Here is a 144,179-nt window from a genome sequence, read left to right on the forward strand (position 1 = left end):
ACATGGCACCAGCCTTGCGCACGGTGTCCCCGGTTCGCCTGCATAGCCCAGTGCGGGCTATTCCACCTCGCCGCACTGGCAGGGCGACCGGGACCATTCAACCGGGTAAGGTTGGGCAGGCTCGGTGCTCAAGAGCTCCAGTGCGCCTGCACAGCCCGGTCTATCCGTCACCACCTCCACGCACCAGCCCTCCGGTGGCAGCTCCCCGTACCAGGCTGTCTCTCCGGCCCATCCTTGCAGGGGCTCTCTCCTCTCCAGCGCTGCCGGAGTCTCCCGCCTCTCCGGCGCTACCAGAGCCTTCCTCCTCTCCAGCGCTGCCTGAGTCTCCCGCCTGTTTGGCGCTACGAGAGCTACTCAGTCCGGCGCTTCCAGAGCCTTCCTCCTCTCCAGCGCCGCCAGTGCCGCTCGTCTGCCCAGCGCCGCCAACGCCGCCCGTCTGCCCAGCGCCGCCAGTGCCGCCTGTCAGTCCGGCGGTTCCAGAGCCTTCCTCCTCTCCAGTGCCGCCAGTGCCGCCCGTCTGCCTAGCGCCGCCAGTGCCGCCCGTCTGCCCAGCGCCGCCCGTCTGCCCAGCGCCGCCAGCGCCGCCCGTCTGCCCAGCGCCGCCAGCGCCGCCCGTCTGCCCGGCGCCGCCAGTGCCGCCCGTCTGCCAGGAGCCGCCAGTGCCGCCCGTCTGCCAGGAGCCGCCAGTGCCGCCCGTCTGCCAGGAGCCGCCAGTGCCGCCCGTCTGCCAGGAGCCGCCAGTGCCGCCCGTCTGCCAGGGGCCGCCAGTGCCGCCCGTCAGCCAGGGGCCGCCAGTGCCGCCCGTCAGCCAGGGGCCGCCAGTGCCGCCCGTCAGCCAGGGGCCGCCAGTGCCGCCAGTCAGCCAGGGGCCGCCAGTGCCGCCAGTCAGCCAGGGGCCGCCAGTGCCGCCAGTCAGCCAGGGGCCGCCAGTAAGCCAGGGGCCGCCAGTAAGCCAGGGGCCGCCAGTGCCGCCAGTCAGCCAGGGGCCGCCAGTAAGCCAGGGGCCGCCAGTGCCGTCAGTCAGCCAGGGGCCGCCCGAGCAGCTGCCCCTCTGTCCAGAGCAGCTGTCGCCCCTCTGTCCCAAGCTGCTGCCGCCCCTCTGTCCCGAGCAGCTGTCCCTCTGTCCCGAGCAGCTGTCCCTCTGTCCCGAGCAGCTGTCCCTCTGTCCCGAGCAGCTGTCCCTCTGTCCCGAGCAGCTGTCCCTCTGTCCCGAGCAGCTGTCCCTCTGTCCCGAGCAGCTGTCCCTCTGTCCCGAGCAGCTGTCCCCCCTCTGTCCCGAGCTGCTATCGCCCCTCTGTCCCGAGCTGCTATCGCCCCTCTGTCCCGAGCTGCTATCGCCCCTCTGTCCCGAGCTGCTATCGCCCCTCTGTCCCGAGCAGCCCCTCTGTCCAGTGGGGTCATTGAGAGGGGTGGCCATGGTGAGTAAGCCAGGGAGGCGGACAATAAGGCGGACTAAGACAATGGTGAAGTGGGGTCCGCGTCCCGCGCCAGAGCCGCCACCGCGGACAGACGCCCACCCAGACCCTCCCCTATAGGTCAAGGTTTTGCGGCCGGAGTCCGCACCTTTGGGGGGGGGTACTGTCACGTTCTGACCTCTATTTCTGTTGTTTTGTATTTATTTAGTATGGTCAGGGCGTGAGTTGGGTGGGCAGTCTATGTTTGTTTTTCTATGTTTTGGGGCATTTCTATGTTTTCGGCCTAGTATGGTTCTCAATCAGAGGCAGGTGTCATTAGTTGTCTCTGATTGAGAATCATACTTAGGTAGCCTGGGTTTCACTGTGTTGGTGGGTGATTGTTCCTGTCTCTGTGTTTGTTGTCACAGGATAGGACTGTTTTGCGTTTTCACATTTCTTGTTTTTGTTAGTTTGTTCATGTGTAGTGATTTATTAAAACATGAATAACCACCACGCTGCGCTTTGGTCCGCTTCTCTTCCTCCTACAGACGAACGCCCTTACGCAACTGCAATTTACATGGCCCAATTCAGTTTTTTTTTAAATTATATTTGCATTAAATTATACATTTTGGTTTGAGGGATCAACACAACTGGAAGGATTATTGAAATTCACATCAACAGGGTTTCAAGCACAGCTGTGCCTTTGTTTTTGTTATTTCTGAAGAAACACACACACAGCGGTAGTGTTAGCTGTGTTACTATGGTACCAAACACACACAGCGGTAGTGTTAGCTGTGTTACTATGGTACCAAACACACACAGCGGTAGTGTTAGCTGTGTTACTATGGCACCAAACACACACAGCGGTAGTGTTAGCTGTGTTACTATGGTACCAAACACACACAGCGGTAGTGTTAGCTGTGTTACTATGGCACCAACACACACAGCGGTAGTGTTAGCTGTGTTACTATGGCACCAAACACACACAGCGGTAGTGTTAGCTGTGTTACTATGGTACCAAACACACACAGCGGTAGTGTTAGCTGTGTTACTATGGTACCAAACACACACAGCGGTAGTGTTAGCTGTGTTACTATGGCACCAAACACACACAGCGGTAGTGTTAGCTGTGTTACTATGGCACCAAACACACACAGCGGTAGTGTTAGCTGTGTTACTATGGTACCAAACACACACAGCGGTAGTGTTAGCTGTGTTACTATGGTACCAAACACACACAGCGGTAGTGTTAGCTGTGTTACTATGGCACCAAACACACACAGCGGTAGTGTTAGCTGTGTTACTATGGCACCAACACACACAGCGGTAGTGTTAGCTGTGTTACTATGGCACCAAACACACACAGCGGTAGTGTTAGCTGTGTTACTATGGTACCAAACACACACAGCGGTAGTGTTAGCTGTGTTACTATGGTACCAAACACACACAGCGGTAGTGTTAGCTGTGTTACTATGGCACCAAACACACACAGCGGTAGTGTTAGCTGTGTTACTATGGCACCAAACACACACAGCGGTAGTGTTAGCTGTGTTACTATGGTACCAAACACACACAGCGGTAGTGTTAGCTGTGTTACTATGGTACCAAACACACACAGCGGTAGTGTTAGCTGTGTTACTATGGCACCAAACACACACAGCGGTAGTGTTAGCTGTGTTACTATGGTACCAAACACACACAGCGGTAGTGTTAGCTGTGTTACTATGGTACCAAACACACACAGCGGTAGTGTTAGCTGTGTTACTATGGCACCAAAACACACAGCGGTAGTGTTAGCTGTGTTACTATGGCACCAACACACACAGCGGTAGTGTTAGCTGTGTTACTATGGCAGTAAATACTGATTAACTTGACAGATTGTGACCAGTCTCAACATGGTACCATGCATTGTTCTGTGTTCCAACCCCCTTCTTCTTGGCAGTGACCCAAATGACCCCGTATTCCCTATTTACAGTGGCGTCCTGGTAAACAGTCGTGCCCTATATAGAGGACAGGGCGCCATTTGGGACGGAACCCTTCAGTAATCTTAAGGATTTGCACTCAGTTTATAGACCTCGCCAATATAGTTCCGTGTCAAGATAAGTCAAGTCCATGTGAATAAAGGTTTATCGTGGAATGACTTCGTCTTTGTCTCAACTGAATCTGTGCTGACAAGTTCGACTCTTTCTAATGGGATATGAAACATCTTATAATATTCATATTTTCAATGGACAAAACGACAGTCATCTGAAGAATAGTTTATATTTCTTCGTGGAAAGACTGGGCCTATGAGAGTGAAGTTGCATTGAGTTTCCATAATAGCCAACTTCAATCAGTATTCCGTCCTTACTGTCCTCTGGTAGACCAGGCGAAGGGTTGACGTTAAGAATAAACAGCTATCGGAGACGGACAAAACATGTTCGATATGTCTGCAGAGAGCCGAGGCGTGCGAACAAGTGATCTCTTTGCATGCAAAACCCCTAACCACATTTAGGCTGGGCCCGACTCACGCTCCACACACATCCAACCATGTTTCCAACTTAAACAGATGTGTTCCCGTTGCATAACCCCAGAACTCCTGACAACCAATCACAGGCTCCCGTGCAGGCAGGAAATCATCCTGCAGCTCCAATCAAAAGGAACATTAAAGTGACGTTCCGTCCCATAGGCCATTTTCTTGTCCGTAATATTTAACAGTATTGTTGTAAATGTTTGTTTTGTGTTATGTTTCGACTGGAGTGTCCGGAGAAACTGGACTGTGATTTATAGTCTGTACTCGTTAACATAGCAGACTCCCTCTGGCACATATTCCCTGTAAAACATTTCTTTGCTTTCGTAAGAGGTGTGTTTCGTAATAAGATCAATAACTCCCCATGTACAGTACATATAGTTGGGGAGGATTCTGCATGGTTGGGAAAGTCCCGCAAGTAAACGTTTCACAAATGTTTGTTTCACTGTTGTTTTTAACGAAGCATGCGACAGTAAAAAAGTTGATTTCATTTTAAATATTTGCCAAGCAGAATGAACTGTCATTCAGATCATGAATCATTCCAGGACTTTTTCCGGGCCTGTAATTGAGCTAAGAGAAACTAATCCTGTACCATACCAGTCATACTTGATCTGATGGTCGGTCAAGGACAGGACCCAAGTACCAGCTTGTGAAATTGAAAATGAAGTCAGTTGGAATTACAACTCTATAGAAACAAGCAATCAGCCCAACACCATGTAAAGGTGATCTCACAAACCCTGATACGGGTCTTGTCAGTTCTTGTGACACTTTTGGTGTTTCAGTCCTCCGGAGACTAGGCCCAACAAATCCTCAGATTCACAAAGTACTGGACATTGATTCACCTCAGTAGTTCTGCAGAGTGTTCCTTACCAATGGACTCAATGACAGGTTAACACTCACCAAGTTTTTGTGAAAACAAAATAATCAATGGGACAATTTAATTGGTTGAACCAGTCTAGACCAGTTTTATGACCATAAATCTGGAGAAGACAGGTTACATCAGGTCCCTAGTCTTATGTTGAGGCTCAGGTTACATCAGGTCCCTAGTCTTATGTTGAGGCTGAGGTTACATCAGGTCCCTAGTCTTATGTTGAGGCTGAGGTTACATCAGGTCCCTAGTCTTAAGTTGAGGCTGAGGTTACATCAGGTCCCTAGTCTTAAGTTGAGGCTGAGGTTACATCAGGTCCCTAGTCTTAAATTGAGGCTGAGGTTACATCAGGTCCCTAGTCTTATGTTGAGGCTGAGGTTACATCAGGTCCCTAGTCTTATGTTGAGGCTGAGGTTACATCAGGTCCCTAGTCTTATGTTGAGGCTGAGGTTACATCAGGTCCCTAGTCTTAAGTTGAGGCTGAGGTTACATCAGGTCCCTAGTCTAATGTTGAGGCTGAGGTTACATCAGGTCCCTAGTCTTATGTTGAGGCTGAGGTTACATCAGGTCCCTAGTCTTATGTTGAGGCTGAGGTTACATCAGGTCCCTAGTCTTATGTTGAGGCTGAGGTTACATCAGGTCCCTAGTCTTATGTTGAGGCTGAGGTTACATCAGGTCCCTAGTCTTACGTTGAGGCTCAGGTTACATTTAACATACGTAGTTGTTTGAAAAGTTAATATTTAAGAAAATATTGTTGATTTTCATTTGACCTACACCTGTAAGATGCATTTAGTTCCTCTGTTAAAATGATCATTAATTAGATGTAAAATGTTGTCTTGGGGGGGGGAATTATTCACTTTCGCATAGTTACTTAGATACGATCTTAAAGCAAATAGCAGTGGTTTCTTGAAGCTCTTAATCGCATGGCTAACATGAGTTGTTGTATGTTAAATAGTTAATTATAAACCGGGTGGTTTGAGTCCTGGATGCTGATTGGCTGACAGCCGTGGTCTATCAGACCGCATACCACAGGTATGACAAAACATGTATATTTAGTGCTCTAATTACATTGATAACCAGTTTATAATAGCAATAAGGCACCTCGGGGGTTTGTGGTATATGGCCAATATACCACAGCTAAGGGCTGTATGCAGGGATTCCGCGTTGCGTCATGCCTAAGAACAGCCCTTAGCCGTGGTATATTGGCCATATACCACATCCCCTCGTGCCTTATTGCTTAAAAACGATATAATCGTGTTACTCTCCATGTAGATTGCAATGCCCTCGAGTAAGAACAACTGAAAGGGAAACATAGCTTTAGGTGTAAACTTAGGGTTTATTACAAATGTGCATTTTGTATCCATTACATACTTTAAAATATATACCTGTTTCATGGACACAGTACAGCAACAATACCCAACGTTTATCAAAAAAACTAAACATTACTGCTAACAAGAGTTCTCCTCCCTGTGAACGATGTACACATGGTCCAGGTTGCTTGGTTTCGTTTGGAGTAGTAATGAGACAAAGTCTTTGGTAGTTAGAAAACACAAAACGTCCATTGTGGAACTGTGTTATTCCTCTTCTGGAGATAGGCACCTAGAGTCATGCCATTGATTCAAGTTGAGGTTGGCATCTGAACACTCAGAACATGTCTGCTAGGTCAAGACTGCATTCACAGCCTTTAGAGAAAAAAAAAAATCAGCTGCTCAAATTCATCTCCAGCCCACTACTCTGAACATGTTAGTAAAATGTACAGAGCTAGGCATTCTGGGTAGTAGATACTTCCATCCCCATAATAAATCATTTATCTGAACAGTTACAACGCTCCTATTAACAAGCATTCCATTTTGTTCAGAATCAGAAGAAAAGTAAAATAGCAGGATTTTCCCCCATAAAGCAACACAACTCCAACTGCAGAGAATACAAGTAATGATGATCTGAATCATGATTATGGCAATCAGTTATCGGCAGTGAGGTTGAGATAGAGAAGCAACAGGCCTCTCTTTCTCCAGCAACAGTCCAGGATCTCCTAGATCCTCCTTCTCCTCTACTCGTTGTACTGGAGCTCAGGTTTGGTTTCCCCCGAAGACACGTTGCTTCTTCTTAAGGAATATTGACGGAGAATGTCAGTAGATGGTGGGACAGGTGGAAACAGTCACAAGATAGTAGAGATATTGTCTGACTCCTCAGAACTTGTACTGTCAGAAGAAGAAATCCACATAGGGGGGGTCTAGCAGAGACTGGAAGGCCGTCTGTCTGTCTGTCTTGGGGAAGATTTCCTTTTTCCTTGGCTGGACCTGGAGAGGTAAGCTGGAGGACGGGCCACCCTGGCGTGGAGAGGCATCCCCGGGCCAGCCCTGTCTTTTAGCCCTCTCCCCCCTCTGTAGCAGGGGTAGTAGAGAATGGCTGAAGGGGTTGGCCCTCCTGGCCCCAGAAGGCCGGAGCCTCCCCTCTGTAGCAGGGGTGGTAGAGAATGGCTGAAGGGGTTGGCCCTCCTGGCCCCAGAAGGCCGGAGCCTCCCCTCTGTCCCAATGCAAGCGTTCTCCGACTGGCTACATGTGAGCCCTCTCGTTTAGATATTTTGTCTAAAGAGAAATAGTCTAGATGTCGTAGGAAAGGCTCATCATCTTAGCTTATAGCTTCAGCCTATAGCCGCTAGTTAGAGCTCCTTTTCACATGCTCCGTTGTGTTTCATCGTCTGCTACAGACAGCTTCACTGAAGTTGGCAGTGACGATTAGTTTACAACTGTCCAAGGCAGAACCACCTACACAGCAGAGCCAGCGCTGATGTGGCAGGACTGGTCAGGGTTATGGAGTCCCATCTGGGCCTGTTGCTGGTACTGCTGAGCCTGCTGCTGGTACTGGTTGTCCAGCCGCAGGGGGACCAGAGCGTCTGAGTCGGACGGAACCCGTTCGCGGAAGCTCTCCATCTGTTCTGGACTGGCCAGGTTCTTCAGAAGGCTGTTCTCACGTTCTAGCTGGTTGTTCTTCTCAGCCAGCTCTCTGATCTGCTCCTTGAGGATCTCTACTTCCTCCCTGACTGCATACATCAGGTGGTTCTTCACCAGATCCTAAGATAGGAGAGAAGGAATGAGATCTACTGTTAGAGACGTCTGTTTAGAGAGAGAGAGAGTTCTGTGCAACTCATACAAACTAAATCTATCCAAGCATAAGCTTTAACCTACTGTACCTTACAAACACTTGTGGTAACAGGCCATATGGATACAGAGATTTGTACCCATATGGCCTGTATTAAGGTCCAAAGTGTATCAGTAAACTAAATATTTAATAGCCTGACTGCTGTACCTGTCTGACTCAGAACACAGCAGAAAGAACATAGTCACATGCCACATCACATGGCACTGTAGCCACCCAATGCTGCAGGCACGTATAGTTCCATCTCTCTAGTATCCCTGCATATTGTAAATATGGTATTTCAACTGACTTTTTAGTATACTTACTTACTTAGTGTATTTCTTGTGTTTTTTTTTGTTTTGTTCTAGTAATACATTGTTATTGATTATTGAATTGTTGGGTTTTGATTTTGCAAGAAAGGTATTTCACTCTATTTGTCCCTGGGACATTAAAACCTGAAGCTTCTACTGTACTATTTGATTAATTTCACCTTTCTTTAACCAGGTTGCCAGTTGAGAACAAGTTCTCTTTTACAACTGCGACCTGGCCAGGATAATATACTTATGGAGTTGACTAAAGATTAGTCTACTATGCTTACCAACGTACTGTATATGATTACTACGGGCATAGTGCATGAACGTGATGGGATATAGAACAGCCCAGTCTACTTTTATTGGCTTATTATGATGATGATGATGATAAAGTGTATAATGCTGCTTGTGATACATACCATTGCCTGCTCTATCTTGTTGTCAATGGCAACAACGCTAGCACCCGAGGCACTGTGGAGGAGAGAAGAAGAGATGCCATAAGTCAACATATCAAATCAATGCATTAGATCAAAACGAACAAACGGGAGGCCTAGTAAGTCGCAGCAGACTTTATGCTCTCATGCTGACGCCAGACTGCCTTTATGGCACCAGATCCAGAACCAAGATACAATTTAGTCTTGTTTTTTTTAGACGCAATTGCCATGTAATGCCACCACCACAACTGTTTGTTTAATTTGTGTTTAGGCCATTTCTGTCCACGAATGAACCTTGCTCCGACTCTGAACTTATTTTAGATTGGACATGTGTATGAAATAAACAGCCTGTCTGCATCACCCTTGACCTACAATTCCGTATTTTTTATTTTGCAACCTAGCTAACTAGACACATTGTTGCGCACTGCAAAGGATGACATAATATCGAGATCGTTTCAAGATACTCAATCCACTCCATCTACTTTTGTGTTTGAAGACGCACCCGGAGGATATATGCGACAGGCTGGAGTCAAATTCCATTACTCAGACTGCACAGCATTACGGTATTTCTAATGATATCGTAACGAATACCGGCATAACCGGGATTTGTTTAGTCTATTTGCAAATAAATACACATGACTATTTCAATCTCGAATTACAACAATTTTGATGAAATATTGTAATGAAATCTATTACGCACAAATGACGCATCAATAGCACACTAAATCCAGTGCGGTTATCTTATTTACCTGTTGTCGAGTTTTACAGACACCACATCTCCTCCTACTAACGAGGAGAAGAAGGAGATGCTGAAGTTATGCAACTGATAGACAGCAACCTCCATTGGCGTTTTGAAGATCTCCGTACTCATGTTCAGCAGTAGACCCGTTTGTATAATGCTTCTCGCCACGTTTGCGACTGGTTGAGTAGATAAATCTACCTAGATAGATACCAATCCGGGGTTACTGTATTCAGTTTAATCACTCGACTGACTGCACGACTCGATTCGGTTGCTTTTGTTGTGAGTTGAGCTGTGCGTTGTGCGGTAAGGTTGATGTCGGTGACAGGAGGAGACACGTTAAGTTTCAGCGAGTGAATCTATTTCTGCCACCGGGGGGCCTTTATAGTTGAACTGAATCCTGACGTCACCTGACGCCAGAATACATTATGCAAATCCGCCGTGGAGTGAGTTCCCATCTGCCCCCTTTTTCTGACCCGTTTTTGAACTCCTACAAACACAGTAAGAACTCAGTTGTCCCGCAGACCGAATTCATTGACACCTTGAAGCAAATAGGCTAAATAAATGTTTCTTAAAATGTTTCTTTATGCGTATTTTTTTTTTGAGTAAATGGTTTTGGTTGTATAACATGTCATATACAGACTAGGAATGATTTAGCTTGTTTATTTCGTTGTTGTTTTACATCAGCTAAAAATACGTTTAAAGGAATGCTACAACGGAATTATGTTTAAGTATTATAGGCCTCGTATACCTATTAAATCCTATTTTTCCATTCAATCGTTAGTTTGTCAGTGACCATGTGCAACAAACAGTATGGCGATATTATGAAACCTAGCCAATAGAGGCAAACTAGAATCTGGATATATTGAATGCACTACTAACGCATGTATTATTGGTTTATAACAGGATGTTGACATAATGTTTGTTGTTTTGAGTTTTGTTTTTGCAGGTGTAATAGTAGAAGACATAGTGCGGCATGTACAAAAGGAAGTTTTGGGGAACTCCTTATCCATAAGGGTACTTTTCCAGCCACTGCAAGGCTCTGGTTATTTTCCATCGTTTCCTCTAGAACTCTGCTACCCCCTGGTGGCCGAGAGTTGAAATTGTTCATAATATTTACGGGTGTTATATTTTTAGGAGGACAAATAACGAGCCTACTTGGGGAGCGTTTTTTATTTATTTTTGAACAATGGAATTAAATATATTAGAGTTAATTTGTAATACGCAATGTGGTTTTGTTGTCCTAAAATATCCTCACTATCAGGCAAGAGTTACCAGCATAAGGACATCTTATAGGGGTCAATACTGTCATACATAGCTCTACCCAGTGCATGCACCATACTAGCTGCCTTGTTGCTATGGGCTTTCACTGCATAGCAACACAGTTACAACTTTAACACCTCCAACACCCATTTGTGTTGCTAATTTTAGTTCATATAAGACACACACAAAAAAAGGTGTACTGTCAACCATTTTGTGAGGAAAGACATAATTTATCTGTCACTGGTGATTTCACGCTGTGCTGTGGAGCTGCCAGGCTTAGAACCCAACAAGGCTGTTGGGTTCACGCTCGCAACAAGTTCTGACTGAGCTCAATCGTCATGAAAAGCCAATACACCGATGAGTGTAGAAGTGATCAGGCCTACTGTACATCTCACTGTAGAAATGATCAGGCCTACTGTACATCTCACTGTAGAAATGATCAGGCCTACTGTACATCTCACTGTAGAAGTGATCAGGCCTACTGTACATCTTACTGTAGAAATGATCAGGCCTACTGTACATCTTACTGTAGAATTGATCAGGCCTACTGTACATCTTACTGTAGAAATGATCAGGCCTACTGTACATCTTACTGTAGAAATTATCAGGCCTACTGTACATCTTACTGTAGAAATGATCAGGCCTACTGTACATCTTACTGTAGAATTGATCAGGCCTACTGTACATCTTACTGTAGAATTGATCAGGCCTACTGTACATCTTACTGTAGAAATGATCAGGCCTACTGTACATCTTACTGTAGAAATGATCAGGCCTACTATACATCTTACTGTAGAATTGATCAGGCCTACTGTACATCTTACTGTAGAAATGATCAGGCCTACTGTACATCTTACTGTAGAAATTATCAGGCCTACTGTACATCTTACTGTAGAATTGATCAGGCCTACTGTACATCTTACTGTAGAATTGATCAGGCCTACTGTACATCTTACTGTAGAATTGATCAGGCCTACTGTACATCTTACTGTAGAAATGATCAGGCCTACTGTACATCTTACTGTAGAAATTATCAGGCCTACTGTACATCTTACTGTAGAAATGATCAGGCCTACTGTACATCTTACTGTAGAATTGATCAGGCCTACTGTACATCTTACTGTAGAATTGATCAGGCCTACTGTACATCTTACTGTAGAATTGATCAGGCCTACTGTACATCTTACTGTAGAATTGATCAGGCCTACTGTACATCTTACTGTAGAAATGATCAGGCCTACTGTACATCTTACTGTAGAAATGATCAGGCCTACTGTACATCTTACTGTAGAAATGATCAGGCCTACTGTACATCTTACTGTAGAAATGATCAGGCCTACTGTACATCTTACTGTAGAAATGATCAGGCCTACTGTACATCTTACTGTAGAAATGATCAGGCCTACTGTCCATCTTACTGTAGAAATGATCAGGCCTACTGTACATCTTACTGTAGAAATGATCAGGCCTACTATACATCTTACTGTAGAATTCATCAGGCCTACTGTACATCTTACTGTAGAAATGATCAGGCCTACTGTACATCTTACTGTAGAAATTATCAGGCCTACTGTACATCTTACTGTAGAATTGATCAGGCCTACTGTACATCTTACTGTAGAAATGATCAGGCCTACTGTACATCTTACTGTAGAAATTATCAGGCCTACTGTACATCTTACTGTAGAAATGATCAGGCCTACTGTACATCTTACTGTAGAATTGATCAGGCCTACTGTACATCTTACTGTAGAATTGATCAGGCCTACTGTACATCTTACTGTAGAAATGATCAGGCCTACTGTACATCTTACTGTAGAAATGATCAGGCCTACTATACATCTTACTGTAGAATTGATCAGGCCTACTGTACATCTTACTGTAGAAATGATCAGGCCTACTGTACATCTTACTGTAGAAATTATCAGGCCTACTGTACATCTTACTGTAGAATTGATCAGGCCTACTGTACATCTTACTGTAGAATTGATCAGGCCTACTGTACATCTTACTGTAGAATTGATCAGGCCTACTGTACATCTTACTGTAGAAATGATCAGGCCTACTGTACATCTTACTGTAGAAATTATCAGGCCTACTGTACATCTTACTGTAGAAATGATCAGGCCTACTGTACATCTTACTGTAGAATTGATCAGGCCTACTGTACATCTTACTGTAGAATTGATCAGGCCTACTGTACATCTTACTGTAGAATTGATCAGGCCTACTGTACATCTTACTGTAGAATTGATCAGGCCTACTGTACATCTTACTGTAGAAATGATCAGGCCTACTGTACATCTTACTGTAGAAATGATCAGGCCTACTGTACATCTTACTGTAGAAATGATCAGGCCTACTGTACATCTTACTGTAGAAATGATCAGGCCTACTGTACATCTTACTGTAGAAATGATCAGGCCTACTGTACATCTTACTGTAGAAATGATCAGGCCTACTGTCCATCTTACTGTAGAAATGATCAGGCCTACTGTACATCTTACTGTAGAAATGATCAGGCCTACTATACATCTTACTGTAGAATTCATCAGGCCTACTGTACATCTTACTGTAGAAATGATCAGGCCTACTGTACATCTTACTGTAGAAATTATCAGGCCTACTGTACATCTTACTGTAGAATTGATCAGGCCTACTGTACATCTTACTGTAGAATTGACCAGGCCTACTGTACATCTTACTGTAGAAATGATCAGGCCTACTGTACATCTTACTGTAGAAATGATCAGGCCTACTGTACATCTTACTGTAGAAATTATCAGGCCTACTGTACATCTTACTGTAGAAATGATCAGGCCTACTGTACATCTTACTGTAGAATTGATCAGGCCTACTGTACATCTTACTGTAGAATTGATCAGGCCTACTGTACATCTTACTGTAGAATTGATCAGGCCTACTGTACATCTTACTGTAGAGTTGATCAGGCCTACTGTACATCTTACTGTAGAAATGATCAGGCCTACTGTACATCTTACTGTAGAAATGATCAGGCCTACTGTACATCTTACTGTAGAATTGATCAGGCCTACTGTACATCTTACTGTAGAAATGATCAGGCCTACTGTACATCTTACTGTAGAAATGATCAGGCCTACTGTACATCTTACTGTAGAATTGATCAGGCCTACTGTACATCTTACTGTAGAATTGATCAGGCCTACTGTACATCTTACTGTAGAATTGATCAGGCCTACTGTCCATCTTACTGTAGAAATGATCAGGCCTACTGTACATCTTACTGTAGAAATGATCAGGCCTACTGTACATCTTACTGTAGAAATGATCAGGCCTACTGTCCATCTTACTGTAGAAATGATCAGGCCTACTGTACATCTTACTGTAGAAATGATCAGGCCTACTATACATCTTACTGTAGAATTGATCAGGCCTACTGTACATCTTACTGTAGAAATGATCAGGCCTACTGTACATCTTACTGTAGAAATTATCAGGCCTACTGTACATCTTACTGTAGAATTGATCAGGCCTACTGTACATCTTACTGTAGAATTGACCAGGCCTACTGTACATCTTACTGTAGAAATGATCAGGCCTACTGTACATCTTACTGTAGAAATGATCAGGCCTACTGTACATCTTACTGTAGAAATTATCAGGCCTACTGTACATCTTACTGTAGAAATGATCAGGCCTACTGTACATCTTACTGTAGAATTGATCAGGCCTACTGTACATCTTACTGTAGAATTGATCAGGCCTACTGTACATCTTACTGTAGAATTGATCAGGCCTACTGTACATCTTACTGTAGAGTTGATCAGGCCTACTGTACATCTTACTGTAGAAATGATCAGGCCTACTGTACATCTTACTGTAGAAATGATCAGGCCTACTGTACATCTTACTGTAGAATTGATCAGGCCTACTGTACATCTTACTGTAGAAATGATCAGGCCTACTGTACATCTTACTGTAGAAATTATCAGGCCTACTGTACATCTTACTGTAGAATTGATCAGGCCTACTGTACATCTTACTGTAGAATTGATCAGGCCTACTGTACATCTTACTGTAGAATTGATCAGGCCTACTGTACATCTTACTGTATAAATGATCAGGCCTACTGTACATCTTACTGTAGAAATGATCAGGCCTACTGTACATCTTACTGTAGAAATGATCAGGCCTACTGTCCATCTTACTGTAGAAATGATCAGGCCTACTGTACATCTTACTGTAGAATTGATCAGGCCTACTATACATCTTACTGTAGAATTGATCAGGCCTACTGTACATCTTACTGTAGAAATGATCAGGCCTACTGTACATCTTACTGTAGAAATTATCAGGCCTACTGTACCTTTTACTGTAGAAGTTCTTGTTGAAAACAAGTCTAGGTTGAAACCGTTGCTGTTAAAATACAAGTCATCATTTTTATTCTTAACTTGAATAAACTGATTGAAACAAGATATATTTTTTTTTGAGGTAAACACAGAAGAAAAAAAACAGCAACAGCCCCAACCTAGACTTTCTTTCAACAATAATTTCTACAGTAAGATCTACAGTAGGCCTGATCATTGTTCATCTGTACTGTTACTTAGAGTTTCACTATCATAAAGCCTGTGTGTGTGTTTTGTTACTCGTCTGTGTGATGGGATCAATCCTTTCATTCCAGTTCAGAATTAAAATGATTTATTGAATTTTAACGGCAACAGTTCCAACATAGACAGATATGTAAGAGTTTTTAATGGGGGAAATAAACTGACTAGTTATTTATATGGTATTTCATTGTTCTTTGTTTTTGTCTATATTGCATTTGTTTTAGGCATAAGGGAAATGAAATGTACCAATATTTATGTATAGTTGCATATGTTCCTAAGCTTGGGTCCCAGGAAAAACACAGAATTTCTCATTTGGGTCTCAGGCTGGAAAAGTTTAATAACCCTTGCACTGGGGGGGTAGTCACAGGGGTCATGGCTTTGTACTGGTATTTTAAAAAGGTGTAATGTGCTGTTTCCAATCTAAATACTGGAGGGAGAGAGAGGGACAGAGAGAGGGAGAGGGAGAAAGAGAGAGGGGGGATGGAGAAGGAGAGATAGAGAGGGAGAGAGAGGGATAGTGAGAGGGAGAGAGAGGGGGGGTGGAGAAGGAGAGAGAGATAGGGACAGCGAGAAGGACAAAGAGAGAGAGAGGGGGGGGGGAGAGAGAGAGAGGTGTATTTCTTATACCTCACACCATGAGAATGTAAACAAAGTACTGGTGTTTGACCAACAATGAGTCCTACTGTTTATATTCTCCTCAGTCATATTACCCTGAGTCTTCCTACTGTTTATATTCTCCTCAGTCATATTACCCTGAGTCTTCCTACTGTTTATATTCTCCTCAGTCATATTACCCTGAGTCTTCCTAGCGTTTATATGCTATAAGGGAAACTGTCAGCCAGCGTCCATTGAGATAAGTGTGCTCCAGCCTAAAGGGACCAGCAGGATCTATGACTCATTACAGAGCCTCCCAAAGGGCAGTATATTTCCCCATAATGCACTACTTTTGACCAGGGCACATAGGACTCTGCTCATAAATAGAGCACTTTACAGGGAAAAGGGTGCCATTTGGTACACATCTCTGGATCTATGAGTCATGATACAGCCAGTTAGGGGTTGAGCCAGACTTTCCATCAGATGTCCTAGTCAGAGAGCCCAGCAAAACACATTCTAACAATTTAGTCTCTCCGTATCTCTCATCTGGATCCCCATGGTGAGCTCCAGAGGCCCAAGGCTTTGGGACCCCATGGTGACCTCCAGAGGCCCAAGGCTTTGGGACCCCATGGTGACCTCCAGAGGCCCAAGGCTTTGGGACTCCATGGTGACCTCCAGAGTCCCAAGGCTTTGGATCCCCATGGTGAGCTCCAGAGGCCCAAGGCTTTGGGACCCCATGGTGACCTCCAGAGGCCCAAGGCTTTGGGACCCCATGGTGACCTCCAGTGGCCCAAAGCTTTGGATCCCCATGGTGACCTCCAGAGGCCCAAGACTTTGGGACCCCATGGTGACCTCCAGTGGCCCAAGGCTTTGGATCCCCATGGTGACCTCCAGTGGCCCAATGCTTTGGGACCCCATGGTGACCTCCAGTGGCCCAAGGCTTTGGGACCCCATGGTGACCTCCAGTGGCCCAAGGCTTTGGATCCCCATGGTGACCTCCAGAGGCCCAAGGCTTTGGGACCCCATGGTGACCTCCAGAGGCCCAAGGCTTTGGGACCCCATGGTGACCTCCAGAGGTCCAAGGCTTTGGGACCCCATGGTGACCTCCAGAGGCCCAAGGCTTTGGCAATGTGTACTTCCCAAATAATGCACTACTTTTGACCAGAGCAGGGCTTTGGATCCCCATGGTGACCTCCAGAGGCCCAAGGCTTTGGTCAAAAGTAGTGCACTATTATCTTTAGGATGTAGCCTAGAATATCTATTCGCCTCTGGAGGTCACCATGGGGTCCCAACGCCTTGGGCCTCTGTAGCCCAGAGGAATTATGAGTTTAACATTACGTGTAAAAATTGTCAGACAGACCATGGAGTATATGGAATATCCTGTGCTTAGCATTCATGGGAGAAATCACAACTACTCATCCTGAAGGTAAGCCTCTACGATGCAGAGAATAGCATAAATGCATGAACTGACAAGTGGGAGTGAGACATACAATGAAAACCAAATCACAAGCCATCAGTTTGTCACATAGAGAAAAGGGGGGGGGGATGTCTCTGACAGACTCTTCTTCTCTGTAAAAACAATGCATGTTCTTCACCCATAGACAATGGATCCACTGTCCTACTGGCAACAATACAAGGGTCTAAGAAAGAATAATAAGGACAGTTTTTCCCTTTCTTATCAAACAGAATGGTTCAGTATTTTATATACAGACATACGTATATTAGTATGTTATACATCCAGACTTCCAGACCAATTTGATTAAATGTTATGGAGGAGTATGACTTCCCCAGTGTTTATTAACCTGTTACAAATCAACCAAATGTCAACCTTCCCTACTATTCCTGCCAGTCCCTGTACCTCCTCAACAAACCAACCAAATGTCAACCTTCCCTACTATTCCTGCCAGTCCCTGTACCTCCTCAACAAACCAACCAAATGTCAACCTTCCCTACTATTCCTGCCTGTCCCTGTACCTCCTCAACAAACCAACCAAATGTCAACCTGCCCTACTATTCCTGCCTGTCCCTGTACCTCCTCAACAAACCAACCAAATGTCAACCTTCCCTACTATTCCTGCCTGTCCCTGTACCTCCTCAACAAACCAACCAAATGTCAACCTGCCCTACTATTCCTGCCAGTCCCTGTACCTCCTCAACAAACCAACCAAATGTCAACCTGCCCTACTATTCCTGCCAGTCCCTGTACCTCCTCAACAAACCAACCAAATGTCAACCTGCCCTACTATTCCTGCCTGTCCCTGTACCTCCTCAACAAACCTAACAAATGTCAACCTTCCCTACTATTCCTGCCTGTCCCTGTACCTCCTCAACAAACCAACCAAATGTCAACCTTCCCTACTATTCCTGCCAGTCCCTGTACCTCCTCAACAAACCAACCAAATGTCAACCTTCCCTACTATTCCTGCCAGTCCCTGTACCTCCTCAACAAACCAACCAAATGTCAACCTGCCCTACTATTCCTGCCAGTCCCTGTACCTCCTCAACAAACCAACCAAATGTCAACCTGCCCTACTATTCCTGCCAGTCCCTGTACCTCCTCAACAAACCAACCAAATGTCAACCTGCCCTACTATTCCTGCCAGTCCCTGTACCTCCTCAACAAACCAACCAAATTTCAACCTTCCCTACTATTCCTGCCAGTCCCTGTACCTCCTCAACAAACCAACCAATCACCTTTCTCTTGACAACGTAATGACACATTCAACCATCCACACGCTCCAAAAAAGGTTCTGAACACATGCTGAACGTGCTCCGACCACCACTTACCGCCGATACCCCCTCTGGGACAGACTAGGTGAGTAGGGGGGTTGGTAGTGGTAGTTCATGGCTCTCGCAACGCTGCTCAGACGCCTCTGTGTCTGCAGTGGGGCTGGGACGGCAGCAGGCGGCTCGGCTAGTCGCTGGATGGTTTGCTGGGCTGGCCCAGGGGATGGGAGAGGTGGTCTGCTTCTGGCCTGGCTAGGGAGTGGGACAACGCGGGGACGCGACCGACAGGCTCCCATCCCAATGACCAACAAACGAATGAGAGGATAGTGGAGAGACAGGGATGCTTTCACTGTTCTGTTATTCACCATTGTTTCTGTTTTTTTCTCAGCGATCTCTCTCAAAACACAAAGAGAAAACTGACGAGGATACCTCTGGATGTGGGCCAAAGCCTACGCACAACGCAGCACACAGTGGCACTCATCGTGTGATGTTCCAGGGCCGTATTAGGCCCATACCATCAGCAACCATTGTCACGCAACAGCTGGCCTTGCACTGAATGTGAACCTCATTTACAATGAGGGAAAATTCTTTAATCTGAAACATTTCTAAAACGGTTTTAATGTATTGAGTACTGATGGAATCTGTTGTGCAACAGACTGGAGTAAATCTTCTCTAACTGTCTCAGAGAGGCATAACTAATTGTCATAACGATCTCTATTGTTGAATGAAACCCTGTTTGTGTTTGTAATGAAACACGAGTCATTCATTGTTCTGTGACATGGAACATGCAGCCAAGCTCTGCAGTATGTTGGGTCTGACCGAGTGGCACAGCGGTCTAAGGCACTGCATCACAGTGCTAGAGGCGTCTTTACAGACCACGGTTCAATTCCATGCTGTATCACAACATGTGTTAATGTGTTACTGTGACAGGTCTAAAGGGCTTTCCTTCCACACCCCTGGTAATTCACGTGCTACTGTGGCAGGTCAACAGGGCTTTCCTTCCACACCCCTGGCAATTCATGTGTTACTGTGGGAGGTCAACAGGGCTTTCCTTCCACACCCCTGGTAATTCACGTGTTACTGTGGGAGGTGGTGTGACCAGGTGCATGATTGATAGCTATAGGAAAGGTTAGGTTTTAGAAGGTCTGGCTAACTACCAGAGGCACAAAGTGACAGACCTCTTGAAACTGTCTCTCAGTATTATAGCAGACCTCTTGAAACTGTCTCTCAGTATTATAGCAGACCTCTTGAAACTGTCTCTCAGTGTTATAGCAGACCTCTTGAAACTGTCTCTCAGTATTATAGCAGACCTCTTGAAACTGTCTCTCAGTATTATAGCAGACCTCTTGAAACTGTCTCTCAGTGTTATAGCAGACCTCTTGAAACTGTCTCTCAGTATTATAGCAGACCTCTTGAAACTGTCTCTCAGTATTATAGCAGACCTCTTGAAACTGTCTCTCAGTGTTATAGCAGACCTCTTGAAACTGTCTCTCAGTATTAGGGCAGGCCTCTTGAAACTGTCTCTCAGTATTATAGCAGACCTCTTGAAACTGTCTCTCAGTATTATATCAGACCTCTTGAAACTGTCTCTCAGTATTATATCAGACCTCTTGAAACTGTCTCTCAGTGTTATAGCAGACCTCTTGAAACTGTCTCTCAGTATTATAGCAGACCTCTTGAAACTGTCTCTCAGTGTTATAGCAGACCTCTTGAAACTGTCTCTCAGTATTATAGCAGACCTCTTGAAACTGTCTCTCAGTGTTATAGCAGACCTCTTGAAACTGTCTCTCAGTATTATAGCAGACCTCTTGAAACTGTCTCTCAGTGTTATAGCAGACCTCTTGAAACTGTCTCTCAGTATTATAGCACACCTCTTGAAACTGTCTCTCAGTGTTATAGCAGACCTCTTGAAACTGTCTCTCAGTGTTATAGCAGACCTCTTGAAACTGTCTCTCAGTGTTATAGCAGACCTCTTGAAACTGTCTCTCAGTATTATAGCAGACCTCTTGAAACTGTCTCTCAGTATTATAGCAGGCCTCTTGAAACTGTCTCTCAGTATTATAGCAGACCTCTTGAAACTGTCTCTCAGTGTTATAGCAGACCTCTTGAAACTGTCTCTCAGTATTATAGCAGACCTCTTGAAACTGTCTCTTAGTACTATGACAGACCTCTTGAAACTGTCTCTCAGTATTATAGCAGACCTCTTGAAACTGTCTCTCAGTATTATAGCAGACCTCTTGAAACTGTCTCTTAGTACTATGACAGACCTCTTGAAACTGTCTCTCAGTGTTATAGCAGACCTCTTGAAACTGTCTCTCAGTGTTATAGCAGACCTCTTGAAACTGTCTCTCAGTATTATAGCAGACCTCTTGAAACTGTCCCTCAGTGTTATAGCAGACCTCTTGAAACTGTCTCTCAGTATTATAGCAGACCTCTTGAAACTGTCTCTCAGTGTTATGCCTCCGAAGCAGTTGTCATATGTTCAAGTTCAAGTCTTTGAAATTCCATTTTTTTGGATGTAAGATACAGTATAAACTATTAGATATATGTCAGATAATGTCAGATATAATATAACATACCATGTCAGATATAAACTGTAGCTAGATTGACATTTGACACGTCATTCTGAATGATGTTGATCACACACTGTGATCCCACAGTGCCAACATATTGTAATGCAGACTAATGACACACATATCCATACAGATATTTCCTGACATGGTGGGAACACAGGGACAGATCAATGGTAATTCCCTGGAAAATGTCAAGGTCGTCTCAAGAAGTGAGTCAATCCAGTTTGACAGAAATGGGGCGTGCTCGGTTTCCTTTGGCACTCTTTTGTACCTGGGCAAAATGCTAAGACAAATGTAGAGAGATATATTGTACTGTGGAAGTACTGTTCATACCTGTTACAGTTGTTATTCACATTTTAAACAAGCTGAAGCAGGACATCGTGTCAAAAACAAGGGCATTACATTACACAAGGTTGAAGATGATACTTTGTGTCAGTCTTGTTGGTCCATAGAGTATCTGTAGAAACCATCAACTGAGCTGTGGCAGGTCAACAGGGCTTTCCTTCCATACCCCTGGTAATTCATGTGTTACTGTGGCAGGTCAACAGGGCTTTCCTTCCACACCCCTGGTAATTCATGTGTTACTGTGGCAGGGCAACAGGGCTTTCCTTCCACACCCCTGGTAATTCATGTCTTACTGTGGCAGATCAACAGGGCTATCCTTCCACACCCCTGGTAATTCATGTGTTACTTTGGCAGGTCAACAGGGCTTTCCTTCCACACCCCTGGTAATTAATGTGTTACTGTGGGAGGTGGTGACCCCAGGTGCATGATTGATAGCTATAGGAAAGGTTAGGTTTTAGAAGGTCTGGCTAACTACCAGAGGCACAAAAATGACAGACCACTTGAAACTGTCTCTCAGTATTATAGCAGACCTCTTGAAACTGTCTCTCAGAATTATAGCAGACCTCTTGAAACTGTCTCTCAGTATTATATCAGACCTCTTGAAACTGTCTCTCAGTATAATAGCAGACCTCTTGAAACTGTCTCTCAGTGTTATAGCAGACCTCTTGAAACTGTCTCTCAGTATTATAGCAGACCTCTTGAAACTGTCTCTTAGTACTATGACAGACCTCTTGAAACTGTCTCTCAGTATTATAGCAGACCTCTTGAAACTGTCTCTCATTATTATAGCAGACCTCTTGAAACTGTCTCTCAGTGTTATAGCAGACCTCTTGAAACTGTCTCTCAGTATTATAGCAGACCTCTTGAAACTGTCTCTCAGTATTAGAGCAGACCTCTTGAAACTGTCTCTCAGTATTATAGCAGACCTCTTGAAACTGTCTCTCAGTATTATAGCAGACCTCTTGAAACTGTCTCTCAGTATTAGAGCAGACCTCTTGAAACTGTCTCTCAGTATTATAGCAGACCTCTTGAAACTGTCTCTCAGTGTTATAGCAGACCTCTTGAAACTGTCTCTCAGTATTATAGCAGACCTCTTGAAACTGTCTCTCAGTATTATATCAGACCTCTTGAAACTGTCTCTCAGTGTTATAGCAGACCTCTTGAAACTGTCTCTCAGTATTATAGCAGACCTCTTGAAACTGTCCCTCAGTATTATAGCAGACCTCTTGAAACTGTCCCTCAGTATTATAGCAGACCTCTTGAAACTGTCTCTCAGTATTATAGCAGACCTCTTGAAACTGTCTCTCAGTATTATAGCAGACCTCTTGAAACTGTCTCTCAGTGTTATAGCAGACCTCTTGAAACTGTCCCTCAGTGTTATAGCAGACCTCTTGAAACTGTCTCTCAGTATTATAGCAGACCTCTTGAAACTGTCTCTCAGTATTATAGCAGACCTCTTGAAACTGTCTCTCAGTATTATAGCAGACCTCTTGAAACTGTCTCTCAGTATTATAGCAGACCTCTTGAAACTGTCCCTCAGTGTTATAGCAGACCTCTTGAAACTGTCTCTCAGTATTATAGCAGACCTCTTGAAACTGTCTGTAACGGTTTTCTTTATGAGAAGGAGAGTCGGACCAAAATGCGGCGTGTAGATTACGATCCATGTTTATTGTGACTATAGCAACACGAATCTAAATACAAACAGTGCAAAATAATAAATGTAATGAAAACCGAAACAGCCTAAACTGGTGCAAACTAACACTAAGGACAGGAACAATCACCCACAAACACACAGTGAACCCCAGGCTACCTAAATATGGTTCCCAATCAGAGACAATGACGAACACCTGCCTCTGACTGAGAACCATATCAGGCTGAACATAGAAATAGACAAACAAGACATGAAACATAGAATGCCCACTCAGATCACACCCTGACCAATCAAAACATAGAAAATACAAAGTAAACTATGGTCAGGGCGTGACAGTACCCCCCCCCCCCAAGGTGCGGACTCCGGCCGCAAAACCTGAACCTATAGGGTAGGGTCTGGGTGGGCATCTGTCCGCGGTGGCGGCTCTGGCGCTGGACGTGGACCCCACTCCATGACAGTTTTAATCCCCCTCCTAAACGTCCCTAAATAGGTTACCCACCACAATGATAACATGGGACAGAGGGACAGCTTGGGACAGAGGTAACTCGGGACAGATGGGTAGCTCAGCCCTGAGAGGAAGCTCAGCACTGAGAAGAAGCTCAGCACTGAGAAGAAGCTCAGCACTGAGAAGAAGCTCAGGCAGGTGGTTGGATCCGGCAGATCCTGGCTGGCTGGCGGTTCTGGAAGATCCTGGCTGACTGGCGGATCCGGAAGATCCTGGCTGACTGGCGGATCCGGAAGAGTCTGGTCGATTGGCGGATCCGGAAGAGTCTGGTCGACTGGCGGATCCGGAAGAGTCTGGTCGACTGGCGGATCTGGAAGAGTCTGGTCGACTGGCAGATCTGGAAGAGTCTGGTCGACTGGCAGATCTGGAAGAGTCTGGTCGACTGGCAGATCTGGAAGAGTCTGGTCGACTGGCAGATCTGGAAGAGTCTGGTCGACTGGCAGATCTGGAAGAGTCTGGTCGACTGGCAGATCTGGAAGAGTCTGGTCGACTGGCAGATCTGGAAGAGTCTGGTCGACTGGGTCGACTGGCAGATCTGGGAGAGTCTGGTCGACTGGCAGATCTAGAAGAGTCTGGTCGACTGGCAGATCTGGAAGAGTCTGGTCGACTGGCAGATCTGGAAGAGTCTGGTCGACTGGCAGATCTGGGAGAGTCTGGTCGACTGGCAGATCTGGGAGAGTCTGGTCGACTGGCAGCTCTGGCTGCTCCATGCTGACTGGCTGCTCCATGATGACTGGCAGCTCTGGCTGCTCCATGCTGACTGGCTGCTCCATGCTGACTGGCAGCTCTGGCTGCTCCATGCTGACTGGCTGCTCTGGCTGCTCCATGCTGACTGGCTGCTCTGGCTGCTCCATGCTGACTGGCTGCTCCATGCTGACTGGCTGCTCCATGCTGACTGGCGGCCCTGGCTGCTCCATGCTGACTGGCGGCCCTGGCTGCTCCATGCTGACTGGCGGCCCTGGCTGCTCCATGCTGACTGGCGGCCCTGGCTGCTCCATGCTGACTGGCGGCCCTGGCTGCTCCATGCTAACTGGCAGCTCTGGCGGCTCCTTGCAGACTGGCAGCTCTGGCGGCTCCTTGCAGACTGGCAGCTTTGGCTGCATCCTGCAGACTGGCAGCTCTGGCGGCTCCTTGCAGACTGGCAGCTCCTTGCAGACTGGCAGCTCTATGCAGACTGGCAGCTCCTTGCAGACTGGCAGCTCCTTGCAGACTGGCAGCTCTATGCTAACTGGCAGCTCTATGCTAACTGGCAGCTCTATGCTAACTGGCAGCTCTATGCTAACTGGCAGCTCTATGCTAACTGGCAGCTCTTTGCAAACTGGCAGTTCTGAACAGGCGGGAGACTCCGGCAGCGCTGTAGAGAAGGAAGGCTCTAACAGCGCTAAACAGGCGGGAGACTCCGACAGCGCTGGAGAGGAGGAGGGCTCCGACAGCGCTGGACAGGCGAGGCGCACTGTAGGCCTGATGCGTGGTGCTGGCACTGGTGGTACTGGGCCGAGGACACGCACAGGAAGCCTGGTGCGGGGAGCTGCTACCGGAGGGCTGGGGTGTGGAGGTGGTACTGGAAAAACCGGACCGTGCAGGCGCACTGGAGCTCTTGAGCACCGAGCCTGCCCAACCTTACCTGGTTGAATACTCACGGTCGCCCTGCCAGTGCGGCGAGGTGGAATAGCCCGCACTGGACTATGCAGGCGAACCGGAGACACCGAGCGCAAGGCTGGTGCCATGTAAACCGGCCCAAGGAGACGCACTGGGGACCAGCTGCGTAGAGCCGGCTTCATGGCATTAGGCTCGACGCTCAATCTAGCCCGGCAGACACGCGGAGCTGGAATATACCGCACCGGGCTATGCACCCGCACTGGAGACACCGTGCGCACCACTGCATAACACGGTGCCTGTCCGGTCTCTCTAGCCCCCCGGTAAGCACAGGGAGTCTGCCCAGGTCTCCTACCTGGCGTAGCCATACTCCCTGTTAGCCCCCCCCCAAGAAATTTTTGGGGCTGCCTCTCGGGCTTCCTTGCCAGCCGTGTTCCCTCATATCGCCGGCTCCTCTCTCCGGCTGCCTCTGCTCTCCTAAGTGCCTCCACCTGTTCCCATGGGAGGCGATCTCTTCCAGCCAGTATCTCCTCCCAAGTGTAACAGCCCTTGCCATCTAAAACGTCCTCCCATGTCCATTCCTCTTTACGCTGCTGTTGCTGCCTGTTGACACGCTGCTTGGTCCGTTGGTGGTGGGTGATTCTGTAACGGTTTTCTTTATGAGAAGGAGAGTCGGACCAAAATGCGGCGTGTAGATTACGATCCATGTTTATTGTGACTATAGCAACACGAATCTAAATACAAACAGTGCAAAATAATAAATGTAATGAAAACCGAAACAGCCTAAACTGGTGCAAACTAACACTAAGGACAGGAACAATCACCCACAAACACACAGTGAACCCCAGGCTACCTAAATATGGTTCCCAATCAGAGACAATGACGAACACCTGCCTCTGACTGAGAACCATATCAGGCTGAACATAGAAATAGACAAACAAGACATGAAACATAGAATGCCCACTCAGATCACACCCTGACCAATCAAAACATAGAAAATACAAAGTAAACTATGGTCAGGGCGTGACACTGTCTCACAGTATTATAGCAGACCTCTTGAAACTGTCTCTCAGTGTTATGCCTCCGAAGCAGTTGTCATATGTTCAAGTTCAAGTCTTTGAAATTCAATTTTTTTGGATGTAAGATACAGTATAAACTATTAGATATATGTCAGATAATGTCAGATATAATATAACATACCATGTCAGATATAAACTGTAGCTAGATTGACATTTGACACGTCATTCTGAATTATGTTGATCACACACTGTGATCCCACAGTGCCAACATATTGTAATGCAGACTAATGACACACATATCCATACAGATATTTCCTGACATGGTGGGAACACAGGGACAGATCAATGGTAATTCCCTGGAAAATGTCAAGGTCGTCTCAAGAAGTGAGTCAATCCAGTTTGACAGAAATGGGGCGTGCTCAGTTTCCTTTGGCACTCTTTTGTACCTGGGCAAAATGCTAAGACAAATGTAGAGAGATATATTGTACTGTGGAAGTACTGTTCATACCTGTTACAGTTGTTATTCACATTTTAAACAAGCTGAAGCAGGACATCGTGTCAAAAACAAGGGCATTACATTACACAAGGTTGAAGATGATACTTTGTGTCAGTCTTGTTGGTCCATAGAGTATCTGTAGAAACCATCAACTGAGCTGTGGCAGGTCAACAGGGCTTTCCTTCCATACCCCTGGTAATTCATGTGTTACTGTGGCAGGTCAACAGGGCTTTCCTTCCACACCCCTGGTAATTCATGTGTTACTGTGGCAGGTCAACAGGGCTTTCCTTCCATACCCCTGGTAATTCATGTGTTACTGTGGCAGGTCAACAGGGCTTTCCTTCCACACCCCTGGTAATTCATGTCTTACTGTGGCAGATCAACAGGGCTATCCTTCCACACCCCTGGTAATTCATGTGTTACTTTGGCAGGTCAACAGGGCTTTCCTTCCACACCCCTGGTAATTAATGTGTTACTGTGGCAGGTCAACAGGGCTTTCTTTCCACACCCCTGGTAATCCATGTGTTACTGTGGGAGGTGGTGACCCCAGGTGCATGATTGATAGCTATAGGAAAGGTTAGGTTTTAGAAGGTCTGGCTAACTACCAGAGGCACAAAAATGACAGACCTCTTGAAACTGTCTCTCAGTGTTATAGCAGACCTCTTGAAACTGTCCCTCAGTGTTATAGCAGACCTCTTGAAACTGTCTCTTAGTGTTATAGCAGACCTCTTGAAACTGTCTCTCAGTATTATAGCAGACCTCTTGAAACTGTCCCTCAGTGTTATAGCAGACCTCTTGAAACTGTCTCTCAGTATTATAGCAGACCTCTTGAAACTGTCCCTCAGTGTTATAGCAGACCTCTTGAAACTGTCTCTCAGTATTATAGCAGACCTCTTGAAACTGTCCCTCAGTGTTATAGCAGACCTCTTGAAACTGTCTCTTAGTACTATGACAGACCTCTTGAAACTGTCCCTCAGTGTTATAGCAGACCTCTTGAAACTGTCTCAGTATTATAGCATACCTCTTGAAACTGTCTCTTAGTGTTATAGCAAACCTCTTGAAACTGTCTCTCAGTGTTATAGCAGACCTCTTGAAACTGTCCCTCAGTGTTATAGCAGACCTCTTGAAACTGTCCCTCAGTGTTATAGCAGACCTCTTGAAACTGTCCCTCAGTGTTATAGCAGACCTCTTGAAACTGTCCCTCAGTATTATAGCAGACCTCTTGAAACTGTCCCTCAGTGTTATAGCAGACCTCTTGAAACTGTCCCTCAGTGTTATAGCAGACCTCTTGAAACTGTCTCTCAGTATTATAGCAGACCTCTTGAAACTGTCTCTCAGTGTTATAGCAGACCTCTTGAAACTGTCCCTCAGTATTATAGCAGACCTCTTGAAACTGTCTCTCAGTATTATGCCTCCGAAGCAGTTGTCATATGTACAAGTTCAAGTCTTTGATATTCAATTTTTTTGGATGTAAGATACAGTATAAACTAATAGATATTTGTCAGATAATGTCAGATCATGTCAGATATAAACTGTAGCTAGATAGTCATTTGAGACGTCATTCTGAATGATGATGATCACACACTGTGATCCCACAGTGCCAACACATTGTAATGCAGACTAATGAAACAGATATGTTTCCTGACATGTTGGGAACACGGGGACAGATCAATGGTATTCCCCTGGAACAAGTCAATCTCATCTCCCTGGTAAATCCCTCTCTCTGTTGGTGGTCTGTCAATACGGCTGGGAACCATCCTTGTCATGTCCGAAAGGGGCAGATAACGGTGCCATTTGGAATACAATCATAGTTTAGAGGAGAAATGACAAGGATGGTTCCCAGCCGTAGTGACAGACCTCAGACAGAGAGAGGGATTTACCAGGGAGATGAGATAGACTTGTTCCAGGGGAATACCATTGATCTGTCCCTTGATCTGTCCCAAATGGCCTAGTAGAATAGGGTGCCGGTTTGGACACACCCTGTGTCTGTACCTGAGTGAGTTAGGAATGTGTGTCACAAGCAACCAGGCATCAGACCAAACAGTGAACCACTCTGGTTGTTAGCACATCTGTGCTAAACAACACCCAAGTCGCTCTTCACAAAGAGACACTCTCCAGTTGGTGAACGTCTCTGTTAGCAACACCCAAGTCACTCTTCACAAAGAGACACTCTCCAGTTGGTGAACGTCTCTGTTAGCAACACCCAAGTCGCTCTTCACAAAGAGACACTCTCCGGTTGGTGAAACCTCTCTGTTAGCAACACCCAAGTCGCTCTTCACAAAGAGACACGCTCCGGTTGATGCCTGCTTACACAACAAGCTCAACAAGCCAGCCAGTCCATATTAAGAAGATGCCCAGCCACAGCCTCACCATTCACATGGGAAATACATGCAGCGTGCCATGTTCAGTGTCCTGTTGTCATTCGATGTCGTTCTATGACAAATACTCTGCTTTTTTTGTTGATATGTGAATTTCATACATACATAAATACATTAATTATTTTCAACACCAGCAGAATGGACGAATTGTTACCACACACAAGCATTAATGCTCAGACGCATGCACAGACCAACACACACACGCGCACGCACGCACACACACACACACACACACACACACACACACACACACACACACACACACACACACACACACACACACACACACACACACACACATTTGTAATTTTGAGCCCCCTCCTCTCTCTCCATGTAGTCAGATTTTCACGTCGTCACGAGAACCGTGTTCTCCAGGAAGTGGAGTAATAAGTCAGTTAATGTCATGTTTCTATGTACGATCCAGTCAGTTAATGTCATGTTTCCCTGTACGATCCAGTCAGTTAATGTCATGTTTCCCTGTACGATCCAGTCAGTTAATGTCATGTTTCTATGTACGATCCAGTCAGTTAATGTCATGTTTCTATGTACGATCCAGTCAGTTAATGTCATGTTTCTCTGTACGATCCAGTCAGTTACTGTAATGTCATGTTTCTCTGTACGATCCAGTGAGTTACTGTAATGTCATGTTTCTCTGTACGATCCAGTCAGTTACTGTAATGTAATGTTTCTCTGTACGATCCAGTCAGTTAATGTCATGTTTCTCTGTACGATCCAGTCAGTTAATGTCATGTTTCTCTGTACGATCCAGTCAGTTAATGTCATGTTTCCCTGTACGATCCAGTCAGTTAATGTCATGTTTCTCTGTACGATCCAGTCAGTTAATGTCATGTTTCTCTGTACGATCCAGTCAGTTAATGTCATGTTTCTCTGTATGATCGGGTCAGTCATGTTTCTATGTACGATCCAGTCAGTTAATGTCATGTTTCTCTGTACGATCCAGTCAGTTAATGTCATGTTTCTATGTACGATCCAGTCAGTTAATGTCATGTTTCTCTGTATGATTGGGTCAGTCACGTTTCTCTGTATGATCCGGTCAGTTAATGTCATGTTTTTCTGTACGATCCAGTCAGTTAATGTCATGTTTCTCTGTACGATCCAGTCAGTTAATGACATGTTTCTCTGTACGATCCCTGTCCTTCTCTGAACAGGAGGCTTCACAAGTGCTGACATCATAGTGAGTGGCACAAAGTGTGCTGAGACCATCCAGACCTGTCAAAACGCAAAGCTATGTGCAATGAAGTAACGCTTCCACTAACAACAGTCTCTGTCTACTGGTCCCTCTACTCTATACTGGTCCCTGTCTACTGGTCCCTGTGTACTCTATACTGGTCCCTGTCTACTGGTCCCTGTCTACTCTATACTGGTCCCTGTCTACTCTATACTGGTCGTATCTACTGGTCCCTTTCTACTCTATACTGGTCGTGTCTACTGGTCCCTTTCTACTCTATACTGGTCCCTCTACTCTATACTGGTCCCTGTCTAATGGTTCCTGTCTACTCTACACTGGTCCCTCTCTACTCTACACTGGTCCCTGTCTACTGGTCCCTGTATACTCTATACTGGTCCCTCTCTACTCTATACTGGTCCCTGTCTACTGGTCCCTGTCTACTCTATACTGGTCCCAGTCTATTGGTCCCTGTCTACTCTATACTGGTCCCTCTCTACTCTATACTGGTCCCTGTCTACTGATCCCTGTCTACTCTATACTGGTCCCTCTACTCTACACTGGTCCCTGTCTACTGGTCCCTGTCTACTGATCCCTGTCTACTCCATACTGGTCCCTCTACTCTACGCTGGTCCCTGTCTACTGGTCCCTGTCTACTCTATACTGGTCCCTCTCTACTCTATACTGGTCCCTGTCTACTGGTCCCTGTCTACTCTATACTGGTCCCTCTCTACTCTATAATGGTCCCTGTCTACTGGTCCCTGTCTACTCTATACTGGTCCCTCTCTACTCTATACTGGTCCCTGTCTACTGGTCCCTGTCTACTCTATACTGGTCCCTGTCTACTGGTCCCTGTCTACTCTATACTGGTCCCTCTCTACTCTATACTGGTCCCTGTCTACTGGTCCCTGTCTACTCTATACTGGTCCCTGTCTACTGGTCCCCGTCTACTCTATACTGGTCCCTGTCTACTCTATACTGGTCCCTGTCTACTCTATACTGGTCCCTGTCTACTCTATACTGGTCCCTGTCTACTGGTCCCTGTCTACTCTATACTGGTCCCTCTACTCTATACTGGTCCCTGCCTACTGGTCCCTGTCTACTCTATACTGGTCCCTCTACTCTATAGTGGTCCATGTCTACTGGTCCCTGTCTACTCTATACTGGTCCCTGTCTACTCTATACTGGTCGTATCTACTGGTCCCTTTCTACTCTATACTGGTCGTGTCTACTGGTCCCTTTCTACTCTATACTGGTCCCTCTACTCTATACTGGTCCCTGTCTAATGGTTCCTGTCTACTCTACACTGGTCCCTCTCTACTCTACACTGGTCCCTGTCTACTGGTCCCTGTATACTCTATACTGGTCCCTCTCTACTCTATACTGGTCCCTGTCTACTGGTCCCTGTCTACTCTATACTGGTCCCAGTCTATTGGTCCCTGTCTACTCTATACTGGTCCCTCTCTACTCTATACTGGTCCCTGTCTACTGATCCCTGTCTACTCTATACTGGTCCCTCTACTCTACACTGGTCCCTGTCTACTGGTCCCTGTCTACTCTATACTGGTCCCTCTCTACTCTATACTGGTTCCTGTCTACTGGTCCCTGTCTACTCTATACTGGTCCCTCTCTACTCTATAATGGTCCCTGTCTACTGGTCCCTGTCTACTCTATACTGGTCCCTCTCTACTCTATACTGGTCCCTGTTTACTGGTCCCTGTCTACTCTATACTGGTCCCTGTCTACTGGTCCCTGTCTACTCTATACTGGTCCCTCTCTACTCTATACTGGTCCCTGTCTACTGGTCCCTGTCTACTCTATACTGGTCCCTCTGCTCTATATTGGTCCCTGTCTACTGGTCCCTGTCTACTGGTCCCTGTCTACTCTATACTGGTCCCTGTCTACTGGTCCCCGTCTACTCTATACTGGTCCCTGTCTACTCTATACTGGTCCCTGTCTACTCTATACTGGTCCCTGTCTACTCTATACTGGTCCCTGTCTACTGGTCCCTGTCTACTCTATACTGGTCCCTCTACTCTATACTGGTCCCTGCCTACTGGTCCCTGTCTACTCTATACTGGTCCCTCTACTCTATAGTGGTCCATGTCTACTGGTCCCTGTCTACTCTATACTGGTCCCTCTACTCTATACTGGTCCCTGTCTACTGGTCCCCGTCTACTCTATACTGGTCCCAGTCTATTGGTCCCTGTCTACTCTATACTGGTCCCTCTCTACTCTATACTGGTCCCTGTCTACTGATCCCTGTCTACTCTATACTGGTCCCTCTACTCTACACTGGTCCCTGTCTACTGGTCCCTGTCTACTGATCCCTGTCTACTATATACTGGTCCCTCTACTCTACACTGGTCCCTGTCTATTGGTCCCTGTCTACTCTATACTGGTCCCTCTCTACTCTATACTGGTCCCTGTCTACTGATCCCTGTCTACTCTATACTGGTCCCTCTCTACTCTATACTGGTCCCTGTCTACTGGTCCCTGTCTACTCTATACTGGTCCCTCTCTACTCTATAATGGTCCCTGTCTACTGGTCCCTGTCTGCTCTATACTGGTCCCTCTCTACTCTATACTGGTCCCTGTCTACTGGTCCCTGTCTACTCTATACTGGTCCCTGTCTACTGGTCCCTGTCTACTCTATACTGGTCCCTCTCTACTCTATACTGGTCCCTGTCTACTGGTCCCTGTCTACTCTATACTGGTCCCTCTGCTCTATATTGGTCCCTGTCTACTGGTCCCTGTCTACTGGTCCCTGTCTACTCTATACTGGTCCCTGTCTACTGGTCCCCGTCTACTCTATACTGGTCCCTGTCTACTCTATACTGGTCCCTGTCTACTCTATACTGGTCCCTGTCTACTCTATACTGGTCCCTGCCTACTGGTCCCTGTCTACTCTATACTGGTCCCTCTACTCTATAGTGGTCCATGTCTACTGGTCCCTGTCTACTCTATACTGGTCCCTCTACTCTATACTGGTCCCTGTCTACTCTATACTGGTCCCTGTCTACTGGTCCCTGTCTACTCTATACCTGTCCCTCTACTCTATACTGGTCCCTGTCTACTCTATACTGGTCCCTCTCTACTCTATACTGGTCCCTGTCTACTCTATACTGGTCCCTCTACTCTATAGTGGTCCATGTCTACTGGTCACTGTCTACTCTATACTGGTCCCTCTACTCTATACTGGTCCCTGTCTACTCTATACTGGTCCCTGCCTACTGGTCCCTGTCTACTCTATACTGGTCCCTCTACTCTATAGTGGTCCATGTCTACTGGTCCCTGTCTACTCTATACTGGTCCCTCTACTCTATACTGGTCCCTCTCTACTCTATACTGGTCCCTTTCTACTGGTCCCTCTCTACTCTATACTGGTCCCTGTCTACTCTATACTGGTCTCTGTCTACTGGTCCCTGTCTACTGGTCCCTGTCTACTCTATACTGGTCCCTGTCTACTGGTACCTGTCTACTCTATGCTGGTCCCTGTCTACTCTATACTGGTCCCTGTCTACTGGTCCCTGTCTACTTGGTCCCTCTCTACTCTATACTGGTCCCTGTCTACTGGTCCCTGTCTACTGGTCCCCCTCTACTCTATACTGGTCCCTGTCTACTGGTCCCTCTCTACTCTATACTGGTCCCTGTCTACTGGTCCCTCTCTACTCTATACCGGTCCCTGTCTACTGGTCCCTGTCTACTGGTCCCTGTCTACTCTATACTGGTCCCTCTCTACTCTATACTGGTCCCTGTCTACTGGTCCCTGTCTACTGGTCCCTCTCTACTCTATACTGGTCCCTGTCTACTGGTCCCTCTCTACTCTATACCGGCCCTTTCTTCGACAACACAGCATTTACTGTTCTGTTCATTTTGCCTGAGGTCGTCCCACCTCTACCTCCATCCTTTCCTCTAGTCGGGTGCCTCGCCGAAACACCTGTGACCTGTGACATGGTGACTGGGACTGCGCAGGACTGAGGCTGGAGGATCCCCCCAAACTGTCTGTCTGTCTCTGTCTAGTCAACAGAAGATCTGGATTAAACCGTCTGACGAACCCCCCCCCCCCCCCCTCCCGCCTGTTATCCCCTTGGCACTGACTGGCTCATTTGTCAAAACTACAACCTCACTTATCTACTAGTTGGCTCCCAGCCTGTCACAATGAACTACGATGACCAAGTCTTCTGCATAGAGAATCTGGATGAGAAAATGAAATACAAGTAGGGGTGGATCAGCGTCCCAAATAGCACCCTATTCCCTGAGGGCTCTTTGTCAAACATACAGATGTAGAATTGAATTATTAAAACAACAACCCCCCCCCCCCCACCAAAAAAAAAGAAATGACAGTGAACTCTCAAAGCATCAGAACAATAGGAGAGCATTATGGGGCACTATCAATTAACTTCTCAATAAAAGGATGAAACCTAAATCCCTTTTCCAATGAATTCCTAAGAGGCGGATCACTTATTTCTGGGCCTACTTTGGCCGACAAAATTCCTGTGACTGATGTAAGCCCAATACAATTTATGAATCTTGTCCCCATCTAGCAGTTTTCAGTTAAACCCCTGTGTTCTGTAATGAGGTATGTGACATCTTATTATCTCTGAAAAACATTCAGTCTGTCACAACAGACTGAATACTTATGTATTAATTTGACAAATTATCTAAAAAACAGTTTTTCGCTCTGTCATTATGGGGTTTTGTGACGTCATGATGGGGTATTGTGATGTCATTATGAGGTATTGTTATGACATTATGGGATATTGTGATGTCATTATGGGGTATTGTGATGTCATTATGGGGTATTGTGATGTCATTATGGGGTATTGTGATGTCATTATGGGGTATAGTGTGTAGATTGATGAGGAATAAAAGTAATTTAATAATTTTTAGAATAAGGCTGTAACGTAACAAATGAGGGAAGAGTCAAGGGGTCTGAAGACTTTCCAGAGGCCCTGAAACTGGACATGCATCTACAGTATAGATACAACACAACTGTTGTAATCATCAACGACCTTCACATTCATCAGGTGCTGTACTATTACATGGACCAGCACACAATATACTACTATCAGTCTGTCTTCTGCAGAAACACTCTGTAAGAGTAACATCGGCTGACGGTTTTACAATCCATTCAGCGTCACTTTTCAAACAATTACAACTCCTGAATATTTATCAAATGAACTTTCTTTCAGTTGCTAATTCTTTAAATCACTTATTACCCTATTTCTTCAAAAACAATTCTTACCATCAAATCATATCAAATCAAATTGTATTTGTCACATGTGCCGAATACAACAGGTGTAGACCTTACAGAGAAATGCTTACTTACCAACAATGCTTTAAGAAGTTAAGTAAAAAATAAATAAGTAGAAAATGTCTGGAGTCTTTGACAATTTTTAGGGCCTTCCTCTGACACCGCCTGGTATAGAGGTCCTGGATGGCAGGAAGCTTGGCCCCAGTAGTACTGGGCCGTACGCACTACTCTCCTTTCTCTGACACCGCCTGGTATAGAGGTCCTGGATGGCAGGAAGCTTGGCCCCAGTAGTACTGGGCCGTAAGCACTACTCTCCTTTCTCTGACACCGCCTGGTATAGAGGTCCTGGATGGCAGGAAGCTTGGCCCCAGTAGTACTGGGCCGTACGCACTACTCTCCTTCCTCTGACACCGCCTGGTATAGAGGTCCTGGATGGCAGGAAGCTTGGCCCCAGTAGTACTGGGCCGTACGCACTACTCTCCTTCCTCTGACACCGCCTGGTATAGAGGTCCTGGATGGCAGGAAGCTTGGCCCCAGTAGTACTGGGCCGTACGCACTACTCTCCTTCCTCTGACACCGCCTGGTATAGAGGTCCTGGATGGCAGGAAGCTTGGCCCCAGTAGTACTGGGCCGTACGCACTACTCTCCTTCCTCTGACACCGCCTGGTATAGAGGTCCTGGATGGCAGGAAGCCTGGCCCCAGTAGTACTGGGCCGTACGCACTACTCTCTTGAGTGCCTTGGGGTCGGAGGCCGAGCAGTTGTCATAGCAGATGCAACCAGTCAGGATGCTCTCAATGGTGCAGCTGTAGAACCTTTTGAGGATCATATATGAATTCCATGACCACTCAACAAGAAACAGACAGTTGCGCCACCCACATTCAAGAACAACCACTTTTCATTTACGAATCCCGTACAGAGGCCCTGTGATCTGGAACTCACTCCCGCCTGATTTTGCCAAGCTATCCCCATCATTGTTTACATTTGTTTTGTAACTGTCCATTACAGCTCTACACCCCCAGTTGTAACTGTCCATTACAGCTCTACACCCCCAGTTGTAACTGTCCATTACAGCTCTACACCCCCAGTTGTAACTGTCCATTACAGCTCTACACCCCCAGTTGTAACTGTCCATTACAGCTCTACATCCCCAGTTGTAACTGCCCATTACAGCTCTACACCCCCAGTTGTAACTGTCCATTACAGCTCAACACCCCCAGTTGTAACTGCCCATTACAGCTCTACACCCCTAGTACATTTCTGCTTAGATTTGATTTCATTTGACATATCTTAATAGACTTGATTTTCCCTCACACATTTTTTTTATCAACCCCTACAAAAAATGTCCACGTAATAATCCACGTAATAATTCACATTTCCTGTTGCTGCAGGATTATTTTCCTGCTGTAGCAAACTAGCTCAAATTAAGTTACTACATCTGTATTGCCCTATTGTAGGGAATGGAGTGACATTTGGGACGCACAAGATATACTGTAACTGCTAGGATCGTCATTGTCTTTTCCTCACTGACTGAGAGCATTTGTCCTCAAGGTGAAAGAGAAGCCATGGACAGGACGGAACCCAAATGACAAATGAGCTCAACGAGATTTACAAATCACATTTACCATCCGTCTACAGTACCACAATGGTTTTTATGTTTGCAACAAACTGAGTCAGACCTTTCCCGATCCAGTATGGACGTGTTCTGACTAACAGGGAGGTCACCGTCTTTGATTATTACGTTTGTTTCTGTGGTGGCCCAAATAGCACTCCATTCCCTAGATAGTGCACTACTTTTCACCAGGGCCCAAAGGGCTCAGGTCAAAAGCAATGTACTAAACAGGGAATAGACTTCCAATTGGGCCACGTTAATTTTTTTTTATCAGTAATATTGAATTGTGGGTTTTATCTGCATGAATTTCTCTTCTGGCAGAAAATAGAATAAAGAGCTTCGTCAGAGGATGAGATTCATTGATATGGTTTCACTTCTGGTAACAGGGGAATAATAGCTACCTTACTAAGTGATAACAGGGGAATAATAACTACCTTACTAAGTGGTAACAGGGGAATAATAACTACCTTACTACGTGGTAACAGGGGAATAATAACTACCTTACTAAGTGGTAACAGGGGAATAATAGCTACCTTACTAAGTGGTAACAGGGGAATAATAACTACCTTACTAAGTGGTAACAGGGGAATAATAACTACCTTACTACGTGGTAACAGGGGAATAATAACTACCTTACTAAGTGGTAACAGGGGAATAATAGCTACCTTACTAAGTGGTAACAGGGGAATAATAGCTACCTTACTAAGTGGTAACAGGGGAATAATAGCTACCTTACTAAGTGGTAACAGGGGAATAATAACTACCTTACTAAGTGGTAACAGAGGAATAATAACTACCTTCTGGTAACAGGGGAAGAATAGCTACCTTACTAAGTGGTAACAGAGGAATAATAACTACCTTACTAAGTGGTAACAGGGGAAGAAAAGCTACCATACTAAGTGGTAACAGGGGAATAATAACTACCTTCTGGTAACAGGGGAAGAATAGCTACCTTACTAAGTGGTAACAGAGGAATAATAACTACCTTACTAAGTGGTAACAGGGGAAGAAAAGCTACCTTACTAAGTGGTAACAGGGGAATAATAGCTACCTTACTAAGTGGTAACAGGGGAAGAATAGCTACCTTACTACGTGGTAACAGGGGAATAATAGCTACCTTACTACGTGGTAACAGGGGAATAATAGCTACCTTACTAAGTGGTAACAGGGGAATAATAGCTACCTTACTAAGTGGTAACAGGGGAATAATAACTACCTTACTAAGTTGTAACAAGGGAATAATAGCTACCTTACTAAGTGGTAACAGGGGAATAATAACTACCTTACTAAGTGGTAACAGGGGAATAATAGCTACCTTACTAAGTGGTAACAGGGGAATAATAACTACCTTACTAAGTGGTAACAAGGGAATAATAGCTACCTTACTAAGTGGTAACAGGGGAATAATAACTACCTTCTGGTAACAGGGGAATAATAGCTACCTTACTACGTGGTAACAGGGGAATAATAGCTACCTTACTAAGTGGTATGAAATAGTAATTCTGTGGTGTAGACATATTTGGTCAACTTCAGTCTTACTGAATAGCCAGTCCACGACACAATGGATTCTCAGAGTAGGAGTGTTGATCTAGGATGTTTTGTCATGATCTCAAAAGGCTAAACTGATCCTAGATCAGCACTTCTACTGTGAGACATACTCACAGGCCTATATTTATCTAGTTCTATAGAATCGCTTCTTCAGTCCAGACAGAGACTGCTCTGGGCCATAGGGGAATCTGATACAGCTATGAACATGACTGTGAGTACAGTAGGGTCTCGGAGAATGGTACTGTTCAGTGTCTACAGTACAGTACCCTCAGCCTGCATGATAACCAACCCAGGGGAGCACTAGAGACAGAGAATGTGTGGTAATGTCCTAAATGGGGTCATATTCCCCTATTTAGTGCACTGCTTTTGTCAAGAGCCTACTAAAAGTAATACACTATATAGGGAATAGGGTGACCCATAGGACTCTGGTCAAAAGTAGTGCACTATATAGGGAATAGGGTGACCCATAGGACTCTGGTCAAAAGTAGTGCACTGTATAGAGAATAGGGTGACCCATAGGACTCTGGTCAAAAGTAGTGCACTGTATAGGGAATAGGGTACCATTTGAGACACAACTGTTCCAGATGTGACTGATTCATCCATGTGATTTGGAAGTGGTTCTCTTTACCCATACTAACTAATTAATAAGGTTTTCTACTGAGAACCCCAAATCTGTCTGTGTGTGTTATAATAATAATAAATAATAAAATCACTTCAGTTAGTTAGTGTGCAACAGATGAAAAATACATTCATGGTTAACAAAACATACCAGAATTCTCAGCAACACAAGTAAACTGTATTTGTCACAGCTAGGCCAGAGGAAATCAATGCTTCGTCTGTCTGTCTGTCTGTCTGTCTGTCTGTCTGTCTGTCTGTCTGTCTGTCTGTCTGTCTGTCTGTCTGTCTGTCTGTCTGTCTGTCTGTCTGTGTGTGTGTGTGTGTCACGTCAGGCTTATATTATCAAGTCCATCTGCAGTGTGGAGAAGAGTGGGGTGCAGGACATGGTTGAAAAAGAGAGGCATTGCACACACACACACACACATCATAGTTACACACACACACACACACACTGCATGATTGCCACAGATCCACTTCCTCTACACACTGCAAAGGCTGAAGAAACATACAGTTGAAGTTGGAAATGTACATACACTTAGATTGGAGTCATTAAAACTAGTTTACATCCACTTAGATTGGAGTCATTAAAACCCGTTTTTCAACCACTCCACAAAGTTCTTGTTAACAAACTATAGTTTTTTGGCAAGTCGGTTAGGACATCTACTTTGTGAATGACACAAGTATTTTTTCCAACAATTGTTCACAGACAGATTATTTCACTTATAATTCACTGTATCACCAATTCCAGTGGGTCAGAAGTTTACATACACTAAGTTGACTGTGCCTTAAAACAGCTTGGTGATGCAGGAGGGACTGGTGCACTTCACAAAATAGATGGCATCATGAGGGAGGAAAGTGATGTGGATATATTGAAGCAACATCTCAAGACATCAGTCAGGACGTTAAAGCTTGTTCACAAATGGGTCTTCCAAATGGACAATGACCCCAAGCATACTTCTAAATTTGTGGCAAAATGGCTTAAGGACAACAAAGTCAAGGTACAAAGCCCTGACCTCAATCCTATAGAACATTTGTGGGCAGAAATGAAAAAGCGTGTGCGAGCAAGGAGGCCCACAAACCTGACTCAGTTACACCAACTCTGTCGGGATGAATGGGCCAAAATTCATTCAACTTATTGTGGGAAGCTTGTGGAAGGCTACCTGAAACGTTTGACCCAAGTTCAACAGTTTAAAGGCAATGCTACCAAATACTAATTCAGTGTATGTAAACTTCTGACCCACTGGGAATGTGATGAAAGAAATACAAGCTGAAATAAATCATTCTCTCTACTACTATTCTGACACATTCACATTCTTAAAATAAAGTGGTGATCCTAACTGACCTAAGACAGGGAATTTTTAGTAGGATTAAATGTCAAAACTGAGTTTAAATGTATTTGGCTATGGTGTATGTCAACTTCTGACTTCAACTGTATATGGCCTTTAGGCCCTGCAGTGCTTTACGCCTCACTGGCGACTGACTGTGTCAGCCCTGCCACTCCCTATTTTCAGCTAATGTCAACTGTGAAAGAGTGCTCTGTCCTCACGACTGTGCTCTGTCCTCACGACTGTGCTCGGTCCTCACGACTGTGCTCGGTCCTCACGACTGTGCTCTGTCCTCACGGCTGTGCTCTGTCCTCACGGCTGTGCTCTGTCCTCACGGCTGTGCTCTGTCCTCACGACTGTGCTCTGTCCTCACGGCTGTGACGGACTGAGAAACACTCCCTTTACATGTCCCCGTAATGCATCAAGTCCTATCTCTGTCAACCAATCAAGAGTGGAAAGTTCCCTTTTCATACATCTCCCCGTTAGAGCCAACTTATATCTCTGTCAGCACAGAATATCTCTGTCAACTCTGAAACTGCAGCTGCAGGTACTTTACTGTACACTCTCACAGATAGTGACTAGTGATCATCTCACAGGGGAGAGATTACAAATACCAGAAACGCGGAAGATAAACATGGGACCCTGAATGCCCAATTAAATTGGAATTACGGTTTTGCATGAGTACCATTTAGAGGGCGAAATCATTTGGCATCATACACTGCTGCCGCGTCATTTAAAGCTCGTAGGGGAGGGAGGCTTTTCCGTAGTTTACAGGTGCCATCCCTTTCCTTTCCTGAATGCTCAACAGGGAGGGAGGCTGTTCCGGAGTTTACAGCAACCATCCCTTTCCTTTCCTGAATGCTCAACAGGGAGGGAGGCTGTTCCGGAGTTTACAGCAACCATCCCTTTCCTTTCCTGAATGCTCAACAGGGAGGGAGGCTGTTCCGGAGTTTACAGCAACCATCCCTTTCTTTTCCTGAATGCTCAACAGGGAGGGAGGCTGTTCCGGAGTTTACAGCAACCATCCCTTTCCTTTCCTGAATGCTCAACAGGGAGGGAGGCTGTTCCGGAGTTTACAGCAACCATCCCTTTCTTTTCCTGAATGCTCAACAGGGAGGGAGGCTGTTCCGGAGTTTACAGCAACCATCCCTTTCCTTTCCTGAATGCTCAACAGGGAGGGAGGCTGTTCCGGAGTTTACAGCAACCATCCCTTTCTTTTCCTGAATGCTCAACAGGGAGGGAGGCTGTTCCGGAGTTTACAGCAACCATCCCTTTCCTTTCCTGAGTTCAAAGCCACTCTGCTGCACCCCTCAATCCTCAATAGGGTCAAAATTGTATGGGGCTTCAAGTTAGCTCCTGAGTGGTGCGGTGGTCTAAGGCACTGCATCTCAGTGCTAGAGGTGTCACTACAGATCCTGGTTCAATTCCAGCCTCTATCACAACTGACTGTGATTGGGAGTCCCATAGGGTGGTGCAAAGTGTTGTCAGGGTTTGTCTGGGGAAGGCTGTCATTGTAAGTAAGTGTTTGTGCTTAACTGACTTTCCTGTTTAAATACATTAAAAAAAAAAAAATTGGGTCTAAGTTTTATGGGGTTTCAGGTGAAATGCTCTCTTTCCTATCTGCCACCATGGAGAATGGGTCTAAAGTCCAACTACTGTTCTACAGAACAGTGTGACGCATGCACGGACCGACACACACACACACACACACGAGCTGTAAGAGCCCGGCGGGGAGGGAGGTTGTTTGGGAGTTAACAGGGACCGTGCCTCTCCTTTCCTGAGTTCAAAGCCCCTCTGCTTCAGCCCTAAAGACACAGGGAGCTCCCAAACGGCACCCTATTCCCTATGTAGTGCACTACTTTTGACCAGAGTTCATAGTAAGGCATTACGTAAGGCATACGGTGCCATTAGCAGACAGGAAGCTGCCTCCGACGTTTGGTGGATGTGCTGAATTGGTAGTGGTGGAGGGGGGGGGGGGGGGGGGGGTAGAGGCGTAGTTCTGGCGTGGAGTAGTGGAATAACGACCATTGAACAGTATAAAACAGTATAAAATAACCCAGAAGCATGCCTTTAATTAGGCCCTGTTTCCAGTGAGCCAGATTTAAAAGACACACTCTGGTATATATTTATATTGGGTTCAGTGCTCCTTTTAATGAATGTCATACACCCATTGATTATTGAAGAATATCAACCTTAACTCTCCCTTGTATTTTCCCAGATTAATGTGACTAACGTCACCAGCCAGAATATCACAAGAACTACCATGAAAAATTCACACAGTACATTTCTCTCAACGACAGCGTTTCAGTGGGATGACAAGGCCTTACTTTGAGACTCTGTTGTTTTGATCTTAAAATCAGATGAGAGCATGGCATTCCTTTAATCAGATTCTCTTGGCTATGCGTCACTGATTGTGTCTCAAATGGCACTCTATTCCAAATTACACTCTATTCCAAATGGCACTCTATTCCAAATGACACTCTATTCCAAACGGCACTCTATTCCAAATGACACTCTATTCCAAATGGCACTCTATTCCAAATGGCACTCTATTCCAAATGGCACTCTATTCCAAATGACACTCTATTCCAAATGACACTCTATTCCAAATGGCACTCTATTCCAAATGGCACTCTATTCCAAATGACACTCTATTCCAAATGACACTCTATTCCAAATGACACTCTATTCCAAATGGCACTCTATTCCAAATGGCAGTGTAGCCTAGTGGTTAGAGCGTTGTAACCAGAAGGTTGCAAGTTCAAACCCCCGAGCTGACAAGGTACAAATCTGTCGTTCTGCCCCTGAACAGGCAGTTAACCCACTGTTCCTGGGCCGTCATTGAAAATAAGAATTTGTTCTTAACTGACTTGCCTAGTTAAATAAAGGTAAAAAAAAAATTTAAATGACACTCTATTCCATTTCTTTGACCAGGAACTACTTAGGACGCAGACAATGTCTTCTCACCAAAAATAAAGACGACTACTGCTCATTTAAAAAAAAAACTGAAACCGAGAAACGTGCAGGATATTCTCACCCAATTATTTTTAAACCTGAGGACGTAAAGACAAATGGTCCTTTGGGGCTCCTTTCTCTAGGTTTTAAAAGTATAAGAGCAAAGCCAGTTAACACCAAGCCCCTGTACATCTCCTGTATGGGGCTTCAGATAAAAACAAGAAAGTCTAAATTGTATAGGGCTTCAGATACAAACAAGAAAATTGTATGGGGCTTCAGATAAAAACAAGAAAGTCTAAATTGTATGGGGCTTCAGATAAAGACAAGAAAGTCTCAATTGTATGGGGCTTCAGATAAAAACAAGAAAGTCTCAATTGTATGGGGCTTCAGATAAAGACAAGAAAGTCTAAATTGTATGGGACTTCAGACAGTGTAGATGTACAGTACCTGGTTAGCACTCCCTCACATGCTCCCTTACTTTGATCTGATTACATTTAACTTGATCATCTGTACAGTCATTTTACTAATTTAATTTGAATGATTCCATACTCAGGTTGTGCCAGGACAGTGCATATTCCAAGACTCATAGTGCTATGGAATGTACTGTAGCTAGTTCCTTTATATCGCCTGAACCTCTCTGTAGAGATGTAGCTAGCATAGTCCGTCACGCTCTGGAATCCTCCTGACATGTTCGTGGGAACCACTGACAGAGCTCTCCGATGCTGGGGGAAGATAAGGACTGTGTCCCAAATTATATTCCCTATTATATTCCCTATGTAGTGAACTACTTTTGACCAGAGCTGGTCAAAAATATTGCAAGATACAGTGTAGGGAACAGTGTGTCCTTTGGGACTCAAACATGGTGACAGCTAGCTGGCTCTCATTTCTGCCTACGTGGCCAAATATCTCTAAACAATTCACCTCTCCTTGTCCTGCGCACGTCCTCTCCTGGTTGGTTGACTTTGATATAGAGATTTTACGTCATCACCTTTTTCATAGCGTTATCTGCGCATATTTAACTTTTTAAAGAGAGAGAGAGAGATGATTGCAAACACGCTATAAACGGCACTCTATTCCATTTCTTTTGACCAGGAACTACTTAGGACGCAGACAATGTCTTCTCACCAAAAATAAAGACGACTATTGCTCATTTTTAAAAAAACTGAAACCGAGAAACGTGCAGGATATTCTCACCCAATTATTTTTAAACCTGAAGACATAAAGACAAATGGTCCTTTGGGGCTCCTTTCTCTGGGTTTTAAAAGTATAAGAGCAAAGCAAGTCAACACCAAGCCCCTGTACGTCTCCTGTATGGGGAGAGAGAGAGAGATAATTGCAAACACGCTATAAAGTCTTCCCGATTAAGTCTTCGGTAACGAAACAGTATAAAGCTGTTTATCATGTTAACATCTCAATCAGATCCGGGGTCTTAGAGTGTCCATGTGATCGTGCTGCTGGTTTTTAACATAGCATAAACCCATTATACAGTTCTGCCAACACATTGGTAGAATGTGTGACGGTGACTTATTTATCAATGATTTGATAAATGAATTGATTAATAGTAAATGACTTGATAAATGAATTGATTAATAGTAAATGACTTGATAAATGAATTGATTAATAGTAAATGACTTGATAAATGTACCATTAACAGAAGTTAATCTAGTATGTGACTAAATACGGGTTGAGTGTCAGGGAGACTAGCTGCTTGGATGAACTTATCTGAGCACCATTGCACAGACATGCACACCATTGTGTAATCTAAAATGACTTGTGTCTGTTCCCGTCTAACACGTGATGAATATCTGCCTCACAGGTATGTTGATGCATGAAAACATTACACAACCACAGTAGATTAGGAACAATTAATAGATTGACTGTTATTTTTGCAGAACTCAGAACCAGGTGGGGATGTTTTTAGGCCACACCCATTTGCTACTTAATGACCCAACTCACCCAAAACCTCAAGTCAAATCTCAGTTGTATGATTTCAATCCAATAAGGCTATGGTTTATTAGAGAACTATTGTTTACCAATGTTTGTCAACACAGGCATGCAACCTGTCAGTCATTCCTGTTATGTAACCAATTGTCTGAACATCAATGGTGTCCAGAGACAGTCAGCAGCCAGGCAGAGTGTGGTTGGGTGAGTCTGGTGGCAATCTTTCTGGCAACACTGTCATGATGGTTCCACCACACAGGGAAATTACACAGCTGGGTGTCTCTGCTGCCTCAGAGCCAACAGAGTCTAGAGATAGACAGTTTTTACTCTACAGGGACAACACCAGGACCAGAGAACAGTCAGACAGTGTTTACTCTACAAGGACAACACCAGGACCAGAGAACAGTCAGACAGTGTTTACTCTACAAGGACAACACCAGGACCAGAGAACAGTCAGACAGTGTTTACTCTACAAGGACAACACCAGGACCAGAGAACAGTCAGACAGTGTTTACTCTACAGGGACAACACCAGGACCAGAGAACAGTCAGACAGTGTTTACTCTACAGGGACAACACCAGGACCAGAGAACAGTTGGACAGTTTTTACTCTACAGGGACAACACCAGGACCAGAGAACAGTTGGACAGTTTTTACTCTACAGGGACATCACCAGGACCAGAGAACAGTCAGACAGGTTTACTCAAAGAGAACATTCAGACAGGTTTACTCAAAGAGAACAGTCAGACAGGTTTACTCAAAGAGAACAGCCAGACAGATTTACTCAAAGAGAACAGTCAGACAGATTAACTCAAAGAGAACAGTCAGACAGGTTTACTCAAAGAGAACAGTCAGACAGGTTTACTCAAAGAGAACAGCCAGACAGATTTACTCAAAGAGAACAGTGAGACAGATTAACTCAAAGAGAACAGTCAGACAGGTTTACTCAAAGAGAACAGTCAGACAGGTTTACTCAAAGAGAACAGTCAGACAGGTTTACGCAAAGAGAACAGTCAGACAGGTTTACTCAAAGAGAACAGCCAGACAGATTAACTCAAAGAGAACAGTCAGACAGGTTTACTCAAAGAGAACAGTCAGACAGGTTTACTCAAAGAGAACAGTCAGACAGGTTTACTCAAAGAGAACAGTCAGACAGGTTTATTCAAAGAGAACATTCCGACAGTTTAACTCTACAGGGACAACATTAGAACCTCTGTGCACACTTTGCTACCTCTGACTTTCTGCTTAATTCTATAAATATTGTCATACACAGTAAAGAAAAAACATTTACAGAATCTGAATTGTGTCAATGGAAAGCAGTGCCAAGCCATACTGACACTTCTCTACCACCCCATTCCGTTGTTTTCCATGTCTTTACACAAGCCTTCTCTATTCTCTGTTCACAGTGTGTGAGCACCAGTTAAATCTTTATCTGGCACGAGGTAAGCAGTCTGTCAGTATAGCCTTGCCCTGCCCGCGCTTGATAATTAGCATGTCTGTCACCTGTCTGCGTCATGTACTCTGTGGCGTCTGTTTAAGGGCTATTTGAGGCTCAAGTGAAGAGTATTATGTTAAGTAGTAGTGTTGACAGTCAGAATGCCTACGGCGGGGTGAATCAAGTTGAGTTAGTCAGTTGGCCTGTGGAATGTAGAACGTTGGCCAGTAGAATGTAGAATGTTGGCAGGTAGAATGTTGGCCTGTAGAATGTAGAATGTTGGCCTGTAGAATGTAGAATGTTGGCCAGTAGAATGTAGAATGTTGGCCAGTAGAATGTAGAATGTTGGCCAGTATAATGTAGAATGTTGGCCGGTAGAATGTTGGCCTGTGGAATGTAGAACGTTGGCCTGTAGAATGTAGAACGTTGGCCAGTAGAATGTAGAATGTTGGCCGGTAGAATGTAGAATGTTGGCCTGTGGAATGTAGAACGTTGGCCTGTAGAATGTAGAACGTTGGCCAGTAGAATGTAGAATGTTGGCCGGTAGAATGTTGGCCTGTAGAATGTAGAATGTTGGCCTGTAGAATGTAGAATGTTGGCCTGTAGAATGTAGAATGTTGGCCTGTAGAATGTAGAATGTTGGCCTGTGGAATGTAGAACGTTGGCCAGTAGAATGTAGAATGTTGGCCTGTAGAATGTAGAATGTTGGCCTGTAGAATGTAGAATGTTGGCCAGTGGAATGTAGAATGTTGGCCGGTAGAATGTTGGCCTGTAGAATGTAGAATGTTGGCCAGTAGAATGTAGAATGTTGGCCTGTAGAATGTAGAATGTTGGCCTGTAGAATGTAGAATGTTGGCCTGTGGAATGTAGAATGTTGGCCTGTAGAATGTAGAATGTTGGCCTGTAGAATGTAGAATGTTGGCCAGTAGAATGTAGAATGTTGGCCAGTAGAATGTAGAATGTTGGCCAGTATAATGTAGAATGTTGGCCAGTAGAATGTAGAATGTTGGCCAGTAGAATGTAGAATGTTGGCCAGTAGAATGTAGAATGTTGGCCAGTATAATGTAGAATGTTGGCCAGTAGAATGTAGAATGTTGGCCAGTAGAATGTAGAATGTTGGCCTGTAGAATGTAGAATGTTGGCCAGTAGAATGTAGAATGTTGGCCTGTAGAATGTAGAATGTTGGCCTGTAGAATGTAGAATGTTGGTCAGTAGAATGTTGGCCAGTAGAATGTAGAATGTTGGCCTGTAGAAATTAGAATGTTGGCCTGTAGAATGTAGAATGTTGGCCTGTAGAATGTAGAATGTTGGCCTGTAGAATGTAGAATTTTGGCCTGTAGAATGTAGAATGTTGGCCTGTAGAATGTAGAACGTTGGCCTCCCTTGATACAATTGTTTACTCTGTTCCTTGATACCATTGTTTACTCTGTTCCTTGATACCATTGTTTACTCTGCAGCAGACCGTATTTGCCATGTCTTCTCTCCAGGCCTTCCTCCCAAAGAACTGAGCTGAACTGCCCTGGTTCTCACGTGCCCTTCGTTTCACCAGACAGGCACCACTAAAACAACCATGCCCTCAAACTACCTGCTGAGTCACACACTGTTGGAAAGATAAAGGCACCAGTGTGTGTGAGTGCAGCCACCTGGACAACCAACAGCCCCCAACCACTACCACTACAACTCAACAGCCCCCACAACAGTCACCAAACACAACTCAACAACCCCCTCAACAGCCCCCTCAACAGCCCCCAAACACAACTCAACAGCCCCCTCAACAGCCCCCTCAACAGCCTGCAAACACAACTCAACAGCCCCCAAACACAACTCAACAGCCCCCTCAACAGCCCCCAAACACAACTCAACAGCCCCCTCAACAGCCCCCTCAACAGCCTGCAAACACAACTCAACAGCCCCCAAACACAACCAACAGTCACCAAACACAACTCAACAGCCCCCTCAACAACCCCAAAAACACAGCTCAGCAGTCACCAAACACAACTCAACAGCCCCCAAACACAACCAACAGTCACCAAACACAACTCAACAGCCCCCTCAACAACCCCAAAAACACAGCTCAACAGTCACCAAACACAACTCAACAGCCACCTAGACAACCAACAGCCTGCAAACACAACTCAACCACCCCCAAACACAACTCAACAGCCCCCAAACACAACTCAACAGCCCCCAAACACAACCAACAGTCACCAAACACAACTCAACACCCACCAAACACAACCAACAGTCACCAAACACAACTCAACAGCCCCAAAACACAACTCAACAGCCCCCTCAACAGTCACCAAACACAACTCAACAGCCCCAAAACACAACTCAACAGCCCCCTCAACAGTCACCAAACACAACTCAACAGCCCCCTCAACAGTCACCAAACACAACTCAACAGCCCCAAACACAACTCAACAGCCCCCTCAACAGCCCCCAAACACAACTCAACAGCCCCCTCAACAGCCCACACTGTAATGAATTACGTTTACTTCGTGCATCTTATCTTTGGGGTAATAAACAATCCTTGGTTCCTGTCTGTGTCTGGTCAAGAGAGGAGGGGTAGGGCCCCCCTCCGGAGGAACATCTAGCAGGACGCCCAGAATATGGTGTCATAAACAATCCTTGGTTCCTGCCTGTGTCTGGTCAAGAGAGGAGGGGTAGGGTCCCCCCTCCGGAGGAACATCTGGCAGAACGCCCAGAATATGTTCTTTAAGTTAAGATAGGAGACGGAGCCAGTCACATGTGTGAACTGATCCAATGAATCATGGTGATGTGTGTTTAGATAGCTGTATATGAGGTTCTATGCAAGGTAGGCCCTTATGGACCTCACTTCAGACAGGTACTTATGCATCTAAGTTTGACCGTGACCTCTTCAGCTTGCTGACAATAAAGAGTGATTCATTTAATATTGACTTTGTGTAAGAATTTCCACAACAACACTTTTCTTTTTCTCTCTCTCTGTAGATGAATGGTGATTGGTTAGTAGAACACAGGATGGAACTCAGCGTGACCGTGTCATAGGGACAACAAGGAAGTTGAGACACAGAGAGAGAGAGAGAGAGAGAGAGAGAGAGAGAGAGAGAGAGAGAGAGAGAGAGAGAGAGAGAGAGAGAGAGAGAGAGAGAGAGAGAGAGAGAGAGAGAGAGAGAGAGAGAGAGAGAGAGAGAGAGAGAGAGAGGACACTATTAATAGACAGACCCTGGATGTCACAGGGTCATGGAAGTGGCATATTATTTTATTTTCAAGATATTACTGACCAAATTCTGTCACTGCATTTCCTGTCTGTGTTACAAAATAAATAAATAAGAGGAATTATGTTTGTTATTATCAGTATATTTTCAGGATATTGTGTTTGTCACTTTTTTTGGGGGGGTGGGGGGGGTGGGGGGGGGGGGACTGGTGACACCGAATGCAACCTAACACTTCTTTCTACAAGATAGTTTCTGTATCAAACAGACAGACCAGGGCTCTCCTCTCTCTATACAGACATGCACCAAACACTAGCAGTATGCCAATGCAATCCTATTTCACAGAGACGGAGATCATCTGATGAACCCAGTAGCAGCCGTGTCTGTTAGAGAAGCGAGGAGAGACCTCACCCTGCATCTCCAGGTGCCTGACAGGATAGCAAAAATAACACAGAAATAGAGAAATTACAAAAGAGGAAGAGAAAGACGAGGCGGAGGAGAGGGAGGGCTCGCCTCACACAGCTGTTATTTTGCTGTCCTTCCTCTGATAGAAGCGGTCTTGGATGAACTCCTAGTTCTTTAGGTGAGCTGACAGACTGACTGACTCGCTGACTGGCCTCTCTACCAAGAGAAAGGTGTCAGTGTGTACTGTAATGGGATGGCCTCTCTACCAAGAGAAAGGTGCCAGTGTGCACTGTAATGGGATGGCCTCAGTAACAAGAGAAAGGTGTCAGTGTGCACTGTAATGGGATGGCCTCAGTAACAAGAGAAAGGTGTCAGTGTGTACTGTAATGGGATGGCATCTCTACCAAGAGAAAGGTGTCAGTGTGAACTGTAATGGGATGGCCTCAGTAACAAGAGAAAGGTGTCAGTGTGTACTGTAATGGGATGGCCTCTCTACCAAGAGAAAGGTGTCAGTGTGTACTGTAATGGGATGGCCTCTCTACCAAGAGAAAGGTGTCAGTGTGTACTGTAATGGGATGGCCTCTCTACCAAAAGAAAGGTGTCAGTGTGTACTGTAATGGGATGGCCTCTCTACCAAGAGAAAGGTGCCAGGGTGTACTGTAATGGGATGGCCTCAGTAACAAGAGAAAGGTGTCAGTGTGTACTGTAATGGGATGGCCTCTCTACCAAGAGAAAGGTGTCAGTGTGAACTGTAATGGGATGGCCTCTCTACCAAGAGAAAGGTGCCAGTGTGTACTGTAATGGGATGGCCTCAGTAACAAGAGAAAGGTGTCAGTGTGTACTGTAATGGGATGGCCTCTCTACCAAGAGAAAGGTGCCAGTGTGAACTGTAATGGGATGGCCTCTCTAACAAGAGAAAGGTGCCAGTGTAGCGGGACTGTAGGACATTACTTGACCCCAATAAGGCTTTACTTTACAGGTGCATTTAGGGGTCATCTGTCAAAGCAGATTAGGCAGCCAGAGCAAGAGGCAAACGACCCTTAGAGTTAAACCAGAGTGGTATATACAGCACCCATGGCAGGTGTAACCAAACCGGACAGGTCGGAGGGTAGCAGCCCCCACCCCCCCTAAATGTGTGTGCATGTATGTATGTATATATATATGGCGTGAGCTATTGGTGTGCTCCAGAAGTGACACACCGTTCTGTAGAACAGCTAGTTAAAGAAACCTTTACTAATGAAATAGACCATCTGGATCAAAGGCAACATCCCGGGGACAATGTGACAGATTAGGAGTAGTGTCCCATTCCTCCATTTCTCAAACATATAACGATCACAAATATACACGCAACACGCAACAATTTTCAAAGATTTGACTGAGTGACAGTTCATATAAGGAAATCAATTTAAATAAATTCACGAGGCCCTAATCTATGGATTTCACATGACTGGGTATACAGATATATGCATCTGTTGGTCACAGATACCTTTTAAAAAAAAAGTAGGGGTGTGAATCAAAAACCCAGTCAGTATCTGGTGTGAACACCATTTTACTCATGCAGCGCAACACATCTCCTTCACATAGAGTTGTTCCGACTGTTTGTGGCCCGTGGAATGTTGTCCCACTCCTCTTCAATGGCTGTGTGAAGTTGGATATTGGCGGGAACTGGAACACGCTGTCGTACACGTTGATCCAGAGCATCCCGAACATGCTCAATGGGTGACATGTCTGGTGAGTATGCAGGCCATGGAAGAACTGGGACATTTTCAGCTTTGGGTAATGGTGTACAGCTCCTTGCAACATGGGGCCTTTCATTATCATGATGAAACATGAGGTGATGGCGGTGGATGAATGGTGCAACAATGGGCCCTCAGGATCTCATCTCTGTATCTCTGTTCAAATTTGCTGAGAGAAATAAGCTTCTTTTTTTTAACTAATGGAACATTTCTGGGATGTTTTATTTCAGCTCAATGAAACATGGAACCAACACTTTATATTTTTGTTCAGTGTAGAAACATTCGTGATCTAAACCCCGTCTGCCACCATATTGACAATAATTACAATATTCTCCTCAGCCAAGTGAAATGTTACACAACTTCCCTCATCGTGTTCCTACTTCCCCATCAACTTATTAACGTCTCCTTTTTGGCACCTTTCATCCAGCTACGTGATAGAAAGGTATTTGTATGAACTGCAGCCTGGCCTGAGAAACTCTCTCCCTGGATCACCCCAGCCGTAGCAATGCAAGTCCTTATAGAGCTATATGGATGTCAGACATATAAACACTGCTCAAAAAAATAAAGGGAACACTTAAACAACACAATGTAACTCCAAGTCAATCACACTTCTGTGAAATCAAACTGTCCACTTAGGAAGCAACACTGATTGACAACAAATTTCACATGCTGTTGTGCAAATGGAATAGACAACAGTTGGAAAGTATAGGCAATTAGCAAGACACCCCCAATAAATGAGTGGTTCTGGAGGTGGTGACCACAGACCACTTCTCAGTTCCTATGCTTCCTGGCTGATGTTTTGGTAATTTTTGAATGCTGGTGGTGCTTTCACTCTAGTGGTAGCATGAGACAGAGTCTACAACCCACACAAGTGGCTCAGGTAGTGCAGCTCATCCAGGATGGCACATCAATGCGAGCTGTGGCAAGAAGGTTTGCTGTGTCTGTCAGCATAGTGTCCAGAGCATGGAGGCGCTACCAGGAGACAGGCCAGTACATCAGGAGACATGGAGGAGGCCGTAGGAGGGCAACAACCCAGCAGCAGGACCGCTACCTCCGCCTTTGTGCAAGGAGGAGAAGGAGGAGCACTGCCAGAGCCCTGCAAAATGACCTCCAGCAGGCCACAAATGTGCATGTGTCTGCTCAAACGGTCAGAAACAGACTCCATGAGGGTGGTATGAGGGCCCGACGTCCACAGGTGGGGGTTGTGCTTACAGCCCAACACCGTGCAGGACGTTTGGCATTTGCCAGAGAACACCAAGATTGGCAAATTCGCCACTGGTGCCCTGTGCTCTTCACAGATGAAAGCAGGTTCACACTGAGCACATGTGACAGACGTGACAGAGTCTGGAGACGCCGTGGAGAACGTTCTGCTGCCTGCAACATCCTCCAGCATGACCAGTTTGGCGGTGGGTCAGTCATGGTGTGGGGTGGCATTTCTTTGGGGGGCCGCACAGCCCTCCATGTGCTCGCCAGAGGTAGCCTGACTGCCATTAGGTACCGAGATGAGATCCTCAGACCCCTTGTGAGACCATATGCTGGTGCGGTTGGCCCTGGGTTCCTCCTAATGCAAGACAATGCTAGACCTCATGTGGCTGGAGTGTGTCAGCAGTTCCTGTAAGAGGAAGGCATTGATGCTATGGACTGGCCCGCCCGTTCCCCAAACCTGAATCCAATTGAGCACATCTGGGACATCATGTCTCGCTCCATCCACCAACGCCACGTTGCAGCACAGACTGTCCAGGAGTTGGCGGATGCTTTAGTCCAGGTCTGGGAGGAGATCCCTCAGGAGAGCATCCGCCACCTCATCAGGAGCATGCCCAGGCGTTGTAGGGAGGTAATACAGGCACGTGGAGGCCACACACACTACTGAGACTCATTTTGACTTGTTTTAAGGACATTACATCAAAGTTGGATCAGCCTGTAGTGTGGTTTTCCACTTTAATTTTGAGTGTGACTCCAAATCCAGACCTCCATGGGTTGATACATTTGATTTCCATTGATCATTTTTTTGTGATTTTGTTGTCAGCACATTCAACTATGTAAAGAAAAAAGTATTTAATAAGAATATTTCATTAATTCAGATCTAGGATGTGTTATTTTAGTGTTCCCTTTATTTTTTTGAGCAGTGTATATAGAGAGAGAAAGGCATGTTTCACATTCCCACATCACTCCTAACTAAGCCTACATTAGCCAGTCTCCGTGTTCCTTCCAGAGCTCTGCTCTGTGTCTCTGTGTTCCTTCCAGAGCTCTGCTCTGTGTCTCTGTGTTCCTTCCAGAGCTCTGCTCTGTGTCTCTGTGCTCCTTCCAGAGCTCTACTCTCTGTGTCTCTGTGCTCCTTCCAGAGCTCTACTCTCTGTGTCTCTCTGTCTCTGTGTTCCTTCCAGAGCTCTAGTCTCTGTGTCTCTGTGTTCCTTCCAGAGTTCTGCTCTCTGTGTCTCTCTGTCTCTGTGTTCCTTCCAGAGCTCTACTCTCTCTGTCTCTGTGTTCCTTTCAGAACTATACTCTCTTTGTCTCTGTGTTCCTTTCAGAGCTCTTCTCTCTGTGTCTCTGTGTTCCTTTCAGAGCTCTACTCTCTGTGTCTCTGTGTTCCTTTCAGAGCTCTACTCTCTGTGTCTCTGTGTTCCTTCCAGAGCTCTGCTCTCTGTGTCTCTGTGTTCCTTTCAGAGCTCTACTCTCTGTATCTCTGTGTTCCTTCCAGAGCTCTACTCTCTGTGTCTATGTGTCTCTTTGTCTCTGTGTCTCTGTATCTCTGTATCTCTGTGTTCCTTCCAGAGCTCTACTCTCTGTATCTCTGTGTTCCTTCCAGAGCTCTACTCTCTGTGTCTCTATTACTCTGTGTTCCTTCCAAAGCTCTGCTCTCTGTGTCTCTCAGTCTCTGTGTTCCTTCCAGAGCTCTACTCTCTCTGTCTCTGTGTTCCTGTCAGAGCTCTACTCTCTGTGTCTCTGTGTTCCTTCCAGAGCTCTACTCTCTGTATCTCTGTGTTCCTTCCAGAGCTCTACTCTCTGTGTCTCTGTGTCTCTTTGTCTCTGTGTCTCTGTATCTCTGTATCTCTGTGTTCCTTCCAGAGCTCTACTCTCTGTATCTCTGTGTTCCTTCCAGAGCTCTACTCTCTGTGTCTCTGTGTTCCTTCCAGAGCTCTACTATCTGTGTCTCTGTGTTCCTTTCAGAGCTCTACTCTCTGTATCTCTGTGTTCCTTCCAGAGCTCTACTCTCTGTGTCTCTCTATCTCTGTGTTCCTTCCAGAGCTCTACTATCTGTGTCTCTGTGTTCCTTTCAGAGCTCTACTCTCTGTGTCTCTGTGTTCCTTCCAGAGCTCTGCTCTCTGTGTCTCTCTGTCACTGTGTTGCTTCCAGAGCTCTACTCTCTGTGTCTCTGTGTTCCTTCCAGAGCTCTGCTCTCTGTGTCTCTCTGTCCTTGTGTTCCTTCCAGAGCTCTACTCTCTCTGTCTCTGTGTTCCTTTCAGAGCTCTACTCTCTGTGTCTCTGTGTTCCTTTCAGAGCTCTACTCTCTGTTTCTCTGTGTTCCTTCCAGAGCTCTGCTCTCTGTGTCTCTGTGTTCCTTTCAGAGCTCTACTCTCTGTGTCTCTGTGTCTCTGTGTTCCTTCCAGAGCTCTACTCTCTGTGTCTCTATTTCTCTGTGTTCCTTCCAGAGCTCTGCTCTCTGTGTCTCTCTGTCTCTGTGTTCCTTCCAGAGCTCTACTCTCTGTGTCTCTGTGTTTCTTTCAGAGCTCTACTCTCTGTGTCTCTGTGTTCCTTCCAGAGCTCTGTTCTCGGTCCTGTTTACTCCTCATTCAGTCTGTTTAACCTCCGTAGCACGTAAACAAACTAAGTGACCATCACCATGCATCACTGTAATGGTGAGTCACTGCCATGACATCTCAGTGGAAAGAACGCAGCCAGCCCACCAGTCAGCCAGCCAGCCCACCAGCCAGCCAGCCCACCAGTCAGCCAGCCAGCCCACCAGCCAGCCAGCCCACCAGTCAGCCAGCCAGCCCACCAGTCAGCCAGCCAGCCCACCAGTCAGCCAGCCAGCCCACCAGTCAGCCAGCCCACCAGTCAGCCAGCCCACCAGTCAGTCAGCCCACCAGTCAGCCAGCCCACCAGTCAGCCAGCCCACCAGTCAGTCAGCCAGCCCACCAGTCAGCCAGCCCACCAGTCAGCCAGCCCACCAGTCAGCCAGCCCACCAGTCTGCCAGCCAGCCCACCAGTCAGCCAGCCCACCAGTCAGCCAGCCAGCCCACCAGTCAGCCAGCCCACCAGTCAGCCAGCCCACCAGTCTACCAGCCAGCCCACCAGTCAGCCAGCCCACCAGTCAGCCAGCCAGTACAGGCTAAATGGCATCACCAATTAGTGTACATAGTTGTTCTGAAAAGATGGGATTTGTCTACAAATGACATCCTAATCCCTATACAATGCACTACTTCTGATCAAGGCCCACAGGGCTGCACTATTTAGGGAATAGGGTGCCATTTTGGACACAGACATGGCAAGAGAGACACACGCATAGGGGTATAGTGTACACACCAACAGTCCAACATGCCTAATGCTGCCCCCATGCACTCTGTACCCACCTTGTACCCACCCTGTACCCAGGCTGTACCCACTCTGTACCCACCCTGTACCCTCCCTGTACCCAACCTGTACCCACCCTGTACCCTCCCTGTACCCTCCCTCTACCCACCCTGTACCCTCCCTGTACCCACCCTGTACCCTCCCTGTACCCACTCTGTACCCACCCTGTACCCACTCTGTACCCACTCTGTACCCATGCTGTACCCACCCTGTACCCTCCCTGTACCTACTCTGTACCCACCCTGTACCCACTCTGTACCCGTGCTGTACCCACCCTGTACCCTCCCTGTACCCACTCTGTACCCACCCTGTACCCACCCTGTACCCACCCTGTACCCACTCTGTACCCACCCTGTACCCACCCTGTACCCATGCTGTACCCACCCTGTACCCATGCTGTACCCACCCTGTACCCATATAACGACTTGCTCTTGTAAACAATACACAGATGTGAAGACAGGATGCATCTTGTTATTTTTGCTCAGCTAGCCCTGAAAAGTTTTTTATTTTATTGGCAGATACAATCGTAGGCTTACAAAAGAACTTGGCAAACAACTTACTCCCCGTTCTCTACTCTTCTGTAGTCTGCACGGAATGGCCTGGATGAATAACTTCTTTCATTCTCAGAGAGAGTCAAATGCCTGAAGTGGACCTGCCTAATCTGCCTCATTACTGTAACTGTGGAAATCAAGACTGGACTTGGTGGGTGTTATATGGGTTGGGTGGTGTCCTGTTCTCTATGATGAGTGATAGAGAGAGGCTGGCTAATGCAGTCTAGGAGGGGCAGAAGATTTCCTAAAAACCCCAGGAGAGTTTCCAGAACCTTCTCAGTTTCCCAGCTTCCCCAGTGGCAGTGCCTACAGTTCCAACCTCTCCCCCCAAAAAACACTATGATGAAGACGTGGAGAATACACACAGGCCGCGGCTCAAACGGTACCCTATTTCCTGAATAGTGCACCACTGTTCACCATGGACTATGGGGCTCTGGCCGAAAGTGTTGCACTAAATAGCGAATAGGGGGCCGTTTGGGACTCATCCATGGAGAAATAAATTAGGGTGAGGAAAATGGGAAGCTTTGGAACCGTGGAAGGAAAACAGCAAAGTGGGAAGCTACGGAACCGTGGAAGGAAAACAAGAAAGTGGGAAGCTACGGAACCGTGGAAGGAAAACAGGAAAGTGGGAAGCTACGGAACCGTGGAAGGAAAACAGGAAAGTGGGAAGCTTTGGAACCGTGGAAGGAAAACAGGAAAGTGGGAAGCTACGGAACCGTGGAAGGAAAACAGGAAAGTGGGAAGCTACGGAACCGTGGAAGGAAAACAGGAAAGTGGGAAGCTACGGAACCGTGGAAGGAAAACAGGAAAGTGGGAAGCTTTGGAACCGGGGAAGGAAAACAGGAAAGTGGGAAGCTTTGGAACCGTGGAAGGAAAACAGGAAAGTGGGAAGCTTTGGAACCGTGGAAGGACAACAGGAAAGTGGGAAGCTACGGAACCGTGGAAGGAAAACAGGAAAGTGGGAAGCTACAGAACCGTGGAAGGACAACAGGAAAGTGGGAAGCTTTGGAACCGTGGAAGGAAAACAGGAAAGTGGATTCATTACATTGAAGATTTAGTCTTCACTCGTCAGACTTCGCTTTGGACCAATCGAATGTAGCGATTCATAATTAAACTTCAGATCGGTTTGGACCAATCGAATGTAGCGATTCATAATTAAACTTCAGATCGGTTTGGACCAATCGAATGTAGCGATTCATAATTAAACTTCAGATTGGTTTGGACCAGTCGAATGTAGCGATTCATAATTAAAATTCAGATTGGTTTGGACCAATCGAATGTAGCGATTCATAATTAAACTTCAGATTGGTTTGGACCAGTCGAATGTAGCGATTCATAATTAAACTTCAGATCGGTTTGGACCAATCGAATGTAGCGATTCATAATTAAACTTCAGATCGGTTTGGACCAGTCGAATGTAGCGATTCATAATTAAACTTCAGATCGGTTTGGACCAATCGAATGTAGCGATTCATAATTAAACTTCAGATCGGTTTGGACCAATCGAATGTAGCGATTCATAATTAAACTTCAGATCGGTTTGGACCAATCGAATGTAGCGATTCATAATTAAACTTCAGATCGGTTTGGACCAATCGAATGTAGCGATTCATAATTAAACTTCAGATCGGTTTGGACCAATCGAATGTAGAGATTCATAATTAAACTTCAGATTGGTTTGGACCAGTCGAATGTAGCGATTCATAATTAAACTTCAGATTGGTTTGGACCAATCGAATGTAGCGATTCATAATTAAACTTCAGATTGGTTTGGACCAGTCGAATGTAGCGATTCATAATTAAACTTCAGATCGGTTTGGACCAATCGAATGTAGTGATTCATAATTAAACTTCAGATTGGTTTGGACCAGTCGAATGTAGCGATTCATAATTAAACTTCAGATCGGTTTGGACCAATCGAATGTAGCGATTCATAATTAAACTTCAGATCGGTTTGGACCAATCGAATGTAGCGATTCATAATTAAACTTCAGATCGGTTTGGACCAATCGAATGTAGCGATTCATAATTAAACTTCAGATCGGTTTGGACCAATCGAATGTAGCGATTCATAATTAAACTTCAGATCGGTTTGGACCAATCGAATGTAGAGATTCATAATTAAACTTCAGATTGGTTTGGACCAGTCGAATGTAGCGATTCATAATTCAACTTCAGATTGGTTTGGACCAATCGAATGTAGCGATTCATAATTAAACTTCAGATCGGTTTGTACCAATCGAATGTAGAGATTCATAATTAAACTTCAGATCGTTTTGGACCAGTCGAATGTAGCGATTCATAATTAAACTTCAGATTGGTTTGTGCTATCTTGCCAAAGTGGCCTAGACAGCACAAACAGATCTGGCACTAGACTAGAAGTGTTCACCTTTTCATTGTAAATATTTCACATGCACATATTTTTGGAGCTTCTACCAGAGCAGCACATCTCTGCCCTCTGATGCAAAGTGGCATGCTTTGGGAGGGGTGAGAACTCTCTTCGATGGGTGTACAATGACATATTTCACACAAGTCTTATGAAACGATTACTGTATTCTTGTGAAGTACGCTACTTGCCAAACTGCTCTCCACCCAAAAACACAGCATCAGGAATGGAAAGAGTCTTCTCTACTGTCCTCTTAGTTTCTACAGAGGCCTGAGACAGAGTCTAATGAGGAGGCCTGAGACAGAGTCTAATGAGGAGGCCTGAGACAGAGTCTAATGAGGAGACCTGAGATGGAGGCCTGAGACAGAGTCTAATGAGGAGACCTGAGATGGAGGCCTGAGACAGAGTCTAATGAGGAGACCTGAGATGGAGCCTAATGAGGAGGCCTGAGATGGAGTCTAATGAGGAGGCCTGAGACAGAGTCTAATGAGGAGGCCTGAGACAGAGTCTAATGAGGAGACCTGAGATGGAGGCCTGAGACAGAGTCTAATGAGGAGACCTGAGATGGAGCCTAATGAGGAGGCCTGAGATGGAGTCTAATGAGGAGGCCTGAGACAGAGTCTAATGAGGAGGCCTGAGACAGAGTCTAATGAGGAGGCCTGAGATGGAGTCTAATGAGGAGGCCTGAGACAGAGTCTAATGAGGAGGCCTGAGATGGAGTCTAATGAGGAGGCCTGAGATGGAGTCTAATGAGGAGGCCTGAGACAGAGTCTAATGAGGAGGCCTGAGACAGAGTCTAATGAGGAGACCTGAGATGGAGGCCTGAGACAGAGTCTAATGAGGAGACCTGAGATGGAGGCCTGAGACAGAGTCTAATGAGGAGACCTGAGATGGAGCCTAATGAGGAGGCCTGAGATGGAGTCTAATGAGGAGGCCTGAGACAGAGTCTAATGAGGAGGCCTGAGACAGAGTCTAATGAGGAGACCTGAGATGGAGGCCTGAGACAGAGTCTAATGAGGAGACCTGAGATGGAGCCTAATGAGGAGGCCTGAGATGGAGTCTAATGAGGAGGCCTGAGACAGAGTCTAATGAGGAGGCCTGAGATGGAGGCCTGAGACAGAGTCTAGTGAGGAGACCTGAGATGGAGGCCTGAGACAGAGTCTAATGAGGAGACCTGAGACGGAGTCTAATGAGGAGGCCTGAGACGGAGTCTAATGAGGAGGCCTGAGACAGAGTCTAATGAGGAGGCCTGAGATGGAGGCCTGAGACAGAGTCTAGTGAGGAGACCTGAGATGGAGGCCTGAGACAGAGTCTAATGAGGAGACCTGAGACGGAGTCTAATGAGGAGGCCTGAGACGGAGTCTAATGAGGAGGACTGAGACAAAGTCTAATGAGGAGGCCTGAGACAGAGTCTAATGAGGAGGCCTGAGACAGAGTCTAATGAGGAGGCCTGAGACAGAGTCTAATGAGGAGGACTGAGACGAAGTCTAATGAGGATGCCTGAGACGGAGTCTAATGAGGAGGCCTGAGACGGAGTCTAATGAAGTGGCCTGAGATGGAGTCTAATGAGGAGGCCTGAGATGGAGTCTAATGAGGAGGCCTGAGATGGAGCCAAATGAGGAGGCCTGAGATGGAGTCTAATGAGGAGGCCTGAGACAGAGTCTAATGAGGAGGCCTGAGACGGAGCCTAATGAGGAGGCCTGAGACAGAGTCTAATGAGGAGGCCTGAGACAGAGTCTAATGAGGAGGCCTGAGATGGAGCCAAATGAGGAGGCCTGAGACAGAGTCTAATGAGGAGGCCTGAGACGGAGCCTAATGAGGAGGCCTGAGACAGAGTCTAATGAGGAGGCCTGAGACAGAGTCTAATGAGGAGGCCTGAGACATAGTCTAATGAGGAGGCCTGAAACAGGGTCTAATGAGGAGGCCTGAGACAGAGTCTAATGAGGAGGCCTGAGACAGAGTCTAATGAGGAGGCCTGAGACAGAGTCTAATGAGGAGGCCTGAGATGGAGCCTAATGAGGAGGCCTGAAATAGGGTCTAATGAGGAGGCCTGAGACAGAGTCTAATGAGGAGGCTGAGACAGAGTCTAATGAGGAGGCCTGAGACAGAGTCTAATGAGGAGGCCTGAGACAATGTCTAATGAGGAGGCCTGAGACAGAGTCTAATGAGGAGGCCTGAAACAGGGTCTAATGAGGAGGCCTGAGACAGAGTCTAATGAGGAGGCCTGAAACAGGGTCTAATGAGGAGGCCTGAGACCGAGTCTAATCAGGAGGCCTGAGACAGAGTCTAATGAGGAGGCCTGAAATAGGGTCTAATGAGGAGGCCTGAGGCAGAGTCTAATGAGGAGGCCTGAGACAGAGTCTAATGAGGAGGCCTGAAACAGGGTCTAATGAGGAGGCCTGAGACAGAGTCTAATGAGGAGGCCTGAGACAGAGTCTAATGAGGAGGCCTGAAACAGGGTCTAATGAGGAGGCCTGAGACAGAGTCTAATGAGGAGGCCTGTTGTTTCATTTGTTTTATGAGCCACAGCAGGAGATACATTCTGTTATCTTTGTCGTTTCATCTGTCTCATGCCGTGACAAAAGACTTGTGTTTTGGGGACTTCGTTACAATCATTATCTGTCCATGTTCAGGAAAACAACTGAGTTGGAAAGTTGTTTACAAATAACTAAGTTTTATAGTGACATGCATGTTAACAACCTAACAACACATTACTGAAAATTAATAGGGTATATTTCCTGTTAGGGAAAATTATTACTTCATAAACATGTAGAACTGAATACAGATGTCATTATTTTTCTTCTCGTTACAGCATCTTTTCCAAGCGATGGACTGTGACATCACTGGGGCGTCGCCAGGGCAACACGCCTAGCAGAACGAAGAGCTTCAGTACTTACAGTATCTAGGACCAGACAAAGTCTACCCCCCCCCCCCCCTGCGAACACGTTGCCTTGTCGCCTGATAATACCAACAGGACAGGGATAATCTGCGTGTACTGAATGCTTCCAAAATGTGCATTGTATTCCATACACAGTACTCTGTTTGAGTCGCCTACGTGACAGCCTGAGGGATAGATAGCACACTGGTTCTGTGAAGTGTAACTTCTCATGGTTCTGGTTGTGTGATATCTCCTGATTGGCTGACTAGAAAAGGGAAAACCGTTTCAAGACTCTTATAACATCATTATATTAGCTGATTAGTTGATAGTGGTGTGTTGTGTTGACAGTCAGGATGGCTGGTGTTCTGTGTGTGGACAGGTGCGTGTTGTGTTGACAGTCAGGGTGGCTGGTGTTCTGTGTGTTGATAGTGGTGTGTTGTGTTGACAGTCAGGATGGCTGGTGTTCTGTATGTTGATAGTGGTGTGTTGTGTTGACAGTCAGGATGGCTGGTGTTCTGTGTGTTGACAGGGGCGTGTTGTGTTGACAGTCAGGATGGCTGGTGTTCTGTGTGTTGACAGGGGCGTGTTGTGTTGACAGTCAGGATGGCTGGTGTTCTGTGTGTTGACAGGGGCGTGTTGTGTTGACAGTCAGGATGGCTGGTGTTCTGTGTGTTGACAGGGGCGTGTTGTGTTGACAGTCAGGATGGCTGGTGTTCTGTGTGTTGACAGGGGCGTGTTGTGTGACAGTCAGGATGGCTGGTGTTCTGTGTGTTGACAGGGGCGTGTTGTGTTTACAGCCTGTTTCATTATCTTCAATGCGTGCCAGACTGAGCCTGAGTCCAAGCAGATAAGACTGGTCTGTCGCCCAGCACTACAGCCAGCTATTACCACTCTACCACCACACACACACACACACACACACACACACACACACACACACACACACACACACACACACACACACACACACACACACACACACACACACACACACACACACACACGTACACACACACACACACTACAGCCAGTTGTCTCCACTCAACCTCTGCCACTGAATTTAAGTAACACACTCCCTTCCATTCCAACTAGAATGTCCTAGCTGAATGTGTTGCAACAACAGGCGGACCAATCACAGGCGGACCAATCACAGGCGGACCAATCACAATGAGACATAGATTGTAATGGATGGGTGGTGGCAGCACTCCCTTGCGTCTTTTGAAGTTGGCAACCCCCCCCCCCCCCCCCAAAAAAAAATGTAGAACCTTTTGATATGACTTGGAATACTGATTACTATTACATATGGGGGTGTTGGCTTTGTACATTGTTGGGTAGTGTACCAATGGGTGGGACTGTTTTTTGTTTTTGTGGAATTTTGCCCAAGACTGAAGTCATGATAGTGTGGCAGAGTTGAGCCATTCAAGATTTTGTTTTCAAGGAAAAGTTTGCACTACAGTCCAACTGGGGAAAAAAAGTCATCTGTGTCGTCAAAATAAAGGCGAGTTCTTCACGGAGACAATGAGTTCTTCACGGAGACAATGAGTTCTTCACAAAGATAATGAATTATTTCACAGAGATAATGTTATTCACAGAATAAGTCATTATCACTTCCCTCCTGCTCTACCAAATCTTTTCCAAGTATCAATCGATCTTATTTGTAAGCCACTGTTGTACACCAACGGAGCAAGAAGTGGCAAGTTTGTCATTATTAGATGTAAACAGAAGCTTATTCATCAAGCGAGGCATGGTGAGATATCAACACAGAGCTGAGACCCGTAGACTGGGTCACAAGGCAGTGAGTTACAGTGAACAGAAGGAACAGCAGCTGACTCATACAATGACCCTCGGAGTTTAAACTGTCTTATTATCATCACTAGGATTATCTCTTCAAGGACAAACGAAGGGTGAGCTCAGGAAATCAGTAGTCTCTTTATTATATTGACAGTATCTATTCAGTACTACTCTACTACTATTGACAGTATCTATTCAGTACTACTCTACTACTATTGACAGTATCTATTCAGTACTACTCTACTACTATTGACAGTATCTATTCAGTACTACTCTACTACTATTGACAGTATCTATTCAGTACTACTCTACTACTATTGACAGTATCTATTCAGTACTACTCTACTACTATTGACAGTATCTATTCAGTACTACTCTACTACTATTGACAGTATCTATTCAGTACTACTCTACTACTATTGACAGTATCTATTCAGTACTACTCTACTACTATTGACAGTATCTATGAGTGGATCTCTGGCTGCCTGTCTGCTTGTGAGTCTTGTGAGTATGAGGGGATCTCTGTATGAGATAAATAACGTATTTGTTGGCCTCTGCTGATGTGGTGATGGCCCCACTGACAGCGCCTGGCACCACTGACAGCCCCTGGCCCCACTGACAGGGCCCCTTCCACACTGACAGGGCCTGGCTAACTGACATGGCCCCTTACCCACTGACAGGGCCCCTTCCACACTGACAGGGCCTGGCTAACTGACAGCCCCTGGCCCCACTGACAGGGCCCCTTACCCACTGACAGGTCCCCTTACCCACTGACAGTGCCTGGCTGGTGATGGTGAAGGAGGCCCACGGCGACTGCTGTCCCCCACTGAGAGTGACTCCGTTTGGGTCGAAGGAGACCACGTACAGATGACTCCTGATGGTACCCTGAACCAGACATAGAGAACAAGGGAACACACACACACACACACACACACACACACACACCACCATAATACAAGGACACCACATTGTTGCCAGACATCTCCTGGCACAGCACCAAAACCCATTCACACAGTCACAGCAATGCTATAACTCAACAAGGCCATTAAAAAATATTACAGTATCTCTCTGTACTGAGTCGAACTCACCAAGCCCCTCACTATCTCTACCTCTCAAGACAAATGAACAACTCCTTGACTCATAATTGACTTCCTGAAGACTTCACCTTGAGTAGATCTCTATAATGGGACTCCAACAACAGTATACTATAAAGTATAGGGAATAGGGTGTAATTTAGGACTAAATCTGAATCCAACAGTAGTGTACTATACAGTATAGGGAATAGGGTGTATATATCTAAATCTATCTTCTATTTTGTCTTTGATTGTTCGCTAAACAAGTCTAACAATTGATATGCTTTCCCTGTGTTTACTTGTGTGTGTGTAGTATGTGTGTATGTATGCACGTGTGTGTGTGGGTACGTGTGTGTATGTGTGTGTGTGTATGCGCATGTGTGTGTCTGTGGGTGTGTGTGTGTGTGTGTGTATGCGTGTGTGTGTGTGCGTGTGCATGTGTGTGTGTGTGTGTGTGTTTGTGTGTTTTGGTCCTGACTGCTTATGACTCTGTTCTCTCTTGTCTTTTCCTCCCTGTATTCTCCCCTTCCCTATCCCCTATCCTGCCCCCTACCCCCTTCCCTACCCCCTATCCTACCCCCTACCCCCTTCCCTACTTCCTTTCCTACTCCCTTCCCTACCCCCTTTCCTACCCCCTTCCCTACCCCCTTTCCTACCCCCTTTCCTACTCCCTTCCCTACCCCCTTTCCTACCCCCTTCCCTACCCCCTTTCCTACCCCCTTCCCTACTCCCTTCTCTGTGTTCTCTAGGGTTGTGTTGTCCTTTTGAGCAGTTTGGATAGGCCTATTGCGAGACACTATGTACCAGAGGAGGCTGGTGGGAAGAGCTATTGGAGGACGGGCTCATTGTAATGGATGGACTGGTATTAGTTCCGAACACATCAAACATATGAAAACATATGTGTTTGTCTCCTTTCCATTCCAACCATTATTACAATGAGCCCATCTGCCTCTAGCTCCTCCCACCAGCCTCCTATACCATGGACAGACATTTACACAACAATAACGAGGCTATATACAGGGTCAACCGACTCAATGTGTGGAGGTACAGGTTAGTCGAGGTCATTTGTGAAGTGACTACGAGCAGATAATAAACAGTGAGTAGCTGCCGTGTAAAAACAAAGAGGGGGGAGTGAGTTAAAAATAAATAGTCTGGGTGGCCATTTGATTAGTTTGGTCATTCATAGCAGTCTTATGGCTTGGGGGTAGAAGCTGTTAAGGGAGATGTTTAGTCTTAGACTTGGTGTTCCAGTACCGCTTGCTGTGCGGAAGCAGGAGAGAACAGGATATGATTTGGATGACTGGAGTTTTTGATAATTTTTTGGGGCCTTCGTCTGACACCGCCTGGTATTTAGGTCCTGGATGTCAGGAAGCTTGGAAGCAGTTTTGTTTTTGTACCAGGTTGTTCATTTCTATGGCAAAGTAATAGGGGGGGACCCCCCCACCCCCAGTCGATAGGTGACTGAACAGTCTACAATTGGGGTTGGCGGCAGTGTAGCCTAGTGGTTAGAGCGTTGGACTAACAACCGAAAGGTTGTAAGATTGAATCCCCGAGCTGACAAGGTACAAAATCTGTCGTTCTGCCCCTGAACAAGGCAGTTAACCTACCGTTCCTAGGACGTCATGAAAAATAAGAATTTGTTCTTAACTGACTTGTCTAGTAAAATAAAAAAAAACACACTAGCTCCAGTACCGGGAGTCACCTAGCCACCTCTAGTCTGCTGTTTGACTTGACATTAGTCACCTAGCCACCTCTAGTCTGCTGTTTGACTTGACATTAGTCACCTAGCCACCTCTAGTCTGCTGTTTGACTTGACATTAGTCACCTAGCCACCTCTAGTCTGCTGTTTGACTTGACATTAGTCACCTAGCCACCTCTAGTCTGCTGTTTGACTTGACATTAGTCACCTAGCCATGCTACTACTTCCACTGTTTTGACAAAAGGTTGAGGCGTCCGCATGGTCCTAAATTATTTTTGTTGGGCCTCCCGGGTGGCGCATTGGTCTAAGGCAGTGCTAGCTGTGCCACCAGAGATTCTGGGTTGCAGCCAGCCGCGACCGGGAGGCTCATGGGGTGGCTCACAATTGGCCCAGCATCGTCTGGGTTAGGGAGGGTTTCGCCGGCAGGGATATCCTTGTCTCATTGCACACTAGCAACTCCTGTGGCGGGCCGGGTGCAGCGCACACTGACCAGGTCGCCAGGTGTACGTTGTTTCTTCCAACACATTGGTGCGGCTGGCTTCCGGTTTGGATGTGCATTGTGTCAAGAAGCAGTGTGGCTTAGTTGGGTTGTGTTTCGGAGGACACATGGTTCTCGACCTTCGCCTCTTCCGAGTCTGTACTGGAGTTGCAGCGATGAGACAAGACTGTAACTTCTACCAATTGGATGCCACAAAATTTAGGTAAAAAAAAAAATATATATATATATATATATATATATATATTGTAGCCTGTTTTAAATTGTTGGTGTTGAGCTAGGGTATCGTGACTTGGCTTACCCTGCCATACCCAATTGACGCCCCTGGTTTGTACATTCATTTTACATTGACATTTTAGTCATTTAGCAGAAACTTTTAGCCAGAGGGTTAAGTACCTTGCTCAAGGGCACAACAACATATTTTGTTCCCACCTAGTCAGCTGAGTAATCTGAACCAGCAACCTTTAGGTTATTGACCCAACACTCTTAACTGCTAGGCTAACTGCCACCCATATGGCTAGAATAACTGCCGCCCAAACTGCTAGGCTAACTGCCACCCATACGGCTAGGCTACATGCCACCCATACTGCTAGGCGAACTGCCACCCATACTGCTAGGCTAACTGCCACCCATACTGCTAGGCTAACTGCCACCCATACTGCTAGGCTAACTGCCACCCATACTACTAGGCTAACTGCCACCCATACTACTAGGCTAACTGCCACCCATACAGCTAGGCTAACTGCCACCCATATGGCTAGGCTAACTGCCACCCATACTGCTAGGCTAACTGCCACCCATACTGCTAGGCTAACTGACACCCATACTACTAGGCTAACGGCCACCCATACGGCTAGGCTAACTGCCACCCATACGGCTAGGCTAACTGCCACCCATATGGCTAGGCTAACTGCCACCCATACTGCTAGGCTAACTGCCACCCATACTGCTAGGCTAACTGCCAACCATACTGCTAGGCTAACTGCCACCCATACGGCTAGGCTAACTGCCAACCATACTGCTAGGCTAACTGCCACCCATACTGCTAGGCTAACTGCCACCCATACTGCTAGGCTAACTGCCACCCATACTGCTAGGCTAACTGCCACCCATACTGCTAGGCTAACTGCCACCCATACTGCTAGGCTAACTGCCACCCATACGGCTAGGCTAACTGCCACCCATACTGCTAGGCTAACAACCTTGTTTGTACTTTGTTAAATACATTGGATGTTCTTCACAGTGTAAGTCTTTCAACAGTATGATACGTTTGTATATAGACTGTACTACATCCACAGTACAAACTACAGTCTGTCTGAGATGTCATGTGACGAGAGGAGCTGCTGCTATTCAAAGTTTGCTGTGTTTGAGTTCACTTCGTACTATTCACCTTGTAGAAATCAGGCACATCTATTCAAATGGACTGCCTTCATCGAGGGACCTGCTGTTCACGTTCAACTCTTAAGTGACAGGATGAGTGTATTCTTTCCCGTCTGGAGAGCTCGCAAATTCACTGACTGGACAGTGGCCAGATTCCCAAAATGCTTTGTTGCTAATGTAACGTGGGTCTCACTGCTTGAGGTGGCCATGTCAATGAGTTTATAACAAGCGCTAGCTCACTAACACTGCCAACGGCAGAAGCTAGTGTTCCTTCTCTAAAGCCAATAGCCTCAGAGTCTGCAGTCAGAGCTCCTCAAAGCCAACTACCCCCCCCCCCCTACCCCTCCCCATTCATCCTGTTGGATCACAGATCCTTTTTCAAAGCCACATTCAAAGGAAAGCAAGGAAAAGCCTCTTGAGCCAGAAAGCCAGCAGCCTCTCATGACCCTACCAAGGATTTTACGTAACATGGCTGCCACAGCCCACTGTTCCGCTTGCTCCTTCACATCTCAAACAGCACCGTAATGGCCTATATATTCGCACTACTGTTGACCAGGGCCCTATATAGCGCACTACTGTTGACCAGGGCCCTATATAGTGCACTACTGTTGACCAGGGCCCTATATAGTGCACTACTGTCGACCAGGGCCCTATATAGTGCACTACTGTCGACCAGGGCCCTATATAGCGCACTACTGTCGACCAGGGCCCTATATAGTGCACTACTGTCGACCAGGACCCCCCAGTGAACTAAATGACTGGTGAGACATTTCATTGAGTGGAGTGGTTAGGATGGACTCATCAGAAGAACCACATACCAACACACAACTGGAATGTCTTTGAGACATTTTTACATTCCTGGCCCAGATGACCCAAAAATATCTTAATACTCTTCTTCTTCCCCTGTTTAACTCACTAACACGCGATGACTAGTGTACATTTCATTACTCTTAATTATTTACTGTGTTCACAGAATCACATTTCTCATTTTCACAGAGTTTTGCATGTGTCCATCTGTCTGTCTGTGTGTTTGTGTTTTTTATTTTTATTTGCTGTGTGTGTGTGTGCTTGTGTGCGTGTGCGTGTGTGTGTGCTTGTGTGCGTGTGTGTGTGTGTGTGCGTGCTTGTGTGCGTGTGTGTCTGTGTGTGTGTGTGTGTGTGTCTGTGGGTGTGTCTGTGGGTGTAGTCTGTGGGTGTAGTCTGTGGGTGTAGTCTGTGGGTGTGTCTGTGGGTGTAGTCTACATGAGTAGTTACAACTTGATCCACCTTAATGATTAATCTCTCTTGGTAAGAAACTAGTTCCACAGGAAGAAAAAAATCACGATGGTTGAGAGGCCGAGACTCTATTTGAGTCTCGAATCAAATCAAATTGTTATTAGTCGCATAGCGTACACATGTTTTTCAGATGTTATCGCAGGTGCTTATGTTTTTTTTTAGCTCCAACAGGGCAGTAATACCTAACAGTACAAAACAATACACACAAATCCAACAGTTGCGTTGGCAGGAAGAGGAGACGGGTACTCAGGTCCAGGGTACTAGGCTGAGTGTTCTGTCTGCAGACTGGTGTCCTTGTTACCACCTACGTTCTGTCTCCCTATCAACATCGTGTCAACATAGGTCAATGTGGGCAACGCCAGGGTACACACCCTCACACTGTGCCAGAAGTCTGTAGGTATAGAGAGGTTCCAGTGTACTAGGCTGAGTGTTCTGTCTGCAGACTGGTGTCCTCGTTACCACCTACGTTCTGTCTCCCTACCAACATCGTGTCAACACAGGTCAATGTGGGCAACGCCAGGGTACACACCCTCACACTGTGCCAGAAGTCTGTAGGTTATAGGGAGGTTCCAGGTGGATGGGGAAGCCGTTCTCTCTGTAGAATTCTGTCCTAAATACATGTTTTACCTCCCTCTGTCTCCTCCTTTCACCATCCCATTGCAATCCAGACCATTGTACACCGAATGTACAAAACATTAGGAACACCTTTGTAATATTGAGTTAGAGCAGGTGTTCATAATGTTTTGTACACTCAGAGTATATGGCCGCCTTGCAGCATTTAAAACCACTTCATCATATCCAAGTATAAATCATGTGTTTTTAGTTTTTAGTTTTTCATCTAAGTGATGAATAAAGTATCGCCTGGCATAAACAAGTATCTTAGTTTCTGCAGGAAATTTGCTCAACTCTGAAGAGGGAGGAAGGACCAGTTGACCACAGTGGCTTTAGCCAAAAGGCTTTTGACCCCTGTTTTGCAATAGTCCTATAAGCCCGACACACCCACAGCTATCATAAATACATCAAGAACAGAGTGTTCCCTTTGCAAACAACACACACACACACACACACACACACACACACACACACACACACACACACACACACACAGTAACGTGGAATGGTGATAGGTCTTCCAATGTACTGTCGGCTTATCTCTGTTATTTATATATCATCACAAGAGATAAAGGTACACTGCCTTCAGAAAGTATTCACACCCCTTGACTTTCTCCACATGTTGTTGTGTTACAGCCTGAATTTAAAATGGATTACATTTTTTTGGTGCGTGTCAGTAGCCCACACACACTACTCTGTAATGTGAAAGCGGAATTGTTTTTCAATTTCTTTTAATTTTTTTTACTAATTCATTAAAAAAAAATGTAAATGCTGAAATGTCTTGAGTCATTGAGTTAAGTATTCAAATCCTTTGTTATGGCAAGCCTAAATAAGTTCAGAGGTAAAAATGTGCTTAACAAGTCATAATACAGTTCTTTACAATCACTTTGGCATTAATTTCAGAACCTTGATGTCATTTTAAAAAACTCTAGACTCAACTCACAACCAATGATCAAAATGCTAATTTTTCAAAACTCTTAACACTTTTTCCAAATGCTTGGATACAATACACATACAACTAAGATCATTTTTTCATTTAACTAAAATCACCTGTTCAAAATGACACAACTTAACATCCAAGTATTACCATTTCAAAATGCAATTCACACATGACATCTGAGATGACTGTCTATTCATTTCATTACAATGATCTAACTATCAATTGATACAACAGCTCAAAATTATAAGTAACTGTTACATTACTCTTTATGTCTAGTTTTATGGAAACTGACAAACAATATTCCATGTTAAGATCATGAAAGTTTCAGGATAACGAGATCCATTGACATCAATTACCGTGGAAACAACCAATTGGACGACATTATCTATGGATGTAATATTTAATCATCATTCTTTATCAGACACTGTTTCTATGGTCCCATGTACCACTTTTCCAGACCGTGTTTTCAGATTTGACATGACTGTACACTCACCAGCCACTTTATTAGGTACACCTATCTAGTACTGGGTAGCACCCCCTTTTGCCTCCACAACAGCCTGAATTATTCACGGTGTTGTACGTTAAGAGATGCCATTCTGCACACCACTGTTTTAAACAGCTGTTATTTGAGCATGTGTGGCCTTTCTGTTAGCTTGTATGAGTCTGGACATTCTCCTCTGACCTCTGACCTCTCTCATTAACAAGGTGTTTCTGCCCACAGAACTGCCGCTCACTGAATGCGTTTTGTTTATCGCACCATTCTCTGTAAACTCTAGAGACTGTAGTGCGTAAAAATCCCAGGAAGGCAGCTGTTTCTGAGATGCTGGAATCTCCATGTGTGGCATTTTATTTTTTACCTTTATTTAACTAGGCAAGTCAGTTAAGAACAAATTCTTATTTTCAATGACGGCCTAGGAACAGTGGGTTAACTGCCTGTTCATCAACATCAACAATCATTCCACGGTCCAAGTTGCTTAGATTACGCATCATGGCCGTTGTAATGTTTGGTCGAACAACATCTAAAGCTCTCTACTCTATATACTCTATATATTGAGTTGCAGGCAGCCACATGATTCGCTGTTCGAATGTGACCTTCCTTGATGGGCTAAATCAGGTATGTAGAGCTGATGGTGTGACCTATGTCATTGTGTGGGATAATGTCAGGTTCCACCATGCTCAAATGGTGCAAGTATTGTTTCAGGCCCAACCACAATTTACCACGCTGTACTTACCCCCATACTCTCCTTTCCTAAAACCCGATTGAGGAATTTTTCTCCACATGGAGGTGGAAGGTATATGATAGGCGCCCTCATGAACAAGCCGCCCTTCTCCAGGCCATGGATGACGCATGCAATGACATCACGGCAGACCAGTGTCGGGTCTGGATTAGCCATGCCCTGAAGATTCTTCCCAAGATGTTTAGCTAATGAAAACATCCATTGTGATGTGGATGAGAACCTGTGGCCAAATCCACAAGACAGAGTTGAAGGAAATATAGAAGTACAGTAATCCATCCTTTGTTTTGCTTTTTACAGTAAGCCAGGTGAGGAACACTGCAGTGATGTTTTACAGTAAGCCAGGTGAGGAACACTGCAGTTGATGTTTTACAGTAAGCCAGGTGAGGAACACTGCAGTGATGTTTTACAGTAAGCCAGGTGAGGAACACTGCAGTTGATGTTTTACAGTAAGCCAGGTGAGGAACACTGCAGTTGATGTTTTACAGTAAGCCAGGTGAGGAACACTGCAGTGATGTTTTACAGTAAGCCAGGTGAGGAACACTGCAGTTGATGTTTTACAGTAAGCCAGGTGAGGAACACTGCAGTTGATGTTTTACCGTAAGCCAGGTGAGGCACACTGCAGTTGATGTTTTACAGTAAGCCAGGTGAGGAACACTGCAGTTGATGTTTTACAGTAAGCCAGGTGAGGAACACTGCAGTGATGTTTTACAGTAAGCCAGGTGAGGAACACTGCAGTGATGTTTTACAGTAAGCCAGGTGAGGAACACTGCAGTTGATGTTTTACAGTAAGCCAGGTGAGGAACACTGCAGTGATGTTTTACAGTAAGCCAGGTGAGGAACACTGCAGTGATGTTTTACAGTAAGCCAGGTGAGGAACACTGCAGTTGATGTTTTACAGTAAGCCAGGTGAGGAACACTGCAGTTGATGTTTTACTGTAGTTTTTTTTCTTTTTTTTGTAGCTAAGTATTTTTGCTTTGATTAACAGAAACCTATGAGTGATTTTATTGTATTTCATCAATAAATGTCATATTTTGTTCAGTGATTCCACTGTGTCTGCAGTACTCTCTTTACTGGTCCTTTTACAGTGATGTATTTACGTGTAGTACCATAATGAAACCTGTATCACATATTTTGTACTACAATATTTAATGATTGAACGAACAACTACATGCTGAAACTATCGGTATCTTGTGTCTGGGTGATCTAAATGAATGTTCCTGTAACGTACTGGGTGATCTAAATGAATGTTCCTGTAACGTACTGGGTGATCTAAATGAATGTTCCTGTAACGTACTGGGTGATCTAAATGAATGTTCCTGTAACGTACTGGGTGATCTAAATGAATGTTCCTGTAACGTACTGGGTGATCTAAATGAATGTTCCTGTAACGTACTGGGTGATCTAAATGAATGTTCCTGTAACGTACTGGGTGATCTAAATGAATGTTCCTGTAACGTACTGGGTGATCTAAATGAATGTTCCTGTAACGTACTGGATGATCTAAATGAATGTTCCTGTAACGTACTGGGTGATCTAAATGAATGTTCCTGTAACGTACTGGGTGATCTAAATTAATGTTCCTGTAACGTACTGGGTGATCTAAATGAATGTTCCTGTAATGTACTGGGTGATCTAAATGAATGTTCCTGTAACGTACTGGGTGATCTAAATGAATGTTCCTGTAACGTACTGGGTGATCTAAATGAATGTTCCTGTAACGTACTGGGTGATCTAAATGAATGTTCCTATTGGTATTTCATGATAAATGAGTTATTTGAACCAATGATTCTGCTTGATTCTGACATGAACAACGCTTTGAGAGTTGGACAGCCTGTGTTACTGTCACGTTCTGACCATAGTTATTTTGTGTTTTCCTTCTTTTAGTGTTGGTCAGGACGTGAGCTGGGTGGGCATTCTATGTTGTGTGTCTGGTTTGTCTATTTCTATGTTTGGCCTGATATGGTTCTCAATCAGAGGCAGGTGTTAGTCATTGTCTCTGATTGGGAACTGTATTTAGGTAGCCTGTTTTGTGTTGGGTTTTGTGGGTGATTGTTTCTTGTCTTTGTGTCTACGCACCAGATAAGACTGTGTTCGGTTTGCACATGTATTGTTTTGCATTCTGTTCATGTTGAGTTACCTTATTAAAATAACATGAACTCTAACCACGCTGCGTTTTGGTCCGCCTCTCCTTCCCAGGAAGAAAGCCGAGACACAGTTACAAGTGATGACCGTTTTGAGTTTTGTGTCTAGAGTTTTGAAAAATGACCACAAGGTTCTGAAATTAGTGCCAAAGGGATTGTAAAAAAAACTGTCATTTACATGGACTTGAAAATCTATGGCAAGTCCTGAAAAAAAGGTTGTCTAGCAATGATCAACAACCAATTTGACAGAGCTTGAAGAATTTTGAAAATAATAATGGGCATATGTTGCGGAATCCAGTTGCGGAAAGCTCTTAGAGAATTACCCAGAAAGACTCACAGCTCTTAGAGATTTACCCAGAAAGACTCACAGCTCTTAGAGACTTACCCAGAAAGACACATGGCTGTAATCGCTGTCAAATGTGTTTCTACAAAGTATTGACTCAGGGGTGTGAAAACTTATGTCAATGAGATATTTCTGCATTTCATATTCAATACCTTTGCAAAACAATTCAAAAACGTGTTTTTCACTGTCATTATGGGGTATTGTGTGTAGATGGGTAAAAAATAAAATAATATTTACTCATTTTGAATTCAGGCTGTAACACAACAAAATGTGCTGAAGGCTCTGTAGCTAGTACAGTCAATGCCAAGTAGAGAAGTGATTGTCAACACAATAAAACTGATTATACTTTTAACAGCTGAGTTACTTGCGTAATCTTGGTGACGTTGGCATGAAGTTATTTATGCTAGCATATTTGACAACAATAAAGCTGCCATGAAGTAAAGATACATCTTTGACAAGAATAAAGCTGCCATGAAGTGAAAGATACATATTTGACAAGAATAAAGCTGTGAAAATGACAGTGGCAGCCAACATTCAGTCTTAATGGCGACAGAAGTCTGGCAGCGTTTCTCATAACACTCCATTGAGCAACACACCTAATGTAAACACATCTATAAAAACTGTTCTCGCCCAAATCGGCTACAGTGTTTTGTGTTTAGACTTGTTTTTAGTTCTTGCACCAATCATACTGTGCTTGATGATTTCATGACTTGTTATTTAAAGCCTGCAGGTATAATTATTTCTGACTTTTTTTTGTCTCTCTATGTGTCAACATTTTTGACTGATTCAAAACGGCAGTTTTCTGTTGTTGTTGAGAGGATCATTACTAGACGTAATAGAGATTCTAACAGGGTCATACATGTCCACAACAAGTCTTAAAATTCATTTTTTAAGACGTAACAACTCATTACGATTGAAGTGTTACAGAATACCTTCCAATCTAAGTAGTCTCCTGGTTTTCAGACATTACCAAGAACCCTGTCTGATGGTTCAGGTGAGGTTGAGGTCAAAGGAGAATGCTTAGGTCACACCAATCACACCAATGAAAAGATGTCCAACATGTTTTTTATTACCAAATTATCTGTCACGTGTACTAAATATTTAGAAATATGTTTTAAAGATATAATTGCACTTTTCTCTGACATTAATTTTTAACCAATATCTCTGCTTCGCTGACATTAATGCTTCCCAGTTCAATGTACAGTGGGGCAAAAAAGTATTTAGTCAGCCACCAATTGTGCAAGTTCTCCCATTTAAAAAGATGAGAGAGACCTGTAATTTTCATCATAGGTACACTTCAACTATGACAGACAAAATACGAAAAAATTTTCCAGAAAATCACATTGTAGGATTTTTAATGAATGTATTTGCAAATTATGGTGGAAAGTAAGTATTTGGTCAATAACAAAAGTTTATCTCAATACTTTGTTATATACCCTTTGTTGGCAATGACAGAGGTTAAACATTTTCTGTAAGTCTTCACAAGGTTTTCACACACTGTTGCTGGTATTTTGGCCCATTCCTCCATGCAGATCTCCTCTAGAGCAGTGATGCTTTGGGGCTGTTGCTGGGCAACACAGACTTTCAACTCCCTCCAAATATTTTCTATGGGGTTGAGATCTGGAGACTGGCTAGGCCACTCCAGGACCTTGAAATGCTTCTTACGAAGCCACTCTTTTCTTGCCCGGGTGGTGTGTTTGGGATCGTTGTCATGCTGAAAGACCCAGCCACATTTCATCTTCAACGCCCTTGCTGATGGAAGGAGGTTTTCACTCAAAATCTCACGATACATGGCCCCATTCATTCTTTCCTTTACAGTTCTATTTTGGTTTCATCTGACCATATGACATTCTCCCAATCTTCTTCTGGATCATCCAAATGCTCTCTAGCAAACTTCAGACGGGCCTGGACATGTACTGGCTTAAGCAGGGAGACACGTCTGGCACTGCAGGATTTGAGTCCCTGGCGGCGTAGTGTGTTACTGATGGTAGGCTTTGTTACTTTGGTCCCAGCTCTCTGGAGGTCATTCACTAGGTCCCCCCGTGTGGTTCTGGGATTTTTGCTCACTGTTCTTGTGATCATTTTGACCCCACGGGGTGAGATCTTGCGTGGAGCCCCAGATCGAGGGAGATTATCAGTGGTCTTGTATGTCTTCCATTTCCTAATAATTGCTCTCACAGTTGATTTTTTCAAACCAAGCTGCTTACCTATTGCAGATTCAGTCTTCCCAGCCTGGTGCAGGTCTGCAATTTTGTTTCTGGTGTCCTTTGACAGCTCTTTGGTCTTGGCCATAGTGGAGTTTGGAGTGTGACTGTTTGAGGTTGTGGACAGGTTTAACTTATACTGATAAGAAGTTCAAACAGGTGCCATTAATACAGGTAACGAGTGGAGGACAGAGGAGCCTCTTAAAGAAGAAGTTACAGGTCTGTGAGAGCCAGAAATCTTGCTTGTTTGTAGGTGACCAAATACTTATTTTCCACCATAATTTGCAAATAAATTCATTAAAAATCCTACAATGTGATTTTCTGGATTTTTTTTCTCATTTTGTCTGTCATAGTTGAAGTGTATCTATGATGAAAATTACAGGCCTCTCTCATCTTTTTAAGTGGGAGAACTTGCACAATTGGTGGCTGACTAAATACTTTTTTGCCCCACTGTATATGGAGGTCAAAGGTGGCGTTGCCGTTGATCAAATCAAATCAAATTTATTTATATAGCTCTTCGTACATCAGCTGATATCTCAAAGTGCTGTACAGAAACCCAGCCTAAAACCCCAAACAGCAAGCAATGCAGGTGTAGAAGCACGGTGGCTCGGAAAAACTCCCTAGAAAGGCCAAAACCTAGGAAGAAACCTAGAGAGGAACCAGGCTATGTGGGGTGGCCAGTCCTCTTCTGGCTGTGCCGGGTGGAGATTATAACAGAACATGGCCAAGATGTTCAAATGTTCATAAATTACCTGCATGGTCGAATAATAATAAGGCATTGATGACGGTGCTCGTTGTCGACATAATGTCCTAGTGAAGATATTTCTCAGGAGGCCTTCACATTTTACTGCTCAGAAACCAAACATGACACTTGCAATCTGTACCTTTCAAAGTGTGTATAGACAGTACTGTTTCAGTGTGTATAGACAGTACTGTTTCAGTGTGTACAGACAGTACTGTTTCAGTGTGTACAGACAGTACTGTTTCAGTGTGTACAGACAGTACTGTTTCAGTGTGTATAGACAGTACTGTTTCAGTGTGTACAGACAGTACTGTTTCAGTGTGTACAGACAGTACTGTTTCAGTGTGTATAGACAGTACTATTTCAGTGTGTACAGACAGTACTGTTTCAGTGTGTACAGACAGTACTGTTTCAGTGTGTACAGACAGTACTGTTTCAGTGTGTACAGAGAGTACTGTTTCAGTGTGTACAGACAGTACTGTTTCAGTGTGTATAGACAGTAATGTTTCAGTGTGTACAGACAGTACTGTTTCAGTGTGTACAGACAGTACTGTTTCAGTGTGTATAGAAAGTACTGTTTCAGTGTGTACAGGCAGTACTGTTTCAGTGTGTACAGACAGTACTATTTCAGTGTGTACAGACAGTACTGTTTCAGTGTGTATAGACTGTACTATTTCAGTGTGTACAGACAGTACTATTTCAGTGTGTACAGACAGTACTATTTCAGTGTGTCTAGACAGTACTGTTTCAGTGTGTACAGACAGTACTGTTTCAGTGTGTATAGACAGTACTATTTCAGTGTGTCTAGACAGTACTGTTTCAGTGTGTACAGACAGTACTGTCTCAGTGTGTACAGACAGTACTGTTTCAGTGTGTATAGACAGTACTATTTCAGTGTGTACAGACAGTACTGTTTCAGTGTGTACAGACAGTACTGTTAGTGCTTTCATAAATCGGAAGGACAGCAATGATGGCTGCTGAAGCTATGGAATAGTTCCAATGGTCATTTTGGTTCATTTTATTTTGAACTGAGTGTAAGTCATTCCTAGGGTTGCCAAACATAGATGTGAACTGGCAGTAATCTGCTGCATGACTTGTTTAATCCCCACTAACACGTCAGCATGTTTCCAAACAAACCTGCGATTTTGTGTGTACAATTTGGCCACGATGAGAGAAAGAGGAAGTCGAGTGTATGTACAGGTCATCCCTTTCCTGTCGTCAAATGAGTTAGTAGCGTCATGAGTGGAATGTTTATTAATAGGATTCATCATTTAATTATTAATCAATAAACATTATTTTGCGAAACGTGCCCGAAAAATCCTGTGATTTTATGTCAAACGGTTTTGTTATATTTTAGTCTTCTGTGATGTATGTAGAGTGTCATATTGGGATGCAAACTCGAAAATGGAATGCATTTCAACTCTATATCTGGGCCCATAACCATGTGTGTGAGGTGTATACTTCTGTTTCAAAGTAGATTTGTTTAAGACTACTGAGAAACTGCTCTGTGTGACCCTGAATTAAACCAGCCATAGTATAGGTTAATAAGCCTCCTGCAACCCACCCAAACTAATGAATACTGAGTCCAATGTCATATTAATAATATATTAATAATAATATATGAATAATAATATTATAAGTTGTCTTTTAGAACAAAAACAAATAGGTATTTGTGATTGGTTGTTTTTTACAGTTACGACCAATGAGGTTCTTTGATAAAAACCTTTCCTCTTCCTTACGTCTAGAGGAAAGGTTTTTATCAAAGAACCTCATTGGTCCATTGTGATGTTTTGATTTTAAGATAGACGTATTGTATTCATGTTTTTGTTGATTACGTTGATAATATTGTTGTTGTCATTTGTGTTTGTGACAGGCGTAGCACCAATACATTCCTTGTAAACGAACATTGAAAAAGTACACAAGCAGAAAGTGGAACTGTATAGTAAAACCAAAAGAAGGAAGGGATGGTTTAAACCACTTTCAGTTCAGGTGATTAGGATGAGGAAGGGATGGGGTTAAACCACTTTCAGTTCAGGTGATTAGGATGAGGAAGGGATGGGGTTAAACCACTTTCAGTTCAGGTGATTAGGATGAGGAAGGGATGGGGTTAAACCACTTTCAGTTCAGGTGATTAGGATGAGGAAGGGATGGGGTTAAACCACTTTCAGTTCAGGTGATTAGGATGAGGAAGGGATGGGGTTAAACCACTTTCAGTTCAGGTGATTAGGATGAGGAAGGGATGGGGTTAAACCACTTTCAGTTCAGGTGATTAGGATGAGGAAGGGATGGGGTTAAACCACTTTCAGTTCAGGTGATTAGGATGAGGAAGGGATGGGGTTAAACCACTTTCAGTTCAGGTGATTAGGATGAGGAAGGGATGGGGTTAAACCACTTTCAGTTCAGGTGATTAGGATGAGGAAGGGATGGGGTTAAACCACTTTCAGTTCAGGTGATTAGGATGAGGAAGGGATGGGGTTAAACCACTTTCAGTTCAGGTGATTAGGATGAGGAAGGGATGGGGTTAAACCACTTTCAGTTCAGGTGATTAGGATGAGGAAGGGATGGGGTTAAACCACTTTCAGTTCAGGTGATTAGGATGAGGAAGGGATGGGGTTAAACCACTTTCAGTTCAGGTGATTAGGATGAGGAAGGGATGGGGTTAAACCACTTTCAGTTCAGGTGATTAGGATGAGGAAGGGATGGGGTTAAACCACTTTCAGTTCAGGTGATTAGGATGAGGAAGGGATGGGGTTAAACCACTTTCAGTTCAGGTGATTAGGATGAGGAAGGGATGGGGTTAAACCACTTTCAGTTCAGGTGATTAGGATGAGGAAGGGATGGGGTTAAACCACTTTCAGTTCAGGTGATTAGGATGAGGAAGGGATGGGGTTAAACCACTTTCAGTTCAGGTGATTAGGATGAGGAAGGGATGGGGTTAAACCACTTTCAGTTCAGGTGATTAGGATGAGGAAGGGATGGGGTTAAACCACTTTCAGTTCAGGTGATTAGGATGAGGAAGGGATGGGGTTAAACCACTTTCAGTTCAGGTGATTAGGATGAGGAAGGGATGGGGTTAAACCACTTTCAGTTCAGGTGATTAGGATGAGGAAGGGATGGGGTTAAACCACTTTCAGTTCAGGTGATTAGGATGAGGAAGGGATGGGGTTAAACCACTTTCAGTTCAGGTGATTAGGATGAGGAAGGGATGGGGTTAAACCACTTTCAGTTCAGGTGATTAGGATGAGGAAGGGTCTCTCTTTACATAACACTGCCTGGTTTATTAATGTTCCCATAAGTACAGTGGCAATATTGAAGTTACTCATTGTTACATTGCACTTACACTGTACTTAGGGTTACGGCAAGGCGTAGGGCTGGTTAGATTTACTGCTGTAAGCACAGTATAACAATGAGTAATCACAATAATGATTACATTGTACAGTAATTACACTAATAATGACACAGTAATAATTACAGTAATAATGAGACAGTAATGAGTGAGATAATGTGAAGAGGTGTTGTGAGGTGTTTCATGTATCAACAACGTGAGAATGAGGATGGGCGGTGTATAGAGGTGAAGTACAGTACCTGTGGAAGAACAGCAGGATGGACAGCGTGGTCTGGTCGATGTTGCTGTTGCAGATGCCCTCGTTGAGCAGGTAACAGGGGTCTCTGACCACAGACTCCAGAGAGTCCAGCCTCATCATGCTGTTCAGCTTGTCTGTGTTCACGTTCTGGTTCTGGAACGTCAGCTGCTCACGGAACTGGCGGAAGTGGCTGAGCGACGTGGGGCTGCCCATCAGAGGGGTGCTGTTGCCTCTGCCCTCACCCCCTCCTCCAGCTGGGTCTTCACAGTTAGCCAGGTCCAGGCAGCAGGAGCAGCAGTCCAGACCGATGGGAGAGCGACATTCTTCTCCTTCTGACATGATGACAGCAGATCAGGCAGTCAGGTCAGCAGAATACCTTGAGGGACTGGAGAGACGAGGATAGAGCTCCACAGCAGGAGAGAGAGGTATAAAGAGAAAGACCGTGGCACTGGTCTCTCTTCTTCTCAGGCTTGTAGTTGTTGTTGTGTGTAGGGTGTATTCCTCAGCATACGCAGAGGGAAGGATTGCCTCCCTCCAGGTTCTCTGGATTGGTTGTGTTGGTAAGTCAAGTGTCCTCAGCTTCCTCCTCTTCCCTGAGAGTAGGCAGTCAGTCGTGTCTCCCTGACTCTCAAACTCGTCCTGTTAATAAGGCTTTGTTTGCTTTGGTTGTGAGACACTCGCTTCTGTGTCTGTGGGGGAGAGAGAGTTAGCCAATACTGTGCTGTCTGTCTGTGGAGGAGAGAGAGTTAGCCAATGCTGTGCTGTCTGTGTCTGAGTCGAACACACTCGCCCTGATTCAGCGGGAACGCGTTTCAAAGCTGCTTATCACTTTTTTTTTTTGCCCAACGTTTGCGTGCTTCGAGACAGAGGGAGGGAGGTGGGGAAACCTTGTGATTGGTAGACGGCTGGCCCTCCTCTTTCTCTGCTCTCTCAACTGCTACATCACGATTGTTATTATTAAAGAGAGAGAGGGAGAGAGAGGAAGCAAGAGTGACAGAGAGAGAGAGAGACAGAGGGAGAGACAGGGAGAGCGAGAGAAAGCGAAAGAGGAAGAGAGAGCATGAACACATACAGAAAATCGAATTAGCATTCTAAAAAAATCCCTATCAAAATCCTTCAGTTTAAACTAGAGATATCATTGACAACGATAAACACCTGCCTCTGATTGAGAACCAATCCAGGCAACCGTAGACTGACCTAGACAACTAAACTGAACACAACCTCATAAATCTACAAAAAAAAAAACCCTAGACAAGAAAAAACACATAGATCACCCATATCACACCCTGGCCTAACCACAATAATAAAGAAAACAAAAAGATAACTAAGGCCAGGGGCGTGACACTAATGGTAGTTCATAAAGACATACACATCTATAGGGAGGCTCAGGCCAATCAGAATTGAGTAACTATTAATAGGAAGAGAGGGGGGGGGGGTACAATGTACATGAACATGGCATATTTTGACAAATGTACATTTTCACACTCAATGGGCACAAACAAAAGTCCATGTCTGTAATATTTATAGTTCATCCATTTTAAGTCTGTTCAAGTTAAGATAGTAAAAATCTATATTTGCAATCTTCTCAGTTTGTCCCCAGTTTGTTTATTGTGCTAAGTGAATTTTGATATCTGGCCCAGTGTGTTATTTTCTCAAACAACAGTATCACAAGCTAGAAAATAGAATGTCATTACATTTGAATTGAAAATTATATCATGCAGGCCATGGCTGCCACAGTAAAATCAAATGGTTTTCATTATACAAAGTAAGTAAACAGATAGCCCTTGATTTAATTAAGTTAGGGGAACTTATCTATCCAGAGTGTGCTTAAGTTAGGGGAACTTATGTATCCAGAGTGTGCTTAAGTTAGGGGAACTTATCTATCCAGAGTGTGATTAAGTTATGGGAACTTATCTATCCAGAGTGTAATTAAGTTTGGGGAACTTATCTATCCAGAGTGTGATTAAGTTAGGGGAACTTATGTATCCAGAGTGTGCTTAAGTTAGGGGAACTTATCTATCCAGAGTGTGATTAAGTTAGGGGAACTTATCTATCCAGAGTGTAATTAAGTTAGGGGACCTTATCTATCCAGAGTGTGATTAAGTTATGGGAACTTATCTATCCAGAGTGTGATTAAGTTAGGGGAACTTATCTATCCAGAGTGTAATTAAGTTAGGGGAACTTATCTATCCAGAGTGTGATTAAGTTAGGGGAACTTATCTATCCAGAGTGTGATTAAGTTAGGGGAACTTATCTATCCAGAGTGTGATTAAGTTAAGGGAACTGATCTATCCAGAGTGTGATTAAGTTAGGGGAACTTAAGTTAGTACATTGTCAGCTTTGCAGTGAAAACAGAATAGAACAATGAGAAGATATCATGGCTTATTGAAAGCAGGCGTCAAATTCAAACGTTTGCATTGCGTTGTGCTCAGCAGTATCAATTAAACAGAGGAAATATCTGTCTGTTGCTTTGTTGAGTGTCTGATGATGTGCTCGGGCAGTGGAGCCCTTGGGTGCATCCCAAATGACACACTATGCACTACTTTTGACCAGGGCCCAATAGCGTGCCATTTTGGGATGTACCCATTTTGCCGGGAAATCAGGTAGAAGCTGTGGATGAAGTGAAATGAAAGAAACGTTGCCCTCTATTGGGCGCTTGAGAAAATACAGCACTTCTGTGATGACATGTTGATGAAGTGAGTCAGCCTGGCGATTCACTCTAAATTCTTCTGCTTCTCTGTCGTACGCGAGCAACTTTAGTCTGAGACTGCCGTCGTTGATGTCGTTTGTGGCGACGAATGGCACGAGCCCCTCGCCACAAAAAACAAAAGTTGTCATCTCTGACCAATCAGAGAGTCAAAGATAATGACACGTTTTCAAACCGCCGCCTTTACCAACGCGTGTCCTGACTCTGGTCCAACCCATCACCTCTGGACCAGTCTAACGGCTCTGAATGTGTTCGTATTCTGTGAATGGTCTGGGAGGTACTCAGATCCAGACTCATCGAGGAGGAGAAACTAATGTCCGTGGCTTGGCGTACAGTGGTGTAGAGCAGTTTTATATTTGGCCATGAGGCTGAGAGAAAATGTTGCTGTTTTAGAGCTCAGGGATTCTTGAAAGACAGGCAATCTCAAATATTTGTCTTAATATTAATAGAATTTGAAATATATATTAGTATGAGCTATCATACCATGCAAAGGAACAACCTATTTTTCTCCTATATAAAATGCAACTTACTGGATTCATGTCCGTCAGGCACCATAAAAGTAATGTTATTTTTTTTTAGAATGATTGTGTTTAAATGCCTTTATTGTTTAATTCTAAGATTAGATTATTCAAATGTGTAATACTGTCACGGACGTCGTCGGAATGAGACCAAGTTGCAGCGTGGTGGGCGTACATTTTCTTTATTTATATAAAATGTTGCCAAAAAAAACAAGAAATAACAAAAACCCGACTGTGTCGCTTACAAGGGCTATAGTACCCCTAACAACGACAACTTCCCACAATGACAAAATGGAACAAGGCTGCTTAAGTATGATTCCCAATCAGAGACAACGATAAACAGCTGTCCCTGATTGAGAGAACCATATCCGGCCAAAACATAGAAAAACAAAAATGTAGAAAACAGAACATAGAATGCCCACCCAAGTCACACCCTGACCAAACCAAATAGAGACAAAACAAGGCTCTCTAAGGTCATGGCGTGACAAATACAAATCTCCAAATGTGTGTTTGTTCTGTTTTATAGCACTATTACATTTCCATTTGAAAAAAATAACTTTCGTAAAGCAACTTTCGTACATCTAGTACTAACGACATGCTTTGAGTAAAGCCAGGGTTTCTATGTTTGCGGATGACTCAACACTATACACGTCAGCTACTACAGCCACTGAAATGACAGCAACACTTAGCAAAGAGCTTCAGAATGGGTGGCAAGGAATAAGTTAGTCCTACTTTTTTCAAAAACTAAAAGTATTGTATTTGGGACAAATCATTCACTAAACCCTTAACCTCAACTAAATCTTGCAATGAATAATGTGGAAATTGAGTACGTTGAGTATTGTTGCGTCAATAAACATATTGATGCAACAGTCGCTAAGATGGGGAGAAGTCTGTCCATAATACAGCACTTCTCTACTTTCTTAACATAACTATCAGCAAGCCAGGTCCTACAGGCTCTAGTTTTGTCCCACCTGGACTACTGTTCAGTAGTGTGGTCAGGTGCCACAAAGAGGGATCTTGGAAAACTGTCTCAGAACAGGGCAGCACAGCTGGCCCTTAGATGTACACATAGAGCTAACATGAATGACATGCATGTCAATATCTCTTGGCTCAAATGTGGAGGAGAGATTGACTTCATCACTACTTGTTTTTGTAAGAAGTGTTGACAAGCTGAATGCACCAAGCTGTCTGTTTAAACAACCAGTACACAGCTCAGAAACCCATTCCGTTCTGTACAAGTCAGAACCGTAGGATAAATGAAGGGGGCAAACGGACAATGAAAGCTTTTATAATATTCATCGCTTAACATTTCTCTAAAACAGTTTATAGGCTATTTGTGCACCAACCAAGTTAGAACAGTAGGCAAAATTAAGAGGGGAAAATATCGCAAATGATTAGGGTGAGGCAGTTTGAACACCGTTGAACACATGTTTTGAACACACGTCAAAAGAGATACAGGTCATATAACACTATTTGACACATTAAATAATATGTTATTTTGACAGGTCAAATAACACAGTTCTATTATAGAATGTGTAGTTACAGTTCTATTATAGAATGTGTAGTTACAGTTCTATTATAGAATGTGTAGTTACAGTTCTATTATAGAATGTATAGTTACAGTTCTATTATAGAATGTATAGTTACAGTTCTATTGTAGAATGTATAGTTACAGTTCTATTATAGAATGTGGTGTGTGCTGAATTTGCAGGTGCAAGCCAAGCACCACCACTACTATCAGTATAACACAGTTCTATTATAGAATGTGGTGTGTGCTGAATTTAAAGGTGCAAGCCAAGCACCACCACTTCTATCAGTAGCACTGTCAAAGCTGTACAAAAACAATACAAGCACACACCGGGACACGAACGATGTGTTTACAACACCGTGTTGGTGAAAATAGACCAAATTTTTAGGGTTAGAGGCACCGGTGCTACTAACAGCTTACTACACAACATACACTTAGCATTACTTTCTTAGCTACAGTTTACATATCTCCCTGGCATATTACATAATTTATGCAGCAGCATACAAGACATTCTTGGACCGACCGTGTGAAGGTGGCGCAGCGGTCCGTTGTGGGCAAATTCTGTCATAAAACATTCTGTGGATTCATGGTGGGAACTCGGAGAGAAAAACCACACAGCCACTCCATTGAATAGCAGGCTGACGTTAGTGGTTTCTTTGTAACACTTGCAGTTAGACACTGATTCCTTCCAAAAGACTCAATGTGCGATTTCCAACTTCTTGTGTTATCTTTATGTCCAATGGACGATGAGCACCGATACGTTTTATCTGTAATTTCTCTTCGTTATTTCTCTTCATATGACAAGGATTAAAAGGGATTTGTCAGTGGACTGTTGACTTGAATCATGATGATGATTGCTAGCATGCTATCTAAGATTTTGAAAGTATGATGTTGACATGATAAGTCCAATCAAAGCTACTGTACATATATAACATGGTTTGACGTCCTTTTATCTGTGGCCAATGACCTTGAGCCTTCTTGGAAGGGCACTTGTAATTTAACTCTATGGCAGGAACAAAAGCGTCAACATTTTGGATGTCTACCCTTTCTAAGGACTTTTAACTGGGTGATGACGTACTGTCCCCATGAGTGACAGAACACTGAGCCAATCACGGCGCAACACTTTATATTTTCTGCTGGCTCTCCTCCCCGCCGCCACTGAGCTAGGCTGAAACACCTGCATTTTGGAGCTGCCTTACTCAAGAAAACAAAAAAGAGACCATGTGTGTACATAGCTTTATTAACTTAATGATACATATATATTTGTTTTACGTTGTTTGCAAACTGATATGTGACACGTATTAATACAAATAAAACATACAAAACAAGTAAGCCCCCTCAAAAATGTATTTATATACACACATATACAGTTTTGCACAAATTGTGGGCTCTGCCCACCTGCCCTGAATGACGTGTCGCCACTGACTTCTACCATTTGTCATGTGGGACGTAGCTCTGGGGGGTTTCCAGGACAATGTGGAGGAGTGGATAGTGTGGTAGTTTTATTTTTTGTCTTCAATCCCAACAGCATGGAATATATGTCATTGGACATGTGTACAGTATGTGACTCTGAAGTACTTGGGGTTTTACTGCCGCCCTTTGGAAATGAAGGTGTACTGCTGGTGTTGAGGCATTGCCTCACAATCGGAAAGATTCTGAGGATGAAAAAATACACTAGAGGGTGCAACAAGCAAACATAAAAACTAACTGAATCCTAAATATAAAAACAAACCGAATCTCAAACATAAAAATGAACTGAATCCTAAATATAAAAACAAACCGAATCTCAAACATAAAAATGAACTGAATCCCAAACTTAAAAACTAACTGAATCTCAAACAAAAACTCTCTGTATCTCACAGCATCATCTACACCATATGATCTCAGCTGTCTCCATGTCATTATTGGTCAAATGTATTGATGACAGATTCACAAGTCTTACTTTGAAAATAAGTCTATGCGTACTTAAATCAGATGCATGTTTCAGTATTTAATGTGCCAAGCTTTCAGTCAACGATGACCTTCCTCAGAGCAAGACAACGATTTGACAGAGCTTATGGTATCTGAAGGCATTACAGAGTGATAGGCAGACATGATGCATTTAGTCTAGATCAGTGGGCTGGACATAAAACTGTCACATGGAATCATTACACATTCTAAGATTCTGTTCTAAGATTCTGTTCTAAGATTCTCTCTCCTGCTGTACAGCAGAGATACTTCAGGATAAAGGAGCATCAGTTAGATGAGACACAATATCAAATCTAACATCTACTTTAGACACCCTTGTGAACCACACTATTGTTCTGTACACTCCACAGCATTTTATCTTTGAAATGACCTCGGCAGGACTCACTCATTGGTTGAGCTAAAGCCAGTCAGATTGTGTTCTGTTACTCCAGATACTCCTGCATCAAAGCTGAGGGACTAGACAGACAGAGCAGTCAGTGGTATCAAGCTGAACACGGGTAGGTGAGCTGAACATGGGTAGAGTCATCTGAACATGGGTAGAGTCAGCTGAACATGGGTAGAGTCAGCTGAACATGGGTAGAGTCAGCTGAACATGGGTAGAGTCAGCTGAACATGGGTAGAGTCAGCTGAACACGGGTAGGATCAGGCATTGGCAGGTAGTGAGTTAACCTCTCTTGGGTAGGGGGCAGTATTTTCAAGTCCGGAGGAAAAACGTGCCCAAAGTAAAGTGCCTGTTACTATGAGCCTGTTACTAATATGTGCCTGTTACTAATATTCATATATTGGTAGATTTGGATAGAAAACACTCTGAAGTTTCTAAAACTGTTAAAATTATGTCTGTGAGAATAACATAACTGATATGGCAGACGAAACCCTGAGGACAAACCAACCCCTCCACCCCCCAAAAAAATTCAGCCTACCACTGTTTTCAATGGCTGTCACTTTTATTATAAGGCCAAGTCCTCCCAGATTGCAGTTCCTAGGGCTTCCACTAGATGTCAACAGTCTTTAGAAAGAGTTTCATGCCAGGTTTTGGAAAACTTTGCCAGAAATTATAGTTTTTCTAGGTGGCTCCCATTTTGGCAATAGTGTTTCCAAGCGCGTGGAAGAGAGTGCGTTCTTTGATATTTTTCTCCGGTAAAAACAATAACGATTCTCAGTCTTAATTTTTTGGGTTTATTTACGTATTAGGGTACCTAAGGTTTTATTATAAACGCTGTATGACTTGTTTGGAAAAGTTTATTAGTAACGTTTGGGATTAATTTTGTATGCATTTTGATGGAGGGAAACTGGGTGGATTGACTGAAGCGCGCCAGCTAAACTGAGTTTTCATGGATATAAAGAAGGACATTATCGAACAAAAGGACCATTTGTGATGTATCTGGGACCCTTTGGAGTGCCAACAGAAGAAGATCATCAAAGGTAAGGCATTTATTATAACGCAACCTGCCTGGTTGAAATATGTTTTTCATGCTTTTGTATGTGGGGCGCTGTCCTCAGATAATGGCGTGGTGTGCTTTCGCCGTAAAGCCTTTTTGAAATCTGACACAGCGGCTGGATTAACAAAAAGTTAAGCTTTATTTTGATGTGTTAGTTACACTTGTGATTTTATGAAAGTAAAATATTTATTCTGTAGTTTGAATTTCGCGCTCTGCAATTTCACCAGATGTTGGCCAGGTGGGACATTACCGTCCCACCTGTCCATAAGAAGCTAAATCATTCAACCCTCTTGTTACCTCTTAAGGATTGTGACCAGTGGAGTAAAAGAAGGACTGTCTGAGGGAGAGGAGAGGAGAGGAAAATAAAGGACAGGAGAGGACAGGGGAAAAGAAGAGAGGAGAGCAGAGCAGAGCAGTGGGTTCATACTTGGTTCCCAGACAGCGATAATTGTCTCACTGGTGTACTCAGGCTTGAATTTCCTATAAGAATCCCCACCAACACTCCACGGCCTCCACTTGGCACGTTCATCATAATATCATGGCACAGTGCCAGTTTAGGGTGAGTGCTTAGTGTCAGCGTTTAGCTGGAAGAGGGCACACACATCTACAGGATGAGAGAAACCTGACTGTTTCCACACACACACACACACTTCCACTGTGAAGTCTAGGACATGTTGGAGAGATGGAGAGGAACTCAGGGTGAGACTGTGATATCTCCTCCCAGACCAATGAAAGGATTAGAGACTGCTGTATAACCCTGAGGGTCTGCCCAGGCACAGCACGGAAGAGATCAGCCACTTTCAAATGTGACAAGATGGGAGAAATACTGTATATACTCTTTGTGCAGTAATAAATTAAACGTATTACAGTCAGACAGATACACTGATGGCAGAAAAATATACTAACATAACCAACCTGTACTGGTGAAACCAACCTGTCCCAATAAAACCAACCTGTACTGGTAAAACCAACCTGTACTGGTGAAACCAACCTGTACTGGTAAAACCAACCTGTACCAATAAAACCAACCTGTACTGGTAAAACCAACCTGTACCAATAAAACCAACCTGTACCAATAAAACCAACCTGTCCCAATAAAACCAACCTGTACTGGTAAAACCAACCTGTACCAATAAAACCAACCTGTACTGGTAAAACCAACCTGTACTGGTAAAACCAAGCTGTACTAATAAAACCAACCTGTACTGGTGAAACCAACCTGTGCCAATAAAACCAACCTGTACTGTTAAAACCAACCTGTACCAATAAAACCAACCTGTACCGGTAAAACCAACCTGTACCAATAAAACCAACCTGTACTGGTGAAACCAACCTGTCCCAATAAAACGAACCTGTACTGGTAAAACCAACCTGTACCAATAAAACCAACCTGTACCAATAAAACCAACCTGTACCGGTAAAACCAACGTGTACCAATAAAACCAACCTGTACTGGTAAAACCAACCTGTACTGGTAAAACCAACCTGTACTGGTAAAACCAACCTGTACCAATAAAACCAACCTGTACTGGTAAAACCAACCTGTACTGGTAAAACCAACCTGTACTGGTAAAACCAACCTGTCCCAATAAAACCAACCTGTACCAATAAAACCAACCTGTACTGGTAAAACCAACCTGTACCAATAAAACCAACCTGTACTGGTAAAACCAACCTGTACCAATAAAACCAACCTGTACCAATAAAACCAACCTGTACCGGTAAAACCAACCTGTCCCAATAAAACCAACCTGTACTGGTAAAACCAACCTGTACTGGTAAAACCAACCTGTACTGGTGAAACCAACATGTACTGGTAAAACCAACCTGTCCCAATAAAACCAACCTGTACTGGTAAAACCAACCTGTACCAATAAAACCAACCTGTACTGGTAAAACCAACCTGTCCCAATAAAACCAACCTGTACTGGTAAAACCAACCTGTACTGGTAAAACCAACCTGTCCCAATAAAACCAACCTGTACTGGTAAAACCAACCTGTCCCAATAAAACCAACCTGTACTGGTAAAACCAACCTGTCCCAATAAAACCAACCTGTACTGGTAAAACCAACCTGTACTGGTAAAACCAACCTGTACTGGTAAAACCAACCTGTACCAATAAAATCAACCTGTACCGGTAAAACCAACCTGTACCAATAAAACCAACCTGTACTGGTAAAACCAACCTGTACTGGTAAAACCAACCTGTACCAATAAAACCAACCTGTACCAATAAAACTGACCTGTACCAATAAAACCAACCTGTACTGGTAAAACCAACCTGTACCAATAAAACCAACCTGTACTGGTAAAACCAACCTGTACCAATAAAACCAACCTGTACCAATAAAACCAACCTGTACCGGTAAAACCAACCTGTACTGGTAAAACCAACCTGTACTGGTAAAACCAACCTGTACCGGTAAAACCAAACTGTCCCAATAAAACCAACCTGTACTGGTAAAACCAACCTGTACCAATAAAACCAACCTGTACCAATAAAACCAACCTGTACCGGTAAAACCAACCTGTCCCAATAAAACCAAACTGTACTGGTAAAACCAACCTGTCCTGGTAAAACCAACCTGTACCAATAAAACCAACCTGTACCTGTAAAACCAACCTGTACCAATAAAACCAACCTGTACTGGTAAAACCAACCTGTACTGGTAAAACCAACCTGTACTGGTAAAACCAACCTGTACCAATAAAACCAACCTGTACTGGTAAAACCAACCTGTACCAATAAAAACAACCTGTACCAATAAAACCAACCTGTACTGGTAAAACCAACCTGTACTGGTAAAACCCACCTGTACTGGTAAAACCAACCTGTCCCAATAAAACCAACCTGTACCAATAAAACCAACCTGTACTGGTAAAACCAACCTGTACCAATAAAACCAACCTGTACTGGTAAAACCAACCTGTACTGGTAAAACCAACCTGTACTGGTGAAACCAACCTGTACCAATAAAACCAACCTGTACCTGTAAAACCAACCTGTACCAATAAAACCAACCTGTACTGGTAAAACCAACCTGTACTGGTAAAACCAACCTGTACTGGTAAAACCAACCTGTACCAATAAAACCAACCTGTACTGGTAAAACCAACCTGTACCAATAAAACCAACCTGTACCAATAAAACCAACCTGTACTGGTAAAACCAACCTGTACTGGTAAAACCCACCTGTACTGGTAAAACCAACCTGTCCCAATAAAACCAACCTGTACCAATAAAACCAACCTGTACTGGTAAAACCAACCTGTACCAATAAAACCAACCTGTACTGGTAAAACCAACCTGTACTGGTAAAACCAACCTGTACTGGTGAAACCAACCTGTACTGGTAAAACCAACCTGTCCCAATAAAACCAACCTGTACTGGTAAAACCAACCTGTACTGGTAAAACCAACCTGTACCAATAAAACCAACCTGTACTGGTAAAACCAACCTGTCCCAATAAAACCAACCTGTACTGTTAAAACCAACCTGTACTGGTAAAACCAACCTGTCCCAATAAAACCAACATGTACTGGTAAAACCAACCTGTCCCAATAAAACCAACCTGTACTGGTAAAACCAACCTGTCCCAATAAAACCAACCTGTACTGGTAAAACCAACCTGTACTGGTAAAACCAACCTGTACTGGTAAAATAACCTGTCCCAATAAAACCAACCTGTACTGGTAAAACCAACCTGTCCCAATAAAACCAATCTGTACTGGTAAAACCAACCTGTACTGGTAAAACCAACCTGTACCAATAAAACCAACTTGTACCAATAAAACCAACCTGTACCAATAAAACCAACCTGTACTGGTAAAACCAACCTGTACCAATAAAACCAACCTGTACTGGTAAAACCAACCTGTACCAATAAAACCAACCTGTACCAATAAAACCAACCTGTACCGGTAAAACCAACCTGTACTGGTAAAACCAACCTGTACTGGTAAAACCAACCTGTACTGGTAAAACCAACCTGTCCCAATAAAACCAACCTGTACTGGTAAAACCAACCTGTACCAATAAAACCAACCTGTACCAATAAAACCAACCTGTACCGGTAAAACCAACCTGTCCCAATAAAACCAACCTGTACTGGTAAAACCAACCTGTCCTGGTAAAACCAACCTGTACCAATAAAACCAACCTGTACCTGTAAAACCAACCTGTACCAATAAAACCAACCTGTACTGGTAAAACCAACCTGTACTGGTAAAACCAACCTGTACTGGTAAAACCAACCTGTACCAATAAAACCAACCTGTACTGGTAAAACCAACCTGTACCAATAAAACCAACCTGTACAAATAAAACCAACCTGTACTGGTAAAACCAACCTGTACTGGTAAAACCAACCTGTACTGGTAAAACCAACCTGTCCCAATAAAACCAACCTGTCCCAATAAAACCAACCTGTACTGGTAAAACCAACCTGTACTGGTAAAACCAACCTGTACTGGTAAAACCAACCTGTACCAATAAAACCAACCTGTACCAATAAAACCAACCTGTACCGGTAAAACCAACCTGTCCCAATAAAACCAACCTGTACTGGTAAAACCAACCTGTACTGGTAAAACCAACCTGTACCAATAAAACCAACCTGTACTGGTAAAACCAACCTGTCCCAATAAAACCAACCTGTACTGGTAAAACCAACCTGTCCCAATAAAACCAACCTGTACTGGTAAAACCAACATGTACCAATAAAACCAACCTGTACTGGTAAAACCAACCTGTACCAATAAAACCAACCTGTACCAATAAAACCAACCTGTACTGGTAAAACCAACCTGTACTGGTAAAACCAACCTGTACTGGTAAAACCAACCTGTCCCAATAAAACCAACCTGTACCAATAAAACCAACCTGTACTGGTAAAACCAACATGTACCAATAAAACCAACCTGTACTGGTAAAACCAACCTGTACTGGTAAAACCAACCTGTTCTGGTGAAACCAACCTGTACTGGTAAAACTAACATGTCCCAATAAAACCAACCTGTACTGGTAAAACCAACCTGTACTGGTAAAACCAACCTGTACCAATAAAACCAACCTGTACTGGTAAAACCAACCTGTCCCAATAAAACCAACCTGTACTGGTAAAACCAACCTGTACTGGTAAAACCAACCTGTACTGGTAAAACCAACCTGTCCCAATAAAACCAACCTGTACTGGTAAAACCAACCTGTCCAAATAAAACCAACCTGTACTGGTAAAACCAACCTGTCCCAATAAAACCAACCTGTACTGGTAAAACCAACCTGTACTGGTAAAACCAACCTGTACTGGTAAAACCAACCTGTCCCAATAAAACCAACCTGTACTGGTAAAACCAACCTGTCCCAATAAAACCAACCTGTACTGGTAAAACCAACCTGTCCCAATAAAACCAACCTGTACTGGTAAAACCAACCTGTACTGGTAAAACCAACCTGTACTGGTAAAACCAACCTGTACCAATAAAATCAACCTGTACCGGTAAAACCAACCTGTACCAATAAAACCAACCTGTACTGGTAAAACCAACCTGTACTGGTAAAACCAACCTGTACCAATAAAACCAACTTGTACCAATAAAACCAACCTGTACCAATAAAACCAACCTGTACTGGTAAAACCAACCTGTACCAATAAAACCAACCTGTACTGGTAAAACCAACCTGTACCAATAAAACCAACCTGTACCAATAAAACCAACCTGTACCGGTAAAACCAACCTGTACTGGTAAAACCAACCTGTACTGGTAAAACCAACCTGTACTGGTAAAACCAACTTGTCCCAATAAAACCAACCTGTACTGGTAAAACCAACTTGTACCAATAAAACCAACCTGTACCAATAAAACCAACCTGTACCGGTAAAACCAACCTGTCCCAATAAAACCAACCTGTACTGGTAAAACCAACCTGTCCTGGTAAAACCAACCTGTACCAATAAAACCAACCTGTACCTGTAAAACCAACCTGTACCAATAAAACCAACCTGTCCCAATAAAACCAACCTGTACTGGTAAAACCAACCTGTCCCAATAAAACCAACCTGTACTGGTAAAACCAACCTGTCCCAATAAAACCAACCTGTACTGGTAAAACCAACATGTACCAATAAAACCAACCTGTACTGGTAAAACCAACCTGTACCAATAAAACCAACCTGTACCAATAAAACCAACCTGTACTGGTAAAACCAACCTGTACTGGTAAAACCAACCTGTACTGGTAAAACCAACCTGTCCCAATAAAACCAACCTGTACCAATAAAACCAACCTGTACTGGTAAAACCAACATGTACCAATAAAACCAACCTGTACTGGTAAAACCAACCTGTACTGGTAAAACCAACCTGTACTGGTGAAACCAACCTGTACTGGTAAAACTAACCTGTCCCAATAAAACCAACCTGTACTGGTAAAACCAACCTGTACTGGTAAAACCAACCTGTACCAATAAAACCAACCTGTACTGGTAAAACCAACCTGTCCCAATAAAACCAACCTGTACTGGTAAAACCAACCTGTACTGGTAAAACCAACCTGTACTGGTAAAACCAACCTGTCCCAATAAAACCAATCTGTACTGGTAAAACCAACCTGTCCAAATAAAACCAACCTGTACTGGTAAAACCAACCTGTCCCAATAAAACCAACCTGTACTGGTAAAACCAACCTGTACTGGTAAAACCAACCTGTACTGGTAAAACCAACCTGTCCCAATAAAACCAACCTGTACTGGTAAAACCAACCTGTCCCAATAAAACCAACCTGTACTGGTAAAACCAACCTGTCCCAATAAAACCAACCTGTACTGGTAAAACCAACCTGTACTGGTAAAACCAACCTGTACTGGTAAAACCAACCTGTACCAATAAAATCAACCTGTACCGGTAAAACCAACCTGTACCAATAAAACCAACCTGTACTGGTAAAACCAACCTGTACTGGTAAAACCAACCTGTACCAATAAAACCAACTTGTACCAATAAAACCAACCTGTACCAATAAAACCAACCTGTACTGGTAAAACCAACCTGTACCAATAAAACCAACCTGTACTGGTAAAACCAACCTGTACCAATAAAACCAACCTGTACCAATAAAACCAACCTGTACCGGTAAAACCAACCTGTACTGGTAAAACCAACCTGTACTGGTAAAACCAACCTGTACTGGTAAAACCAACTTGTCCCAATAAAACCAACCTGTACTGGTAAAACCAACCTGTACCAATAAAACCAACCTGTACCAATAAAACCAACCTGTACCGGTAAAACCAACCTGTCCCAATAAAACCAACCTGTACTGGTAAAACCAACCTGTCCTGGTAAAACCAACCTGTACCAATAAAACCAACCTGTACCTGTAAAACCAACCTGTACCAATAAAACCAACCTGTCCCAATAAAACCAACCTGTACTGGTAAAACCAACCTGTCCCAATAAAACCAACCTGTACTGGTAAAACCAACCTGTCCCAATAAAACCAACCTGTACTGGTAAAACCAACATGTACCAATAAAACCAACCTGTACTGGTAAAACCAACCTGTACCAATAAAACCAACCTGTACCAATAAAACCAACCTGTACTGGTAAAACCAACCTGTACTGGTAAAACCAACCTGTACTGGTAAAACCAACCTGTCCCAATAAAACCAACCTGTACCAATAAAACCAACCTGTACTGGTAAAACCAACATGTACCAATAAAACCAACCTGTACTGGTAAAACCAACCTGTACTGGTAAAACCAACCTGTACTGGTGAAACCAACCTGTACTAGTAAAACTAACCTGTCCCAATAAAACCAACCTGTACTGGTAAAACCAACCTGTACTGGTAAAACCAACCTGTACCAATAAAACCAACCTGTACTGGTAAAACCAACCTGTCCCAATAAAACCAACCTGTACTGGTAAAACCAACCTGTACTGGTAAAACCAACCTGTACTGGTAAAACCAACCTGTCCCAATAAAACCAACCTGTACTGGTAAAACCAACCTGTCCAAATAAAACCAACCTGTACTGGTAAAACCAACCTGTCCCAATAAAACCAACCTGTACTGGTAAAACCAACCTGTACTGGTAAAACCAACCTGTACTGGTAAAACCAACCTGTCCCAATAAAACCAACCTGTACTGGTAAAACCAACCTGTCCCAATAAAACCAACCTGTACTGGTAAAACCAACCTGTCCCAATAAAACCAACCTGTACTGGTAAAACCAACCTGTACTGGTAAAACCAACCTGTACTGGTAAAACCAACCTGTACCAATAAAATCAACCTGTACCGGTAAAACCAACCTGTACCAATAAAACCAACCTGTACTGGTAAAACCAACCTGTACTGGTAAAACCAACCTGTACCAATAAAACCAACTTGTACCAATAAAACCAACCTGTACCAATAAAACCAACCTGTACTGGTAAAACCAACCTGTACCAATAAAACCAACCTGTACTGGTAAAACCAACCTGTACCAATAAAACCAACCTGTACCAATAAAACCAACCTGTACCGGTAAAACCAACCTGTACTGGTAAAACCAACCTGTACTGGTAAAACCAACCTGTACTGGTAAAACCAACCTGTCCCAATAAAACCAACCTGTACTGGTAAAACCAACCTGTACCAATAAAACCAACCTGTACCAATAAAACCAACCTGTACCGGTAAAACCAACCTGTCCCAATAAAACCAACCTGTACTGGTAAAACCAACCTGTCCTGGTAAAACCAACCTGTACCAATAAAACCAACCTGTACCTGTAAAACCAACCTGTACCAATAAAACCAACCTGTACTGGTAAATCCAACCTGTACTGGTAAAACCAACCTGTACTGGTAAAACCAACCTGTACCAATAAAACCAACCTGTACTGGTAAAACCAACCTGTACCAATAAAACCAACCTGTACCAATAAAACCAACCTGTACTGGTAAAACCAACCTGTACTGGTAAAACCAACCTGTACTGGTAAAACCAACCTGTCCCAATAAAACCAACCTGTACCAATAAAACCAACCTGTACTGGTAAAACCAACCTGTACCAATAAAACCAACCTGTACTGGTAAAACCAACCTGTACCAATAAAACCAAACTGTACCAATAAAACCAACCTGTACCGGTAAAACCAACCTGTCCCAATAAAACCAACCTGTACTGGTAAAACCAACCTGTACTGGTAAAACCAACCTGTACTGGTAAAACCAACCTGTACCAATAAAACCAACCTGTACCAATAAAACCAACCTGTACCGGTAAAACCAATCTGTCCCAATAAAACCAACCTGTACTGGTAAAACCAACCTGTCCTGGTAAAACCAACCTGTACTGGTAAAACCAACCTGTCCCAATAAAACCAACCTGTCCCAATAAAACCAACCTGTACTGGTAAAACCAACCTGTACTGGTAAAACCAACCTGTACCAATAAAACCAACCTGTACTGGTAAAAACCAACCTGTCCCAATAAAACCAACCTGTACTGGTAAAACCAACCTGTACCAATAAAACCAACCTGTACCAATAAAACCAACCTGTCCCAATAAAACCAACCTGTACCGGTAAAACCAACCTGTCCCAATAAAACCAACCTGTACTGGTAAAACCAACCTGTACCAATAAAACCAACCTGTACCAATAAAACCAACCTGTACCGGTAAAACCAACCTGTCCCAATAAAACCAACCTGTACTGGTAAAACCAACCTGTCCTGGTAAAACCAACCTGTACTGGTGAAACCAACCTGTACTGGTGAAACCAACCTGTACTGGTAAAACCAACCTGTCCCAATAAAACCAACCTGTCCCAATAAAACCAACCTGTACTGGTAAAACCAACCTGTACTGGTAAAACCAACCTGTACCAATAAAACCAACCTGTACTGGTAAAACCAACCTGTCCCAATAAAACCAACCTGTACTGGTAAAACCAACCTGTACCAATAAAACCAACCTGTACCAATAAAACCAACCTGTACCAATAAAACCAACCTGTACTGGTAAAACTAACCTGTCCCAATAAAACCAACCTGTACTGGTAAAACCAACCTGTCCCAATAAAACCAACCTGTACTGGTAAAACCAACCTGTACTGGTAAAACCAACCTGTCCCAATAAAACCAACCTGTACCAATAAAACCAACCTGTACTGGTAATACCAACCTGTCCCAATAAAACCAACCTGTACTGGTAAAACCAACCTGTCCCAATAAAACCAACCTGTACTGGTTAAACTAACCTGTACTGGTAAAACCAACCTGTACTGGTAAAACCAACCTGTACTGGTAAAACCAACCTGTCCCAATAAAACCAACCTGTACTGGTAAAACCAACCTGTCCCAATAAAACCAACCTGTACTGGTAAAACCAACCTGTACTGGTAAAACCAACCTGTCCCAATAAAACCAACCTGTACTGGTAAACTTAACCTGTCCCAATAAAACCAAAACCTGTACTGTTAAAGTAGAAGGAGCCACTACTCTGACTTTGACATCAAGTAGGAGGCGCCACTACTCTGACTATGACATCAAGTAGGAGAAACCACTACTCTGACAATGACATCAAGTAGGAGTGGCCACTACTCTGACTATGACATCAAGTAGGAGAAACCACTACTCTGACAATGACATAAAGTAGGAGAAACCACTACTCTGACAATGACATCAAGTAGGAAGAGCCACTACTCTGACTATGACATCAATTTGGAGGTGCCACTACTCTGCTTATGACATCAAGTAGAAGGAGCCACTACTCTGACTATGACATCAAGTAGGAGAAACCACTACTCTGACAATGACATCAAGTAGGAGCGGCCACTACTCTGACTATGACATCAAGTAGGAGGAGCCACTACTCTGACTATGACATCAAGTAGGAGGAGCAACTACTCTGACTATGACATCAAGTAGGAGGAGCCACTACTCTGACTATGACATCAAGTAGAAGGAGCCACTACTCTGACTATGACATCAAGTAGGAGGAGCCACTACTCTGACTATGACATCAAGTAGGAGGAGCAACTACTCTGACTATGACATCAAGTAGGAGGAGCCACTACTCTGACTATGACATCAAGTAGGAGGAGCCACTACTCTGACTATGACATCAAGTAGGAGGAGCCACTACTCTGACTATGAAGTAGGTAGTGACAAAAGCGCAATCTTCTCCTCAGCCACGGTAATACAGCAGAGTTTTAAAAAATAAGAACATTCTGTTGGCAGCTGAAGTACTTTGTTGTAAATTATTCAAATGAAGTCACACCATCGTCTTTAACGATCTCCCCGAAGACCTACTTCCTCATCTTACAGACATGTACTTCTCCCTCTCATGTGACACCCAGGTCTGTATAACACTATGTACCAAACGGTGCCATTTCTTCATTGGACCATGGTCAAAACTAGTGCCCTCCATAGGGAATAGGACAGTATTTGTTACTAGTGTAAGTCTTGCAATAGAATAAACACATCAGCTGGACAGAAGACAAAGAACAGTGGCCATGCTTTGATTTCAGTGTGTACCCATTTTTAACAATCACTGTCCAAATATCTAGATTTCGCAGACAGTGTTTTGCTCTGAAAACAGAAACAGGCTGAATTGCGTCAGACCTTAAAGCCGTAATGGTATTCTTCTACATTAAATGTGAGCTCGATTTGCTCAGATCTCACTCTGTTTTCTGTTGCCTGGAAGGCTCTCTGAGCCAGTACAGTACTCTATGTGTTTTCATTGTCTTTATTTTGCCAGTAATTTAATCCGTTTATTCTACTTTTTAATATTACTGCCATTTTAATTTTCCCCATTAATAAAATGGTGGATTATGTATAATGGAGGTAAAATGCTGGAGGCAGGCTGCAGAATTCTGAGGACATTATGTTATGCAGTTTAAAAAAGTTAAATCATTATTTTCTTAAGGTCCAATTCTCCTAACCACTTACTTGTTCCATATCACTCACTCTCAGACCATTAGGACTCCATTTCATCACTCACTCTCAGGCCATTAGGACTCCATTTCATCACTCACTCTCAGGCCATTAGGACTCCATTTCATCACTCACTCTCAGGCCATTAGGACTCCATTTCATCACTCACTCTCAGGCCATTAGGACTCCATTTCATCACTCACTCTCACTCAGGCCATTAGGACTCCATTTCATCACTCACTCTCACTCAGGCCATTAGGACTCCATTTCATCACTCACTCTCAGGCCATTAGGACTCCATTTCATCACTCACTCTCACTCAGGCCATTAGGACTCCATTTCATCACTCACTCTCACTCAGGCCATTAGGACTCCATTTCATCACTCACTCTCACTCAGGCCATTAGGACTCCATTTCATCACTCACTCTCAGACCATTAGGACTCCATTTCATCACTCACTCTCAGGCCATTAGGACTCCATTTCATCACTCACTCTCAGGCCATTAGGACTCCATTTCATCACTCACTCTCAGACCATTAGGACTCCATTTCATCACTCACTCTCAGGCCATTAGGACTCCATTTCATCACTCACTCTCAGGCCATTAGGACTCCATTTCATCACTCACTCTCAGGCCATTAGGACTCCATTTCATCACTCACTCTCACTCAGGCCATTAGGACTCCATTTCATCACTCACTCTCAGGCCATTAGGACTCCATTTCATCACTCACTCTCAGGCCATTAAGACTCCATTTCATCACTCACTCCCAGGCCATTAAGAATCCATTTCATCACTCACTCTCAGACCATTAAGACTCCATTTCATCACTCACTCTCAGACCATTAAGACTCCATTTCATCACTCACTCTCAGACCATTAAGACTCCATTTCATCACTCACTCTCAGACCATTAAGACTCCATTTCATCACTCACTCTCAGACCATTAAGACTCCATTTCATCACTCACCTTCCGGCCTTTAAGACCCTTCCATGGCAACCCCCAAGGGAACCTTTCCCCAATAGAATATTTCCCCCACGGAACCCCACAGCTGTTGGCATTCTCACAAACAATCGCACCATTGTTTCAATAATATATAGAACTTTTCTCTCAGCTCTGGTATATAAAGCTTTACTGAGGCCTTGCTCACAATTCATTCTGTGGCAGCACAATGACCAAACGATATACTGTATGTGAGGCTCTTGATCCTATCTTTGATCATGACACTGGTGAGGAGGGAGAGAGTCCTTGTTAAACTTTGACACAAAGTAGTCTGTGATAAACAGCACAATATGTTTCATCTGAGTATTTGTTATAGTGTAAATATTTCATACATTAAGATTTTTGTTACTCAAAAACGAGTTGTATGAGCTCAGATCAATGAGGTCTACAGGCCATAAATAGCTAATAGAAGTTCAAAACTTGCAATGTTCACAAGAACTTAAGTTGATAAAAAGATCTAACACAACATTATCCATAATAACATATGTATTATTATGGATTTATAATCAGCTATAATGGGGGCGGCCATTTTGGACCAGGAACACAGAATTAATTAACATGAAACAAACATAACAGGAGTGTTAAAGTACAAAAGGAAAAATAAATAAACATAAATATGGGTTGTATTTACAATGGTGTTTGTTCTTCACTGGTTGTCCTTTTCTTGTGGCAGCAGGTCGCACATCTTGCTGCTGTGATGTCACACTGTGGTATTTCACCCATGGGAGTATATCAAAATTGGATTTGTTTTCAAATTCTTTGTGGGCTTTCCCCCTGGGAGGTTGTGTCTCAGTGTTGAGAGAGCCATGTGGTTAAATTGATTCATTGACTCACATGCAGCAAATGGGTTATTCTGAGCTAGTTTAAAAGCTGCCATGTCATGACCGTTCAACGATTGGTTGAACGATTGAGGCAATGTGTGTTCCTAGTTTTAGTATCTCAGTTCATGGCTGGGTAGAGAAAATCAACATGGTGTGTGCACATTTGTACTGTTTAAGGAAACAGCCCAACTGCAATGCAATGCACTGCACACACACACACACACACACACACACACACACACACTTTATACTGTATAATTAACCAGCCCAACTGCAATACACACACACACACATTTTATACTGTATAATGAACCAGCCCAACTGCAACACACACACACACACACACACACACACACACACACACACACACACACACACTTTATACTGTATAATGAACCAGCCCAACTACAATACACACACACACACTCACTTTATACTGTATAATGAACCAGCCCAATTGCAACACACACACACACACATACACACACACACACACACACACACACACACACACACACACACACACACACACACTTTATACTGTATAATGAACCAGCCCAACTACAATACACACACACACACTTTATACTGTATAATGAACCAGCCCAACTGCAGTATTGCTGTGGTGGCGATGATTTTTCTTTTGTGCCTCATAGTTCATTTAATGAATTCCCTTTGGTGGTTCCACAGAGAGTGTCTCTGAGTTTTTGTCAAACACCATTAGGGCTGCTCGTTCTCGAACAGCAGGTGTTTTGACGTCCGTCCTGTTTTGCAGTCTCACAGCACTTTCAGTGGGATAAACAGGGATGTTTTGTCGCAAATGGTACCTTACTCACCTATATAGTGCAATTCTTCCCTATAGGGCCTGGTCAAATGTAGTGCACTATATAGGGAATAGGGTGCCATTTTGAGACACCCATTTCATTATTATTATTATTATTGGTTCATTTTGAACCAGCTGAGGTGTTATTGGCTACAGGACAGACTGTGGGCTAGCTAGTTTAGTCTAGTTAAGATCATACGGGTGGCTACACTAGTGTTAACTGAGGCGTTCTGTTGTTTCTCCCTCCCTGGTTATTTCTATGGAAATTTAATGCATAGTGTTGAGATGTGCTGTTTCAGGTTTCTACTGTGGTTTAATTCCGTGTCTGTGATGTAGAATAGTTTATTTTTTGCTGTGGACCATACTAGTGTTCTATATGAGGCAGTTCATTTGGAAAGGGGGGGGGGGGACGGGACACTGAACATACTGTAATAAAATGTATTGGTACCTTATAGTATGGATGGGTGCCTGCCGAGTGGCGCAACGGTCTAAGGCACTGCAACGCCAGTGCTAGAGGCATCACTACAGATCTGGGTTTGATCCTGGGCTGTGTGGCAGGCGACCGAGTAGACCCATTAGGGCGGCGCACAATTGTCCGGGTTAGGGAAAGGGTTCGAGATTATTTATCAGAACTGTTGTTGTTTTTTTTGCCACATGCAGAAGGAAAAGGTGTAAGGCAGGAAAAAGTAGTAAAGAGCCCCTGGAGCAATTTACCTTGCGCAAGGGCACTTCGACCTATTATTTTCACCTCGTCGGCTCACTTATTCAACTCTCACCGTTGGGCTGCCTCACCGCTAGGCTGCCTCACCGCCAGGCTACCTCACCGCTAGGCTACCTCACCGCTAGGCTGCCTCACCGCTAGGCTGCCTCACCGCTAGGCTACCTCACCGTTGGGCTACCTCACCGCTAGGCTGCCTCACCGCTAGGCTACCTCACCGCTGGGCTGCCTCACCGCTAGGCTGCCTCACCGCTAGGCTACCTCACCGCTAGGCTGCCTCACCGCTAGGCTACCTCACCGCTAGGATACCTCACCGCTAGGCTACCTCACCGCTAGGCTACCAGCCGCCGTTGTTTGTGCAGTTCAGCCTTCTTCTGGCACAGGAATAAGATACAGATAGTCTATTCCCAATACAAACTACGTAGATCAGGGCTGAGCATTTTCAACATCTGCTGTTGTCTCGTGGGAATATCTGTTCTAGCTTTCTTTATTTCCAGCTAGGGTGGGGGGGCTTAGTATTTCACCTATATGTCTTTGAGCCAGCCACTTGATTCCCCTAGCTAGCAGATGATGCAGATAGACAGTCAGTCAGACTGACAGATTGGACTTTTTCTGCTCCTGACAAGTCGTGACCCCTTCGTTTGGGAGGTTGCAGAAGTTCTATTTTGGAAGGTTCCATGAACCAGCCATGGGCAGACAGGAGAGGAGACAAGGAGTAAGAGCAGGGGACACACACACACACACACACACATACACACACACCACCCACACACACAAACCACACAAAGGAGCAGGACGGGGCCGGATGGGGTCTCACGTCATGTTGCTGTATGTGCCACTTTGTACCTGACATTTTAAGTACCCACAGCTCCGCTCCTCCTCCTCCTCCTCCTCCTCCACCACTGAAAGCTGGGCTATTCCCATGTCAAGCTCAGTCAGGCCACTATGACAAAAGGTCTTTCAGCACACATGCATATTTTACAAGCTCTTTCTGTCCTCTGGCTTTGCTATCTAGATTCTAAATGCATTCATCTAATCTGTCCCACTCTCCGGATCCCTCCAAAATGGCACCCTGTTTCCTAGTGCACTATTTTTTTAATTTTTTTTTACCACAGCCCTGGTAGTGCACTTTATAGGCAATACGGTTCCATTTGGGACGCAGGTTCTATGTTGTGGGAAATGACAGAACAACACAATCGGGCGGCATATTTGGCTTGCTGTGCCACTCCCTAACTATATTTATAGACTGCACTGGGACCTGTCAATGCTCCTTGTCTCTATGTGTAACTATAGGTCTGACTGCACTGGGACCTGTCAATGCTCCCCAAAGGAATAGGGCAACATTTTAGGCATTGTTGTGTGTTCCTGTGTGTGAAGAAAGGGGGTTGTTTTTACATAGAGGGTTACTCTCTCGAAGATCCACCAACACAATGGTCTCTCTCACGCCATCAAACTCATTGCCTGACATGTAGGTACAGTGAGGTACAGTCATACCTACAGTCATGCCTATATGAGACATATGGGAGATGTTGTTGTAATGAAGTCATATTCTAAAACACAGGGGTTTTAGAATATGTAAAGGAAAGGAAAGACACTGATTATGAACATGTTTCTGTCAGTTCTGCTTTGTTAGTCATGACGGACGGTGTTGTTCGGTGTTGTTCTTCCCAACATCGGCTGGATTGCATTAAAGACGCCTGATTTCATGACTGGCAACGTGTATATCACAAATCACCTTGACGTCTAAATCACAGTTCTCTATCCTTCTCTATTTCCTTCTCCCTCTCTCTATCCTTATCTATTTCCTTCTCCCTCTCCCTCTCCTTCTCTATTCCCTCTCCCTCTCTCTCTCCTTCTCCCTCTCCCTCTCTCTCTCCTTCTCTATTTCCCTCTCCCTCTCTCTCTCCTTCTCTATTTCCCTCTCCCTCTCTCTCTCCTTCTCCCTCTCCCTCTCTCTCTCCTTCTCTATTTCCCTCTCCCTCTCCCTCTCCTTCTCTATTCCCTCTCCCTCTCTCTCTCCTTCTCTATTTCCCTCTCCCTCTCTCTCTCTCTCTCTCTCTCTCGTCGGAGTGCATGCTGGGAGTGAGTCGTCAAGCAGAGTGTTTGTGAGCGCGAATGAAATTTATTTTCACTCTATTGGGTTTTGGTATGTACATATATATATATTGATTAGTTTAGTTGTTTTAAGGGTATATTGTTTAACTATCACTAAGCACGTATAGGGGTGGTGGGATCTTTGAGGTTGGTTTTTCGCGAGGGCACAACCAGCGGGTGGGGCTGGTTGCAATGGCCACTCGCGGAAATGTAGAGTTTGAAAAACTTAGTCGGAGGCATGGAGTAAAAATTCCTGCTGCGGCTGGGTGTTCAGTGGAAGAATGTAGCTTGGCTGTGGGTGCTATCATTGGGTATGATAGCATCAAATCAGCCTCAAGGATGAATAGCGCTGTAGTGATATTCTTAGATTCAATTGAAAAGGTGAATAAGATAGTTGAGAGGGGTGTTGTGTTGCGGGAGACACAGACGCCGGTATTTCCGCTTATGAATCCGGCGAAGAAAGTTATGCTTTCTAACGTGCCACCATTTGTTAGAGATGAAGTGTTAGAGCGAGAGTTATCTCGTCATGGTCAAATCGTATCTACAATAAAGAAGGTTCTTTTTGGATGCAAATCTCCGTTGTTGAAACATGTCGTGTCTCATAGGAGACAAGTGCATATGATTTTAAAAAAGGAAGGAGATGAACTGAATTTAGCGTTTAGTTTTAAGATTGATGGATTTGATTATGTCTTCTATGCATCTACTGAATCAATGAAATGTTTTGGATGTGGAAGAGAGGGGCATTTGGTGCGTAATTGTCCCGAGAATGAACGCGCTGAGCCTGGTAGTAGCTTTAGTGCGGGTGCAACTAACGTACCACAGCGAAGGGATGAAAATACTACAGGTGTAGGGGAAGAGAGAAGGTGGGCAGATGTGGTTGGAAAAGTAGGAGAGGAAGGCATTGTGGATACGGGGGCAATTGTGGTAGATCAGAACAAAGAGGGAGGGGAAACACTAGGTGAGATTGCGACTGCTGTCGCTGAGGTGGTGCTGGAAAATGAAATTGGAGGTCAAGAGGAGATTGAAATAACGGAAAAGGAAGCGGATGTTTTCAAAATACCGAGGAGTAAAAGGAAGAATTTAAGGGGTGGTGAAGGGTCTAATTCTAAGAGAAAGGTAGAGATGGATAAATCAGGTGAAGATGAACAGGTTGTAGAGATGGGGTTTTCTTCTGGGGAGGATAGCGAGAGTGAGTCATCTGACGCGTCACAACAATATAGTGAGATAGATGGGGTGGAAGGGAGGTATGGGATTGAGAAGATACGTCAATTTCTGAAGTTGACAAAAGGGAAGAAATATATGCAGGATTACAATGTAACTGATTTTTTCCCTGAACGTGAATTGTTTATTGAATCAGCAAAGTTTCTGATGTCAAAAATTACAGGGGGAGGTTTGAAAAGCCCTGAAATTGCTAGACTCAAGAAAGTGGTCACGAGAGTAATAAGTGATGCAAATTCTAAAGAAAATGAAAGAGTTCAGTTGCAGTTTTAACTCTGTAAAGAGATGTGGTGGCTGTATCTTCCTCTGTATTTTTTTCTTATCCATGAGCAGTTTTAAGATCTCTTCTTTAAACGTAAATGGGGCAAGAGATATTAAAAAAAGAGCCATGGTGTACGAGTTAATGAGGGGAAAGGGAAGTGACATAATTTTTCTACAAGAAACGCATAGTAATTTGGAAAATGAAGTTATGTGGCAACAGGAGTGGGGGGGGACAGTGGTGTGTAGTCATAAAAACTCAAAAAGTGGGGGTGTGGTTATCTTGTTCTCAAAAGGATTTTTGCCTTTGTCATATGAGGTTGAAGAGGTAGTTGAGGGGAGGTTATTAAAAGTTAGAGCAAGGTATGAAAACATCAATATGTGTCTGATAAATGTATATGCCCCAGTGGTGACAGTTGAGAGGGTATGTTTTTTAGAGACATTATCAAATACCATTGAGAAATGTAACAAAGAAGATTATTTGTTTATTGCTGGGGATTTTAACTGCACAGTTAGTGATTTAGATAGAAATCACCAAGAACCTCATATAGCCTCAAGGACGTTTTTAAAACGCCTTATTGTAACAAATTAACTGTGTGATATTTGGAGGAGTCAACATGGAGGAACAAGGCAGTACACCTGGGCGCATGTGAGAGAGAACATCATCTCTATGGCCAGGTTAGATAGGTTTTATGTTTTTGAGCATCAATCTCAGGTCTGTAAATCAAGTGTGATAACTCCAGTGGGATTTTCTGATCATTGTTTAATAACAGAGGTGGTGTTCATTAACGATGTAAAACCTAAAAGCGCATACTGGCATTTTAATATAACTTTATTGAGTGATGCTCACTTCAGGAATTGTTTCAGTTTTTTTTGGGAGAGGTGGAGGTCTCAAAAGGCCAGTTTTGTATCCCTTCAACAATGGTGGGATATAGGGAAAATCCAGATTCAACAATTTTGTAATCAATACACGAGGAATGTCACCAAGGATATCACCAGATCAATGAAAGCCCTAGAGATTGAAATAGTGGAACTCATGACGTTGGTTGAGACCACAGGAGATCGAGGCCATACTCAGGCCCTCAAGAGGAGAAAAGCTGCATTGGCAGATCTGCTGGGTATCAGAGCACAGGGGGCATTGGTGAGAAGTAAATTTCAGGGCATATCTGAAATGGATGCCTCATCCAAATTTTTCTTTGGTTTAGAGAAAAAGAATGGACAAAGAAAAATTATTCATTGTCTCAAATCAGCTGTTGGACAAGAGCTCACTAGCCCTAGTGAAATTAGAAAGAGGGCAGTAGAGTTCTATGCTGAGCTCTACAAGTGTGAGTACAAAGAGGACAAAACAGTGACACAGCAGTTCTTTGATGGGCTCCCAAAGGTGCCTGCAGAAGCTCAGGTTGAGCTTGAGCAACCATTGTCTTTGCAGGATTTATACACTGCATTAAAAGGAATGGAAAATGGAAGGGCACCAGGCATTGATGGGCTTCCCGTTGACTTTTTTAAGTCTTTTTGGGCTATGTTGGGAGAGGATTGGTTAGAAGTAGCTAATGATAGTTTAACCGGAGGGTTACTACCAATAAGCTGCAGAAGGGCTGTCCTCACCCTACTGCCTAAAAAGGGTGACCCGAGGGAGGTGAAGAACTGGAGGCCGGTGGCTTTATTGTGTACTGATTATAAAATATTGTCAAAGGCTTTGTCCAACAGGCTGAGGGAGGTGATGGGGCAAATCATACATACGGATCAGTCCTACTGTGTTCCTGGCAGGCAGATAGGGGATAACATTTCTCTGATTCGTGATTTTTTGGACGTCTCTAGGGCTATTGGGTTGGATGCTGGTCTAATTTCAATTGATCAGGAAAAGGCATTTGACCGAGTTGAACATCAATATTTATGGCACACGTTTGAAGCGTTTGGGTTCAGCTCTGGTTTTATTGCCATGATAAAGGTGATATATGGTGACATTGAAAGTGTATTGAAAGTTAACGGTGGTTTGAGTGCTCCTTTTAAAGTGTGTAGAGGTATTAGGCAGGGATGTTCTATGTCAGGGATGTTATATGCTATTGCTATAGAGCCACTACTAAATAGCATTAGAAGTCGTATTGCAGGGGTGTGCCTTTCAGAGGATATTCCTCCTATTCGTCTTTCAGCCTATGCTGATGATGTAGTTGTGCTAGTGAAAAATCAAGCGGAGGTGGATAGTTTGAGTCTAATGGTTGATCGTTTTAGGGGAATATCCTCTGCAAAGGTAAATTGGGAAAAGAGTTGTGCTTTACAGATTGGAGAATGGTCTGGGGGGATCATGGCTTTGCCAGGGGGGCTAGAATGGTGTAAGGGAGGTTTTAAGTATCTTGGAGTGTACCTAGGAGATGAGGGGACTATGGAAAAAAATTGGAGTGGGGTGGTTGAAATGGTGGAAGGGAGGATGAGGAGATGGCGTTGGTTACTATCTCGTATGTCATATAGGGGGCGTACTATTATAGTTAACAATGTGATTGCATCTGCACTGTGGCATCGGTTGTCAGTTTTAGAACCACCATCTGGCCTTCTGGCTAAGATACAGGCAATTATTGTGGATTTCTTTTGGGATAAATATCACTGGGTTCCACAAAGTGTTTTGTATTTGTCAAAAGAGGAGGGGGGACAAGGTCTTGTACATCTTGCTAGTAGGGCTGCTGCTTTCCGGTTTCAGTTTATTCAAAGGTTGCTTTATGGACCGGAAAATGTGGTGTGGAGAGGGGTGGCAGGTCTTATATTACAGCGGGTTGGAGGATTAGGTTTAAAGAAGGCTTTATTTCTGGTTGATAGTAGCCAGATTTTTAGGGAGGGAGTACCTCCGTTTTACAGAGGCCTTCTCAGAGTGTGGAGCGTAATGAAGGTGTCCAGAAGAACTTCAGCGGAGTCAGTGCATTGGCTGTTGGAGGAACCTCTGGTGTATGGGGCAAGACTGGACTGTACAACTGCAGCTGTTCCACATTTCTCCAAGATTCTGGTGAAGGGGAAAATCATCACCTTAAGACAGTTAATGGCCATGGCTGGGCCCGCCTTAATGGATAGAAGACGGATGGCAGAACATTTGGGGATGAGGTCGGAAAGGATTGTCGGACAAATGCTGGGGAGCTGTAGGAAGGCTCTGTCAGCGGAAGAATGGGGTATGCTTAGTAGCCACAAGAAGATTGTGCAAGATGAAGACGTCTCATTTCCAAAACTAGGGATTACACCAAATATCCCAGAGTCAGAAAGAAAGGCGTTATTGCTGGATTTGAGAGGGTTGGAGGAGGTGGGTTTGGATGAGGTGAATGGGAAGGAATTGTATAGAGGGTGTGTCAAGGTGTTGAATAAAGATAAATTGAAAAATAGAAAAGATACTCCATGGAGGGTAAAATTGGGCATTGATGACAAGGTAAAGCCAGCATGGAGAGCACTGTACAAACCACCGTTACAAAAGGGTACTGGTGATATGCAATGGAGGGTTTTACATGGCATCATTGCAGTTAATGCTTTTGTATCTGTTATTAACTCAGATGTTAGAGATGGATGTCCTTTTTGTAATATAAGAGAAACCATTTTTCACTGTTTTATGGAGTGTGAGAGGATAAAACCTCTATTCGAAATGCTGGAATCTTTGTTTAAAGCTGTAGGGGAGTTTTTCAATAACACTGTTTTTATTTTGGGGTTTCATTATAGTAAACAACAGAAAAGAAAATGTCAAATGTTAAATTTTGTTTTGGGACAAGCTAAGATGTCAATTTTTCTGAGTAGGAAACATAAGATAGAAACGGGATATGGGCAGGATGTAAGATGTGTTTTTAAAGGTTTAGTGAAAGCAAGAATAAAAGTAGATTTTGAGTTCTTTTCAGCTGTAAAAGATCTCCTATTATTTGAGGAGAAGTGGGCCTACGAAAGAGCGCTTTGTTTTGTAGAGGAGGGGAAATTATTTTTTGCTGCTGAAATAAGTTGAATGTATATGTTATGTATTTATTTTTGTTTAGGAATTACATTTGTTGTTTTATTTCTGAAAAGGCAGTGTGTCATTATTTTATGTTAACATTTGAGTAAAAAATAAAGGTTTTATAAAAACTCAACTCCCTCTCCCTCTCTCTCTCCTTCTCTATTTCCCTCTCCCTCTCTCTCTCCTTCTCTATTTCCCTCTCCCTCTCTCTCTCCTTCTCCCTCTCCCTCTCTCTCTCCTTCTCTATTTCCCTCTCCCTCTCCCTCTCCTTCTCTATTCCCTCTCCCTCTCTCTCTCCTTCTCTATTTCCCTCTCCCTCTCTCTCTCTCCTCTTTTTCTCTCTTTCCCTCTCCCTCCTTCTCTCCTTCTCTATTTCCCTCTCCCTCTCTCTCTCCTTCTCTATTTCCCTCTCCCTCTCTCTCTCCTTCTCCCTCTCCCTCTCTCTCTCCTTCTCTATTTCCTTCTCCCTCTCTCTCTCCTTCTCTATTTCCCTCTCCCTCTCTCTCTCCTTCTCCCTCTCCCCCTCTCTCTCCTTCTCTATTTCCCTCTCCCTCTCTCTCTCCTTCTCTTTTTCTCTCTTTCCCTCTCCCTCTCTCTCTCCTTCTCTATTTCCCTCTCCCTCTCTCTCTCCTTCTCCCTCTCCCTCTCTCTCTCCTTCTCTATTTCCTTCTCCCTCTCTCTCTCCTTCTCTATTTCCCTCTCCCTCTCTCTCTCCTTCTCCCTCTCCCTCTCTCTCTCCTTCTCTATTTCCTTCTCCCTCTCTCTCTCCTTCTCTATTTCCCTCTCCCTCTCTCTCTCCTTCTCTATTTCCCTCTCCCTCTCTCTCTCCTTCTCCCTCTCCCTCTCTCTCTCCTTCTCTATTTCCTTCTCCCTCTCTCTCTCCTTCTCTATTTCCCTCTCCCTCTCTCTCTCTCCTTCTCTTTTTCTCTCTTTCCCTCTCCCTCCTTCTCTCCTTCTCTATTTCCCTCTCCCTCTCTCTCTCCTTCTCTATTTCCCTCTCCCTCTCTCTCTCCTTCTCCCTCTCCCTCTCTCTCTCCTTCTCTATTTCCTTCTCCCTCTCTCTCTCCTTCTCTATTTCCCTCTCCCTCTCTCTCTCCTTCTCCCTCTCCCCCTCTCTCTCCTTCTCTATTTCCCTCTCCCTCTCTCTCTCCTTCTCTTTTTCTCTCTTTCCCTCTCCCTCTCTCTCTCCTTCTCTATTTCCCTCTCCCTCTCTCTCTCCTTCTCCCTCTCCCTCTCTCTCTCCTTCTCTATTTCCTTCTCCCTCTCTCTCTCCTTCTCTATTTCCCTCTCCCTCTCTCTCTCCTTCTCCCTCTCCCTCTCTCTCTCCTTCTCTATTTCCTTCTCCCTCTCTCTCTCCTTCTCTATTTCCCTCTCCCTCTCTCTCTTCTTCTCTATTTCCCTCTCCCTCTCTCTCTACTTCTCCCTCTCCCTCTCTCTCTCCTTCTCTATTTCCTTCTCCCTCTCTCTCTCTCTCCTTCTCTATTTCCCTCTCCCTCTCTCTCTCCTTCTCTATTTCCCTCTCCCTCTCTCTCTCCTTCTCCCTCTCCCTCTCTCTCCTTCTCTATTTCCCTCTCCCTCTCTCTCTCCTTCTCTATTTCCCTCTCCCTCCTTCTCTCCTTCTCTATTTCCCTCTCCCTCTCTCTCTCCTTCTCTATTTCCCTCTCCCTCTCTCTCTCCTTCTCCCTCTCCCTCTCTCTCTCCTTCTCTATTTCCTTCTCCCTCTCTCTCTCCTTCTCTATTTCCCTCTCCCTCTCTCTCTCCTTCTCCCTCTCCCCCTCTCTCTCCTTCTCTATTTCCCTCTCCCTCTCTCTCTCCTTCTCTTTTTCTCTCTTTCCCTCTCCCTCTCTCTCTCCTTCTCTATTTCCCTCTCCCTCTCTCTCTCCTTCTCCCTCTCCCTCTCTCTCTCCTTCTCTATTTCCTTCTCCCTCTCTCTCTCCTTCTCTATTTCCCTCTCCCTCTCTCTCTCCTTCTCCCTCTCCCTCTCTCTCTCCTTCTCTATTTCCTTCTCCCTCTCTCTCTCCTTATCTATTTCCCTCTCCCTCTCTCTCTCCTTCTCTATTTCCCTCTCCCTCTCTCTCTCCTTCTCCCTCTCCCTCTCTCTCTCCTTCTCTATTTCCTTCTCCCTCTCTCTCTCCTTCTCTATTTCCCTCTCCCTCTCTCTCTCTCCTTCTCTTTTTCTCTCTTTCCCTCTCCCTCCTTCTCTCCTTCTCTATTTCCCTCTCCCTCTCTCTCTCCTTCTCTATTTCCCTCTCCCTCTCTCTCTCCTTCTCCCTCTCCCTCTCTCTCTCCTTCTCTATTTCCTTCTCCCTCTCTCTCTCCTTCTCTATTTCCCTCTCCCTCTCTCTCTCCTTCTCCCTCTCCCCCTCTCTCTCCTTCTCTATTTCCCTCTCCCTCTCTCTCTCCTTCTCTTTTTCTCTCTTTCCCTCTCTCTCTCCTTCTCTATTTCCCTCTCCCTCTCTCTCTCCTTCTCCCTCTCCCTCTCTCTCTCCTTCTCTATTTCCTTCTCCCTCTCTCTCTCCTTCTCTATTTCCCTCTCCCTCTCTCTCTCCTTCTCCCTCTCCCTCTCTCTCTCCTTCTCTATTTCCTTCTCCCTCTCTCTCTCCTTCTCTATTTCCCTCTCCCTCTCTCTCTTCTTCTCTATTTCCCTCTCCCTCTCTCTCTACTTCTCCCTCTCCCTCTCTCTCTCCTTCTCTATTTCCTTCTCCCTCTCTCTCTCCTTCTCTATTTCCCTCTCCCTCTCTCTCTCCTTCTCCCTCTCCCTCTCTCTCTCCTTCTCTATTTCCCTCTCCCTCTCTCTCTCCTTCTCTTTTTCTCTCTTTCCCTCTCCCTCCTTCTCTCCTTCTCTATTTCCCTCTCCCTCTCTCTCTCCTTTTCTATTTCCCTCTCCCTCTCTCTCTCCTTCTCCCTCTCCCTCTCTCTCTCCTTCTCTATTTCCTTCTCCCTCTCTCTCTCCTTCTCTATTTCCCTATCCCTCTCTCTCTCCTTCTCTTTTTCTCTCTTTCCCTCTCCCTCCTTCTCTATTTCCCTCTCCCTCTCTTTCTCCTTCTCCCTCTCTCTCTCTCTCCTTCTCTATTTCCCTCTCCCTCTCTCTCTCCTTCTCTATTTCCCTCTCCCTCTCTCTCTCCTTCTCCCTCTCCCTCTCTCTCCTTCTCTATTTCCCTCTCCCTCTCTCTCTCCTTCTCTATTTCCCTCTTCCTCTCTCTCCTTCTCTATTTCCCTCTCCCTCTCTCTCTCCTTCTCTATTTCCCTCTCCCTCTCTCTCTCCTTCTCTATTTCCCTCTCCCTCTCTCTCTCCTTCTCTATTTCCCTCTCCCCCTCTCTCCCCTTCTCTATTTCCCTCTCCCTCCTTCTCTCCTTCTCTATTTCCTTCTCCCTCTCTCTCTCCTTCTCTATTTCCCTCTCCCCCTCTCTCTCCTTCTCTATTTCCTTCTCCCTCTCCCTCCTTCTCTCCTTCTCTATTTCCCTCTCCCTCTCTCTCTCCTTCTCTATTTCCTTCTCCCTCTCCCTCTCTCTCTCCTTCTCTATTTCCTTCTCCCTCTCCCTCTCTCTCTCCTTCTCTATTTCCTTCTCCCTCTCCCTCTCCCTCTCTCTCTCCTTCTCTATTTCCTTCTCCCTCTCCCTCTCCCTCTCTCTCTCCTTCTCTATTTCCTTCTCCCTCTTTCCCTCTCCCTCCTTCTCTTTTTCTCTATTTCCCTCTTCCTCTCTCTTCCCCTCTCCCTCTCTCTTCCTGTCACGACTTCTGCCGAAGTCGTTGCCTCTCCTTGTTTGGGCGGTGCTCGGCGTTCGACGTCACTGGTCTTCTAGCCATCATTGATCCATTTTACATTTTCCATTGGTTTTGTCTTGTCTTTCCACACACCTGTTTTCAATCCCATTCATTACCTGTTGTGTGTTTAACCCTCTGTTTCCCCTCATGTCTTTGTCAGAGATTGTTTATTGTCAGTGTGGTGTTGTTTGTATAAGTGCGCGACGGGTCTTCATACCCATATTTGTTTATATTCATTTTTTCTATTTAGTGTTATGGAGCATGTTACTTTGGACATTTATTAAAAGACTCCATTTTACACTCCGTTTGACTCTCCTGCGCCTGACTTCCCTGTCACCTATACACATATCTCTGACAGAATCTCTGACCAATATATATGAAGTCAGCAGGAGAGGACACTACGCTCATGGAGGTGGAGGAACGCGTTCGGGAACAAGCAGAGGAGATTGACTGTTTAAGCTCTGTCATGGATCGCACTGTCCAGAATATGGATCGCTGGGAGAGACAGGGAGTTTCTCCAGCGCCACCACCACCACAACCGGAATCTCCCTTGAACGTTTTTTCCCCTCCGGAACCGAAGATCCATTTATCCCTACCCACGGGATACAACGGAGATACTGCCGGCTGCCAGGGTTTCCTCCTTAACCTGTTGCATCTCTAGGGGCGCTATTTCATTTTTGGATAAAAAACGTTCCCGTTTTAAGCGCGATATTTTGTCACGAAAAGACGCTCGACTATGCATATTCTTGACAGTTTTTGAAAGAAAACACTCTGAAGTTTCAGAATCTGCAAAGATATTGTCTGTAAGTGCCCCAGAACTCATTCTACAGGCGAAACCAAGATGATGCGTCAACCAGGAAATGAGCAGAATTTCTGAAGCTCTGTTTTCCATTGTCTCCTTATATGGCTGTGATTGCGCAAGGAATGAGCCTACACTTTCTGTCGTTCCCCCAAGGTGTTAGCAGCATTGTGACGTATTTGTAGGCATATCATTGGAAGATTGACCATAAGAGACTACATTTTCCAAGTGTCCGCCTGGTGTCCTGCGTGGAATTCGGTGCGCAATTGCCAGCTGCTTGTACTTTTCCATTTGATTGAGGGGAGAAACCATGCTGCCATGAACGATATATCATTGAAGAGATATGTGAAAAACACCTTGAGGATTAATTCTAAACAACGTTTGCCATGTTTTCAGTAGATATTATGGAGTTAATTTGGAAAAAAGTTCGCGTTTTGAGGACTGAATTTTCGGGTTTTTTTGGTAGCCAAATGTGATGTATAAAACGGAGCTATTTCTAATACACAAAGAATCTTTTTGGAAAAACTGAGCATCTGCTATCTAACTGAGAGTATCCTCATTGAAAACATCAGAAGTTCTTCAAAGGTAAATGATTTTATTTGAAGGCTTTTATGTTTTTGTTGAAATGTTGCGTGCTGGATGCTAACGCTAATGCTAACGCTAAATGCTACGCTAGCTAGCTACGTTTACACAAATTATTGTTTTCCTATGGTTGAGAAGCATATTTTGAAAATCTGAGATGACAGTGTTGTTTACAAAAGGCTAAGCTTGAGAGATGGCATATTTATTTCATTTCATTTGCGATTTTCATGAATAGTTAACGTTGCGTTATGGTAATGAGCTTGAGGCTGTAGTCACGATACCGGATCCGGGTTTGGGAGATCAGAGAGGTTAAGCTGAACTTGTATCTGGCCACGGTCTCCCCAGTACCATCTGACCGTGAGAAGAGTTACGCCCTCGTCTCATGCCTCACCGGGAATGCCCTGGAATGGGCCAGCGCTGTGTGTAGAAGGGAGGATGCGGCGTTGGACCATTTTGAGGAGTTCACCCGCCAATTCCGGATAGTATTCGACCATCCACCTGAAGGCAAAGCAGCGGGTGAGCTCCTCTATCATCTGAGGCAGGAGACGAGGAGTGCACAGGAGTTTGCTTTGGAGTTTAGGACCTTGGCTGCCGGCGCTGGATGGAGCGGCAGGGCCCTGATCGACCATTACCGTTGTGGTCTACGCAAGGACGTCCGTTGGGAGCTGGCCTGTTGAGACACCACCCTCACCTTCGACCAGCTGGTGGACATGTCCATCAGGCTGGACAACATGCTGGCTACTCGTGGACGTCTAGATCGGGGTCTGGTTGTTCCATCCTCCCGCACCCTCTCTCCCGAACCTATGGAATTGGGAGGGATGGTGCGCAGGGAGACCGGAGGGGGTTCCCGCTTGAGCACCATTCATGGTCGCAGAGGGCACACTGCTGGTCGGTGCCGGGTTGGTTCCTCTGGGAATAGAGAAGGCAGGCAGGGCATTCTGGCATCACCCCAGGTGAGTAGGCACCATTCTCATCCAGAGCCCTCTGTTGCACTACTGTTTGTCTATGTCTCTTTTCCTGATTTTTTTCCCCCTGCATTCCCAGTATAAGGCGCTAGTAGATTCAGGTGCGGCTGGGAATTTCATTAATAAAAGTTTAGCTCATAGTTTAGGGATCCCTATTGTTCCTGTGGATATGCCTTTCCCTATTCATGCCTTAGATAGTCGACCATTAGGGTCAGGGTTTATCAGGGAGGTCACCGCACCTTTGTGTATGATAATGCGGGAGGGTCACAAGGAGAATTTTAGTATTTTCCTTATTGATTCTCCTGCGTATTCTGTGGTGCTAGGCCTACTACGGTGGAAAGTCCAGACCAGGTCTCCACCGTGCACATTCCCCCCGAATATGCCGATTTGGCTCTCGCCTTCTGTAAAAAGAAGGCGACTCAATTACCACCCCATCGACGGGGAGATTGTGCGAAAGATCTCCTGGTAGACGCTGCATATCCCAAGAGTCACGTGTATCCCCTGTCGCAAGCGGAGACGGAGGCTATGGAGACATATGTCTCTGAATCCCTGCATCAGGGGTTCATTCAGCCATCCATTTCACCCGTCTCTTCGAGTTTCTTTTTTGTGAAAAAAAAGGATGGCGATTTACGCCCGTGCATTGATTATCGAGGTCTTAATAAAATCACAGTGAAATATAGTTACCCGCTACCTCTGATCAATACGGTTATTGAGTTAATGCACGGGGCACGTTTTTTCACAAAATTGGATCTCAGGAGTGCGTACAATCTGGTGCGTATTCGTAAGGGTGATGAGTGGAAGACGGCATTTAGCACCACCTTAGGTCATTATGTGTACCTTGTCATGCCATATGGGTTGATGAATGCTCCATCAGTTTTCCAATCATTTGTAGATGAGATCTTCAGGGACCTGCACGGGCAGGGTGTAGTGGTGTATATCGATGATATTCTGATATACTCCGCTACACACACCGAGCATGTGTCCCCGGTGCGCAGGGTGCTTGGTCGCCTGTTGGAGCATGATCTACATGTCAAGGCTGAGAAATGCTTGTTCTTCCAACAATCCATCTCCTTCCTAGGGCATCGGATTTCCACTTCAGGAGTGGAGATGGAGAGCGACCGCATTACAGCCGTGCGTAATTGGCCGACTCCAACCACGGTAAAGGAGGTGCAGCGATTTTTGGGGTTTGCCAATTACTACCGGAGGTTTATCCGGGGTTTTGGTCAGGTGGCTGCTCCCATTACCTCACTGCTAAAGGGGGGCCCGGTGCGCTTGCAGTGGTCGGCTGAGGCGAACAGGGCTTTTGGGCACCTGAAGACTCTGTTTACCTCGGTGCCTATGTTGGCTCATCCGGATCCCTCTTTGCCATTCATAGTGGAGGTGGACGCATCCGAAGCTGGGATAGGAGCAGTGCTCTCTCAGCGTTCGGGTACGCCACTGAAGCTTCGCCCCTGTGCTTTCTTTTCGAAGAAGCTCAGCCCGGCGGAGCGAAACTATGATGTGGGGAACCGAGAGCTGTTAGCTGTCGTAGAAGCCTTGAAGGTGTGGAGGCATTGGCTTGAGGGGGCTAAACACCCTTTTCTCATCTGGACTGACCACCGCAATCTGGAGTACATCCGGCAGGCGAAGAGACTGAATCCTCGCCAGGCAAGGTGGGCCATGTTTTTCACTCGTTTTGTGTTTACTCTTTCTTACAGACCAGGCTCCCAGAACGTTAAGGCAGACTCATTGTCTCGGCTGCATGACACAGAGGAGCGATCCATGGATCCCACTCCCATACTCCCAGCTTCGTGTCTGGTGGCGCCTGTAGTGTGGGAGCTGGACGCGGACATTGAGCGGGCGTCACGTGCAGAGCCCTCTCCCCCTGAGTGTCCAGCTGGTCGTCTGTACGTTCCGTCTGCTGTCCGCGACCGATTGATCTATTGGGCTCACACGTCAGCCTCCTCTGGTCATCCTGGGATAGGTCGGACAATGCGCTGTCTTGATGGGAGGTACTGGTGGCCCACTTTAGCTAAGGACGTGAGGATTTATGTTCCTTCCTGCTCGGTGTGCGCCCAGTGCAAGGCTCCTAGACACCTGCCCAGAGGTAAGCTACAACCTCTACCTGTTCCTCAACGACCGTGGTCGCACCTGTCGGTGGATTTTTTTGACTGATCTTCCACCTTCCTGCTCATTGTGGATCAGTTTTCGAAGTCCTGTCGTCTCCTCCCTTTGCCCGGTCTCCCTACGGCCTTACAAACTGCAGACGCCCTGTTTACACATGTTTTCCGGCACTATGGGGTGCCTGAGGATATAGTGTCTGATCGGGGTCCCCAGTTCACATCAAGGGTCTGGAAGGCGTTCATGGAGCGTCTGGGGATCTCGGTTACTCTTACCTCAGGTTTTCACCCCGAGAGTAATGGGCAGGTGGAGAGAGTTAACCAGGATGTGGGTAGGTTTCTGCGGTCTTATTGCCAGGATCGGCCGGGGGAGTGGGCGAAGTTCGTGCCCTGGGCAGAGATGGCTCAGAACTCGCTACGTCACTCCTCCACTAACCTTACTCCTTTTCAATGTGTATTAGGGTATCAGCCGGTTCTGGCTCCTTGGCATCAGAGCCAGACCGAGGCTCCTGCGGTGAACAATTGGTTTCGGCACGCTGAGGAAACCTGGGAGGCAGCCCACGTCCACCTTCAGCGTGCCATAAGGCGCCAGAAAATTGGCGCAGACCGTCGCCGCAGTGAGGCCCCAGTGTTCGCACCAGGGGACAGGGTCTGGCTCTCGACCCGAAACCTGCCCCTCCGCCTGCTCTGCCGGAAGCTTGGTCCGCGGTTTGTGGGGCCGTTTAAAGTCCTGAGGAGAGTGAAGGAGGTATGTTATAGGTTACAACTGCCCACTAATTACCGTATTAACCCCTCGTTGCATGTGTCTCTCCTGAGGCCGGTGGTGGCTGGCCCGCTCCAGGAGGCTGAAGTGCGTGATGTTCCTCCGCCTCCTCTAGACATCGAGGGGGTCCCGGCGTGCACTGTTCGATCCATTTTGGATTCAGTACCTCGTGGACTGGGAGGGTTACGGGCCGGAGGAGAGATGCTGGGTTCCGGTGGAGGACGTGTTAGATCCTTCCATGTTATCAGAATTCCACCGTCTCCATCCGGATCGCCCTGCACCTCGCCCTCCGGGTCGTCCCCGAGGCCGGTGTCGACGCACGGCTGGAGCCTTCTGCCGAAGTCGTTACCTCTCCTTGTTCGGGCGGTGCTCGGCCTTCGACGTCACCGGTCTTCTAACCATCATTGATCCATTTTCATTTTCCATTGGTTTTGTCTTGTCTTCCCATACACCTGTTTTCAATCTCATTCATTACCTGTTGTGTATTTAACCCTCTGTTTCCCCTCATGTCTTTGTCAGAGATTGTTTATTGTCAGTGTAGTGTTGTTTGTATAGGTGCGCGACGGGTCTTCGTACCCATATTTGTTTATATTCATTTTTTCTATTTAGTGTTATGGAGCATGTTACTTTGGACATTTATTAAAAGACTCCATTTTACACTCCGTTTGACTCTCCTGCGCCTGACTTCCCTGTCACCTATACACATATCTGACACTTCCCCTCTCCCTCTGTCACGGCTTCTAGGAGTAGTGGGTGGAGGAGTCAGGCGCAGAGAGCAGAGGTAGTTCAATCGTGGTAGTTTATTCCAGGACAACAAGTAACGGTGATGCCAAACAGGCGCATCACTTAACGAGCCCAACAGTAGGACCAAACAGTCCGGAGTAAAGAGTCCACAGAGAATCCACACACACATGAACAGAAAAACAAGCCCGCACAAAAGCAGGCGGTCATACCTGGTTTAAATAGCCCAAATCAAAACCCAAACAAGAAACAGGTGAGACTAATCAGACAAAACTAACTGAAACAGAAAAGGGGATCGGTGGCAGCTAGTAGGCCGGCGACCACGACCGCCGAGCACCGCCCGAACAGGAAGAGGAACCACCTTCGGAGGGATTCGTGACACCCTCTCTCTTCTTTCTTTCCTTCTCCCTCTCTCTCTCCTTCTCTCTTTCCCTCTCCTTCTCTCTTTCCCTCTCCCTCTCTCTTTCCTTCTCTCTCCCCTCTCTTTCTCTCTACTTCTCTTTCCCTCTCCCTCTCTCTTTCCCTCTCCCTCTCTCTTTCCCTCTCCCTCTCCCTCTCTCCCCTTCTCCCTTTCTCTCTCCCTTTCTCTCTACCTCTCTCTCCCTCTCCCTCCCTCTTTCCCCCTCTCTCCCTATCCCTCTCTCTCCCTATCAAAAGAAGGCAAGTGATGCCATAAGGGTTTTTCCAGAAAGACATATTCCTAAAATGACAAAGACCACGACATCACGGCTCAGTAGTAATTCTAACAGTTAAAGTCTACCATTGAGAACAATGCAGTACATTTATTTCAAAGCAGAATATCTATTTTCTCCTTAACACTCAGACAATGCCTCTCTCTCTCTGCCTCTCTATTACACTCCAGGTGGCTTAATGAATAAATTAGCTATCAGATATTTGGTATCTAAGACTTGGGGTCATGAGTGGAGTTTTCATGTGAATAAAACTATTAATTTATCTGACTCACATCTGTTGCAAAACAGAAACACTGGATTATTACAGGGTAGCAATTATTCATGAGGTACTGCCTGAATGTATCCCACATGCCACCCCTATTCCGTATGTACTTTTGACCAGGGCTCATAGGGCTCTATATAGGGAATAAGGGGCCAATGTTGGGACACAGAGGCTGTAATTAAATGCAGCCCGAAACATTGAGGAAAAACCCAACAGAAAACACAGCAAATGAGACAGTCAGTGCAAATCGTAAAAACATGAATCATGATGTTGTTCCTTTTATGTCTTGTAATAAACATGAAGTGTACTCTTATTCAGACAGGACATGTGAATGGCCAAGTTGCAAAGATGGTGCCGGAAGACATGGCAGCTCTGCTTCTAGATTCTAAACAACTTTGCAGTATTTTGTTTTTGTGTGTGTTATTTCTTACATTATTAGTCCAGAATGTTTTTTTGTGTTATAACATACAGCCGGAAAAAACTTTGGGATATCAGAGCGGCGGAAACTCACCAGCATTACAACCAGGAATATGACTTTCCCGAATTGGATCCTTTGTTCGTACCCCCCCAGGGCAATTGAACTTATCCCAGAGGCTGCTCCAAGACGCTGCCTGAGAAGAAGAGGTATTCGGAGCGGACTTCTAGTCCGACTCAGGAGGCGGGAACACCATCCAACGCTTCCGAGTATATTACTGTCTAATGTTCAGTCTCTGGACAATAAAGTAGCTCAGAGCGAGGATATCCTTCCAGAAAGACGTCAGGGACTGTAACATATTCTGTTTCACAAAATCATGGCTCTCTCCGGATATACTGTCCATACAGCCAGCTGGGTTCTCAGTCCATCTCTCTCCAGATATACTGTCCTCGTCCATACAGCCAGCTGGGTTCTCAGTCCATCGCTCTCCAGATATACTGTCCATACAGTCCATACAGCCAGCTGGGTTCTCAGTCCATCTCTCTCCAGATATACTGTCCCCGTCCATACAGCCAGCTGGGTTCTCAGTCCATCTCTCTCCAGATATACTGTCCATACAGTCCATACAGCCAGCTGGGTTCTCAGTCCATCTCTCTACAGATATACTGTCCCCGTCCATACAGCCAGCTGGGTTCTCAGTCCATCTCTCTCCAGATATACTGTCCCCGTCCATACAGCCAGCTGGGTTCTCAGTCCATCTGTCTCCAGATATACTGTCCCCGACCATACAGCCAGCTGGGTTATCAGTCCATCTCTCTCCAGATATACTGTCCCCGTCCATACAGCCAGCTGGGTTCTCAGTCCATCTGTCTCCAGATATACTGTCCCCGTCCATACAGCCAGCTGGGTTCTCAGTCCATCTCTCTCCAGATATACTGTCCCCGTCCATACAGCCTGCTGGGTTCTCAGTCCATCTCTCTCCAGATATACTGTCCCCGTCCATACAGCCAGCTGGGTTCTCAGTCCATCTCTCTCCAGATATACTGTCCTCATCCATACAGCCAGCTGGGTTCTCAGTCCATCTCTCTCCAGATATACTGTCCCCGTCCTTACAGCCAGCTGGGTTCTCAGTCCATCTCTCTCCAGATATACTGTCCCCGTCCATACAGCCAGCTGGGTTCTAAGTACATCTCTCTCCAGTTATACTGTCCCAGTCCGTACAGCCAGCTGGGTTCTAAGTACATCTCTCTCCAGTTATACTGTCCTCATCCATACAGCCAGCTGGGTTCTCAGTCCATCTCTCTCCAGATATACTGTCCTCATCCATACAGCCAGCTGGGTTCTCAGTCCATCTCTCTCCAGATATACTGTCCCCGACCATACAGCCAGCTGGGTTCTCAGTCCATCTCTCTCCAGATATACTGTCCCCGTCCATACAGCCAGCTGGGTTCTAAGTACATCATGCAGACAGGAATAAAGAACTCTCCGGGAAGAAGAAAGATGGTGGTGTATGTTTCATGATTAACTACTAATAGTGTGATTGTGATAACGTACAGAAACTCAAGTCATTTTGTTCAACCTACCTAGAATACCTCAAAATCAAATGCCGACCATATTACCTCCCAAGAGAATTCTCTTCGGTTATAGTCACAGCCATGTATATTCCCACTCAAGCCGATACCACAACTTCCCTCATGGATCTACAAAGAACTTTGTGCAAACTGGAAACCAAATATCCTGAGGCCATTGTAACTGGGGATTTTAAACAAAGCAAATATGAGGAAAACGCTACCGAAATTCAATCAACACATTGCCTGTAGTACTCGCGCTGCAAAAACGCTCAACCATTGTTACTCCCCCTTATGGGATGTCTAAAAGGCCCTCATAGCGTTTTCCTTTGATGGCCAAAAAGCCCCGTTTTTGTCTCATCTGACCAGAGTACCTTCTTCCATATGTTTGGGAAGACTCCCACATGCTTTTTTGGCAAACACCAAATGTGTTTGCTTATTTCTTTCTTCAAGCAATGTCTTTTTTTCTGGCCAATCTTCCAAAAATCTCTTGTGGAGATTTTTACGGTTTCAAAATGGTCATTTGACAGATACTCCAGTCTCCGCTGTGGGACCTTCGCAGCTCCTTCAGGGTTATCTTTGGTCTCTTTGTTGCCTCTCTAATTAATGCCCTTCTGGTCTGTGAGTTTTGGTGGGCGGCCCTCTCTTGGCAGGTTTGTTGTGGTGCCATATTCTTTCCATGTTTTTAATAATGGATTTAATGGTGCTCCGTGGGATGTTCAAAGTTTCAGATATTTTCTTATAACTCAACCCTGATCTGTACTTCTCCACAACTTTTTCCCTGACCTGTTTGGAGAGCTTCTTGGTCTTCGTGGTGCCCCTTGCTTAGTGGTGTTGCAGACTCTGGGGCCTTTCAGTACAGGTGTATATATACTGAGATCATGTGACAGATCATGTGACACTTAGATTGCACACAGGTGCACGTACAACTTTTCCATTTTGATTTTTTTTTTAAACAAGTTTTTTTTTTTAAACAAGTTTTTTTTTTTAAACAAGACTATTTTGTGTATGTCCGATACATCAAATTCAAATCCATTTAAATTACAGGTTGTAATGCAACAAAACAGGAAAAACACCAAAGGGGATGAATACTTTTGCAAGGCACTGTAACCATGGCAAGGGGACTGGGAATATGATTGAATACAAACAGTGTAGTTATTCCTTCAGTAAGTCAGTTATTAAACAGGAAAAACATCAGTACAGAGACAACGGCTCAGACACGAGACGTGCTACCGATGCGACCCGCTCCCAAGGACTGTGATTCATTCTCCGTGGCCGAAGTGAGTAAAGCGTGTTAACCGCTGCAACGCTGCCGGCCCTGACAGTGTCCCTAGCCATGTCCTCAGAGCATGCGCAGACCACCTGGCTGGAGTGTTCACAGACATATTCAATCTCTCCTTATCCCAGTCTGCTGTCCCCACTTGCTTGAAGATGTCCACCATTGTTCCTGTACCCAAGTAAGCAAAGTTAACTAAACTAAATGACAATCGCCCCGTAGCACTCACTTCTGTTGTCGCTAGCCTCTCAAAGCGCTTTGAGTGGCTAGTTAAGGATCATGTCACCTCTATCTTACCTGACAACCTAGACCAACTTCACAACCGGCTGTGATTGGGAGTCCCATAGGGCGGCACACCATTGTCCCAGCATCGTCCGGGTTAGGGTTTGGCCAGGGTATGCCGTTATTCTTAACTGACTTGCCTTGTTAAATAAAGGTTAAACAAAGTTTAACATTTTAAAAAAGAGATCCACAAACGATGCAATCGCTGTGACGATGCAATTGACTGCACACAGCCCTATCCCATCTGGACAAGAAGAATATATATGTATAAATGCTGTTCATTGACTCTAGCTCAGCCTTCAACACCTCATCATTAAGCTTGGGTCCCTGGGTCTGTACCCCGCCCTGTGAAACTGGGTCCTGGACTTCCTGACGGGCCACCCCCAAGGTGGTGAAGGTAGGAAACAACACCTCCACTTAGCTGATCCTCAACACAGGGGCCCCACAAGGGTGCGTGCTCAGCCCCCTCCTGTACTCCCTGTTCACCCATGACTCCGTGGCCACGCACGCCTCCAACTCAATCATCAAGTTTGCTGATTACCAACAATAACAAAACAGTCTACAGGGAAGAGGTGAAGGCCCTGGTGGAGTGGTGCCAGGAAAACAACCTCACATCAACAAAACAAAGGAGCTGATTGTGGACTTCAGGAAACAGCAGAGGGAGCACACCCCTATGCACATCGACAGGACAGCAGTGGAGAAGTTGAAAAGTTGAAAAGGGTACACTGACAATCTGAAATGGTCCACCAACACAAACAGTGTGGGGAAGAAGGCGCAACAGCGAGAAAAAAAAAAAACTCACCCAAATGTATAGCCCCGTTGGAAAATATAAATGTACTGTTTGAAAATTTGAAGACATTTTTGTATATATTTTTTTAAATACATTTTTTATGTGAATCACATTTTTATTTGGCGTACCCCCATAACCCTGCAGGTATTCCCCAGTTGACTACAACATTACAGTGGGGATATGAAGGTCCACTATCTGAGGGTCGATGGGATCACATCACATTTAATCTCATTTCATTTTATCTGTCTGAAACATGTGAGTAACCAAGTTGAAACCCACAGACAGACAGGGAGAGTTTGACCTTGGAGAACTTTAGTTAATCATCAGGAAGACCCGTCCCCATCTGTCTGCCTTATCTGTCTGTCTGCCTTATCTGTCTGTCTGCCTTATCTGTCTGTCTGCCTTATCTGTCTGTCTGCCTTATCTGTCTGTCTGCTTTATATGTCTGTCTGCTCTATATGTCTGTCTGCTCTATATGTCTGTCTGCTTTATCTGTCTGTCTGCTTTATCTGTCTGTCTGCTTTATCTGTCTGTCTACTTTATCTGTCTGTCTATCTGTCTGGTTTATCTGTCTGTCTGCCTTATCTGTCTGTCTGCTTTATCTGTCTGTCTGCTTTATCTGTCTGTCTGCGTTATCTGTCTTTCTGCTGTATCTGTCTGTATATCTGTCTGGTTTATCTGTCTGTCTGCCTTATCTGTCTATCTGTCTGTCTGCCTTATCTGTCTGCCTGCTTTATTCTGTCTGTCTATCTGTCTGTCTGCTTTATCTGTCTGTCTTCTTTATTTGTCTGTCTGCTTTATCAGTCTGTCTGCTTTATCTGTCTGTCTGCTTTATCTGTCTGTCTGCTTTATCTGTCTGTCTGCCTTATCTGTCTGTCTGGTTTATCTGTCTGTCTGTCTTATCTGTCTGTCTGGTTTATCTGTCTGTCTGCCTTATCTGTCTGTCTACTTTATCTGTCTGTCTATCTGTCTGGTTTATCTGTCTGTCTGCCTTATCTGTCTGTCTGCTTTATCTGTCTGTCTGCCTTATCTGTCGGTCTGCTTAATCTGTCTGTCTGCTTTATCTGTCTGTCTGCGGTATCTGTCTGTCTATCTGTCTGGTTTATCTGTCTGTCTGCATTATCTGTCTGTCTGTCTGTCTATCTGTCTGCCTTATCTGTCTGTCTGCTTTATTCTGTCTGTCTATCTGTCTGTCTGCCTTATCTGTCTGTCTGCTTTATTTGTCTGTCTGCTTTATCAGTCTGTCTGCTTTATCTGTCTGTCTGCTTTATCTGTCTGTCTGCTTTATCTGTCTGTCTGCTTTATCTGTCTGTCTACTTTATCTGTCTGTCTGCTTTATCGGTCTGTCTGCCTTATCTGTCTGTCTGCTTTATCTGTCTGTCTGCCTTATCTGTCTGTCTGCTTTATCTGTCTGTCTGCCTTTTCTGTCTGTCTGCTTTATCTGTGCCTAAAATATATGTCTGTCTCTCCGTCCCACTGTCTGTGTGTGTGTGTGTGTGTGTGTGTGTGTGTGTGTGTGTGTGTGTGTGTGTGTGTGTGTGTGTCATTCCTACCCCTTTCAACCCCTCTGATTCTATCTCTCCCTTCCAGCCCTCTCTGATTCTATCTCTCCCTTCCAGTCCTGTCTGATTATATCTCTCCCTTCCAGTCCTGTCTGATTCTATCATTCCCTTCCAGTCTTGTCCGATTCTATCCTTCCCTTACAGTCCTGTCTGATTCTATCTCTCCCTTCCAGTCCTGTCTGATTCTATCTCTCCCTTCCAGTCCTGTCTGATTCTATCCCTCCCTTCCAGTCCTGTCTGATTCTATCTCTCCCTTCCAGTCTTGTCTGATTCTATCTCTCCCTTCCAGTCCTGTCTGATTCTATCTCTCCCTTCCAGTCCTGTCTGATTCTATCCCTCCCTTCCAGTCATGTCTGATTCTATCTCTCCCTTCCAGTCTTGTCTGATTCTATCTCTCCCTTCCAGTCCTGTCTGATTCTATCCCTCCATTCCAGTCCTGTCTAATTCTATCCCTCCCTTCCAGTGCTGTCTGATTCTATCTCTCCCTTCCAGTCCTGTCTGATTCTATCTCTCCCTTCCAGTCTGAGGCCAAACCTTTTGTTCCTCATTTCGTTAAATGCTTCCCAATTCCAATTCAGGGAAATGTGACACCGTGTGCATCTCAAACCGCACCTTATTTCATACGTAGTCCACTCGTTTTAGACCAGGGCCCTTAGCAGAGCTTCCGGGCCTAGTCTGCCAGGACCTCTATTTGAAACAGTGTCTGATAATCATGGACCTTCCCTGGGCTGTCTCACCTGGCTGTGTCCCCAGTCAGTCGCAGCTGGAGCCAGCTGCCTGGTTATTCTGTCCCAACAGGTTGTATGACGTTGCATAATGCCACCCTATTCTCTACTATAGGTCTGGTCAAAAATATGTTATGTTATTTTAACTGTTCAAGTCATTTCAGAACAAATCCTTATTTTCAATTACAGCCTAGGAACAGTGGGTTAACTGCCTTGTTCAGGGTGCAGAACGAAAGATTTGCACCTTTATCAGCTCAGGGATTTGATCTGGCAACCTTTCAGTTACTGGCCCAACACTCTAACCACTAGGTAACCTGCCACCCCAAGGGGTAGCCTAGTGCACTACATGGAAAATAGGTGTGCACTCTGGAATACATCCAACACCTGACATGATTATGAGACAGCTGTGTAATGAATGTCTTTATGTAAAACAGCTGTGTAATGTCTTCATGTAAAACAGCTGTGTAATGTCTTCATGTAAAACAGCTGTGTAATGTCTTTATGTAAAACAGCTGTGTAATGTCTTCATGTAAAACAGCTGTGTAATGTCTTTATGTAAAACAGCTGTGTAATGTCTTTGTAAAACAGCTGTGTAATGTCTTTATGTAAAACAGCTGTGTAATGTCTTCATGTAAAACAGCTGTGTAATGTCTTTATGTAAAACAGCTGTGTAATGTCTTTATGTAAAACAGCTGTGTAATGTCTTTATGTAAAACAGCTGTGTAATGTCTCTATGTAAAACAGCTGTGTAATGTCTTCATGTAAAACAGCTGTGTAATGTCTTTATGTAAAACAGCTGTGTAATGTCTCTATGTAAAACAGCTGTGTAATGTCTTCATGTAAAACAGCTGTGTAATGTCTTTATGTAAAACAGCTGTGTAATGTCTTTATGTAAAACAGCTGTATAATGTATTTATGTAAAACAGCTGTGTAATGTCTTTATGTAAAACAGCTGTGTAATGTCTTTATGTAAAACAGCTGTGTAATGTCTTCATGTAAAACAGCTGTGTAATGTCTTTATGTAAAACAGCTGTGTAATGTATTCATGTAAAACAGCTGTGTAATGTCTTTATGTAAAACAGCTGTGTAATGTCTTTATGTAAAACAGCTGTATAATGTCTTTATGTAAAACAGCTGTGTAATGTCTATGTAAAACAGCTGTGTAATGTCTTTATGTAAAACAGCTGTATAATGTCTTTATGTAAAACAGCTGTGTAATGTCTTCATGTAAAACAGCTGTGTAATTTCTTCATGTAAAACAGCTGTGTAATGTCTTTATGTAAAACAGCTGTGTAATATCTTATCCTGATGCCAGCTTGGTCCCATGTCTTCATGTAAATCAGAGCTCTCAGTTAGGTCATACTTCCTGAACCACTAAATAAATAGAATGAAAACTCAATCTTGTTGGAGGCTCAGAGTTGAAGAACTCATGTATGATTATGTTGGGCTTTGACAAATGATTTTGCTTTGAAACGCGTCAGCAATAAACATCATTAAAAATAATAACGCTACCATCGTGATGCCTGTTTTTCAACTACATGATGTAAATGTGCTGTGATGGTGAATGTTATTCTACTCTGGCTGAACTGAGGCTCACGGCTAATAAACACCTCAGTGTGACCGTGAGGGAGAAATGTCTATTTTGATAAATACATGCAAATACGTGCTTTAAATCTGCCAAGCAATTACTGAACTTCTCCCAATGTTTCTCCCTTCCATTTCATCTACTGTTACTGCCCTGCTGCCAAACCATCCCCACACAGAGGAGAGGAGAGGAGAGGAGATGAGGAGAGGAGAGGAGAGGAGAGGAGAGGAGAGGAGAGGAGAGGAGAAGAGACGAGAGGAGAGGAGCATCTCTCCTACAGAGAGGAGGACAACGCAGTAAAGCAGGGTCTGCCTCTGTCTGTATCATTGCCAAATATGTCGCTGTGGCTCAGCAGCTGACAGAAGGTACTTATCTGATTCACCACCTGCAGAGGCGAATGGCCATCGTTATCTTCCTGTTGTGGGGCAGCTTCTGGTTTTAGATGCCCACAATGTATTGACATCTTCCTCGTCTCATACTTTAGTAACACCTCCCTCATCTTCCTCATCTCATACTTTAATAACACCTTCCTCGGCGGGTAGCCTAGTTGTTAGAGTGTTGAGCCAGTAACCGAAAGGTTGCTGTATCGAATCCTCGAGCTGACAAGGTAAAAATCTGTCGTTCTGCCCCTGACGAAGGCAGTGGGTTCCCCGGGCGCCGAAGACGTGGATGCCGATTATGGCAGCCCCCGCACCTCTCTGATTCAGAGGGGTTGGGTTAAATGAGGAAGACACATTTCAGTTGAATGCATTCAGTTGTACAACTGACTAGGTATCCCCCTTTCCCCTTCCTCAACTGACTAGGTATCCCCTTTTCCCCTCCCCCTTTCCCCTTCCTCAACTGACTAGGTATCCCCCTTTCCCCTCCCCCTTTCCCCTTCCTCAACTGACTAGGTATCCCCCTTTCCCCTCCCTCTTTCCCCTTCCTCAACTGACTAGGTATCCCCTTTTCCCCTCCCTCTTTCCCCTTCCTCAACTGACTAGGTATCCCCCTTTCCCCTCCCCCTTTCCCCTTCCTCAACTGACTAGGTATCCCCCTTTCCCCTCCCTCTTTCCCCTTCCTCAACTGACTAGGTATCCCCCTTTCCCCTTTCCTCAACTGACTAGGTATCCCCCTTTCCCCTCCCCCTTTCCCCTTCCTCAACTGACTAGGTATCCCCCTTTCCCCTTCCTCAACTGACTAGGTATCCCCCTTTCCCCTTCCTCAACTGACTTGGTATCCCCCTTTCCCCTTCCTCAACTGACTAGGTATCCCCCTTTCCCCTTTCTCAACTGACTAGGTATCCCCCTTTCCCCTTCCTCAACTGACTAGGTATCCCCCCTTCCCCTTTCCCCTTCCTCAACTGACTAGGTATCCCCCTTTCCCCTTCCCCTTTCCTCTTCCTCAACTGACTAGGTATCCCCCTTTCCCCTCCCCCTTTCCCCTTTCTCAACTGACTAGGTATCCCCCTTTCCCCTTCCTCAACTGACTAGGTATCCCCCTTTCCCCTTCCCCTTTCCTCTTCCTCAACTGACTAGGTATCCCCCCTTTCCCCTCCCCTTTCCCCTCCCCCTTTCCCCTTCCTGGATTCAGGTACTTTAATAACAGCTTCCTCATCTCACATCAGCTGTGGCTCTAAACTGTGCAGGGCCCCCTGAGCTGATCTATGATAGACACACACACACACACACACACACACACACACACACACACACACACACACACACACACACACACACACACACACACACATACACACCTACTCATTCAAGGGTTTTTTCTTTATTTTTACTATTTTCTACATTGCAGAATAATAGTGAAGACATCATAACTATGAAATAACACATATGGAATCACTTAGTAACCATTTATTTAAATTTGAGATTCTTCAAAGTTGCCACCATTTGCCTTGATGACAATTTAGCACATTCTTGGCATTCTCTCAACCAGCTTCATGAGGTGGTCACCTGGAATGCATTTAAATTAAGATGTGCCTTGTTAAAAGTAAATTTGTGGAATTTATTTCCTTCTTATTGTGTTTGAGCCAATCAAAGGGTTAGTATACAGAAGATAGCCCTATTTGGATAAGTGCATTAGCATTAACTGCACTTCAGATTGCAGCCCAAAATAAATGCTTCACAGAGTTCAAGTAACAGACACATCTCAACATCAACTGCTCAGAGGAGACTGTGAATCAGGCCTTCGTGGTCGAATTGCTGCAAAGAAACTATTAAAGACACCAATACTAAGAAGACACTTGTAGAAACAGAAACAGTGTGAATACCTTTGAGTTTTAACATTTTCTTGTGTTAAGCTCACTTAAGCTGACTTCATACCCCACTCATTCGCTGTAATACCTTTCTCGTGAGAAGAGAGGTATACAGGTAGTGTATTTCAGCACAGAGACACTGAGATCAAACACAGTGTTCAAGCCTTGATGACCATGGCTCTGACAGTGCCTTTTTTTGGTGTCCAGGCACCTGCTGAAAGCTATACCTGTCTGGATGCTTGGCGTGCACACACATCACACACACGCACACATGCACGCACGCACGCACGCACGCACACACACACACACACACACACACACACACACACACACACACACACACACACACATCACACACGCACGCACGCACGCACACACACATGAGAGGGATGAGAGGGAGACAACAGATGGCAGTGACTTATTTCAATACTGAGCCGCCTCCAGACACACACTAGTCAAAAAACACACTAAATCCTCCCTTGATCAGCTTACACAGCAATGCTCTGTAATCCCTGTGTGATGGTCGGGTCTGTGGGACCCATTTTCAATGTTTACTACAAGAACAATGATACAATTCAGTATTTTTTTGCAACCTGAGACTCATTGGCCTTGCCTCATTTTCTGTGAAGAACATGTAAAAGGACCAATTTTAATTGAGTGCACACTGTCCCCCCCACCCCTACACATTTATATTACATATGTGGTGTTCTGGTCCACTGGACTCGAGGGTAATAAAAGTGTGGAAAAGTGTGTGTGTTGGTGAAAACAAGTAAAAAAATTAAACAAAAAGGTTTGCTCTGTGTCTTCACTCTGTCCTTCTCCTCCCTGGGCCTGTTGTTTCAACACAGCACCAACAAGCTGTCTGTCTGTCTCACAGCCTGCCTGCCTGCCTGCCTGCCTGTCTCCTGTCTCCTGTCTCCTGTCTCCTGTCTCCTGTCTCCCTGCCTGTCTCCTGTCTCCTGTCTCCCTACCTGTCTCCTGTCTCCCTGCCTGCCTGCCTGTCTCCTGCTCCTCTCACACTCTTTACCCTTTGTAGTGTGTGAAACTACACAATGTCTTGTGTGAACCTGCAAAATGTTATTACAATACGTTATTTCAATACATTGTACAATTGTTTGTTTTTTTAAGTAGAATTTTCCCATACTCTACCCCAGCCAGGTGCAAATTGGGTGAGGGACACAACAAATAAATAGCTTTGCATGTGTTGCTCCTTACCACATTCAATCAGTATGGCAAAGATATTATCTGCTCAGAGGGCCTTAGAAATCATTTTTGCAGAGAGAGAAGTTAGTGTAGAAGGAGTGTCTTCCACATTCAGAATATGAGCATCATGTCTCTGTCAATTCAGTCTGACAGTGTGTTGGAAGAAGAGGATGAGATTTACCCTAAGCCAGCCCCAGGACCAGCCTGTCAGTAGCCAGCCTCAAACCAGCCTGTCAGTAACCAGCCCCAGGACCGGCCCCAGGACCAGCCTGTCAGTAACCAGCCCCAGGACCAGCCCCAGGACCAGCATGTCAGTAGCCAGCCTCAGACCAGCCCGTCAGTAGCCAGCCTCAGACCAGCCTGTCAGTAGCCAGCCTCAGACCAGCCCGTCAGTAGCCAGCCTCAGACCAGCCCGTCAGTAGCCAGCCTCAGACCAGCCAATCAGTAGCCAGCCTCAGACCAGCCCGTCAGTAGCCAGCCTCAAACCATTCTGTCAGTAGTCAGCCTCAGACCAGCCCGTCATCAAAAAATTGTGAAATTGAATGGGATGCAACCAGGGCCAATGCGGATGGCGGTTACTCATGCACAGGATTCAACTGTGCAGAGAGTGCAGAGAGACAAGCTAGCTGCTATCATGTCAGTGCAGAGAGACCAGTTAGCTGCAATCAGGTCAGTGCAGAGAGACCAGCTAGCTGCAATCAGGTCAGTGCAGAGAGACAAGCTAGCTGCTATCATGTCAGTGCAGAGAGACCAGCTAGCTGTAATCAGGTCAGTGCAGAGAGACTAGCTAGCTGTAATCAGGTCAGTGCAGAGAGACTAGCTAGCTGTAATCAGGTCAGTGCAGAGAGACAAGCTAGCTGTAATCAGGTCAGTGCAGAGAGACCAGCTAGCTGCAATCAGGTCAGTGCAGAGAGACAAGCTAGCTGCAATCAGGTCAGTGCAGAGAGACAAGCTAGCTGCTATCATGTCAGTGCAGAGAGACCAGCTAGCTGTAATCAGGTCAGTGCAGAGAGACTAGCTAGCTGTAATCAGGTCAGTGCAGAGAGACCAGCTAGCTGTAATCAGGTCAGTGCAGAGAGACCAGCTAGCTGCTATCATGTCAGTGCAGAGAGACAAGCTAGCTGCAATCAGGTCAGTGCAGAGAGACAAGCTAGCTGCAATCAGGTCAGTGCAGAGAGACAAGCTAGCTGCAATCAGGTCAGTGCAGAGAGACAAGCTAGCTGCTATCATGTCAGTGCAGAGAGACCAGCTAGCTGTAATCAGGTCAGTGCAGAGAGACTAGCTAGCTGTAATCAGGTCAGTGCAGAGAGACCAGCTAGCTGTAATCAGGTCAGTGCAGAGAGACCAGCTAGCTGCTATCATGTCAGTGCAGAGAGACAAGCTAGCTGCAATCAGGTCAGTGCAGAGAGACAAGCTAGCTGCAATCAGGTCAGTGCAGAGAGACAAGCTAGCTGCAATCAGGTCAGTGCAGAGAGACAAGCTAGCTGCTATCATGTCAGTGCAGAGAGACCAGCTAGCTGTAATCAGGTCAGTGCAGAGAGACTAGCTAGCTGTAATCAGGTCAGTGCAGAGAGACCAGCTAGCTGTAATCAGGTCAGTGCAGAGAGACCAGCTAGCTGCTATCATGTCAGTGCAGAGAGACAAGCTAGCTGCAATCAGGTCAGTGCAGAGAGACAAGCTAGCTGCAATCAGGTCAGTGCAGAGAGACAAGCTAGCTGCAATCAGGTCAGTGCAGAGAGACAAGCTAGCTGCTATCATGTCAGTGCAGAGAGACCAGCTAGCTGCAATCAGGTCAGTGCAGAGAGACTAGCTAGCTGTAATCAGGTCAGTGCAGAGAGACCAGCTAGCTGTAATCAGGTCAGTGCAGAGAGACAAGCTAGCTGCAATCAGGTCAGTGCAGAGAGACAAGCTAGCTGCAATCAGGTCAGTGCAGAGAGACAAGCTAGCTGCTATCATGTCAGTGCAGAGAGACCAGCTAGCTGTAATCAGGTCAGTGCAGAGAGACTAGCTAGCTGTAATCAGGTCAGTGCAGAGAGACCAGCTAGCTGTAATCAGGTCAGTGCAGAGAGACCAGCTAGCTGCTATCATGTCAGTGCAGAGAGACAAGCTAGCTGCAATCAGGTCAGTGCAGAGAGACAAGCTAGCTGCAATCAGGTCAGTGCAGAGAGACAAGCTAGCTGCTATCATGTCAGTGCAGAGAGACAAGCTAGCTACTATCAGGTCAGTGCAGAAAGACAAGCTAGCTGCAATCAGGTCAGTGTGGGACAAGTGGGTGGACCGCCTACCCCTGTTAAACAACCCTTGGCACAACATTACAGTTGATGAGCAGCTTATGCCGTTTAGGGGCTGCTGCCCCTTCAGGCAGTACATGTAAACTGTGTAAACCCACAAAATATGGGAATCAATATCTGGGCTACCTGTGATGCAGCGTCATCATATGCTTGGAACTTGGAAGTATATCTGAGGAAGCCAGACGGAGGAGCCCCTGAGAAGATCCAAGGGATGTGAGTTGTCCTGGACGTGACACAGGGACTCTGTGGCCACAACATCACATCTCATGCAAGAGAATCTGTGGCCAGAAACATGAAAAAAAGAATTTAGACAAGCTGGAGAGCTGCAAAAGAAGAACCCTGCGTTGGCCACTGTTCTTCAACGTCTTGGACATCGCGACGTACAACACTTTGTTTTATTCCACCTTTAGTTAACCAGGTCGGCCAGTCGAGAACACCTTTATTTAACCAGGTCGGCTAGTCGAGAACACCTTTATTTAACCAGGTCGGCTAGTCGAGAACACCTTTATTTAACCAGGTCGGCTAGTCGAGAACACCTTTATTTAACCAGGTAGGCTAGTCGAGAACAAGTTCTCATTCACAACTGAGACCTGGCCAAGAATAAAGCAAAGCAGTGTGACACAAACAGCAACAACACAGAGTTACACATGGAATAAACAAAACATACAGTCAATAATACAGTAGGAAAAAAAGTCTACATACAGTTTGTGCAAATGAGGTAAGATAAGGGAGGTAAAGGCAATAAATTGGCCATAGTGGAGAAATAATTGCAATTTAGCAATTTAAACACTGGAGTGATTGATAGCAGAAGATGAATGTGCAAGTAGAGATAACGGGGTGCAAAGTAGCAACAAACAAAAAAATAACAGCATGGGGATGAGGTAGTTGGATGCGCTATTTACAGATGGGCTATGTACAGGTGCAGTGATCTGTGAGCTGCTCTGACAGCTGATGCTTAAAGTTAGTGAGGGAGATATGGAACAGAGAGAAGCTCCAGAGGAGACAGCGTTTTCTCAAGGAGATGGGCAAGGCATTGGTAAGACCTCAAATCCAGAGGAGGCAACATATCCCATATGCCCGACCCACAGAACCAATAACTCCAATACCAGAAGTACAGTGCCTTGCGAAAGTATTTGGCCCCCTTGAACTTTGCGACCTTTTGCCACATTTCAGGCTTCAAACATAAAGATATAAAACTGTATTTTTTTGTGAAGAATCAACAACAAGTGGGACACAATCATGAAGTGGAACGACATTTATTTGATATTTGAAACTTTTTTAACAAATCAAAAACTGAAAAATTGGGTGTGCAAAATTATTCAGCCCCCTTAAGTTAATACTTTATAGCGCCACCTTTTGCTGCGCTTGTCGCTTGGGGTATGTCTCTATCAGTTTTGCACATCGAGAGACTGACATTTTTTCCCATTCCTCCTTGCAAAACAGCTCGAGCTCAGTGAGGTTGGATGGAGAGCATTGGTGAACAGCAGTTTTCAGTTCTTTCCACAGATTCTCGATTGGATTCAGGTCTGGACTTTGACTTGGCCAGTCTAACACCTGGATATGTTTATTTTGAACCATTCCATTGTAGATTTTGCTTTATGTTTTGGATCATTGTCTTGTTGGAAGACAAATCTCTGTCCCAGTCTCAGGTCTTTTGCAGACTCCATCAGGTTTTCTTCCAGAATGGTCCTGTATTTGGCTCCATCCATCTTCCCATCAATTTTAACCATCTTCCCTGTCCCTGCTGAAGAAAAGCAGGCCCAAACCATGATGCTGCCGCTACCATGGCAGTGGGGATGGTGTGTTCAGCTGTGTTGCTTTTACGCCAAACATAACGTTTTGCATTGTTGCCAAAAAGTTCAATTTTGGTTTCATCTGACCTGAGCACCTTCTTCCACATGTTTGGTGTGTCTCCCAGGTGGCTTGTGGCAAACTTTAAACGACACTTTTTATGGATATCTTTAAGAAATGGCTTTCTTGCCACTCTTCCATAAAGGCCAGATTTGTGCAATATACAACTGATTGTTGTCCTATGGACAGAGTCTCCCACCTCAGCTGTAGATCTCTGCAGTTCATCCAGAGTGATCATGGGCCTCTTGGCTGCATCTCTGATCAGTCTTCTCCTTGTATGAGCTGAAAGTTTAGAGGGACGGCAAGGTCTTGGTAGATTTGCAGTGGTCTGATACTCCTTCCATTTCAATATTATCGCTTGCACAGTGCTCCTTGGGATGTTTAAAGCTTGGGAAATCTTTTTGTATCTAAATCCGGCTTTAAACTTCTTCACGACAGTATCTCGGACCTGCATGGTGTGTTCCTTGTTCTTCATGATGCTCTCTGCGCTTTTAACGGACCTCTGAGACTATCACAGTGCAGGTGCATTTATACGGAGACTTGATTACACACAGGTGGATTGTATTTATCATCATTAGTCATTTAGGTCAACATTGGATCATTCAGAGATCCTCACTGAACTTCTGGAGAGAGTTTGCTGCACTGAAAGTAAAGGGGCTGAATAATTTTGCACGCCCAATTTTTCAGTTTTTGATTTGTTAAAAAAGTTTGAAATATCCAAGAAATGTTGTTCCACTTCATGATTGTGTCCCACTTGTTGTTGACTCTTCACAAAAAAATACAGTTTTATATCTTTATGTTTGAAGCCTGAAATGTGGCAAAAGGTCGCAAAGTTCAAGGGGGCCGAATACTTTCGCAAGGCACTGTAAGTGTGAGTGATTGTCACGCCCTGGCCATAGAGAGGCTTTTTATTCTCTATTTTGTTTAGGCCCGGGTGTGACTAGGGTGGGCGTTCTATGTTTTTTTTCTATGTTTTTTATTTCTGGTTTTGGCCGGGTATGGTTCTCAATCAGGGACAGCTGTCTGTCGTTGTCTCTGATTGAGAACCATACTTAGGCAGCCTGTTCTCCCACTATGGGTTGTGGGTAGTTGTTTCCTGTTTTGTCACCTAATAGGACGGCTTTGTTTTTTGTAAGGGAAAATTCATGTCTGACATTTGAAAGTGGAAATGACAAACTTCGGAAGTCTTTTTAAACTTAAAAGTTTGAAATGACAACCTTCTGAAGCCTTTTTAAATGTCAAAGTTTGAAATATCCTGCCTTGCAGGAAAGTTATCCTGCAAGAGGGTGATCAATCGAAGATACTACCTCTGTATAACATCCACTAACATGTTGCAATAATTTTAAACTCAGTTTTAATTTCAAAATAAAAATACAGTTAATTATCAATGAGAGAAAAGGAAATGGACCAACTGTTTTCCAACAAAATGGTTATTTGAACTGTGGTTTAACATTATAAAGTTCCTTGTCTGGGGAAAAATATTATATCCTCGGGAACAAACGGAACCCACTGACCAACGATTCAGAAATATAATCATGCAGAACTGTGGTTTGCATTATTTAAAGGGGAATTTCACCCTGGGGAAATCTGCGCTTGTTTTCATCATATCCGAGGCATTTCTAGGTCAGTGAGATGTGTTTCAGACATAACTGGCCAGGAGGAAGGCAGGTCTGGGCTTTGTGCGCTGAATGATATATGACGGCTTCCAATTGTATTGATGGGGGAGCAAGCTCTGATAATAAATGTAATCCTGCTTTGTGGCACTCTAGGTTCTACTGATCACCCTATAAGGCTCTATGTTATTTATACTGATCACACTATAAGGCTCTATGTTATTTATACTGATCACACTATAAGGCTCTACTGATCACACTATAAGGCTCTACTGATCACACTATACGTCTCTACTGATCACACAATAAGGCTCTATGCTCTACTGATCACACTATAAGGCTCAATGTTATACTGATCACACTATAAGGCTCTACTGATCACACTATAAGGCTCTGCTGATCACACTATAAGTCTCTACTGATCACACTATAAGGCTCTATGCTCTACTGATCACACTATAAGTCTCTATGCTCTACTGATCACACCATATGTTTTTATGGGTGTAGATGTGGTTGTCCTTGTTCGATAGGGCCATTGGACGTCTTTCAGCGTTGTTCCTATCGGCGGACTCATTGCTAAATATACAAGCAGATACATTTTTTTCCCAGTCTCTAAGACTACAACTTGTGTTGGGTGGTACTTCTTGCTCTGGCCCACATCCCACCCCCAAGGTGGGCTTTTTTGAAAACTGAAAGATCTTACCAGACGCAATGCCTTCAAGTGATTCCTCTCATCAACATGAATTCGACCATTGAGCTTTTAAAAAAAAAATGTAATTAGCTACATGGTGACATTCAACCATACGTGTTTCAACTGGAATATAGCGAAAGGGTATTAGAAACAAAGATTTGGATTTCGTTAACATTAGAAGCTCAGCTACAGCCGATGCCAGCACCGAGAGGGCAGATGACAAATATGGTGCCTAGCTAAGTAAGCAATTTTTCCTACAAGCTACCTAGCTAGCTGGCTAACTTTAGTTTATCTACTGAAACCCATATCGAATATTGCTCACTAACACACTGTGTTACAGTGGGGGAAACTCTAATATTTTTATGTTTGCTAACTTAGCTAGGTATCTAGCTAGTTAGGTAGCTAAGTTTGCTGATCTTCTGTATGTCGATTGTAGAACCTCTTTTATTTTTAGTCATATATATTGCTACTAAACAGCAAGCTACAACATTACAACCAGCAAACTAAAGCTAGGTTTACCAGAAAACATTAGCACAGGAGTTGGCTAGCTAGTTAGCCTGGCACCTGCTAACGCCTCGAGATTGTAACTTGTTCGCAAACATATGTAACATCGGCAACTAAATAATTGTATTAGCTAGCTATGTAACATTATTGAAGAGGAAATGCTTACGGCGGGGTCCGAGCCCAACCATGATGCAAGATAGGATTCCAAACAGATGTAAAAAAAACAAGTATTTGTATATCCAGCCAGCTGCTGTTGACTAACCCCATTCCGTACAAATTTGCGCAACCGCAGAATTCAAACGAGGCTACAATGAAAACTAATGGGACTATAGCGACCGTATTCACATCAAAATCTGGGGTGTGAACTACATTTCTATCCAAGCGTTGATTGACATGTTAATGGCCCAATAGTATTGGAGATTTTTTTTTAAACGAACCCATACGGTAAATTGTGACGTGTCATGACGTAACGTATAGCACCCATAATGCAACTCATTCTGTGTCGTACAGCCTCTCTCCACCAGGTGTAGCGCTTCTCTCGCAGATTAAAAACAAGAAAGGGACAGGAACAGGGTAAGGGGGGAAAGCTAGTCAATTGTACAACTGAATGCATTTACTGATTTGCGTCATCACTGCAAGCCGTCATGACTCTCAAAAGCCGCGACAGCCGCTGTTTACCTCTGAAGATAACTTTAGCGCCGCCCTAAAAATCTCATTCAAATTCGACACAAACCTTCAAATAGGTACGCAATGGCACATTACATAAACTCTTTACAGTGTTTAATTTACATTTTAGAGCTGATATGTTGGACAGATCAGATCTCCCCCTTTCCCTATCACGCAGTAGGTTTCGCTTCCCCACCCATCATTTTTTAAAAGACCTGACGGAGCTCATTGCCTTCTTCAATCATGCAGGGACGGACAGCATGAAGGTCTCGTCATTGATTTTGCTGGAAAGGGGAGAAATTGTGCTTTACCAATGGTATTAACATTACAGTTGACCTGGAAGTATTATGTTTTAAAATAAGATCAATTGGCGATGTAGAAAAGTGCCTTCGCTAACTATAGCTAGCTAAGTTTACTAGCAAACAGTGAGGAGAAACAATTTACTGTTGCAAATGTTAGCGTAAAAAAATATTTGTCTAAGCATGGCTAAAAGAAATGGCTGTAGGTATGACACTGTCTAGGCGCCAAGGTTGAGGGTTATGCCATATTTCATTCTATTAAGCTAGATATGGTTGAAAAGGTCGTCTCTGTGCCTGTGCACATGTATGCATGTTCATCTAGTCTATCCTAATGTTGATGTTATGCCGACAGTTCAACTGTCGTTCAAACTACAATAGAGTATAATTGTATTTTTTATTTTCTTTTTTAATGTTAGAGACAATACCGTGTTGCCATGGCTTCTTCCTGGAGTGGATTCTAGGTACAAAAACAGAATTCCTTTGCTTCCGTGTCATTGTAGCAAAACTGCATGCAGTGAACTGCATCCCTGTCTTAGACATTATTATAGATTTCAAGCAGATGACTCATGAGGAGCTGAATGCATGTTCATATAGTCTACACTAATGTTGATGTTACGCTGACAGTTTGATCAAGATAACATTCCTCCCACAGTATTCCCCGAGCTTTACTACACTGATCAGGCTGTATTTTCCCACTGTA

General features: G+C 44.6%; 1 protein-coding gene across 2 annotated transcripts; it reads right to left on the reverse strand.

The window, feature by feature from the left end:
* Positions 1–6,087: 6,087 nt before the first annotated feature.
* Positions 6,088–83,487, reverse strand: LOC110504506 (TSC22 domain family protein 3). Of its 2 annotated transcripts, none has more exons than XM_021583258.3 (3): positions 82,250–83,487; positions 8,640–8,691; positions 6,088–7,845 (listed from the first exon to the last, which is right to left on the reverse strand). In XM_021583258.3, exons 1-3 carry the CDS (start codon positions 82,585–82,587, stop codon positions 7,540–7,542), a joined length of 696 nt encoding a protein of 231 aa, XP_021438933.2. In that variant the 5' UTR covers positions 82,588–83,487; the 3' UTR covers positions 6,088–7,539. The 2 variants fall into 2 exon arrangements, with proteins under 2 accessions (XP_021438933.2, XP_021438935.1); XM_021583260.3 differs by lacking the exon at positions 82,250–83,487 and adding an exon at positions 9,404–9,789.
* Positions 83,488–144,179: the final 60,692 nt, after the last annotated feature.

The sequence above is a fragment of the Oncorhynchus mykiss genome, chromosome 25 (assembly GCF_057628025.1).
Source record: "Oncorhynchus mykiss isolate SJ-2025 chromosome 25, ASM5762802v1, whole genome shotgun sequence".
Classification (NCBI taxonomy): Eukaryota; Metazoa; Chordata; class Actinopteri; order Salmoniformes; family Salmonidae; genus Oncorhynchus; species Oncorhynchus mykiss.

Coding starts and splice junctions, on each gene's coding strand:
- LOC110504506 (XM_021583258.3), bottom strand. CDS start 82,587: ATGTCAGAAGGAGAAGAATGTCGCTCTCCCATCGGTCTGGACTGCTGC. Junction 8,692..82,249: donor ATCCTGCTGTTCTTCCACAG/GTACTGTACTTC, acceptor TCTCCTCCACAG/TGCCTCGGGTGCTAGCGTTG. Junction 7,846..8,639: donor ACAAGATAGAGCAGGCAATG/GTATGTATCACA, acceptor CTCCTATCTTAG/GATCTGGTGAAGAACCACCT.